This window comes from Manis pentadactyla, chromosome 5 (genome assembly GCF_030020395.1).
Source record: "Manis pentadactyla isolate mManPen7 chromosome 5, mManPen7.hap1, whole genome shotgun sequence".
Classification (NCBI taxonomy): domain Eukaryota; kingdom Metazoa; phylum Chordata; class Mammalia; order Pholidota; family Manidae; genus Manis; species Manis pentadactyla.
In genome coordinates, this window is record NC_080023.1 from 67,897,869 (window position 1) to 68,030,000 (window position 132,132).

The 132,132-nt window shown below is 37.8% G+C and overlaps 1 protein-coding gene across 2 annotated transcripts; it reads left to right on the forward strand.

Annotated features, from left to right (window-relative positions):
• The first annotated feature begins 64,297 nt into the window (after positions 1–64,297).
• On the forward strand, positions 64,298–121,683 carry LOC118923036 (uncharacterized). 2 transcript variants are annotated; one of them, XM_057502381.1, is made up of 5 exons: positions 64,298–64,441; positions 68,777–68,847; positions 71,869–71,965; positions 73,379–73,480; positions 120,997–121,683. In XM_057502381.1, the coding sequence occupies exons 1-5, from the start codon at positions 64,364–64,366 to the stop codon at positions 121,132–121,134; spliced, it is 486 nt and encodes a 161-aa protein (XP_057358364.1). In that variant the 5' UTR covers positions 64,298–64,363; the 3' UTR covers positions 121,135–121,683. The 2 variants fall into 2 exon arrangements, with proteins under 2 accessions (XP_057358364.1, XP_057358365.1); XM_057502382.1 differs by lacking the exon at positions 64,298–64,441 and adding an exon at positions 66,220–67,945.
• Positions 121,684–132,132: the final 10,449 nt, after the last annotated feature.

Sequence of the window (132,132 nt, forward strand, 5' to 3'; positions counted from 1 at the left end):
ACAACCTAATTAATTCTAGAAAAGTAGATATAACCCTAATACCAAACCACACAAAGATAATATTTAAAAAATTTTTTAAGGAAAAGAAGAAGAGAAGAAACTTCAGAAAGTTTTCACTTAAGAATATGAGTGAAATTACAAATAAAATCTTAGCAAATAGAATTCTTCAAAATATCAGCTAAAGTAACCAAATAGAATTAAACAGGGAATGAAAGAATGGTCCAGTCCTGAGAAATTTATTAATATAATATGCTATGATAAAAAGCTGAACAAGAAAATCTTTAAGATAATTCTCCATTTAATCATTTGCCTTAATTTATCATATATTTTTCATCATGATATATGAATAACTAGAAGTTATTGAAACCCTTTCTTTGAATAAGGAAGATATCAATTTATACAAAAAATCAAATACTCATTTATAACATCATTATATCAATAAATAAAACTGCCCAGATGCCAAAAAGATAGTTGATGAATTAAATTCAATTCCTGATTTTGCTAATAGCTTAAAAAGAGGACCAAAAAAATGAAAAACTTTGAAGTTAAACAGACCTAGGGTCAATAATGCCACTATTAACTTCATGCATATGTAGCACAGTGCCTGGCAGATGATAAACACCCAATAAATGAAGTTTTCTTTTGTATCAAACCAACAACCAGCCTCATGCTTAATAAGGAAATTCTACAGGCATAATATTAAAATTAAGCAGAAAACAAGGAAGCTTTCTATTACCTATATTTTTTATTATTTAAACGAAAAAATTAGTTATAAATGTAGTAAAGAAAAAGACATTATCATTATTTGTATATGAGTGCTACTCTGATATCTAAACATAGAATTCTAAAAACTAGTAGAAGAAAAGAGTATAGAAAAATAGTCAGATATAATAAATATTTTTGTAAATCAGCAGCATTCCTATATTATCCAGTTAGATAAAATAAATTAATATAATTTTTAAATATATTTTATTCACTATAAGAATAACAAAAATTTAAAAAGGGAAACTTCCTATGAGAAATATGCGTATCATAAAAATACACAAATCTTTACTTATAGAATAAGATTTAAATGAGAATGGGAAAATTATTGTAAAACTATCCAAGCTTTCTAAATTTACATTTGTATTCAAATTGCAACAGGATTTTAGGAGACACTTTAAATATTCTAAAATTCACCTGGAGCAAGCAAGTAAGAATATCAAATAAAGAGATGTTATTAGTAAGTTGCTGCACTTGATACATGAGAGCTCTCAATAAACATGTGCTGAATCAACTATAAAGTAAAGGTAGTGAAAACCATGTATTACATAAGTAAATAAATAAAAGACATACTTGCCTGGATTCAAATAAACAACTCAGAATGGACCCTATCTAACTTTTGGTACCAATTTCTAGTACTAAAAATTGAAAGTAAGATTTGGAGTAATCATAAAACAGCAGAGAAGGGAAGAATTAAGTAATAAATGATGTGAAGGAAATGAGATAAAAATTTGAAGACTAACCAGTAGAGAACTTCCTTTCTTGCACAACTAAAATAATCTTCAGATGGATCAAAAAGTTGAGCAGCTAAAACTCACAGCACAGAAAAACTATACAGCCTCTGGAGGGAAAAGGAATTCCTAAGCTCAAAAGCAAGAAGAAACAAAAGATCAATAGCCTTACTCTCTAAAATTGGGAACCTTCTATGAGTTTAAAAAGAAATTAAAATTAAAGGGGAAAAGTGAGGGAAAAAATAGCTTATGTAGTAAATAAATGATTATTTTCATCACAACATAAAGGGTTCATACATATACAATGAAAGGAACTTCACAACTCTGTTAGCCTAATAATGTAAATAGACAATCTACAGAAGAAAATACAACTAATTAACAAAAATGCAGAGATGTTCAAAATGACAGGAAAGTGCTGTTTTTCTCATGAAATTAGCAAGCGCATTGTTGAATAAGAATATTCTATAGTGGTACCAGTATTGTGAACCTGGTTCTTTTACACAGGTTTCAACCTTTCAACTTGGTTGAAAATGTAAATTGGCCAGAGGATTGAAGATGGCAGCATGAGAGATGAAACAGAAACCTCCTCCCAAAACCACACATTATATGAAAATATAGCAAATACATCAAATCCTGAAAGAGTAACAGGAAAGAAGACTGCCAGACTGTCTACACCTGGGGAAACCCGCAGACCTCCAGGAAAAGGGTAAAGTACCAAACCTGAGACCTGAGGGACTCAAGCCCTTCCCCGACCCCAGCTCACTGGCAGGAGGAAGAGAAGTGGAGCAGGAAGGGAGTGGAGGCCTGGGACTGCTGAACACCCAGACCTGAAGACCTGCTCTGGGAGCACGAACCTAATTACATGGTGAAAGGAAGGGAGCGATACACAGCAGCAATTCACTGGAGAATTCCGCTTTATTAGGGAAAGGTGCTGGGTTATATAGGAAGGGGCATGGGGTGACTGTGGTGTCACTTCTACGGGGCTGGTGGCTATTGGGTAGGTGCTGGGAGTGGGAGTGGGGAGAGAGGTGATTGGTCTTTAGGTGGCGCCGTCGGGAACTGAGGACCCGGAAGAGAAGCCGGAAGTTCGCCATCTTACTGGTGGGGGCCCTTCATTCCCCCCTTTCTCCTCTATGGGGTTGTGGACGTTGCTTTCTTTCTGACCGCTTCCTGCTGAACGGGGGCGGAGAAGGGAGTGAGGGCTTGAGGATTGGGGGGAAAGGGTTGATAGGACTCCCCACAGTAAGGACAAGTAGATGTGGACTTCTTTAGGTTGGAAATCAATGAAGGTTCCTTGTAACTATAGGTCGAGGACCTGTTGATTCCAATGGTGCCAAGAGGATACGGGTGCCAGAAGCCAGGCGTCTGCGGCCATTGTTTCCAGGAACAGTTTCCAGCGGAGAGAGGGGTCCATCTCAGCGTGTGGTGGGGAGGTCACGTGAGGGTGAGGGATCTTCTGTGGCCAGAAGCTGATAGTTCCTGAGTAAAAGCTGGTTGAAAGTTTGATTAGAGATTTTTCTGACTTGGGATTTGATGAACTTCATTATACAGGGTAAGAAGAGACAGGCGAGAAGAATGATTATTATGGGGCCTGCAATGGGCCAGAGCCAGGAAAGGAGGGGGTTTGTTAGTATTGAAGAGAATGGGTTGGAATTGGAAGCAGAGTGGAGGCTGGAGGCAAGGTCGGTGAGTTTGGTAATGTCAGTTTCCACAGTGCCGGATTCGTTGATGTAATAGCAGCACTCCTCTCGAAGGAAGACGCAGGTGCCACCCTTTTCGGCTGTAAGCAGATCTAAGGCCTGCCGGTTTTGAAGGGTGACCTTAGCTAGCGAAGTGACCTGTCTTTGGAGAGAGGCTAGGGAATCGGCAGTGGATGTCAGGGCTCCCTCAAGTTTGGCGTTGAGATTTTTAATTGTCCATAGAGAGTGACCCAAGGCTCTTCTCGAAAACCCTGCCTCAATGGCTGAGGTGGTCAAAGAGATACCGACCATGATGTGAAGGAAAGCAACCCTTTTTGTGCACGAGGGCAAGGGAGGTTGGAGCTCAAGAAATTCTGCCATGCTGTAAAGTGTAAGCTGTGGGATTAGGGTGACGAGAATGCAGGGTATATAGGAGTTGGGAGGCAGTGAGTTGAAAAGACTGCCATTACACCAAAATAAGTGTCCCGGTTGAGTGAAAGTCTTAGAGCCGGAGGTAGGGGTGTAGATAGAGAAGCAGTGAAGTGCGCTGGAGGGGGGTGGAGCTGGGCCTACACAGTGGTGGATGGTGAGATTATCTGCGTATTCTGGTTCCTACAGGGGTATGTCTGCCAGGGGGCGGAGGGGTTGTCCTTCTGCACGGAAGGAGTAGTTGGAAATATTAAGGGGCACAGCGGCCAGCAATGGGCGCTGTAATGATGCACACAAGAAACAATTGGCAGTGTTGAGGGTGTGGTTGAGAAAGATGGTGATGTCTTGAATAAGATACAACCAAGAATAGGAGGAATAAGAAGATGAAGAAGTGCCGTCAGGAGTTTGGATAATGACTTTTTCGGAATGTCCGATATCTGAGAGATCTGGGAGTGAGAGGCAACATACTCTCGAGAGATATGAAGGGTACCGTGGGGGGTCGAGGACCCCCCCATAGTAAACTGAGGCTGTGACCCCGGCGGCCCATCGAGAGTCTCAGGGATCTGGGATTGATAAGGAGAATGAGCCATTGCGGTATTTCATGAAACGGTTGGAGGAGTAATACTGTGGGTACTGGGAGTTACTCATGTAGTGAATGGTGCAAGACCAGTAGGGACATCCCCCGTAGGTGTCTTGCCATCGCCTGCAATAGGCTTGTCTTTGGTCATAGAGGAAGCAGAGGTAGGGAGAATAAAGGTAGCTGCTAGTGAACACTTCGGTGGAGGGAGGAAAGTGGAGGTATAAAGGCGCAGAGCAGCCTTTCAGAGGGCAGTCTGATGTGGCAATGAGGGCAGTAACTTTTGTTTGATGCTGTGTGTAAGTCTGCCTTACTTTCAATCGCCATACGAAGGAGGCTGGGGTGGCAGGGAAGACAATAGGAATGAGGAGAAAAAGCAAGAGAGTGGTAAAGGAGGAAAAAGTCATGATTCGGGTATGGATGGCAAAGGGGTGAACAGGATTTTGGAGGAAAGAGGGCAGTAAGGTCAGGAGTCTGGAGGGAGGGAGAGTCTGTCAACTTTTGTAGGTTAAGAGATCCTTTAGGTGATGTGGGGACAGAATGGTAAGGGCGCCCCAAATGTCAGTTTATGAGCTTCTTTCTGCAAGAGCTGTCCAGCAGCTAATGCCTGTAGGCAGGGGTCCCATTCCCGAACTGTGGGGCCTAATTGCTTGGAAAGATAAGCTACTTGGGCAAAGGATGGGCTATAATATTGGCCTAGGACTCCTAGAGCTTGACTGGACTTCTCATGAATGTATAATGAGAAGGGTTTCGACAAATCAGGAAGATGGAGAGCTGGGGCTTCCACAAGGGCTCGATGGAGCTTAATGAAGGAGTGTCGGGGTGAGGAGGATAATGGTTCTTCAGGGGGGCCCTTGCTGAGGTCGTATAGGGGTCTTGCCAACAGGGAGAAGTTAGGGATCCACACTCTAAAATACCTAGGCAGGCCTAGAAAGGAAAGGATTTCTGTCTTGGTTTTGGGAATGGGCAGGTCAGAGAGGAGCCGTTTTCTGTCTAAGGTAATGGACTTTCTTTGTTGAGATAGAAGAAATTGGAGGTAAGTGACAGAAGGGGAAGAGATTTGAGCTTTGACAGGGGATACCCGGTAACCTCTGGAAGCTAGAAGGTTAAGTAGGGAAGCAGTGTCAAGTTGAGACTGTTCCCATGAGGGACTGCAGAGCAGAAGATCGTCCACATATTGTAATAAGGTGGACTCGGAAGCCTTGTGGCAAAACTGTCCAAGTGAGTTGTTCAGAATGTCTTGTGTATGGGTCCGTCCAGGTGAAGGCGAAAAAATCTTGGGAAGAGGGGTCTCGGGAGGCCAAGGCAGGGCAGTGATAAAAGGGTGTATGGATTTGGGACTAAGGGATGGATAGGGACGATGGCCATGTTGATGAGGCGAAGGTCTTGGATGAGGCGGAAAGATCTGTTGGTTTTTTTTAACAGCTAATATGGGGGTATTAAACAGGGAGTGAGTGGGTCTGAGGTAATTTTTGTTTAAAAGATCTTGAATGATGGGTTGGAGGCCTATGAGGGCTGAAGTGGTTAGGGTGTATTGGGCCTGACAGATATACTGAAAGGGGTCAAGTAATTTGATAGAAGCAAGAGGACATAGAGCTACGGAGGGGCTTGTAATGTCCTAAACTCCGGGATTTACAGGGTGTATGAGGGCAGAACTGGAGATTTCATTGGGTAGAGGGGTGTCATTGGCTATGAGGGCCATTAGAAAGGGAGTACTGGGGGCTGTGGGAGTGGATATAGTTATGGAAACATGGAGGAGAGAAAGGATTTCCCATCTTAGTAAGGGGATGGGACACTGGGGCATAACCAGAAAGGAGTGGGAGAAAGGTATGGGATTGTCTTGGATTGTGCATAAAAGTGGGGGGTGGGTTTAATGGGAAAATCTGTTTACCTCCTACCCCGACTATAGGAGTAATGGCAGGCGTGGTAGGGCCCCGGTATTCCTGCAAGACTGAGAAGGTTGCTCCTGTATCTAGGAGGAAGGAGATGGGGTAACTGTCTACTATTAAAGTAACTCTGGGCTCTTGTTTGGTGATGGAAATGGTCGGGCGAGAAGCCCCCGGGCCCTGTCAATCTTCTTCTGCCAGCCCCACTACGGTGGGCTTAGGATGGGGGTTCTTCATCCAGCCTCCCCTTCGGATGGCTGGGCAATCAGACCTCTAGTGGCCCTTTTTGTGGCATCTGGGGCATGGGGTGGTAGGATATCTGGGGTAGGGGCATACCCTTGACCAATGTCCTTCTTGTCCGCCCTGGAAACAAGCTCCTGTGGGGGGCTTGTTTGTAGAAGAGCGCCCAGGTTGTGGTTTTATCAGCTGGGCCAACATTTTGAAATTGGCCTGATCAGCTTTTTGTTTACGGCATTCTTTCTCCTCCTCCCAGTTATGGAAGACTTTAAAGGCCACTGTTAGGATCTCAGTCTGTGGGGTAGCAGGGCCCTGTTCTAATTTTTTGAGTTTAGCTTTAATGTCGGGGTAGCTTTGAGCTAGGAAGTATGTCATAAGGACATGTCTCCCGTTAGGCGTTTCTGGGTCCAGGCTGGTAACTGTAATAGGGCTTGAGTGAGTCTGTCTAAGAACTCGGTGGGAGCTTTTGAAAATTGACTATTTACAAGCTGCTTTTTTCAGACTTGCTATTAAGCAACAGGCAAAGATATCTCGAGAGCAGAGTCTCACGGTGGTGTTATAATCTCAGTGTGGGTCTTGTTCGGGGACAGCGGTGGGGCCAGGGGGATAGGTGGGGTCAGTCCTGTGGGTTTAGGTGGCATGCATTTGGGCGAAGTCCCAAACTAGTCAATGCTCTTCAGGAAAGAGGGTATTGGCCAGGAGCATGAAAATGTCATGATGTGTGAGGCTGTATGACTGGAGGGTCTATTGAAACTCTCTGATATATGTTGTGGGATCAGTGGAAAAGGAACATAGGCGTTTCTCAAGTTGGGCTAAATCTCTTAAGGAGAAAGGGATGTGAACGTGCACGATGCCTTTGGATCTTGCTACCTCCCGGAGCGGGGGTGATAATTTTGGGAGGCCTTCAGGACCGAGTCTGAGGAGGACTGAGGGTTCTGGCTCAGTCTGTGGGGGAGAAACAGGTGATGGGGGCAAAGACAGAGGAGGCTCTTGGAACTTAGTTAGAGGGGGGCTGAAAGGCTCAGGCTTGAACTGCAAGGGGGGTGAGGTGGGGGAGGAGATGGTGGTGGAGGAAGGGGGAGGGGTTGTTGTAGGAGAGGAGGGGAAAGGGAGTGAATGGGAGGCTTTTGCGAGGGAGACAGTTTGCAGGCTAGGAGAACTTGGGGGAGGTGGGGGGAGGAAGAGGCAGCGGCGGCGAGGGAGGCAGGAGGAGGAGGCGGAAAGCTTCAGTATAGGGAAACTCCTTCCATTTTTTCAGGCACTGGCAGTAGTTAAAGAGATCGCAAATGATGTTAGGATCAAGAGTTCCCCCTGCGGGCCATTGGTTGTTATTGTCTAGGCGGGTATGTCGGCCAGTCTTGGGAGCAGTATTTGCGGAGAAGTTTTGGTTTTATATCAGGCATCAGGGAGAAGGTAGTTAGATACTTGAGCAGGCATTCAAGAGGTGAACTTTCAGGGAGGGATGAGGAGGCTCCCATGGCTAAAGGACAGAGAAGGAGACAAACAGGGGAAGACGAACGGAGATCCTCGGACTGGGAACAGACCGCAAGGAGACAAAGGGCATCCCCGATGATCCTTAGTGGTCTGCGGAAACTCGTATACGAGTCGGTTTCTTAGGAAGTGTGGGTCATAACCCAGACTTCTCTAAGAAGGCAGAGTGCCGGAGTCTGAGGTACCTAGTACTAGGAGTTTTCGGCGGACGGAACAGATTTCGGCAGGCAGAACGGAAGGAGGAGGGGGGAAAAGGGAGCGTTCTCATCCACAAAGGAGTCACCTCGTTTATGGCTGTTGGAGGAGGGGCCTGAGGGTCTGCAGCAGCTGTGAAGGCCGGAGGCGGCAATTATGGCTATTGGAGGGGGGCCTGAGGGTCTGCAGCAGCTGTGAAGGCCAGAGGCGGCAATTTATGGCTGTTGGAGGGGGGCCTGAGGGTCTGCAGCAGCTGTGAAGGCCAGAGGCGGCAATTTATGGCTGGTGTAGGAGGGGCCTGAGGGTCTGCTGCAACCATGAAGGCCGGAGGCGGGGAGAGTTCCCTCCTCGTCCCCGAGCGTCAGGGCCTTGCCGGACAATCACAGTCAATGGTACTGTGATAGCTCAGGGAAGAGTGGCCCACTACGGGGGAAAACTTACCTAAAGGCCAAAGAGGAGTGGTGAGTGTGAGGAGCCAGCGCCGGAAAAAGAGGACGAGAGCAAGCTGCTGCTGGTGTCGGGGGGAAGACGGGGCCCAGTTGGGGTGTCCCATTTCCCGGGTTTCGGCACCAATGAAAGGAAGGGAGCGATACACAGCAGCAATTCACTGGAGAATTCCGCTTTATTGGGGAAAGGTGCTGGGTTATATAGGAAGGGGCATGGGGTGATTGTGGTGTCACTTCTATGGGGCTGGTGGCTATTGGCTAGGTGCTGGGAGTGGGAGTGGGGAGAGAGGTGATTGGTCTTTAGGTGGCGCTGTCGGGAACTGAGGACCTGGAATAGAAGCCGGAAGTTCGCCATCTTACTGGTGGGGGCTCTTCACATGGTGCTCTGGAGATTAGTGGAGTTGGAAAACTAAGACAGGCAGAATACCTGGAGAGACTGAGATTCCAGCCACTTATGGAAAACAGGGATCCACATCCAGCCACTCTGGGACAAAAGAAAGGTGGGCAGTCTGAGAGACTTCATAACAGCAAGAGGGCTGCTAAAGGGGCAAGGATTGCACAGAGCTTGATGCTCAGGAGAAAGGAAAGGTGGACAAAATTGTCTATGTGCACTCTGCCCAGCAGGTTGGGAACTTTCAGGAGCATCAGGCTCTCCATCCCCCTGACTGGCAACACAGCTCTGAGGCCCCCCCACTGCGATACACAGCCTGCTGCACCTTCCTCCTGATGGGCACCAGCTCACAAACTGGCTGCCCCCACCATTGTGCCAGGCTGGCCAGAGGGCAGCCCCATCTACAGCAGCTACAAGTGCAAAGCATAGAGGCTTCTCCCTGTACACTCGGCCTATTGGTCCTGGCAGTGGAGACAGGCACTGCAGCAAGAAAGCAGGAAACAGCTCTTTTCTCCTGACAGGCACCAGCACCACTCGCCTGTGACCCCCACCATTACTCCAGGGGCTGAACAGCTCCAGAGAGTAGAGCTTCTGGGCACTAGAGGGCTCCACATACAAATATCAAAGGAACATCAAATATCAAAGGACTTGGTTCAAACCAAAATCCCACAAACACCAGAAAGAGGACCAACTGAAACTGAACTCATGAATCTTCCTGAAAGAGATTTCAAAATAAAAATCATAAACATGTTCTCAGAGCTACAGAAAATGTAAATTGGCAAGGCAATTTTGAAAGCAATTTGAAAATAGTTTTCAAAGGCCTTAAGTTCATTCATAGCTTTTAACCCAGTAATTCCATTATGAAAAACTTTAAAAATAAATATGGGAAAAGCTTTATGTGCAAAGATATTCACTGCATTATTTGTAATAGCAAAAATTGGAATAAAACTTCTAAATATCCATTAGTAATGAAAAATCTAAGTAAACTATGACTACACCCACTGAATGGAATAATAAGTAGGTATTTCAAATGATGGATAAAGCCATTAAACATATTATCTCTGGGAAATAAAGCTAAAAAGAATTTTCATTTTGCACTAAATGCACTTCTAAAGATTTGTATTTGTTATTTCTTTCCTGTTATAATGATAAAAAAATGAAGATATTCCATTTTGAAAAAAATAGCTGAAATGATTATTACAAAGATTGTAATAGTAACATAGAAGCATGCTCATTATCTGTGGAGGAAAAAAATCTGGCATGAAATACCCATAAATACTAATAGTGGATGTGTTTATTGATGAGAATATGGATTTTTACCTGTTTTTAAATTTATCTTTATTAAATTCAACAAACATCTATTGAGATCCTAAGCTAAAGACTCTGAACTAAGATAAAGCTCTATAAGACACTGATGTTTATTAATGCACGTGAGTTATTTTTATAATTATCAAGACAATCATTTTCTCCCTGCAAAAACTTCTCAGGGCAAACAGTATAATGCATCACAAGATAACCCTCTAAGAATTTATTATCATACAAGTTATAGAGTATAAAACTATAATATCCATTTTCAAACACATAAGAAAATACTGTTGAGATTTAATGAAGTTTTGGTTTACAACTCCAAAACTTCCAAACATCCAACTACTCTATCAAATATGAAAAAGAGAAAGAGAAATTTCTTTTCTGTCTTCAGATACCTAAGAAGATTAGTCACCTGCTTCCAGCACAGAAATTGAAATTAAAAAATTTTTACAATGACTGGCTGCATTTAGTAAATATTTTCTACTAGCCTCAAATGTGAGTTTGAACATGTCTAGAAATTTCGATAACATATGGACCAGATTGATGTCTGTCCAATTCAGGGCATTTTCTTCTGTCACTTTTCATAACATTCATTTGTTTGTTAAATTAAATGAGCTAATTCATAGAAAGTATTTAAAATAGCGCCCAGCATATATAAGCACTACACAAGGGTTGAATATTACTTTTAACAAATGAACAAATATTTTTGAGCAACTACTATGCAGTTACATCACTGAGGAAGAACAGCTCTGAAGAGCAGGAAATCCCTTCCCCATCAGCATCTACCTTGGTGCCCACCAGATCTCCTTGGTCAATAACCAAACGGCAGAATGCCCCACTGTTGAAGAAAAAAGAAAAGGTCTTCCTTTGTGTCTCCTGAAGAGTAGGTTCTATCACCAAGATGGCGACAAAGAAAAATGGTGAAGTATCTGGAAATAATACAGGGAGAGTGTTCACTGGGTGAAATATGAGGAGCCATGATGACAGAGTTGACACTGGGTCTGCATGGACCCTCCTCCTTTTAAGTCCCCTGTTCAACTCCCCTAGGACTGTCTCCTCAATGACACATGCTAATGGCTGAGTGACATCTCACAGCAGGGATGTGGCATTCCCCAAGATTCACAGAAGAAAAGGAGTATAAAGAAATCACTTGGAAACAGCTACTGGAACTAAACAAAGGACAGCTTTGCTAATGAAAACTATGTCAAATGTCACAGAAGAATAAATACAAATCATAGAATCTATTTCCTGGGAGGAAACAGATTTAGAGTCAAGTCAACAATTTAACCACCAATAAATAAATAGCTACCACCCTTCTTCAAAAAAAAAAAAAAACCTTCTAATAAGGTAAGTACAAAAGTGCTTAATCGAGAAATAAGAAAAGTAAACATCATGATAAGCACCACAAGAGGTAGAATTGTGTTTTGACAGGTAACAGCAATAGAATCGAAAACTCTAAATATACTACTACGAAAATTACTTCAACAATTGTTGTCAGTTTCTGGATTCCCTTGTTTTATTTCCACATTGTAAGTTGATTAGGGGACGATTATGTTTTTTTTTAACACCAATAAATTTCTAGGTATTTAACTGCAGTGAAACTTTAATATGTAATTTAATTAAGGTGGGTAGGGGGTATTAGCGTTTCATGAATAGTCTGGAAAGTGAGGTAGGCCCAAAGCACACCACAAGTGTTCCTAAGTCTCCTTTAGCTACAATGATGAATAGTATCTTTCCCAGAAAAGGGAAAGATCCTCTCTCTTTGATTCCTCAGGCAGATTGTTGAAGCGACAGCCTTACATTTTCTTGACTAATATTATAAATATAACATTAATCATTATTTACCATGCCTGAAAAAAGAAAATGCTCTGCTAGAGACCAAACCACATTTTTCTGGGCTAAATTCAGAAGTATTTACTCTTGAAGAAAATGCTTTGTTCCTTTTACTGAGATTTTCTAACTCAGGTAAAACCCCCAAAGGGTTTTCAATCTTTTTCAAGGTTGGAAAATGCCTTGAAATCATGAACACCATAGTCAAAGACCTGAATAAAATGAACCTTGTCTTCAGTTGCCAACCAACAGTCTTGCATTATTCAGCCTGTGCATCTGCCTCAGCTTCTGAGTATTGTAAAGATGCGCATGTTTAACAACTTCTTTAACTAATGATTATTTCCACAGACAAGTCCCAAAGTCCTTTATGTTCCTACCCAAACCCAGACATTTGTTATCAGGCAAAGGATATTCCTTACAGACACTCATAAGCTGCCTGCCCAGGTTTCCATTCAGCCACTAAGTGAAACTATTCTCTGATAATCATGGAGAAACACCAGTGACCACTAGGGACTTGTGTCCAATTTACCTAACAATTTGGACCTTGGCACTGACTAGTTCTGTCTACTATTGATAAAGAAATTGCTTGTTGTGACAGCCCCTCCAGGTGACTGTTCTTTGCACAGCAAAAGTCATTAGGCAGTGTCAGAAAGGTTTGACATGTCTGGAATTACACCGCACATCTGTCAACTAATAGTATGTAGTGGTAATGCATTTCTTATCAGGAATGTAAAAAGATAAGCATGCATAAAGAAGTTACATAGAGTGAGCACATATTTTAATCAGCTTCACCAGCCCTCCAAAGAGACAAGATGACTAAAACTCCATAATACCCTTCATGAATTTTCTTCAGGGCAACAGATTTCAAATCCCATACCCTGGAGCAGGACGTTTTACTACTTCAGTTACTAGTATTTTAACCTCTTTTGAACATATGATTCAGAAAAGACAAAAGCTAAAGTGATGATTAGGCAGAAAAACATAGCCACAAACAAAGGTCTTAAACTTTCTAATTCAGCAAATAAGAATTATTGTAATTTATATCAGTACAGTGGTTTACAGTTGATGAAAAGCTTTTAAATATATTATCCTATGTGTGATTCTCATAACAGCCTACCTATAACAATGGACTGTTATGAAGCCAGGCAAAAGAATGGTGTTGTCGAATTAAAGGTGTGGAAATATATTCATAAACATTTTAAAACATAATGCATTGTTTGGTCCCATTTTTATAAGAGATACATTTATAAAACACACACCTATATATACATGTATAAAGAGAAAACAGGCTGGAAAGATATCAACAAATTGCGGTCTCTTTGTTTGAATACTATCTTTTCTCTTTTTTGTTTTATTTTCTGAAATATTTTCAGTGAACATTTATTACATGTAAGATCAGTAAAAGATAATCATATATGACAAAAGGAATGGTCATCTCATTTCTTTAGTAAGATTTTTCAATAAACTTCAATACTTACAGCTTAATACCAAGGAGAAATCAGACCTTAGTTTGAACTGCTTTTAGTAAAGGCATTTTTGGAAATACCAGAATTCACTGAGTCTTACAGTCATCCATAGTTGTAAGGTCTGCTAGTTTGGAACAATTCAGCACAAAATATACATTGAGTGATGTCTTAGCCCAAATCCTCTAGAAAGCAAAACTCACTATGAGGATTAATGTGCTGATAATTTATTTGCAAGTTGCAAGCCCAAGATGGCTTAGTGAGAAGAAACGGAAAAGAGTCAAGGAAAGAAGTGCCACTTCCTGACCACTGGCCACCTCACAACAATCTGCAGAGACACTACGGTCACTCAGCTGGAGTGCTCACGTGGCACACAGGACTTCCCCATGATCGGCTATGAGAAGTAACCACCGGAACAGTCCAGGGAGAGGAAAAAGCAGGAAGGCTTATTTGCCCAGGGCCCATTGAGAAAGGTCCCTTGGGGCACACCATCCAGCCCCTCATTACACTCAGGAAGCCAGTCCCACCCCTGCAGCGTCCAAGTACAGAAGTAAAAGGCTAATTTCATGCAGGTGGGCTCAGCTTTTGGGTTGTGAATGCCACAGAAATCCAGAGCCTCAACTCAGACTCCAGAAAGCAAGGGAACCAGCAAAGATGGCAGCTTCAGAAGGAAGGTGGCTTCTTCAGAAGGAGATGATTCAGGGACTCTGAGGAGGGCATAAATGCTTCCATTCAATATAAATGACTTGCTCTATCTTGGAAATAGTTGACCATTTTCTTACATCAAATTCCATTAACAGCATCAAAACCAAAAACATTTTCCCATCTGTAAACATACAGTAGAGTATAAGAGACCTTGTTTTATTCATCTGCTTCACTAACATCTGGCAAAATATTCACATGCATATGAAATGGACATGCTTAGATTACTGTCTGCCCACGTCATACTTAATTCCTGGCACACAAAACATACTTCAATCCTTTACTCTCCCACTCGGGAAAGCGTACTAGAATCCAAATAGATGAAGCTGATGTTATTGAAGAAATTATGTTAAATTCATCCTAGCTTTATATATATATATATACAGTGTATATGTACACAATTACTCAGACATAAAAAAGAATGAAATCTTGCCATTTGAGGGAACATGGATGGACCTAGAGAGTATTATGCTCAGTGAAATAAGCCAGCCAGAGAAAGACAAATACCATATAATTTCATGCATATGTGGATCTAAAAAAGCAAAACAAACAAAATAGAAATAGACTCATAAACACAGAAAACAAACTGGTACCCTCCAGGGAGGGGGTGAGAGGATGGGTGGGACAGGATTAATAGGGATAAAGCCATATAAACTTCCAATTATGAAATACATAAGTCACAGGGATGAAAAGTACAGCATAGGGAATATAGTCAATAATGTTGTAACAACTTTGTATGGTGACAAACAGGAACTATGCCTACTGTGGTGAGCATTTTGTAATGTATATAACTATCAAATCACTCTGTTATATACCTGAAACCAACATAATATTGTATATCAACTATACTCCTAATAAATAAATAAGTAAACCATATTTACTTAAGTTATTGGCATTCAACTAAATCCATTAATGCCTCTAAAGAAAAAAAAAGACAAACTCATCCAAAAATAAAAACTGTGCAAATATGAAGAATTCACAAAATAATTATAGATGATAAGAAATATTTTAAAATTAGCTCAACTTCATCACTATCCAGGAAAATGCTAATTAAAATAATATGATGTGGTGTGGGCGGACAGAGGTGTCACGGAGACAACAGTGTAGCACAAAGACAAGTAGTGACTCTGTGGCATCTTACTACGCTGATGGACAGTGACTGTGATGGGGTGTTGGGGGGACTTGATAATATGGGTGAATGTGGTAACCACAATGTTGCTCATGTTAAATCTTCATAAGATTGTATATCAATGATACCTTAATATAAAAAATTTAAATTAAAAAATAAATAAATAAAATAATGTGATGATTTTTGACTATCAGCTTGACAAAACTTTTTACATCAACTTATTGTTTATGGGGATAAGTGGGAGTGAAAATTAATAGAATACAAATAAATTGACCAGCATATATTAAAATTTCAAAACACACAAATCCTTGACATCCTCAATTCTAGTTATAGAAATCCATCCTATAAAATACTTACACAAGGATTTCTTACATGAAAGTTCATTGTAGTATTGCTTATAGTTAGAGAAATATAATCTAAATGTCCATTAAAGAGAATATGAAAATATGATTACACAGACTTTTACTAAAACCATTCTATGAAATATTATACATCTGTTAAAAAAGAATAATGTAGCTCTACATATGCTAAAATGGAAAGATATTCAAAATGGGTTAAGAAAAAAACATAAAAATATGAAAAGTATGATGCCATTTATATTTAAATAAAAACTACCTATGCATACATATGCATTTTGTGTGTGTGTGTGTGTCTCACAAATATCCTGGAAGACACATATCAAACTACTCACCATGGACATCTGTACAGAATGGAGGCATACACATGAGGGTAGGAGAATGAGTCATTTGTAGACTCCATTAGTCAGAAGTCTATTGGTTACAAGTGAGAGAAACATACCTAAAAAATCACACGGGGCAAGAAGATGACATTATAAATCCAGAGCTCCTGGTTCTAGATAAGACTGAACCCAGGAAATTAAAGGCTGTCATCAGGCTCTGTCTACTCTCCTGGGTGTGTCACTCCTTACTTTTGTTTTTTAGATAAACTCTTTCCTAAGAGTTTCAGGGTTGCTGAAGTGGCCAAAACTCCTATCCTTCCAACTGAGTAACACCAGAGGAGGGAGGCCATCTTCCCCATTAGCTACCACAGAAAAGTCCCAGGGGTGACTGGTTGTTTCAGTCTTGAAACACATGTTAAATTGGTTAGGGTTTGCATTTAGAAGCAAGTGACAAAAACTCAGTATTGGTTTCAAAACATAAGAGTGTTGGGGTTTTCCCTCATGCCTCATTAAGTCTCCAGGGTAGGTAGCCCTGGCCTTAGTTCACAGGCACTGCCACCTCTCAGTCTTCCTCGTGGCCCCACGGTGGCAACTGCTGCTGAGCTAAGACATCTCTGGGAACAGCGTGAGAACGAAGCAGCAGCAGCATCTATATCAAGAAAGCAAAGTTTTCCCCCAAAACCCTCAGCGATTTCTGTTTACTTTTTACTGGCAGAATAGTGTCATATGCCCACCTCCACTGCAAAGGTATCTGGGAAAATATAGCATTGCAAACTCCAGGGCAAAGGAGAGCAAAGGAAGGTGCTGACAGTTGTTGAGTGACCCTGACCACACTATATCCTACAAATCCCTGTTCCTGAGGAATCAATCCTGATAGACAGCCAGACTTAGGTCTCAGTTTTCATCCTTGTACCAGCATAGAGCAGTGCTCTACAACCAACACTAAGGACCACATGGAATAGAAGAAGCGTCACCTCTAAAAACTGATGTTGCCAAAGAAAGGGTATGGAAAAGCACCCCAGATAGAAAGCATTAGAATTACCACAGTTGATTACAATGATCAATAAGATACACACACATACACGCACACAAACACACATATGTACAAACATACACACACACAAACACAAGCACCTGTACACATATGCACTTTCCCACACACATAAAGATACCAGGCTGGGGAAAGTTGAAAACTGTTTAAAACCCACACTATTTAACTACTCTTACCTTGTGGGGTAGGAGGTCCAAGGAAAAGGATAACTTTCATTTATTTTATGTTGCTCCCCAAAATAGTTGAGGAATCAAAGGAGATTTTTCCTTTTTTTGTTTTTTGTTCTTTTCAGTATCTTTCAACTAACAAAGACATTTTTGAATTATTAATAATAACATGATAACAAACCACATTTTACTAAAGCAAGAAAAAAATCTAGTTTTTCTTTTTCATTATGAGCCTGGAAATTATTACCATAAGGCAATATTTATTAGAAAGGGCATCAAAGAGGAAAAAAAAACCTGGGTCAAGAAAGAATCATGAATAATGAAATCTAATCTCCCCATTTAATTTTCCCTACATCTGTCTAGATGAAATTACACCTACTAAATATTGACTTTGCCTCTAAGGACCTGAAGGCATGTGACATATTTTATTTGACATAGATCACTACATTTAACCTTTGGGTAAAGATGGAGCCAGCACATCTTGTTCAGTGACACAGAAGAAAATGATGCATAAAGAGCTGAAGTGATGAACTGGAGCTCAATTGTCGCACAGTAATTGCCTTACAGACCCCTCTACCACCTATGAGGAGGCCTGGGTGACTGGGTTTGTAGTGGCTGCTTTACAGCCAGTTTCTCCTCCTACCCAAAGAGAAGGGGTTCTTCGTGTAGGACACTGTGAAGGATTGGAAAAATTTACCATTTTCTTGCCACAAACTTTAACTTAGGTTTTCTTCCATTATAAAGTAGGGCACAAACCACAGTATGAATTTGCCACCAACAGAAATCCCAAATATTTTCCCATCATATCCATTGTTGCTGATTCTTTGCCATATCATTTATACACATCACTGCTTCAAAATTACAGCAGTTACTAGACTTACTCTATTGTGATAAGCAGGTTTCAGTAAAATTTGTTTTCTTTGTAATCCTAGATATTTCATTTTATGCATTCAAAAACATTATTCTAAATTGTGCTATATCCTTGAAACCAATGTAATTTTGCATATCAACTATATATATATTTTTTAATTCTTCTAACTGCCAGCAGGATCCAGGGCACACACACACACACACACACACACACACACAAAAGGACCACAACATATTAAGAACATCTGCATAAAGTTGGGGCATATGCAGGAACCTCCAAATGCCTTCCTAAGACCTTCTCATGAGAAGAAAAAAATCCTTGTTCCATGTCTGCCCATAAGTATGACCACAAAACATCAGACCCAACATTTGGGGTACATGTTTGCCACATGTTACAGTGTAATGACATGACAATCAAGTCTCAAAAGCATTCAGTGCTTTTCTCCTCTGAGGGGCCTCTCCAAAGAATCATCTACACTCTCATTGCCACGGAGGAACGCCACATTGCCTGGGTCACACACCAAGCCATTGCCATTGCGTCGTCACAGACACTGGGGCAGTACAACAGATCACAGTCAACATCCCAAGACACAATCAATAAAACTAGAAGCCACATAAAAAGGTTAAAACCTATCAATGTTTCCTCTTTAACTTTCAAAACACTCGCTAGCCTGGGAAAAACTGGTGAGTATTTCACTATGTCAATTAGCTGTCACTTCTGGTGTTCTCCTATGGTCACTTAGTCGAGCAGAACTGGCTCTGCAGTGCAGCTCTCCTGCCATCTACTATGAGGGAACCTCAGGCAGATACCCTACAGACCTCTGCTTTTTCTACCTGAACAGCCCTCAAAGGGTTCTTCATGCATTCATTCATCCCCCATGCCCTCATTAATCAATTTGTTTTTAGCTTGGGCTATGAGCTTTTATAAGCTGTCTCCACCATGGCTCTGAACAGATAATACAGAAATGGAAGGAACTTGAGGAGACCCAATATCAGGAAGTATAAACACTCAAGACAAAAATCCACAAATGCTTAAAAAATAGTGGGCCCCTCAAATTCAGAATTTCCAAATTCAACTACAGTGAAAATACAAGCAGTGAATTAACAAGATGATACAAACACGTGTATAATTCGGTAACAAATACTTCTCTTGCTAGTAACAGTCCAAGGAATGCTGCTGTTAGAAAAATGAAACTAATGTTTTGGATCATTTTCAGTTGAGCATAATTTTTAATATGCAAACCTGATGAATTTAATCAGAATAAAAAACAACCGAACATATAGGCTTACCTACAGAATAATCTTAAAATGCAGGATTGGGCCCACCATTATTGTAGATATTAACTTTTCCAGGTAGTTAATTTACTGAATGCATCCTGTTCACTTCTGTTCCAAATAATTGAGGTTCTATTGCATTTCAAAAATGAAGTTTGATGAGAAATTTTTTTAAAAGCTAGAACTGGCTCTGAAAATGAGTCAACACCAGTATTTACCTAAGTGCAATTGAACTCTAAGCTCAAAGGCAATACTGCATCTTAACCTTTAAAAAATACCTTTCATTGATCATGAGGCAAAAAGAACATGGAAAGATAACCACAACTAGGAAAGTACATTCAGGTACAGAAGAACCAATGATGCTGCTCCAAAAACCAGGTTTATAGTACAGGGAAAATACTGTAAACATGGAGTAACTTCAGGATGACCAAACAATAGAATACCTTAATTTTAATGTTTATTTTTTAAAACTGGCAAAGAATATATGACCACATGAGAAAATGTAAACCCTCACTAAATAAACAAATGCAATTAAAAAAAAATAGCAGGCCCCTCTTGTTATGTCTCAGAACTCAGCATCAGACAGGTGGAATTTACCAGCAGCAAAGGGCAGAAAGAGAGGAAGGGATAAGGATACTACAGAAATGCCCCAGAAATGGGTTAAGGTAGTTAACAGAAACAGACCCAGCCAGCAGAGGAACGTGGGCTAGGCACAAAGGAAAGGACATCAGTGGTTGACACAAAGGTCCACCAAGGAAGTCCAAGACAAGACTGGGTGGGTAGAGAATAGCAGCTATAATTCCAAGGTCAAGAATGATTCCAGAGTGACATGATAACATTTGCTCAGGGCAAAGCAGAGCCTGCTTCCTACCCTGGAAGAGAGGCAGGGTTCTAGCTCACAGGAGAAGGCTTGGCAAGAACAAGACAATTTACCAGATTCAAGACCTGCCAGCCAGAGCAGGTCACCGACACACACAGGACGGAGGGTGCTGGAGCCCAGTGGGGTCAATGGATTGTGAGCCCTGGGCTGACAACAAAAGAGTCATGGGGGTAGGGCAGAGCCTCTAAGTGTACCCAGATCCTAGGTTAGGAAAATGACTGGTGCTGAGCAGAGTGAGAAACCTGACACCACCTACATCCTGCCTCCATGAGGACTGGCTCTAAACCTGAGCCAGGATGGGGTGGAGGTACAGGAGGCTTCAGTGGCCTGAGTTCCCAGGCACCAGAAAAGGTGGAGCAGAGGACATGAACTATGGTTCACTTCAACCAGTGGTTCAACATGTGGCCAAGAACAGATGCAGATGAAGCTTCCCCCATCACTCTGCAAGTCCACCTACTCCCGATCTAGGCCTTTCCTATCTTGGAAATATCCCAGCACCTGAAGTTCTCCCAGGTCAGGATTTTCTGATTAGAGAGTGAAAGCTTTCAATGAAAGTCTATGTTAGCAACTAACAGATGTTGCCTAACACCATGAAAAAAAATAACAGAGAAGAATCCACTTCAAAACACAGTTTCTTGTACTCCTAATATTAAATTTTAAAAATCTTGGGAAATAAAATAATTTCTTGTATACTAGACTTAAGTTGGTGGGGGAAAACATTTGTAAACCCAAATCATAAATTTGCACTTAAGACATTGACTCTGCAACCCCAAGGACAGCCAAGTCCCTGTGGTGACAAATCAACCTTAATTATCCTGTCAAACAATGTCTTAACATTTTTATTGTAATCTTTTTAAATAACACGCCCAAGAAGGAGATGTCTTTTAAAGTTGGGTTGACTTTATTTGCAAAGAAAGAAACATTTTTAAGTTCAAAAATATGATTTATCTTGTCAGAGGGGAACACTGCCATTAAAATGGTATGTCATTGTATTAACAAAGGAGTGAAAAGTCACAGAAATGAACATATTTTTCTAAGGTTTCTGAGATTAGGGTAATTTTTTAATCTTTTCAAATTTTTCTGAATGCTGTCATAATATCTTCTCAAGAATCAACATATTCAAATGCCCTCCTTTTCTTGACTTTGACTTAGAACACTGAACTGGTCTAGCCTTGAATTAACTATATCACCCTGTGTTGCTGACATCTTAACTTAAATCCAAGTGATAGCTAGTCATCTCTGCTGTTTATTTGGGCTCTCCTTTACAAACCTGTCTGCCACTAAGGAGCTGCTCTGATTTTGTTATCTAAACATTCCTCCAAACACTTTAAAATTTTAAAATCCTTTACAAGTTTTGAAAGTAAAACTTTGACTATCGTGCCTAAGAATCCACACAATGACAATTATTTTCATTTAAAAGCACATTTCACCTTACATTCAGGGAAATATAATCTTCTGCAGTTCCTTGAGCATCCTCCTTCTAATACCAAATTTGGACTGCAGGCTAAAGGTGTAAGTCTAAATTTGAGGATCCCATACAATTAACCAATCAGTATCTGGTACTTGGAATTAAGCAGAGAATGAAATGACTACAGTTAAAGTTATTTTCCATATTTTTATGTATAATCAAGGATAATAGGCAATAATGTCTGTTATATGTTTAACTGTGACCCCAGAATGATATGTTGAAATCCTAACCCCCAGTACCTGTGAATATGACCTTATTTGAAAATGGTGTCTTTACAGATGTAAACAAATTAAGCTGAGTTCACTAGGTTGTGTCCTAACCCAATATGACTGATGTCCTTAAAAACGGAAATCGCCTTGTGAAGACAGCGACCCACAGGGGATATGCCACATGAGGACAGAGGCAGAGACTGAAGGGCTATAGCTACAAAACATGGAAGGCCAAGGATTACTGGCAAACCACCAGAAGCTAGGAAGAGGTAAGTAAGGATTTCCCTACAGATTGCAAAAGGAGCACGGCCCCGCTGACACCTTAATTTCAGACATCCAGCATCCAGAACTGTGACACAATTTATGGTATTTTCTTACAGCAGCCCTAGGAAACTAATACAATATCTCTGTTTCTTATTGCTAATTTTCATATCAATGTGAGATTCTGGTGGACTCTTCCTTGATACCTTTTTTGCTCAATTACTGTAATTGGAATGATAAAAAAAAAACAGCCTCATACAATGCTTGCAATAAGTTTAGTATTACAGGATGTATAACAAAAGGTCCTGCTTGCTAGAGTTGCTGGGTAAAATGCAGAATGCCTTATTAAATTTGAATTTTAGATGAACAATGAATAACATCTTAGTTAAGTATGTCCTATGAATTATTTGGGACATACTTACTATAAAATTATTCATTGTGTATCTGAAACTCAAATTTAACTGCATATCCTATACTTATTAAATCTGACAGCCCTTCAGCCCACCTCATAGATGCAAGGCCTGCTTCTGGAATGTTCCATTATTTGCTGTTTGTGTTTAGCCCTTGAGCCACTACTGTGGCTGTTCTTCCTCTTCAGCTCCAAGTAGCTCCAGTCCAATGTGTGGGCACTGGTAACAATCCCGGATGGACGATGGCTGCTGTGGTGAATCTGCTTTGGGTAAGCACCATGACATCCACAGAGCTTTTATAAAATGCTATGCAATCAATAAAAATAAATTAGAACCATCAACTCTATGTGTAAAGATGCAATCAGCTTTCAGGGGCAGTTTAAATTCTCTATTTCCATGTTGTGACCAACATAAAAACATGGGAAAAACACAGACAGAAATTTTTTTCTTTTCACCAACACTAAGTTCATTGTTTTTTATAAAAATGCAATAAATCCTGTTATGGATAATGCTGTTATTAGGAGACTTTGCAATCTGTTCCTTCACTTTTATTTCTTATTCTCCCTGGACCTGTGCTCCTTCATCTGTAAAATTAAGGAGGAAGAAGACATGATCGCAGGGCCTTCGTCAGGACTCCAGACTTAGCCACAGTCTCAGTCAGCCTTTCTCTGTCTGCCCCGTTTTGCCTCCCCGACCAGATGACCCCCACCTCCCATCAAAGTTCGTCTTCCCTGGGGTTAGGGAAGGTCTTCCCAAGCTGAACAGAAACCACAAAAGAAACGATTATTAAATTTGACTGACTACATCAAAAGGCTCCATGAACAAAATTAAAAGGCAAATGACAAACTGGGAAAAAAATCTTCATTACACGATGCAGAAAAATTCTAATATGTCAAGAAAAATTTGAGCAAAGGACATAGTAGGCAATTATACTATGTGCATAATGGCATAATTTACATACTTACATACACACATGTGCATGTATATTCACATACATGAAGACAGATAATAAACATGAAAATAAATTTCATCCATTGGTAATTAAAGAAATATGAATTAAATTAAGAAAGCATCATTTTGCCTATCAAGTTGACAAAATTCTTTTAAGAAAACAGCCCAGTATCAGAGAAGGGCACTCTCATACCCTTCTGGTGACTGAATAAAGTGATACAATCATTTTAGAAATCAATTTAGTGATTCATATCAAAGTGAAGCAGGAAGGACTGGGCAGAGGGAGGGCAATGTAGTTGCAAGTGAGGTCTCAGGAACTCTGAGGGCCTGGGTGGCCCTTCAGAATTGCTCCAAATTGAGGCAAGGGGGTAGGCCTCTGAACACCCACATCAGCCAAGATGAGGCATAACCTTGGGCAAGGCAGATCCCCCCAGCAGAGGTTCCACCAGCAGAAGCAGATCCACTGACTGGGGAGAGAGAGTGTTTCCACTGGACTGAGAGACAGCTATGTGCCTTAGACAGGTGCATGTCATTGGTGTTGTTTGAAAATTTAAATATGGGTAGAAGTGTGTAAATAGAAGCTGGCCATATAACAGTCCCTTAATTGGATAAACCACCACTTACTGTGCTTTCCCCATCCTTTTAATTTGGAATTTAAGTGATTTCCACTTACTGCCATTACATATTACATAATGATAATACATCTAATGCTTTGTAGTTCTTTAATAGAGTCATAGAATTGGGATGTGAGGACTTGTTTCTGATCTTCTCAAACTTCCACAACCCTGTGGAAGAGTTCGTTTCCTCTTCTTAGCAGAGTGGCCAGTGGGATAGGAAACCAACTGATGGTGACACCACAGTGCCTCAATCTTAATGCTTATTCACTGGCTTCCCTGACTGTCCCTGCTAAAATCTTCATACTCGGAAGAGGGGAGGAGAGAATGAGGGAGCTCCTTTCCAGGGGGCTGGTACTCTGACTTATCATTCAACAAGGCTTTAAGAGGAATCACTGAATATTGTGCCTTAACAGTATTTCTTTTACCACAAAATAAAAACATGGCACTCACATGCCACAGGACACCTTTTGTGTTTTGACACCAGTCCTCATTCCATCTTTCTTCCCTATCCTTTCTTTATTTTGCTTCACCTTTCACCTACTTCATATTTCTTTAATCATACAGTATTGTGGGTATCTTAAATTCTTCCTGGGACAAAGGAGATAAAGGTGAATTAAGAATACATCTGTATACTTATGATTACAATTAAAAGAATACCCAACTTAGACTGATATAAATAATACAGACATAATGATGATTTCAAGTAATAAGTCTGAAAGCATACAGTTCAAGAATCGGCCCAGCCACTCAGTGATGTCACCCAGGCCCCAGGTTCTTCCATCCTTTTGCTCTGGTATCCTCAGCACATGAGATTTCCATCCTCCAGTTGGTGGCCTCCTGGTGGTAAGCTGGTTGCAACAACTCCAAATATCATGTCCTCGCACCACATACATTACACTGGAAGAGAGGAAAAAATGGCCTCCTTGTACAAAGCTCTCTTAATGGGGAAAAGATCTTTCCCAGACACACCCTAGTAGACTTCTCTTATATTTCACTGACCAGAACTGGGTAACATGGATACCATTAGCTGAAAATACACTGAGAAAATGAGAATCTGGCATTTTTACCTTCACTTAAGACAGGTGGGCTTTTCTAAAAGGGAAGAGGTGGTAGAAAATACGTCTTCTACATATCGAGTAGACAAGACTGCCATAGATAAAGGATGTATGGATGGGGTTGGCAGGGAGTAGAGGGATAGACACATGCTAACATAGTTACATAAAGATAAAGCCTTTTTTTAAAAATTTTGAGGCCCAAATTTTTGCCTTTAAGGTTTCTATCTATGTATCACAACACACAGTTCCTAACACTCACACACACTCGGTCCCCCTTGCCTTGCCCACTCCCCTGTTTTCCTCCCACACAAGAAGCCTCTTGTAAACTTCCTGCAACATGTTTTCTAATATTCTCATTTCAACATTGTGTGATGCACTGTCTAATTGTTCTTTGTTTGGAATGGTTGACATTAGCCAGACATATTTACAATACTTCCTCTCTCGATGATAGACCCTTCTGCTTAATAATTACCAAACTTGTCTGGCAGTTTAATGAGTCACTATGAATAAGTTGTTTATAATTCAAGTAGAATTATAAAATGCCTGTTATTATAGAATACTCCACCATCTACTAAATACTCTTATATTTATTATCTTATTAATCTTCACAATGATCATTATTAGCATTTTACAGACGAAGGAACAACTGCTCATTAGAATTAAGTGACCTTGGCCAGTCACAGATATTCAGTGACAGACTAGGATTTCAACTCACTTATTGAGTGATATACCAATCACTTTTAGGTTTTACACAAGTAGGAAAGAACCCAGTGATTTCTCATGTTTTACAGTATATGACTATACTTTTAAGTATTATGAGACTTTATGCATGCCACTTAAGCTCTGTGTGGTCCTTAGTATTTTGTTCTATAAAATCAGGGCCTTAAATAGATTAATGGTTCATCACCACCAGTACCATAACCAGAAAAGATGATCTTGTAAATCTCTGAATCTTACCTGAGTAATACCTGGCCAATTATCACTGCCACAATTCCTTTTCTTCCAACACTTCCCCTAGCATGGTTTTACTCATTCATATATTCATTCAGAAAACTTCTATGAAGCACCTGCCATGGGCTAGAAATGTTTAGAGGGCAAGATAAAGCAATGAGAACAGAGTCTTCCCTAATGCCTAGGTATTCACTGTCAATAAATATACCCCTGCCCAGACTCTCAAAATTTTATGCAAAGATTAAAAGTGGTCAGTTTCTGAGTGTTCTGATACGGTGTGAATCTATGACTTTAGACCTAAGAAATCAAATTAAGAAAGTGATTATAAGAAAGAGGGACCTGTAGGGAAGGAAATGATCAGTGAAAGGAAAAAACCAGAGCCAAACATAAAAGCTCATTTTCCATTAACATTTCCTTAGATAACACACAGCATTTGAGGGGGTCCAGATCAAGCCAGCATTTCCACAGACCCAAACGTGGCCCCATCATGTCAACCACATCTCCCTACTGTGCCTTGCTCACAAGAGCAATTCCAGAGCTTGATTGTCAGATCACAGTTTGTATTACAGGACCCACTTGGAACCCTGGGTGCAGCCCTACACTGCACCTCTGAAATTCCAGATTTCCTAGTGGCAAAGATGGGTGGTGATGGATGGTTATGACTCCAGAGGGCCACTGTGAAGATTAATGACTTATGTTTTGCAAAGTGTTTTTAAATCCCCAGATGAGAGCTGTTCATGCAGCTGGCTGCTGCATGATTAGCATTTCCCTGCCTTAAATTGGTTACTCCCGCCATATTACAAGACCCCATGAAAGACCTAGATTAAAGGCAATACCCTGGAGTCCACTGATGGCTTTTAGATTGCACTTCCCCAGAGGCTGATGAGCTGACAGAGAGGGGACACTCCTATTCAGCACCAACTTCACAGAGACACACTGCATCTTTACTTTCAGATGTGGGATCAAGAGCAGAAAAGTCACATTTGAACCAACATCTGCTGTCTCCCTCGAGACCATGCTGCAGACTGCCACCACACTGTTCTGTTTTTGGAACATTTCCAGGCTAATAGCAAACTGGTTTCTTATGGGACTATCAGAGGGGGGAAGACTGACTGAGTGAAGATTTATCTTGCTATTTAGAAAAATAATTAGTAAATAAGTGTGAGTGATAATAACAGAAAATCCAAACTGGCTTAACATGTGTGGCTTCTAATGATGTGTAAATTGATTAGAAGCTATATTTACAGTCTGATTATCCTTAGAAAAACTGGAGCAAAGAACAGTTTTGGAATTCTATATGTTATCTACTTCAATACTGATTTTTTCTGGTTGACAATTTGAGCAATTTACACGTTAAAAGATAAAAATTAATTGCATTGATCCAATAAAGAGAAAATAAAATTACTGTACTGTTTTTCCCCTGTGACGCATTTTGCCTAGCCTTTCACTTTTTTAAAAAAGAATATTGAAAACATCAAGTGAGCAAGAGGTTTAATTTATAATTATGTGACCCATGCACAGCTCTAAAAGGTTTCCACAGTACCAAAAGAACCAATTTGGAAGCCGACCTTGAAGTAGTTATGAGTGCAGTGAAAATCTGTATTTGGAAAGTTCTAATGGCTTGTAGAGTCAGAGCCTTTACAAAAATAGAGAGTAAACTCTTGCCCTACACATAAATTATATTTTGAATGAATAGCTAGTAATAATGCCTGAAGCAGTCACATGAATATTATCAAACATTACGACTACGTGTACCAAATGCGGTACATCAGGGTGACAGTGACCTCATTATGACTTATTTTGGATTTTCAGTTTTCTTAAGATCTGATTAAGATCTAAGTGGCTTGATGGATAACAATAAGTTCTGTAGCCTTTAGTTCCCAGGTTATTCTCAGCAGTCCTCACTGAGTCTGTACTGAGAAAGAAAAAGAAAAACTTACAAAGGCCACTCTTTAGCAACACTGCTTATCTTCTTGAATCAATTTCCCAAGTGACTAGAAATAATATTGACTGGTTTGGTCCCAAAAAGTAATACAAAGAATATCCTTCTTTTGATCAGCTAAAAAGGAACCAGGGAGTCTCTGCCTCTTAGTGATATTCTCACCATTTAGAAGTAGCCACATTCATCAAGACACAGAGGCCCAGAGAGTGAGGAATAAAGCTATACTTGCTACAATCTCCCTTCTGTTTTCTATTCCCAGTTACAGCACTGGTCCATAAAATAGGCAGGTGCCAAGGGAATGACAGATGGAACCAGAGTGATCCAATAAGCATAAAGAGTCTTCACTAAGAATGTGACTGCTAGGAGCCCAGGAGTAGGGCCTTGCTACCAAAGAATCAACTTGCTATTAGCCTAGAAGCCCTGAAAAGTAGCCAAATAACAATAATAATACTTAATCACCTTTTCTTGAGAGTCTGTATATGAAACTTGCAAACATTATTATTAATATTCACAACTCCACAAGATCAGAATGATTATCCCCATTTTACACATGTAAAAATCAAAGGCCAAAAAATTAAGCCATTTTCCCAAGTTCTTGTGGTTGGCACAGGATAGAAAAAGTGTAATTCAAACACAGACTACTCTGACATCCAAGTCCATGTACCAGACTTCCTTACAAACCCGGGTAACCTGAATTGCAAAGCTGCAAATACATCTTTACGCATCCTGCGTATATATATACTTTGGTCTGTATTACGTGCATGATATTTAGAAACAAAAACACAGAAATCATACAAAATGGTGGTCATATTTGACACAGTACATACTGAAAACTGTCATCTGAGAAATTTTTTTTGTGTCACTTTCCAGATGTGATAATCTGCATGACATAAGAGAGAAAATCAAGATTATATATCTAAACCAATCATGGGCAAAAGATACTGGGTTATTATGACTGGTTTAGTTATTCTCAAAGTATGACCCTTGGACCATTAGCATCAGCATCATGTCAAAATTTGTCATCATCTTGTTAGGAAGGCCCCACTCCAGACCAACTGGATCACATCCTCTGGGACTGAGGCTCAGCGATCTGTAGTTTAAAAAGCTCCCCAGGTGAAGGTGATGCTCACTGAAGTTTAAGAACACTTAGGATTTGACCAATTCTGACTTGACGTCTGAAGCTTGCTCATGATCACATCCTTGAAGACACAAGATGGAAAATGAACACCTAAATAAATCTGGGGCTCCAAAAGCAAGAAAAATGTTTGCCAAAGTCTCCATGTAAAATGCTGCAGGGAATTGGAGAAGGTTTAGAGGTCTCGGGGAAGTGACATATGACCTAGCCAGCAGAGAGTTTCACAGGACCTAAAAGAACATTTCAAAAAATGAGAGAAGGAAGTCACTATAGTTCCCTTAGCCCAGAGCCACTTACCTGATGAAGATTCATTTGTTGCAGATGAAGTAAAAATTCATTTCCCCAAATGTCAATCTAATACATATTAAAGCCCCCAACTCCTTCTTTTTCAATTATAAATAAGCCTAAAGGGGAATTGTAATTTTAAAGTACCTCAGAGTGAACAAAGCAGCTAATTCCCTCAAGGTTGTTTTTCAAATTTAGATTAGCTTAGTGAGACCTGATATTCCCCACATCACAATTCCTCTGGATACCTAAATTATTATTACTACTTTCATCAAATGGCCAGTACAAATTTTAAAAACAATATCTAGGGTCATTTTTTTAACTACTCCTTTGGAGTTTTCTAATGTGAACAAGTCATCATTATGAAAATGTGGCAAATAAGCAAGTTAAAGACACATAACAGACTGGGGGAATATTTGCAACACATAGAATAGGAAAGGAGTTAATATCCATAACATATGAAGAACTCCTAAAAAGAAAAAAGAAAAATGACTCAACAGAAAAATGAGCCAAGGAAGCAAACAGTCATTCATTCATTCATTCATTCAGTAGCAACTGTTCTTTTTTTTTTTTGTAGATAATTATTTTTTATTGAAGGGTAGTTGACACACAGTATTACATTACATTAGTTTCAGGTGTACAACATAGTGATTCAACATTTATATACATGATAATTCTAGGTACCAGCTATCACCATACCAAGTTGTTACAATATTTTGACTATATTCCTTATGCTATACATTACATCCCGGTTACTTATTTATTTTACCATTGGAAGTGTGTACTTTTTTTTTGTTGTTTGTTTGTTTGTTTGTGAGGGCATCTCTCATATTTATTGATCAAATGGTTGTTAACAACAATAAAATTCTGTATAGGGGAGTCAATGCTCAATGCACAATCATTAATCCACCCCAAGCCTAATTTTCATCTGTCTCCAATCTTCTGAGGCATAGCTGTTCATTTTTTTAGGTTCGATATCATTTGCATCCTGGCTCCACCATTTCTAGTTGTGTGACCTTGAGCAGTTTAACCTCTATATGACACAGTTTTCCCACCAGCCAGAGATAGATAATAACAGTACCTATTTCATAGGGTCCCTGTAAGTATTCAAAATATATGTAAAGTACAAGAAGGCTCAGAAAATACTAGCTTTGCTATTACTATGTTAAACATTTTTAAGAAAAGCATTTTTCTAGGCACTAGGAATTCTTGAGAGGAGAAAAACAAGTGGCAGAGAAAATAGTAAAGGCTGCTTAATATCAAAGATATGAACAGGCACATAGGTAAATAACATTCTTATACTTTGTCAGGGTAAAAATGTTTTGGGGGAAAAGAGGATTAAAGATGGCATGAGAGGTGAGACAGAGGCTTCTGCCTAAAACCACATATTATATGAAAATATAATTAATATGACTAATCCTGAAAGAGCAACAGGAAAGAGGGCTGTGCCAAACTGCATATACCTGGAAAAAAAGAATTAATCTTCCAGAACAGGGTAACGTACCAAAGCTGTGGCCTGGCGGGACCTAAGCCCTTCCCTCACCCCAGCTCAATGGTAGGAGGAAGATAAATGGAGCAAGGAGGGAGTAGAGGGAGTAGAGTCCTGGGACTGCTGAATACCTAATTCTGGAGATCTGCTCTGGGAGCACAAACCTACATTTCATGATGTTTTCATGGTACTCTCATGATTAGGGGTTTGGAAAGCTAAGACAGGCAGAATACCTGGAGAGACTGAGAATCCAGCTGCTTGTGGAAAGCAGGGATCCATAAATGGCTGCTCTGGGACAAAAGAAAGGTGGGCAGTTTGAGAGACTTCCTGACAGCAAGAGGACTGCTGAGGGGGCAAGGATTGCACAGAGCTTACTGCTCAGGAGAAAGAACAGGTAGACAAAATTGTCTGGGTGCACTATGCTGAGCAGATGGGAAGTTTCTCAATCTTCAGGCACTCCAGCTCCCTGGCTGGCAACACAGTTCCAAGGACCCCCTCCATGTTATGCAGCCTACTGCACCTTTCTTCCAGCCAGCCCCACCTGGCTCGCAAACTGGCAAACCCTACCATGGCATTAGAGCAGCCAGAGGGAAACCCCATCTACAGCAACTACAAATGCAAAGCACAGATGCATATACCCATGTGCTTGGCCCACTGGTGCTGTCAGTGGAGGCAGGCATAGCAGCCAGGAAGCAGGAAACAGATCTTTCCTCTCCCTGGGCACCAATACCACTCACATGCGACCCTCAACATTGCTTCAGGAGCTGAGCAGCTCCAGAGAGTAGAGCTTATGGGCACTAGAGGACGCCATATACAAATATGAAACGCCAAAGAAACCTGGCTCAAAGTAAAATTATGAATATAACACCTGAGAAAGATTCAAATGAAACCGACCTCATGAATCTTCCTGAGAGGGATTTCAAAATAAAAATCATTAACATACTCATGGAGGTACAGAAAAACATTTAAGAAATCAGGAATGAATTCCGGTCAGAGATCCAATTGTTGAAGAGCACAATGGAAGGTATTAAAAGCAGACTAGATACAGTGGAGGAGATGATAAATGAAATAGAAATTAGAGAAGAGGAACACAAAGAAGCTGAGGCACAGAGAGAAAAAACGATCTCTAATAATGAAAGAATATTGAGAGAATTGTGTGACCAATCGAAACAGAACAATATTCGCATTATACGGGTACCAGAAGAAAAAAAAGAGACTTTTATAGAAAGTGACTTTGAGGAGGTAATTGATGAAAACTTCCCCAATCTGGGGAAGGAGATAGTCTCTCAGGCCATGGAGATGCACAGATCTCCCAACACAAGGGACCCAAGGAAGACAACACTAAGACATATAGTAATTAAAATGACAAAATCAAGGATAAGGACAGACTATTAAAAGCAGCCAGAGAGAGAAATAAGGTCACATACAAAGGAAAGCCCATCAGGCTATCATAAGACTTCTCAGTAGGAATCTTATGGGCCAGAAGGGAGTGGCATGATGTATTTAATGCAATGAAGCAGAAGGGCCTCGAAACAAGAATATTTTATCGGGCAAGATTATCATTTAAATTTGAAGGAGGGATTAAACAATTTTCAGATAAGCAAAAACTGAGAGCATTTACCTACCACACACCATCTTTACAGTGTATTTTGGAGGGACTGCTATAGATGGAAGTGTTCCTAAGGTTTAATAGCTGTCACCAGAGGTAATAAAACCACAGTGAAGAAAGTAGAACAGTTAATTACTAAGCAAATGAAAACTTAAATCAACTTAAATAAATCCCCAAAACTTAAATAAATCCCCAAAGTCAATCAAGGGATAGACAAAGAGTATAGAATATGATAGCTAATATATAAAGAATGGAGGAGGAAGGAGGAGAAAAAAGAACCTTTAGTTTGTGTTTGTAACAACATATTAAGTGAGTTAAGTTAGACTCTTAGATAGTAAGGAAGTTAACCTTGAACCTTTGGTAAACATGAATCTAAAGCCTGCAGTGGCAATAAGTACATACCTATTGATAATCATCCTAAATATAAATGGTCTGAATGCACCAATCAAAAGACATAGAGTCACTGAATAGATAAAAAAACAAGACCTGTCAATATGCTGCCTACAAATGACTCACTTCAAACCCAAAGACACACACAAACTAAAAGTGAAGGGATGGAAAAAGATATTTCATGCAACTAATAGGGAGAAAAAAGCAGGAGTTCCAGTACTTGTATCAGACTAAATAGACTTCAAAACAAGGAAAGTCACAAAAGACAAACAAGGACATTACATAATGATAAAGGGGTAAGTCCAACAAGAGGATATAACCATTATAACTATCTATGCACCCAACACAGGAGCACCTACATATGTGAAACAAATACTAACATAAATAAAAGGGGAAATAGAATGCAATGCATTCATTCTAGGAGACTTCAACACTCCACTCACTCTGAAAGACATATCAACCAAACAGAAAATAAGTAAGGAGACAGAGGCACAGAACAACACATTAGAACAGATGGACCTAACAGACATCTACAGAACTCTACACCCAAAAGCAGCAGGATACACATTCTTCTCAGGTGCACATGGAACATTTTCAAGAAAAATCATATACAAGACCACTAAAAGAGCCTTGGTAAATTCAAAAATGTTGAAATTGTACCAACCAGTTTCTCAGACCACAAAAGTATGAAACTAGAAATAAATTATGCAAAGAAAATGAAAAAGCCCACAAACACATGTTGGCTTCACAACATGCTCCTAAATTACCAATGGATCAATGACCAAATAAAAACAGAAATCAAGCAATATATGGAGACAAATGACAACAATAATCAACACCGTAAAATCTGTGGGATGAGCAAAAGCCGTACTAAGAGGAAAGTATATTGCAATACAGGCCTACCTCAGGAAAGAAAAAAAAATCCCATATGAACACTCTAAACTCACAATTAATGAAACTAGAAAAAGAAGACAAATGAGGTCCAAAGTCAGTAGAAGGAGGGACATAATAAAGATTAGAGCAGAAATAAATAAAATCGAGAAGAATACAAAAATAGAAAGAATCAATGAAAGCAACAGCTGGTTCTTCGAGAAAATTAACAAATTATATAAACTCCTAGCCAGACTTATCAAGGAAAAAAAGAGTCTACACACATAAACAGAATCAGAAATGAGAAAGGAAAAATCACTACAGACACCACAGAAATACAAAGAAATATTAGAGAATACTGTGAAAAATTATATGCCAATAAACTGGATAACCTAGAAGAAATGGACAACTTTCTAGAAAAATACAACCTTCCAAGACTGACCCAGAAAGAAACAGAAAATCTAAACAGACCAATTACCAGCAATGAAATTGAATTAGTAATCAAAAAACTACGTAAGAACAAAATGCCTGGACCAAATGGCTTCACTGCTGAATTTTATCAAACATTTAGTGAAGACCTAATACCCATTCTCCTTAAAGTTTTCCACAAAGTGGAAGAAGAGGGAATACTTCCAAACTCATTATGTGAGGCCAGCACCACTCTAATACCAAAACCAGGCAAAGACACCACAAAAAAAGAAAATTACAAACAAATATCCCTGATGAACACAGATGCAAAAATACTCAACAAATATTAGCAAACCAAATTCAAAGTACATCAAAGAGATCATCCATCATTACCAAGTAGGATTTGTTCCAGGGATGCAAAGATGGTACAACATTCAAAAATCCATCAACATCATCCACCACATCAACAAAAAGAAGGATTACAAACCACATGATCATCTCCATAGATGCTGAAAAAGCATTTGACAAAATTCAACATCCATTCTTGATAAAAAATCTCTCAACAAAATGCATAAAGAGGGCAAGTACCTCAACATAATAAAGGCCATATATGACAAACCCACAGCCAACATTATACTTAACAGTGAGAAGCTGAAAGCTTTTCCTTTAAGATCGGGAACAAGACAAGGATGCCCACTCTCCCTACTTCTATTCAACATAGTCCTGGAGGTCCTAGCCATGGTAATCAGACAACACATAGAAATAAAAACCATCCAGATTGGAAAGGAAGCAGTTAAACTGTCATTGTTTGCAGATGACATGATACTGTACATAAAAAACTCTAAAGAATCCACTCCAAAACTACTAGATCTAATATCTGAATTCAGCAAAGTTGTGGGATACAAATTAATATGCAGAAATCTGTTGCATTCCTATACGCTAATGATGAAATAGCAGAAAGAGAAATCAGGAAAACAATTCCATTCACAGTTGCATCAAAAAGAATTAAATGCCTAGGAATAAACCTAACCAAGAAAGTGAAAGACCTATACTCTGAAAACTACAAGACACTCATGAGAGAAATTAAAGAAGACACCAATAAATGGAAACACATCCCGTGCTGATGAGTAAGAAGAATTAATATTGTCAAATGGCCATCCTGCCTAAAGCAATCTACAGATTCAATGCAGTTCCTATCAAAACACCAAGAGCATTCTTCAATGAACTACAGCAAACTGTTTTAAAATTCATATGGAACCACAAAAGACCCCAAATAACCAAAGCAATCCTGAGAAGGAAGAACAAATCTCGGGGGATTATGCTCCCCAACTTCAAGGTCTACTAAAAAGACACAGTAATCAAGACAATTTGGTACTGGCACAAGAACAGAACCATAGACCAAGGGAACAGACTAGAGAGCCCTGATATAAACCTAACCATATACAGTCAATTAATATATGATAAAGGAGCCATAGACATACAATGGGGAAATGACAGCCTCTTCAACAACTGGTGTTGGCAAAAGTGGACAGCTACATGCAAGAGAATGAAACTGGACAATTGTTTAACCCCATACACAAAAGTAAACTCAAAATGGATCAAAGACCTGAATGTAAGTCATGAAATCATAAACCTCTTAGAAGACATCATAGGCAAAAATCTCCTGAATATAAACATGAGCAACTTCTTCCTGAATGCATCTCCTCAAGCAAGGGAAACAAAAGCAAAAATGAACACATGGAACTACATCAAACTAAAAATCTTCTGTACGGCAAAGGACACCATCAACAGAACAAAAAGGCATCCTACAGTATGGGAGAATATATTTGTAAATGACATATCTGACAAGGGGTTAACATCCAAAATATATAAAGAACTCACATGCCTCAACACCCAAAAAGCAAATAACCCGATTAAAAATTGGGCAGCGCCTCTTACAGCACTAAACTATGTTTTCTACCTTTATCTTGCATCTACCTACCACTTCAGCATTTTATTAAAAATAATAATAATAACAGAGAAGTGTGGGATTCATATATAAATCAAGTATAAAAATCAAATGAATATTCATATTTGACCTGATTGTTTATAGTTCATAATACATGATCAAAACCGAAAGTTTGTGATGACTGCCCTTGCACTCTTCACCATGTAAGAACTTATTCACTATGTAAGAATTTGTTCACCATGTAAGAACTTGTTCATTATGCTTCAGAAGATTGGAGACTGTTGAGAACTAGGCTTAGGGTTGATTAATGATTGTGCATTGAGTCCCCTATACAGAATTTTATTGTTGTTAACAACCATTTGATCAATAAATATGAGAGATGCCCTCTCAAAAAAAGGTGATACATAAAAAAAAAAAAAAATTGGGCAGAGGATATGAAGAGACAATTCTCCAAAGAAGAAATTCTGATAGCCAACAAACATATGAAAAGATGCTCCACATCACTAATTATCAAGGAAATGCAAATTAAAACCCCAATGAGATATCACCTCAAACAAGTAAGGATGGCCAGCATTGAAAAGACTAAGAACAACAAATGCTGGCGAGGATGCGGAGAAAGGGGAACCTGCCTACACTGCTGATGGGAATGTAAGCTAGTTCAACTATTGTGGAAAGCAATGTGGAGGTTCCTCAAAAAACTAAAAATAGAAATACCATTTGACCCAGGAGTCCCACTCCTTAGAATTTACCCAAAGAATACAACTTCTCAGACTCAAAAAGACATATGCACCCCTATGTTTATTGCAGTACTATTTACAATAGCCAAAATATGGAAGCAACCTAAGTGTCCATCAGTAGATGAATGGATAAAGAAGAGGTGGTACATATACACAATGGAATACTATTCAGCCATAAAAAAGAAACAAATCCTACCATTTGCAACAACATGGATGGAGCTGGAGGATATTATGCTCAGTGAAATAAGGTAGGAGGAGAAAGACAAGTGCCAAATGATTTCCCTCATTTGTGAAGTATAACAATGAAGCAAAACTGTAGGAACAAAATAGCAGTAGACTCACAGACTCCAAGGGACTAGTGATTACCAAAGGGACGGGGTGTGGGAGGGCGCATTGGGAGGGAGGGAGATGGGGATTGAGGGGTATTATGTTTACACATGGTATGGGGAGTCACACATGTGTTTTTGTTTTTTCATGTAAAACCTTCATAAGAGTGTATATCAATAATACCTTAATAAAAAAATTTTTTTAATATTTTGCAGTGCAAAGGTTGTGGAGCAGGTCGGTAGTATCAACTTTAACCACACAAACCCTGTGATATCACAATTCTACCACTAGGAATTACCTGAAGGTACTCACAGAAACATAGAAATCTTCATCACTTTTCTATAATGAAAAAAAAATTAAATATCCTGAATATCCAAATATGGGGACTGAAGAAAAGATATCTGATACATTCAAATGATGGAAAATCCATTAGTTGTATTTGTACTGATATGCAGATATCTTCAAGATATATTAAATTTTTCAAAAACATGATCTTTTTGTGAACATCTTAAAAGGATTTACACATATATTGCATATGCATGAAAATTGTCCAGAAGAATAACTTGGTCACACTGTGATAAAGAACTAGAGATCAGGGGTGACTGCCATCAACTAAACTTATTGTAGCATCATTAGATATACATATATCAAATCATCATGCTGTATGCATTGGACTAATGCAGTGTTATATGTCGATTATATCTATGTGAAACGGGGAGTAAAAGATCATGGATGCAGAAAGGAGTTTTATTCTAATTTTTCCTTTTTCTACTATTAGAATTTTTCTATAGTAGATACTATTCTTTTTCATGAGATTATGGATTGTCTTTTTTTTTCTTGTTCAGTATTTTTTAAAAACCTAATTTTAAAAAAAACACAAGTATTTATTATCTCACACAGTTTCTGAAGATCAGAAACTGCTTATTGAGGTGGTTCTAGCTCAGGGTCTCTTAAGAAGTTTCTGTCAAGATGCAGGCTGGGGCTGCAGACTCAGCTGAAGGCTTGGCTAGGGCCAGAAGATCTGATTGAAAAGTTACTGATAGGACCCTGAGGCCTAAGTTCTTCACTCTGTGGTTCTCTTCATAGGTCCGGTTCAGTATGACAGCTGGCTTCCCCTAGTGCAAGTGATCCAAGGAAGAGAATAAAAGAACAAGAAGGAAGTTATAGTCCCTCTTATGGCATGGCCTCTGAAATCATACACCATCACTTCTACTTATCCTAATTCATCAGAAGTGAATCAGCCCACATTCCTGGGGAAGGGAATTAGGCTGCCCTTCATGAAGGGAAGAATATTAATTAACTTGTAGATATTTCAAAACTGCAACAGAAAAGGAATAGTTGGGAAGCAAATTTAGGAGAGGGAAGCAGCAGGAATCAACATATTGAAACAGATACGTGGAAAGAACATTGGCTTTGAATCCAGAAAGCTGGCGTTTATTTCCTGACAACAGCCAGCACATAATAAATGTTTGCTATTAATAAATAAATAAAGTTAATTAATTAATGCATGATTAACAACTTTTCTGAGATTGCTTTCAAGTCTTTAGTCACAGGCATGAGAGCAATCACCACATTACAGGGCTCTCCTGAGGGTTAAGTGGGATAATGGATATCAGCGCTCTTTGCATATTTAACACTTGTAGCCAGTGATGCCTGGAGGTGACAATGGCCTGGGACAAGAGGAAGGGGCACTGGCACACCAGAGTCCTTGCCCATGCCAGGCCCCTATTCTATCTCTCTGGGGCCTAGGAGCAGTGTTCTGATGTTACCTCTCTATCTCACTCAGCCCTAGTCCAGGCTGCTTAAGGTATCTCACCCTCCACCACTACTAAAAACCTAACACATTTTACTTTATGAAACAACAAGATGTTCCAGTATTCCCCATCCCAATAAGCAGCAACTCCATTCCTCCCATTGTTCAGGCTACAACTTGGAGCCATTCTCCACATCTCTGCCTCTCTCAGTTCTCATATCCAATGCATCAGCAAATCCTTCTAACTATATCCAGAATCCAGCTACTTCTCACCATTTCTATTACTAACACCCCCCACCAAATACGTCACCTGATACTCCAACATGTTTTCTTTAGATGACTGCAAAAAACTTTTTCAACAAGCCATTTGCCTGGACTTAACATCCAACTCTAGATACAATTTCTTACCCTGCCACCAGAATCATTTTGTAACATTTTCCACAGGTTATATCATACCTTATTGCATAATGACTAGACATGATGCATGCCTAGTCACACTACATTGCAACCATGGTATGATGACCAGTCTGTGATCATTATTTGTCTCCTACATCACAAGGCCCAGGCCTGATCAAGGTCTACCATGGCATCTAGAACTACTAAGCTATTCGTGATAAGGAAGGGAAACACTGCAAAACGGTAAGGTTTGTAGAGCAGAAAAATAAATACACACGGTCCTCTATGATATTGTTGTATCACTGAATTAACCAGTCCTTGAACTTTCAGACTTACCATGTCAAATAATAAAGCCCTTCTGCTTGAGCCACTATTAGTTGGTTTTTCTGTTGTAGCCAAAAACATCCTTATTAATGCACCAGCTATAACTAGAAAGGAGGGTGGCAACCTTAAAATAAAAATGAATACAATAGGTCAGTTAAAAATAAAATCACAAAAATGATTTCCAAAACCCAGTAGAGGAACAGGATAGATGATGCTACCAAAAATCTCAGATCAGGTAGACATTTGCATTAAACTTAAAGCTCCTCAATACAAAATAAAGGACAGGAAAGGAAAGAAAAAGAAAAACTCTTTCTGGTACTAATCCTATGAGAAATTTACAATGACAAGATAAAGGACACAGAATAACAGTGGTAGCAATGTGTCCGAGGCAAAAATTATTGATGATTCCCAAATATCCATGAGGTCATCTCCATTCCCAGCCTTCATGAATCATTTCACTAATTCTTTTTTTTTTTTAAGGTACCATTGAAATACAATCTTATGCTCAGGTTTCACATGAGCAACACTGGTTACTACATTCACCCATATTATCAAGTCCCCCCACACACACCCCATTGCAGTCACTGTCCATCAGCGTAGTAAGATGCAATAGTCACTACTTGTCTTCTCTCTGTTATACTGCCTTCCCCATGACACTCATATACTATGTGTGCTAATCATAGTACCACTTAATCCCTTATCCCTCCCTTCCCACTCACCCTCCCTAACCCCTTTCCCTTTGGTAACTGCTAATCCATTCTTGGATTCTGTGGGTCTGCTGCTGTTTTGTTCTTTCAGTTTCTTTGTTATTAAACTCCACAGATGAGTGAAATCATTTAGTACTTGTCTTTCTCCATCTGGCTTATTTCACTGAACATAATACCCTCTAGCTCCATGTTGTTGCAAATAGTAGGATTTCTTTTCTTTTTATGGCTGAATAATATTCCATTGTTTATATATACCACATATTCTTTATCCATTCATCTACTGATGGACACTTAGGTTGCTTCCATGTCTTGGCTATCGAAAATAGTTCTGCAATAAACATAGGGGTGCACATGTCTTTTTGAATGTGTGACCTTGTTTTCTTCGGGTAAATTCCTAGGAGTGGAATTCCTGGGTCAAATGGTATTTCTATTTTTAGTTTTTTGAGGAACCTCCATATTGCTTTCCACAATGGTTGAACTAATTTACATTCCCACCATCAGTGTAGGAGGGTTCCCCTTTTTCCATATCCTTGCCAGCGTTTCTTGTTGTTTGTCTTTTGGATGTTGGCCATCCTAACTGGTGGGAGGTGATCTCATAATAGTTTTAATTTGCATTTCCCTGATGATTAGTGATGTGGAGCATCTTTTCATGTTCCTGTTGGCCATCTGAATTTCTTCTTTGGAGAATTGTCTCTTCATATCCTCTGCCCATTTTTTAATCGGGTTATTTGCTTTTCGGGTGTTGAGGCGTGTGGAGTTCTTTATATATTTTGGATGTCAACACCTTATCGGATATGTCATTTATGAATATGTTCTCCCACACTGTAGGATGCCTTTTTGTTCTGTTGATGGTGTCCTTTGCTATATGGAAGCTTTTTTAGTTTGATGTAGTCCCACTTGCTCATTTTTGCTTTTGTTTCACTTGCCTGAGGAGATATGTTCATGATGTGTCACTAATTCTTAACAATAGATTGGAACAAAGTAATAGGTCACTTCTAATCCAAGAAGGATGCACCTTATCCACACCCTCTCTCCCCCTTGTCCATGCAGCTGGAAACAAAGTACTTCAAGATGGGAGAGAAAACATGTATCACCACTGGGAGGAGAGTCAAGCAGGGAAGTCTCCCAACCTACCTCAGATTGTGATATGAAAGAGAAATAAACCTTTGCTGTATTAAACCAGTGAGATGTTTAGGTTTATCAATTCTATAGAACATCTTAGTCTAGCCTGACTACGACAGCCTCCATCAGTGACTTTACGCTCTAGGTAACATTTTGAAATATCAAGAATGTCATTTAAGAATAGGTGGATGATCGAAATTTAATTATTCTAAGTTGATCTCATCCTCTACCATCCCAACCCAGCTCCCAAACATACTCAGAAATATACACTAATATTTGGTACCTTTTCTTGAGACCTCCATGCATCCTGTCTCTCTAAGAGATGCTCCTTTCTCAGGGAGATCTTGTTCACATAAACTCTACTTCATCCTTTCTGTGCAGCACTTAGGAAGTTGAAAACAGAGAATGAAAAGAAGAATAAGTTTAAAACTCAAATTTAAATTATGATAAGACATATCACCAGATAGTTTATACATTATCAGGAGCATCCTCTAGTTTTCAGCATTAAAAAATCATATCATATCAAACATAACACTTCAAATGCTCTGTTAAGAACTCATTAATCCATTCCCAAAAAAGTATGACAAATAAAAAATATTTGAGGTCTTCAAATGAACACTTTTTTGACTAAAAAATCCTAGGCAGAGAGCCTCCTAATAGATAAGGGATTAAAGATGTCAGTGTGAGAGGTGAGACAAAGACCTCCAACCAAAACCACATATACTATGAAAATATAATTAATACAACTAATTCCGAGAGAGGAAGAGGAAAGAAGGCTGCACCAAACTGCATACAACTGGAGAAAAGAACAGACCTCATGGAACAGAGTAATGCACCAAAGCCATGATCTGGCAGGACCCAGGCCCTTCTCCCACCACAAATCACTGGAAGGAGGAATAGAAATGGAGCAGGGAGGGAGTGGAGGCCTGGGACTGCTGAACACCTAGCCCTGGAGATCTGCTCTGGGAGCATGAACCCACATAGCATGGTGCCCTGGTGATTAGTGGGGTTGGAAAGATAAGACAGGCGGAATACCTAGAGAAACTGAGATTCCAGCCACTTGTGGAAAACATGAATACATACCCACCTGCTCTGGGACAAAAGCAAGCTGGACAGTCTGAGAGACTTGCTAACAGCAAGAGGGCTGCTGAAGGGGCAAGGATTGCACAGAGCTTACTGCTCAGGAGAAAGGACAGGTAGACAAAATTGTCTGGGCTCCCTCTGCCCAGCAGGTTGGGACCTTTCAGGAGCTTCAGGTGCCTCATCTCACTGGCTGACTACGCAGCTCCAAGGCCCCCCTCTGTGATACGGAGCCTGCTGTGCCTTCCTACCAGGCAGCCCGCACCTGGCTCACAAACCGGCAGCCCCTGCACTGGCATCAGGACAGCCAGAGGGAAGCCCAACCTATGGTAGCTACAAACACAAAGCATAGAGGCTTACACCTGTGTGTTCGGCCCACGGGTTCTGGCAGTGGAGACAGGCATAGCAGCCAGGAAGCAGGAAACACCTCTTTCCTCCCCCCAGGCATGAGCACCACTCCCTGTGACCCCCAACATTGCTACAGGGCTGAGCAGCTCCAGAGAGTAGAGATTCTGGGCACTAGAGGGTGCCACATAAAAAAATGAAACATCAAAGGAACCCAGTTGAAAGCAAAATCCCATAAACACCAGAAAAATATCAAGTGAAACTGAATTCATCAACCTTCCTGAAAGAGATATCAAAATGAAAATCATAAACATGCTCATGGAAGTAGAGAAAAATATTCAAGAACTCAGAAAAGAATTCAGGACAGAGACCCATTCATTATGGAATACAATGGAGGGTTTTTAAAGCAGATTCGATACAGCGGAGGAGATGTTAAATGAAATATAAATTAGCGAAGAGGAATACAAAGAAGCTGAGGCACAGAGAGAAAAAAGGATCTTTAGGAATGAAAGAATATTGAGAGAACTGTGTGACCAATCCAAATGGAACAATATTCATATTATAGGGGTATCAGAAGAAGAAGAGAGGGAAAAAAGGATAGAAAGTGTCTTTGAGGAGGTAATTACTAAAAAATTCCCCAATCTGGGGAAGGAGATAGTCTCTAAAGCCATGGAGGTGCACAGGTCTCCCAACACAAGGGACCTAAGGAAGAAAAACAAGACATATAATAATTAAAATGGCAAAGATCAAGGATAAGGACAGACTATTAAAAACAGCCAGAGAGAGAAAAAAGATCACATACAAAGGAAAGCCCATCAGACTTCTCAGCAGAAACCTTACAGGCCAGAAGGGAGTGGCATAATATATTTAATGCAATGAAGCAGAAGTGCCTCGAATAAAGAATACTCCACCCTGGCAAAGTTATCATTTACACTTGAAGGAGGGGTTAAGCAATTTCCAGATAAACAAAAGCTGAGAGAATTCATCTCCCACAAACCATCTCCACAGTGTATTTTGAGTGACTGCTATAGATGGAAGTGTTCCTAAGGCTAAATAGCTACCACCAGAGGAAATAAAACCACAGTAAAGAAAAAAGAACACTCAGTTACTAAGAAAATGTAAAATTAAATCAAATACCCACAAAGTCAGTCAAGGGATAGACAAAGAGTACAGAATATCATACCTAATATATAAGGAATTGAGGAGGAAGAAAAAGGAGAAAAAAAAAAGAACCTTTAGACTGTGTTTGTAACAGCATATTAAGTGAGTTAAGTTAGACTCTTAGATAGTAAGGAAATTACCCTTGAACCTTTGATAACCATGAATCTAAAGCCTGCAGTGGCAATAAGTACATACCTATTAATAATCACCCTAAATGTAAATGGTCTGAATGCACCAATCAAAAGACAAAGAGTCACTGAATGGATAAAAAAAACAAGACCCGTCTATATGCTGCCTACAAGCAACTCACTTCAAACGCAAAGACACACACAAACTAAAAGTGAAGGGATGGAAAAAGATATTTCATGCAACTAATAGGAGAAAAAAGCAGGAGTTCCAGTACTTGTATCAGACAAAATAGAATTCAAAACAAGGAAAGTCGCAAAAGACAAACAAGGACATTACAATTTGATAAAGGGGTAAGTCCAACAAGAGGATATAACCATTATAACTGTCTATGCACCTAACACAGCACCTACAAATGTGAAACAAATACTAACAAAATTAAAAGGGGAAATAGAATGCAATGCATTCATTCTAGGAGACTTCAACACTCCACTCACTCTGAAAGACATATCAACCAAACAGAAAATAAGTAAGGAGACAGAGGCACAGAACAACACATTAGAACAGATGGACCTAACAGACATCTACAGAACTCTACACCCAAAAGCAGCAGGATACACATTCTTCTCAGGTGTACATGAAACATTTTCAAGAATAGATCATATACTAGACTACTAAAAGAGCCTCGGTAAATTCAAAAAGATTGAAACTGTACCAACCAGTTTCTCAGACCACAAAGGTATGAAACTAGAAATAAATTATGCAAAGAAAGTGAAAAAGCCCACAAACACATGGAGGCTTCACAACATGCTCCTAAATAACCAATGGATCAATGACCAAATAAAAACAGAGATCAAACAATATATGAAGACAAATGACAACAATGATTCAACACTGCAAAATCTATGGGATGTAGCAAAGGCCATGCTAAGAGGAAAGTATATTGCAATATAGGCCTGCCTCAGGAAGAAGAACAATCCCATATGAACACTCTAAACTCACAATTAATGAAACTAGAAAAAGAAGAACAAATGAGGCCCAAATTCAGTAGAAGGAAGGACATAATAAAGATTAGAGAAGAAATAAATAAAATCGAGAACAATAAAACAATAGAGAGAATCAATGAAAGCAGGAACTGGTTCTTTGAGTAAAATAAACAAAACAGATAAGCCCCTAGCCAGAGTTATCAAGAAAAAAAGAGTCTACACACATAAACAGAATCAGAAATGAGAAAGGAAAAATCACTACGGACAACACAGAAAAACAAAGAATTACTGGATAATGCTGTGAAAAATTATATGCCAACAAACTGGATAACCTAGAAGAAATGGACAACTTTCTAGAAAAATACAACCATCCGAGACTGACCCAGAAAGAAACAGAAAATCTGAGCAGACCAACTACCAGCAACGAAATTGAACTGGTAATCAAAAAACTACCTAAGAACAAAGTGCCTGGACCAGAAGGCTTCACTGCTGAATTTTATCAAATATTTAGTGAAGACCTAACACCCATCCTCATCCTCCTTAAAAGTAGAAGAGGAGGGAATATCTCCAAACTCATTCTATGAGGCCAGCATCACTCTAATACTAAAACTAGGCAAAGACACCACAAAAAAAGAAAATTACAGACCAATATCCCTGATGAACATAGATGCAAAAATACTCAACAAAATACTGGGAAACTGAATTCAAAAATGCATCAAAAGATCATCCATCATAATCAAGCAGAATTTATTCCAGGGATACAAGGATGGTACAGTATTAGAAAATACATCAACATCATCCACCACATCAACAAAAAGGACAAAAACCACATAATTATCTCCATAGATGCCAAAAAAGCATTCGACAAAATTCAACATCCATTCATGATAAAAACTCAACAAACTTGGTATAGAGGGCAAGTACCTCAATAATAAAGACCATATATGATAAACCAACTGCCAACATCAAACTTAACAGCAAAAAGCTGAAAGCCTTTCCTTTCAGATCAGGAACAAGACAAGGATGCCCATTCTCTCCACTTTTATTTAACATAGCTCTGAAGGTCCTAGCCACAACAATCAGACAACACAAAGAAATAGAAGGCATCCAAACTGGTAAAGAAGAAGTTAAACTGTCATTGTTTGCAGGTGACATGATATTGTACATAAAAAACCCTAAAGAATCCACTTCAAAACTACTAGATCTAATATCTGAATTCAGCAAAGTTGCAGGAATAGACTAGAGAGCCCAGATTTAAACCCAAGCATACATGGTCAATTAATATATGATAAAGGAGCCATGTATACACAATGGGGAAATGACAGCCTCTTCAACAACTGGTGTTGGCAAAACTGGACAGCTACATGCAAGAGAATGAAACTGGATTATTGTCTAACCTCATACACAAAAGTAAACTTGAAATGGATCAAAGACCTGAATGTAAGTTATTAAAACATAAAACTCTTAGAAGACAACATAGGCAAAAATCTCCTGAATATAAACATGAGCAACTTTTTCCTGAACACATCTCCTCGGGCAAGGGAAACAAAATCAAAAATGAATAAATGGGACTACATCATGCAAAAAGGCTTCTGTACAACAAAGGACACCATCAGCAGAACAAAAAGGCATCCTACAGTACAGGAAAACATATTTGTAAGCCACATATCTGACAAGGAGTTAACATCCAAAATATATAAAAAACTCACACACCTCAACAACCAAAAAGCAAATAACCCTATTAAAACATGGGCGGAGGATATGATCAGACACTTCTTCAAAGAAGAATTTCAGATAGCCAACAGGCACATGAAAAGATGCTCCACATCACTAATTATCAGGGAAATGCAAATTAAAACCACAACGAGATATCACCTCACACCAGTAAGGATGGCCAGCATTGAAAAGACTAAGAACAATAAATGCTGGCAAGGATGAGGAGAAACGGGAACCCTCCTACACTGATGGTGGGAATGTAAATTAGTTCAACCATTGTGGAAAACAATATGGAGGTTCCTCAAAAAACTAAAAATAGAAATACCATTTGACCCAGGAATTCCACTCCCAGGAATTTACCCAAAGAAAACAAGTTCTCAGATTCAAAAAGACATATGCACCCCTATTTATCGCAGCACTATTTACAATAGCCAAGATATGGAAGCAACCTAAGTGTCCATCAGTAGATGAATGGATAAAGAAGATGTGGTATATATACACAATGCAATACTATTCAGCCATAAAAAAGAAACAAATCCTACCATTTTCAACAACATAGATGGAGCTGGAGGATATTATTCTCAGTGAAATAAGCCAGGCAGAGTAAGACAAGTACCAAATGATTTGTGGAGGATAACAACAAAGGAAAACTGAAGGAACAAAACAGCAACAAACTCACAGACTCCAAGAAGAGACTAGTGGTTACCAAAGGGGAGGGGTGGGGGCGGAGAAGTGGATTGAGGGGCATTATGATTGGCACACATGGTGTGTGGTGGGTCACGGGGAAGACAGTGTAGCACAGAGAAGGCAAACAGTGACTCTGTGGCATCTTAGTACACTGATGGACAGTGACTTCAATGGGGTATGGAGGGGGACTCAATTATATGGGTTAATGTAGTAACCACATTGTTTTTCATGTGAAACCTTCATAACAGTGTATATCAATAAAACTAAATAAGTAAACAAATAAAATTCTAGGCACATTATTTCAACTATATAAAAATAAATTTTGAAAGAATAAAACATTGAGGGGCACCAATGAGTAGATGCAGTATGAAACACTTTGAATTTCATCATGTCAGGTGCCAATCTATACATTTTTCTTACCTCTGTTTTCCTGGGTATAATGCAAGTATGGGTCTGGCTTTATTTGAGCTGCTCCAGTCCACCACTTGAGGTGTTTAACACTGGGGCATTCTTCCTGTTAGATGGCTTAGGAAGGACTGATGGGCTCTCTAATTCTAACCTGTGTCCCCTCTACTACCATTCATTGCCAGGGTGCTGTTACCCGATACAACCATGAACTTCCTTTGTGGACCCTGAATCATTCCGCCTTAAGTTCGTATTATTAGGTTCCTACCTACCAGTTTATAGGGATTTTTCTTTGGTGCCTATTTCAACTTACTGTTCCTGAAATTATTCTTTCTAGTCCTGTGCCCCTCTACCCCAAAAAACCCTACTCCCTAACTTTGGGGCCTATGACCTAGGATGACTAACAATACTATTGATCAGGCCATATGCTAGTTGTTTTCCCACAACATCTTTAGATCCCTACAACCGCACATTAAGGCAGGTACCATTTTTAGCCCCACTCTGCAAATGAGGAAACTGAAATGTAAGAGGTTGTATAACTTCCCCAGAGTTTCCAGGCTAGGAAAAGTCAGAGTCACTGCTGACTGACATTATTTAATTTAGGGAATTAAATGTACCATGGTAGAATGGGCTTCAATAAGTTAAGGCATTGCCTAGAGGCTAGCCTATGAGAGTGATCACTGGCCTGACAGAGCACATGTTATTTCTATATTGTTTAGGGCCTTCCAGACATAGACGTATGGGACAGCAACTGCTCAAGAGAGACCAGAGTATGTGTGTGTGTGATGGGAGCAGGTGGAGGAAAAGGAATTCAGCCCAGCCAGGAAGGTACCACCCAAGTCAGTCCATAAATGGGCAGCTCAGATACAAAAGCAGCACCTATGATTAATTTTTCCATCACTAAATCAAGAAAGACAAATGTAAACTTCATAATGTTTGGTGTTAGAAAGAAGGTTATATACACTAGTCTAACAATGGGGCACCCACACAAGGGAATCCTACTTATGCATGCCCTCACCACTAGGACTAAGCTTGGGGACGAAGGTTTCAAAGGCTTCTTAAAGGACTTACACCAATTGCTGACCATCTTCTCAGTGCAGGAGAGATCCAGCCCCACTACTTCCTCCGACACACTCCCTCCAAAATCAGAGTCAAATCAATTAAATCTTTGGAAGATTCTTATTGTTTTAAATCTACACTATGGTATATTCAGAGTAAGAGAAAAAGACAAGACTCCAGTTTTTTGTATAGATTTTTAAAAATGTGAAACTTAACTAAAATATTCTATTTGATCCAAGATAAATACACCCAAACTTGCACTCATTTATTTAAGCAATATGTGAAGTTGTAAACTAAGTTCAACATCAATTCTCAAACCATGCATTGAATAAGAGCACCCTCATCAGGCCACAGCTAATTGACTGAGTTATATTAACAGTGCCAAACTGTCACTTACCTTCCAGGGTAAGAAAATTATGCAACAGTAAGAGAAAATTGCAGACGCCTATGCCAGCCACCCCATAATTACTCCCCCAAAATCATCTTACCCAAATAGTCACTTAATAAAGGCAATTGCTAGGCAATGTTTTACATGTAGGTAAGGAAAAGTACACTGAAATCAAAATGTTTTAGTTTAAACTTAGCCACTAACTGCGTGACCTTGAGTACACCAAAGGACCTCTCTTAGCCTCCATGCTCGTCTCTAAGAAGGGTATACCCCTAAGTCTGCCTCACTAGGACAAAGTAAGATGCACTGCAAAGTACTTTTGAGTGGAGAGAGGATTTACTAATATAGGCAACTACTGAAACACTGTGTTGTATTTCTGAAACCAATATAAGACTGTATATCAATGATACTTCAATTAAAAAAAGAAATTATATTTAGGATATTTTTAAAAGGTAATGAAATCTTTAATTAAAAAAAAAACACTGGCTGTGCAGAGCATCTTTGCTACACATAAAGAAGTACACTTCAGATTCACATCTAAGATGATCTGCCTTTTAGCTCCTTGTCAAGGCTTTGGGTCATTTAAATTAGAGATCGGTATCAACAAAGATTCATTAAGTACCAGAGGTAGGGTACTGTGCTAGTAATTCAAAGAGAGCTCAGTGAAATGCACTACATTTGTATTTAAATCTTAAACGCTAGGAGGCACCTCAAGGGGTCACTTAATCTACTCAGTAAGTTTCTCTTACAGCTCCTATGTCAGAGAAAGAACTCAAAGGATAAATATCTGTAAATTATGGTTACCTCCAGAAAGTGTGGCTACAGGTAGGGCCATTACATCTGTACTGGTTGAAAATTTTAAATAACAAAATACATGCTGCCTTGTCATTTAAGAAATCAAACAAAAATGATTTGTAAAAGTTAGTAAACTTTTATTAAAGACCGAAGCCAACAAGTATAGTCAAAGCTTTAGAGATGATACTCAGCCTAAAGCAGGACTTCACACTCTAATTACATCTCACCTATAAAAACTAACTTGCATAGTTTTAAGTAAAACATCTCAACTTTTTCCATCGAAAATATACTTTCCAAGGATATAATTTTTGGCATGCTGTAAATATTGACATTTTTAATGTATACAATTGGATCTAAAAATAGTAATTTGGTACCCATTATGACACATTAATAAGCAAGCTTTTCTTTAAAAGTTGAAAATGCTACATCAGTTATCCTTTTCCTTTAACTATGCCTGAATCTGCCTGGGTTCAGTGCAAGAAGCAGAAACCACACAGGCATTTTAAGTAGAAAGGAATTTAATACAGAGAATTAGGTTCTTACAAAATCACCTGAACAAGTCTATGCAGGCTTCCAAATGTCCATCCTAACCCTCCTACACTCTTGGTAGGAATATAAAATGGTGCAGCCACTGTGGAAAGCAGTATGGAGTTTCCAAAAAAAACTAAAAATAGAAATACCATACAACACAGTGACTCCACTTCTAGGAATTTACCTAAAGAAAACAAAACCTCTGATTCAAAAAGACATATGCACTCTTATGTTTATTGCCTCATTATTTACAATAGCAAAAATATGGAAGCAGCCAAACTGTCCGTCAATAAATGGAAAGATAAAGAAGATGTGGTAACATACACAATAGAATACTATTCAGCCATTAAAAAAAGAAATCCTGCTATTTGTGACAACATGCATGGACCTTGAAGATATTATGCTAAGTGAAATAAGTCATGTGGGGAAAGACAAATATCATATGATTTCTATTACAGGTGGAATCTAAAAACAAAACAAAACAAAATGAACAGTAGTAGACTCATAGACATTGGGAAGTGACTGGTGGTTACCACAGAGTAGGGGCTGGGGTGGGTGAGGGGGATAATGAGGTACAAAAATCTCAATCATAATATAGGTTTGTGATAGGGATGGATGTGCAGCATGGAGAATATCGTCAATGGTTTTGTAATGTCTTTCTATGTTGACAAGATAGTGACTGCACCAGTTGGGGTGAAGGGTTTGATGTGTGTAACTGTTGAATCACTGTGTTGTATACTTGAAACCAATATTGTATATCAACTACACTTCAATTAAAAAAACAGATTTTAAAAAAAGTCCATCCTAGGCAAATATATACAACTAGAAAGTAAATATTTAGTTTCCTAGGGCTGTGGTAGGAGGGCAGGGAATGGGCTGTGCCTGCGAATAGGGTGAGTCGTTTTATTGGAACACAGCCCCACCCATATATGTATTGTCTATGGCTGCTCTTACAATGGAAAGTTGAGTAGCTGGAATAGAGACTGTAAGATCCTCAAAGTCTAAAACATTCACCATCCAGCCCTTTAAGAAAAAGTTTGCCAAGATGCAATGTTGAACCATCAGAAATAAACACGTAACTTTTCACCTTCTCTTCCCTGAAATGGAACTAAATAAGCAAGCAGGACACAGAATGAGACACTGATGAAAGCAAGTCCTTGCCAAGCTGTTTATCACTAGTAAGAATTGTAAAAATACAGAATGGCCCACTTTGCTGATTAGAATTTCCCATCATGCTTCTTAACAAACTTCAAATATTCTAAATCTAAGATAGATAGTTTTATTTTTAAATGGTAATATTTATAGTACACCAGAAATTGCATCCCTTACAACTACTGAAACGAATGATCAAAAATTTTAGATGTTAACTTAAAATGTATATGGAGTACATGGCTGTGTTTGTTTCAAAATTCTTAGAGAGGACATGAGAGCAAAAATGTTTAAAGAACACTGGCCTAAAGAAGAAAGTTGTCTTGATTTTGGCAAGAACTCTAAATGGATGTATAACCTCTCCCTCTCCAATTATAATTATTAGAATTACCTTAAAAAGTTATCTATATTTTCTTTTAATTATTAAGGCACATAGTGTCTTTTTTCGTTAAGTATATCACATTATAGAAGTTTCCAGAAGTAAGGGTATATGCACAAGTTATTCTGAGTATGGGCATATAAGTGAAGAGGAAACTAACATTTATTGAGGATCAATTATTTGCCAGATTCCCTACATAAATTATATTATGAAGTCCTCATAATTACACTTTGAGGTACATATTATTATATTAATCCCATTTTCAGCTAATAACAAGATTGATATCAGGTGAGTTTAAGTAATGTACTTAACCACACACAGCTAGTATGCAGAAGGACATATGATACAAACCCAAGCCTGACAGCAAAGCCCATGTACTTTCCACTCCCTGCACCGCTTGTTCAGTTTTCTCATACCTCAGGCCCACATTTACATCTATCTGAGTCCATGACACACAGAAGTATTCTGGAACCTATAGTGATAATACACTTAGTTCTTAACAGTCCCTGGTACTTAGTTCCCCTACAGTCATCAGTTGACAGAAGGAGTCAAACTACGAAACAATCAGATGCCTGCGTAAAGATGGGTACCAGGCTACCTAGGTTTGCCACCTGAATAACAGCTGTCTTACAAATGGGTTTCAGCCCCGGGCAAGTTTGCAATGGATTCAATGTGATCACAAAAATGATAGTAGAACATTCTTGGAGTGAAAGGATTTATTACCTGGCTTGTTCTCCCTGTGGTAGGTCAAGCACTAGAATTACGTCTGCATCCTACAGTCTGCAGGTCTGTAATCTTCCTTCGTCTCTGCCTCTGCCCAGGGCACTGGGCCAAGCTCTTTATATAGTGTCTCAGTCAATAATAGTTTATTGCCTGTGGGTGTGGAAGCAGTAGCCTAGCAATAGGCCAGTTACATCATCAAGTGGTTTAGGTTCAGTGAGGATCCTGGCCATAGGAACCCCAACTTTCCCCACAACAGCCCTGACTATACACACAACCATTGCATCTTAGAAAAGCTGAGAAGGATAAACCTACTCAATCACCTCATTTTTCAGATAAAGAAGCTAAAAGGCTAGAGATTAACATCCTGCCAAATGTCACACTATCAGTTACTAACTAGGCAAAATAGGACATGGTCTCCAGAATCTACTATATTTTAATGATTGATGAGTGTGTGAATGATTAACATAACTCAGCTTCCTCTCTTTTGGAATCTAAAATAACTTGAGATGGCTTCATCTATACAATCTCCAGCTCTAGAGCATGGGCATTCCAGGATGGTTTCAAATAAGCAATTACAAGTACAGAATAAATCTGTGACTATCAGTTAAATGATACCAATTCTGATACCTGCCCTACTTCTCTTCCCTTTGTACCTCATCCACTGCTTGAATTCCACCAGTGGAGAACAGTGCATCTCACAGTACAGGCAAAAAATTGGGGGATCTTGTTAAATTGCAGTCTGATTGAGTAGGTCTGGGGTAAGGGCCACAATGCTGCATTTTTAACAAGCTCCCAAGTGATGCCAGTGTCTCTGATCAGCAGACCACATTTTAAGTAGGAAGGTCTTAGACTACATTGTATGGAGAGTGTCACTTTACACAAGGACTTTTCTAAATTAAAATAAACAATCAGTGTTTAAGACTACCCAGATCAAGACAATCTCTAAAATCTATACTTCGGAGCACTAAACTCCAACCAGTAGGCAAATCGTTTCATCTGATGTGCTGGGAAATGGAATTATCCCATCTCTTCAGGAAAAAAGAAAGAAAACTATCATATGAACATACCTATCCTGGATTACACTATCTCTTATACTTTAATAAAAGAAATGATACTGTTTTGGAGAGTGCCTACTAAAAATGTATGCTGCATACTTCCCATGGCTAGGAATTCATGAGATGCTATTTTTCTTTTACTTAGCTTATTACCGTTCAACACTGCTTTTTAAAAACAACTGTACCACCAAGTGGACAATACAAAAATTAGCTTGTATGATGCAATATTTAGGGTTTTTCCAATTCCACCTTCCAACTTCACAGGTTAGAGAAGGATTATTATTTCTGGGCTCTAATTTTAATAGGGCCCAGAAGGGCTCACTACATGAAGATGGAAAACCTCAAAAGATAAGCCATATTAAAGAATTATTTTCCAGGGTCACTTCAACAATGGCATCTGAACAGAACTGGTACTGCTGATCAGGGAAGGTACAACAACAGGTAAATATTTCCTCCATGGACACCAATGATTAGAATACGTGGTGCCTTGCCTGAGAGTTTCAGCCCGCAGCAAGTTCACTATAGATTCAGTGAGACTGAGAAATAACAACAAAATGTTCTTGAGGTAAAAGGGTTTATACCCAGCTTTATGCTCATGGCAGTTGGTCATGCACTTGAATCCATCTGCATCCAGCAGTCCACAGGTCTGTAATCCACCTCTGTCTCTGCTGAGCTCTTTATATAGTGATTCAGTCAATAATAGCTTATTGCCTAAGAGTGTGGAAGCATTAGTCTAGCAGTAGGCCAATTAATTACATTATCAAGTAGTTTAGGGTCAGGTGAAGATACTGGCCACAGGAACTTCCATTTTCCCCACCCTCAGTCATGTAACTTATTTTGGCCAGTAGGATATTAGCAGATGTAACACAGCAACAGCTTGGAAAGAGCTTGCTTGCTTATTTGTTCTTGCTGCTCTGCTATCACCATGAGAACATGCCCTGGATAGCCTTTGTTCATTTGTTTATAGAATTTGAGTTTAAGATTTTTATTTCTATAAATTTCCCACTGAAGACTGTTTTAGTTGTATCATTTATATGTTGTTTTCATTTTCATTCATCTCAAAGTATGAATGAATGTCTCCTGTGATTTCTTCTTTGACCCACTGGTTATTTAAGGAGTGCGTTACTTAGTTTTCACGAATTTTGAATTTCCCAAAATTCCTTGTAATTGATTTCTAATTTTACTGAATTGTGATTAGAGATTTTGTAATGATTTCAATCCTTTCAAACTTATTGAGGCTTGTTTTATGGTCCAATATATAGTCTATCCTGTACAATGTTCCATGTGCACTTGAGAAGAATGTGTGTTCTGCTGTTTTGGAGTGGAGTTGTCTATTAGTCTAGTTAGTATGCGGTATATATGATTCTTCTATTTCTTTGTTAATTTTCCACCTAATTGTTTTATCTTTTTTTTGAAAGTAAGACATTGAAGTCCCAACTATCATTTTTGAATTTTCTTTTTCCTTCAGTTCTGTGAGTTTTTAATTCATGTAATGGGGGACTCTGTTGTTAGGTGCATAGACATTTATGTCTTCCTGATGAATTGACCCTTTAATCATAAAATGTCCTCTTTGACACTAGTACATGTTTTGTCTTAGAGTCTGTGTCTCATTAGTATAGCTACACTAGTTCTTTGGTTATTATTTGCATAGTATAGCTTTTTCATCCTTTTATTTTCAAAATATTTGTGTCTTTTAACCTAAAGTGAGTCTCTTGCAGACAACAGAGTTGGATCATGTTTTTTATTTCATCCTAATCCATGCCTTTTAATTTGAGAGTGTAATCCATTTATATTTAATTAATTACTGATAAGGTAAGATTTACTTCTGCCACTTTGCTATTTGTTTTCTACATATCTGATTATTTGTTCTTTAATTTCTCCAATAGTGCCTTCTTTTGTGTTAAATTGATACTTCCTGGTGTACCATTTTAATTCCCACATCAATTATTTTATTACATATTTTATAGTAATTTTCTTACTGGTTGACCTGGTGATTACCATTAACATCTTAATTTATAACAATCTGGTTCAGATTAATACCAACTTACTGTTGACAGGATTTTTAAAAAATGGCTCTAAATAGCTCCATTCCCCATCTTCAAGTTCTCTGATTCTTTTTTATGCCTGTTCAAAATTTCTGTTGAGCTCCTCTAGTGACTTTTTTTTTTTAATTTCAGTTTTTGTACTTATAAACTCCAGAAGTTTCCTTTCATAATTTCTGTCTCTTTACTAATATTCTCTATTTGGTGAAACGTCTCTATCACACTTTAGTTCTTTAGATATGGTTTGCTTAAGCTCATTAGAATATTTAAAACAGCTTATTTATTTTTGTCTCATAAGTCCAACATCTAGGGTTCCTTAGGGACAATTTCTATTGAATTGCTTTTTTTCCTTGTATAAAGCATATTTTATTCTTTCTCTGTATGCTTCATAATCTTTTGTTAAAAACTAGACACTTAAAACAATATAATGTAATAACTGGCAATCAGATCCACCCACCCCCACCTACAGAGTTTGGTGGTGCTGCTGTGTAGTTGTTGTTTGTTTAGTGACTTTTCTGGACTAATTCTGTAAAGTCGGCATTTTTTGTCATGCTAGTGTCTCATCTTAACTTATTGGTCAGCAAATGGTCAGACGGAAACTTCTTCAAACACCTGGGACCAATAAATCCTCCAGACTTTTCTGTGACTGGCTGGTTCTATGCAGGTGTTGGGGTATGTCTTTAAAACTCAATTTATAACTCCACCATAGCCTTCACTTCTTACTTGCATGGGATCTCAAGGTCAAGCAGACCTGAGAGCTTTGGGCCTTCTCAGACTCTCCTTAGCAAACTCACAGCTCTGCCATGTACCTGGCTGTCTTGGCTGAGGATTTCAGCCCTGGGAAAGTTCAGTACGGATTTGGCAAGACTGAGAAATGACAACAGAATATTCTTGGAGTAAAAGGGTTTATACTCAGCTTTATTCTCACAGCAGTATGCCAAGCAGTAGAATCACGTCTGCATCCAGAAATCTGCAGGTCTGTAATCCACCTCCATCTCTGCCTTTGCCCAGAGCACTAGGTGGAGCTCTTCATATAGTGACTCAGTCAATAATAGCTCATTGCCAATGGGTGTGGAAGCATTAGCCTAGCAGTAGGCCAATTACATCAAGTAGTTTAGGGTCGGGTGAGGATCCTGGCCATAAGAACTCCCATTTTCCCCATACTGGCCTTCTAGTCTACCGGGAATATATTAGAGATTTTCAAAGCCCCTACAGACAGTACATTCACCAGCTATTCCTTCTAAGCTTCTTGTTAGTCTGTTGTTTGCCCCCAACTGTTATTTACTGCCTAAGGCACCTGGAGAGTAAAAACCCTTGCCTATAATTTTTTCTGACAATGCTTCCTGTGTTTTTAGTATTGAGTGAACTCTGAATCAGCCTTGTAAGTGAAGTTCTCCAGGGAACCACCAGACAGGTCATATGATGACAATTCTATGAGAATGAGGCTTTAAAAGAGTTCCCACAACCTTTTTTAGGCCAAAAATAATCCAAACCATGGCTAAGAACAAAAGCACACCAGCATCGTGAAAATGGAGAGATAGGGGCTGTGAAGTAATGAAGACATAACAAAGACACTATGTCCTCTGTGAAATTGCCCCTTAAGTCCCATTCAGAATAACCACTAATTTCCAAAGCCTCTTTATCCTATTTTAATTAAACCTGCTCTTCCTTAAACACCAGCACCAAGATAAATGAGAGTAAGCTAATTCAATCTTATTGATTCCCTGTTTTGTTTAATCACTAGTTACTGTTTTTTTTTAATTACTAGAGATTGTTTTCTACTATTTATGTATCAAATATACCTTAACTCAGTTACAATATTTCTGCAGAGAAATGTGCTCCACATTCCAAACAATCAGCTTAACTTTTTAAACCCAATAGATTTGTTAACAAAGAATTGGCTGTGTGCAGTTAATGACCAAAACTAATAATGTAAAAAATAAGTAGTATAGCTGAAGACCTCTGAAGGAAGTAACACTTAAACTGGATTTTAAAGGATGGAAGAGGAATTAGGAGAATGTGGGAAAAATTATGTGACTAAAAGCTTCCAGCTTGGAATCAGGATTATATGATCTCAAATCTGTGCGCAGACTAAACTGGCTATCGTGGGAATTAATGTGGGGCAGAGAAGACAGTTAAAGTTAGGGAGATATATGGGTAGGGGAAAACAATAGAAAAACCTTAAACGACAGGCAGAGAATTTTGGTCTTGCTTTGTAGGACAGTGGCTTACAACCATTTTCTCTCCTCCAATACACCTGACAGATGCAGTCACTCCCAGTAACAGCAATAGCTCACAATTCAAGAGACTCTCAAATATGGGAATAAGGTAGTGAGAATGGTATCAGAATCTCTGAGAGGGGGGTAGTAAGAGATGAGAGAGATTCCAAAGAACCCCACTTGAGATCTGACGTCCCTTTCCTCATCAGCCTACTCGGTCCTCCACATCTCCCTCACTGGGAACGGGACGCCACCCAGTCCAGGGAACCTCTGAAGAAAATGCTGCCCTTTTCAAAGTGCTTCATGGCTGTATTTCATGGACTAACTGCCTGATTTTCTAAACACTATTTCAACACCTTCTAAACTATTACTTATAGAACATTTGTCCATAGATGCCCTCTAGTTAAAAAGGTTCAGTTCATATAAAATTTGGAAAATCCCATATATCATGTCCCTTCTCTCTGAGATTCACAAACCATATTAATTAGTCTACAATAGAAAAACCTGTTCCACCCTTTTAATCCAGAGTTTCCACACACTTATTTGATCACAGATCTTATTCTCACATAATATCTATGAACATCCCAGTATTCCACAGAAAAAAATCAAGAAACACTGGCCTATCTTAGCTTCCTTGTGGTAGAGACACAACACATGTGGTTCTGCACCTGCCATAGATCTTCTTATGCAAAACAATAAAGCAGGGGGTGGCATTCCCCCTGCTCTCTGGGAACCCCACTCCTTACAACCCTTCCTGTCTGGCACTCATTTGCCTCTTCAGTCCCTCATGTAGGGAAGAACCCACCCCAGCCCTCTCAGCCATGCTTTAGGTTCCCCCCACCCAATGGCTTTATTCAGCAGGGATTGTGAATCAAGGCTCCTGGGTTCCTCCGTATTTTTCTGGGACTCTCACTCATGTCCATCCCCTGAATTCAAGGTAAGCAACTGAGCTGACTGAAAGAGAAGCCAGCCTGGAGGTCATGATGGCACGTATGGGTTTTCCTGTGTAATTAACCAGAGGAAAGAAGGTTTGTGAAAAGCTGCTGAGCAAAGGACAAAAGAAAATATGAGAGCAGGCCTCTTTGGGCCTGAATGAGTTACAAAAGAGAACAAGGCAGATGAGAATGAAAATGAGGAATGACCTTCTTCCTAGCTCTCACTGCCTTCCTCTGTAAAAGCCCTCAGTGGCCTTTTTAATTCTTACCCAGCACAGCTGTAGTCAGCTTTTGCTTCAAAGCTGTGCTCTGTGCTCCCTCTACTGGCCCTGGCATAGCAATTAGATTTAAAGCCAACCAGAGTAAGTAGTTGTTTGTATGGTGGTTACATTTGTGTGGCCTGCAGAGATATTTGCCATCTACATACCCTTTCTTACACTTGGCTATACTTCCTAGCAAAGATGAGAATTCAACTTATCTTGTATTTGCAACTACAAGAAAAAAAGGGAGGTAGGAAGGAAATGGTTAAATAAATTACTGTACTTCATGCTAGCAACCACTTCGATTGTGTCCAATACTGTGCAAGGTCCTGAAGATATAACAATTGGTAATACTTGGCCTCTGTTCTCAAGAAACTTTTAAGTTAAAGAGAGGGTACCAACATATAACACAGTTCTCAAAAGGAAGAATTTTAGAAAATTTCCATAACCTAAGCCTTGACTGCTCATTCAAATATGTTCATTGACTCTGTAAAGAGGCACCACACCTAGGCCAGGCTGTGCTTTCCTAAAGGTGCTTCCTTTTTGGATAGATTCAGCTACATGACATATGGGCTCATAATGATCATAACAGCCATCCCTTATGAAACCCCAGTAGGGGCCAGTCACAAGATGCTTTACATATGTCAGCTTTTTTTATGAATTAGGGTCAGAGATGAGCCTAAAGAAAAAATCAAGATCCAGAGATGTCAAGATTATACAACTAGAAAATGGAAAAGTCAGCACTCAAGCCCAGGTTGGCTTAACTCCAAAGTCCCCTCAATCTCTTACCACTGTACTCTCCTCAGTCATTATCCAGTTTTCACAAATATCATTGCTATCTGAGGCTTCCTGCACTTGGCTGCTGAGTATAATGGAAAAGTATAATGTGACAGTCAACAAGAATAGCTTACCTCCTGTTCATATGGGACAAAGTACTATGTGGTCTATGCACAGCCCCGGCTTTAAGGAGTGTACAATATAACAGAGCAGGGGCTGTATGCAAAAAATATTAAATATAGCCAAAGATGCTCCACATGCCAGAAACAGCCAGTTTGAAAACATAATGAGGGACAGATCCCATTAATAAAGCACTCAAAATATCCCAGAATAAATATGTGTTTATTTATAAAAGATGAGTGAAGCCTTTATGAAGAAATTTAAGGAGCTTTTATAGGAAGATACAATAAAGAATAAATAAAAAGGTAGCCCATGTTCCTGGATGAGAAGACTCAGTGTTGCAAATAATTCTCTCAATTTTTAAATGTAAAGCAATTCAAGCTATGGTTTTGAATCACTGTAATATCAGTACAGAAATAGGTATATAAATTGACTCTAAAATCCAACTAACAATGTATACAGGGAAATTCAGTCTATGGTAAAAATGGTATTTCAAATTAGTGGGGAAAGGATAGAGTAGTCAATAGTCAATAAATGGTATTAAACAACTGGCTGTACAATTGGGAAAACACAGATGCCTGCCTCACAAGAACACAAAAATAAATTTCAGGTGGATTAAAGATTTAAACATTAAAACAAACCAAAAAACACAAACCGAAAAAAAAAAGGGAATAATTTTATATGGGTATAGAAAGGACTCCTTGCCTAACATGTCACCAAGGTCCTACATCCTAATAAAAAATACTAACATCTTTAACTAGATAAGAAACAAAAATGTCAGCAAAAGAATAAACACCAAAGAAAAAGAAAATGATAAATGTCAGAGGAAATATTTGAAATGTATATGGAAGTTAATGAAAACAACAAATTATGAATTTAAACAGATTTCAGAAAAAAAATTATGCAAGTATGTCAAATATAAAAAAGACAAAAATAAACTAGATTATTGCAGTGGTTATTTTTATAGTAAAAATGGATTTTTACTGCTATATTGTTTGGATTTCTACAGTGATCACATGCTGTAAGGAAAATATATAAAAATATTTCCATTTTGAAGAATAACAATAAGTAAAAGAGACGTCCTTCATAGGAGAACTCCAATATTTAATAAGAAGCATCTTGAATGAAAGTGCTTGAAAGTCTCTTGCTTGTGGAATATTGACAAATTCTCTAGTGACCTAAGGAATGGGATAATTCAAAACTTAGCAACTTTTCCTTCTGAGAAGCTAATCTCTAAAAAGCAAGGACAATAGATTTGCTAGTCAAAAGTAGGCATGAAATCTAAAAGCTTGTTTTAAAAGAAATGGCCAGTAGTGAAAGACCCCAGGGCTCCTTCCCAGGGATCCAGCTTCTCACTGCCCCTGCTCCACCCTCAAGGCTTGGTCAACTGTCCAGAGAAAGATGGAAACACTCGGCTATTCCTTAGCATAGAAATAGACAACAAAGACAATGGAGGAGGAGGAGGAAGAACAGGGAACGAAGGAAAAGATGCTCAGCTCTTATTGTTTCAAAACAGATTTTGGAAACTCCCTGAAGAGAAAGAATATGGAAAGAAAAGGTGTGGGACAGCAGAAGTCAACATTAATACCATGAATTGGGAAGAAAGCCTGGGGTGGTAGGAGGTTCCCCACCTAGACTTGATAGTTTCCATAGCGGGGGTGGTGCAGAGCCCAAAGGAAGCAATCGGTTGGACCCAGAGTCCACGCTGGGAGGTGAGGGGTGATGGAGTGTGGTGATGGGAAGACTCTCAGTTAATTGGGAATCCAAGGGCTTGCTCTCAAAGTTGAGGTCCAAGAGCTGCTTCCCACATGACAACAGAGTAACAGCACAACAGGAGGGGTGGCAGCATGGTAAGTAGGCCTGAGGCCTGGAACAGCCTCGCATGCCTTCCAATGCTTCAGCATGGCAAGAGTGAGCAGGAGGAAGTATTCTTCACCCCAAGAGAACCAAAGCACCTGAAGGGACCCTGAGGTTCCCAGTGGAGTATGTGAGCTGATGACCAGAGACAGAGAACTCTAGGAGCAGATGCCACCTGAGAGATACGATGGTCACAAATCAGATCTCCCCCTCCACCAAGTTTCTAACACACATAAATGCCACCCTATGTAGACAGAAGGGAAGAGGAAATCCCGAGTTAACTGATGAAACCTGATGTTGACTAGATTAAGCTTCAGGTATAGGGTAAAATGGGGCTCAAAGAAAGAGTTCTTAAAAATTGTTTTACATTGCTGCAGGCCTGAATTTGTGGATTGTGCAAAATGAACCCACCACACCTGCACGCCTGCTTCATGCAACTGTTTTAATAATGACAAGGTGAGACTGAGATAAGGGAGGTCCCATATGCAGCCCGCCAACTATTCGATGCTTGTTGTCATGATTTCATTGCTGTCTGTCAGAGTCAGGGTTTACTAAACAGAAGAGGCACTGCAATGCAGCCAACTTTATTCAGCTTATTTTTACTGTAAGCAAGAATATACCAATGCATTACCTCAGAATTAACATATATCATTTTCCCACACATACAGATAATGTGACCAGTGCTTTTAATTAAGTCACTGCACCTATAATGCAAGATATTATCTCCAAGCTGATAAAAGACTTCCTTTATATAAGAAGATACACAATTCAACAAAGCATTTTTCTCAGGAGCTACATCCAGGCCAGTTTTGCTGCTTGCTTGTCAAGTCCAGTGTGATTGCACTGAGTTAAAATAAACTCAGTTGACTACCTGTTTTTACTTCCTGCCAACCACCCCAGGACATCGATTGTTTTTCCTTTGAAGTTATACCACTGGGGAAAAGAAAGTAATTCTCATTAATGTATTTATCACAATAAGGATTGCAATTGCATATCTACTGTGTGCTAAATATTTTGCATAATTACTTTATAATTTAAACTTGAGAATTATCCCCATTTTATAGATTTGGAAACTAAGTCTCAGAAAAGTTAACTTACAGTAAAGGCACACAGTGCATGGCAATACTTTTATTTGAATCCAAGTTTGTCTGACTTGTATCCACTTTACCACAATATCTTACTAATGAAAATATATAAGCTCATCTTAAGCTTATACTTAAAAAAATTCTTGTCAGGGAAGATGAGGATAACAAAAGTCATTCTACCACTCCCACCACTCTCACCTCCTACCCTCTCTACCTCACACCTTTTCTCTGCCACACTCAATTACATTCATTCCCTAAACCCACCTGCCTTCTATTACGGCTTTTCAAAGGCTGTTCCCTCTGCTTCAACTGTCCTATCTTTCCTTCCTACTTAGGGAATTGCAACCCGTCCTCTAAATCTGACAGACTTTGAAAGTTTTTCTCCCTCTCCCAAGGAGAATTAGCTGCCTCCACTCCAGCTTCTGCAACTCAGCCTAGCTTTCCATCACAGCACACACCACCACTTGAGACTGGTATCTGCCTGCATATGCCTCTGCAATCGTTACAAGAATATGAACTCCTCAAAGTCAGTTGTCTGGTGCCTACATCTTACTAAGGCACTGGGCACATAGCGGGAGTTCAAAAAATGCTTGTTTAGGTAATGAATGGATTTTATTTTAAATCATTGGTCCATACTTACATGTCCTAGATTGTGAATGAATCATATGTAGGTAATCACTGTTAAGTAAACTGGCTCTTAGATGATTTTAAGGATGACCAGGAAGAAGGGCTTCACCCACCCAAAGCCAGTTTTTCCAGAAACCCCGCCCCCGTCTCATCACATACTCCTCCCTGGCCAGGAATGGCCCCGCCTCCCTTCCTGACAATCAATCGCTTCCCGCGCCTGCGCAAGCACCGCCCTCTCGGAGCCCCGCCCCAGTCGCCTCCCTGAGGCTGTCGCGGGTGGTTTGGTCCGGCAGAAGCCCTTCCTTCACTGCCCCATGGCCATCACCTACAGCTGCATTGCCAACGGCCGAGCGGTCCTGGCGGAGCTGGCCCTCACCGGCGGCTCCTATCAGGTACCTCCGGGTCCGCGCCTCTGCCTTAGCAGGTTCCGCTCTTCATGGGTGACGCCTGCCGGCAGGCCTTCTAGACACAGCGGCCCTCTGGGAGCTGAAACGGTCAGTGGGGGCCAAAGATCTCGGCCCCGCGCGCTGCTGAGCCTGCCAGGCCGTGAATCCCAAGCGAGAACCTCGGCGCTCCGAAACTGCGGAGCCGCATGTGCACCGTCTAGGGGTGAGGGGTGGTACTGCATGCGATCCATTTGGCGGAATTAGCAGTCAGCTTCAATTTTGGAGACCCTTAAAGATTTTCTCTCCCCTGAAAAAAAAAAATGACCTGCAGTTCAGCACTCATTTGGACTTGTGTTAGTTGCGTAACCGAGGGGTAAAGGTGTGGAGGATGCAGCGATGAAGAGAAGATGGCACCTGGAGTTGTCCCTAGCTGAGCTCGTTGTCCCTTAATGTCCGAGGTCTGTATACAGTTGTCCTACAGTGTAAAAAGTGTTTCAGTAGAGGTAGGTCGAGATTGCTCCTCTACAGCAGTTAGGATGGGTGACTGCTTGCTGACCACATAGGAGGTGACGTTAGGGTGCTTGGCTTAGAAGCTTCCACAAGAGTTGGCCTGTCACAGGACAGGGGAGTGAGAATTCCATTCAGAGGAAGCAGCACCGTGTGTTTGGGGAACTTGAAGAACTTGAAGAATATTGCTAGAGCACAAGGTTGCAGTATGTAGGAGCTAAAGATGAGGTCAGAAAAGTGGGCAGAGGGTAGTTAGTGGGGGATCCTGTGTTCAGTTTGTTTTCTTTTCCTAGGGAAACTGGAGAGCAGTTAAAGATAAATAAAAGAGTAATACAATCTGATTCTTCTCCTGGAAAATTTGGTCTGCTTACAGTATGGAAAGTGGATTGCAGGGGAGAGAACCAATTAGGATGATATTGTTATAGTTTAGGTAGGAGAGCTAAGGGCCCGAGCTAAAGCAATGATGGTACAGATGGAAAGGAGGGGTGCAGATTCTAAGGAGACTTTGTAGAACTAATGCTCAGGAGTTAGTGAGTGGTTGAATATTTGGGATAAGGGACAAGGTCTGCCTAGGATAATTCAGTTTTTTTTCTTTATTCCTTTTTTCCCCCAGCTTTATTGGAGAAAAATACATATATTTGACATATGTATGTATAAGGTGTACACTTTATAAGGTGTACAACGTGATCATTTTCAAATATTTTTGTTAGGTGGCATTAAATGAGAGAAACTACAGATGGAGGAGGAGGATTACAGGGGAAGGTGTCAGAGGGAATACAACCTTTAGGACAGGTTGAATTTGTTGCCTGTTGAAAATGACCAGTCTATTTGTATATTTATTCCTCCACTTTATTCCTAAAATATTTGAATGTCCAGTAGGTAGCACTCTTAGGATAGGGACTAACAGCTGAAGATAGTAAAAATGGTAAGATTGACCAAGAAAAGTATATAGAGAGAAGAGGACTAAAAGGCAGAGCACTGTTTGAGAACAGAGCAATGGTGTCCTGAAAGCCAAGAGAAAAAAGTTATAAGAATGTTTCACGGCCCAAAGAAGTTGAACAAGATCTAAAAGTTACTCATTGGACTCAGCAATTAGGAAGTGATTAGTGACCTTACAGCTAGCGGTTTGGAAGAGGTGGTAGAGGCAGAAGACAGATTGCCTTAGGCCAAGAGAATAAGAGATGAGGAAGTAGCAAGAGTGAAGTTAGGCTGTTCTTTCAACAATTGAGAATGAGATAGAGTGGACAACTAGAAGAAGCATGGTCCAGGAAGGCATCTCATTTTTTACTGAGGGAAAACTTTCACATGAATGTAGGCTGATGGGCAGGAGGAGAGGTGGGAGATAAAGAAGGGAAGAGGATGTTGGCGGAGCAAGACCTGTAGGGACACAAAGGGATGGAGTCCAATGTTGCAGCAGAGACAGGAGCCTTGGATTAGAGGAATGCCTTTCCCCTTTCTCCTGGGGAAAGGAGGGGTGTAGGTATAAAGACATAGAACTTGGTCTCCTTCTTGGGCATTCTTCTTTGTCAATCCCTCAAGTGCTGTGTTCCTCAAGGTTCTAACTTCAGTCCTCTTTTAACTTGACACATTCATTCACACCCATGAGCACCTTTACTTTGATAAATGTCAAACCCACTTCCAAAGTAATCTGTCTGCACAGATTGCCTAGTAGAAGTTAAAACATATGTCCAGAACTAAATTATCTTGCCTAACAGATTCCCTCATGCATTTCTAATTTGCTGAGTAGCTCTACTGAGCCATAAAGGAGTCACCTTCAATTTTTCCCACTTCTTCACCTTCACTTTTGTTCATCTCTCAGAGGTTCTGTCAGTTCTATCTCCTGAGTATTCTTGAATCCATCTCCTTGTTTTGGAACCATATTTGCCTCTCGGCCCTCATTACTTCTCACCAGGATTATTGAAAATGACTCCTAACTGATTCCCCAGACTTCAGCCTTTTCCCTCTCAAAACCACCCTCCACATTGCTGCTCAAGTATTGTTCCTAAAACCAAATACGATTATATCACTCCCCTGCTTAAAATCATTTGATGGCACCTGATTACGTTAGAATAAAGTCCATACTCCTTAGCCTGGGGCCCTCTCTGGTAGGGCTTTTCCATGAATATCTTCTCTTCCCCACATATCCCTGTGCTCCAGCTGTTCTGTACATCACACTGTTTCCAGTCTAAGGTCTCCCTCTGCAGCTCCTCTTCCCACTCCCTGGAACCCATTTTCCCCACTTTATAACCTCTTCTGCACTTTGGGACTTCTCAATTCCTCCTGAAGCCTTCCCCAAGCTCAGGCTAATTTACATCCCTTTACCAAACTACTTACCTGGCTGGATTGGAATCTTTTTCTTACCTGTCTCTGCCATCAGACTTCAGGACAAGGACAATGCCTAGTATGTAGTTTTCAATAAGCATTTAATTACTTAAGAAAGAGACAGGAAGTTGAAGGAGCTCATAAGCCTGATGGCCTCTCTATGACACATGCAGGAAGGTAAGAGTAGCAGGGGGTGAATAGTGTGCAACTGGAGGAAAGGATTAAAGGTTTAGAATGGCTGCTATGCAAATAGCTGACTGGAGAGGGAAAAAAGGGTGACAAGGAGCTTTAAGGAACAGTTCTTTCATGTCTTTCCTCAATGCTAAATACCAAGGTTGCAAATACTTTATATTCGTTAGGAAAATACTACTACCCACCAAAACTTAATCATGAGATCACATCCACTGGTATTAGTAGAGTTCTGAAACTAGACAGGATCCTAGAGATTATCTTGCCCAATCCCTTCATTCTTTGCATGAGGATACAGGCCCAGACAAGGCACTTTCTTAAATTGCACAGCAAATTAGTTCTAGAAATAGAACCAAAACCCAATTTGTCACTCATTTTACTGCCTCATGTTTCCATTTACTTTGTTTCAATTTTTCTATGATTTCATTATTTATGTACTCAAAAGGACACTTGGGGAAAGCAAGGAGACTATGTTCCTGTGATGATAATAGAGTAAGTGTAAGTTTATGTATTTCCTTCAGTTTTCAGGTTTCTTAGGAAATACCTTCCTAGAGAATACTGCCTGGATTTTTCAGGCAATACCAAGAATTTCAAATTTTACTTTCTACCATTAGTAATACATTTTACCCTCCCAAAAAGTTCTTACATCAAGTGTCATTGTGTGAACATGGAAAAGTGAATTAGAAGTGTGGCTTTTCAAGTCTTCCTAGGTAACTTTCAGGTTCCTTTCACACTTCTAAAGTAAATTAATGGGATTCCATACAATTAACTGTATTTAAGGTATTCAGGGCAATTCTAAAACCTTGCAAATTTTCTCCCAAAGAATGAGCCTTATAAGAAAAGGTGTAAGAGATCTTAGCAATTATATATTTTACAGAAAGACATCAGTGAATAAAAATCTTCATCTTAATCAAAAAAAGAAAAAAGAAGACTGCTTAGGGTATTTAAACAGTAAGAGCTGAATATATCCATTAACATTTTATGTATAGTTTCAAAGACTAGAGGTCACTGAAAAGATAATTGATTAGATAGTGCTTCCCAGCCCTGAAGCTGCATATAAGATGTGACTATAAAAATACGACTGATTAGTGCAGCCTGTATTTGCACACTTATATGTATATATACAAAGTACATGTGCATTTAATTGTAATATTTTCTTCAGATTCATATGACTATTTCATGCACACTTGCCTCTTACGATGCATTAGTTCTCCTAGTAAACAGGTTTTCCTTAATAAACGAAGAGTCATTAGTAAATTTAGGAGAGGAATTATGAAAGACACTACAATCTTCTACCAAGTAAATATGACAATTTATTTTTAGGAAGCAGCGGCAATAGTGCTTAGACTTGTACTTCTCAGAGCTGAACCAAAGACCATAATTCGAATGGGAAGGTAAGGTATAGTCTAATAAAAGTCTGCTTTTTAAACATTACCAGCTAATAATCCTAATAATAATAACATGAGGGGAAAAAAATACTGGCTGCCCTTACTCTTGTTTGAACCCTCAGAAAGGAGAACTTCTAACTGTAAAAACATAAAAGCAAATGGAAATGATTAATACCAAATTCAAGATAGTGGTTACCTCTGCAAAGGAAAGGGAGAAGAATGAAATTGAGGAAGGTATACAGAGGACATTAATTGTATCTGTAACATTTTAACTGGAAAGTGCTCTTGATATCTTGTTCTCCATACATTTTTGGTATACCCAGAAGATTTCATTAATAAAGAAGGAAACTTACACATGAAAATATCTTTAATACGACCACTCTAAGCTTTACTAAGAAGTGCCACAATTGAATCGATCTACGTACAAATAATGACATGGTACGGCCTAAACCAGCCTTGAAAAAATCTTCCTACTGAAGGAACAGGTGGGGAATAAGAGAGCTTCTATTATTTTTAGACTCATCATTATTTTTTTTAGGAGTAGGTTTGTTTTAACCTTTAGATTGTAAAATAAATAAGAATCCAAAAACTACATCAAGTGAATATATAGTTTTATGAAGTTTTACAAGGGAACCTCCCCTCCAACAAACCGCAACTGACACCTAAAGCCAAAAAAAATAGAACATTGCCAGCCACCCCAAAAACTCCCTACCATGTGTCCTGTCCCATCCACAGCTTCTTCCCTCTCCCCACACACAACCAGCCTTCTAACTTCTATAGCAATTATTTATCCTGTTTCTTCATTGCCTCAGAGCCTAAATACACATCCACAGACGTAAGAGCCCAATCCTGCCCGTTTTTTAATTTAGTGTTTTTCAGATCTCTTTAATCTATATATTCCCTCTCCATCCTTTTCCTTTCCTTACAGTTTAATGTTGAAAGACCTATAGTTTTCCACAGTCTGGTTTTGCTGACTGCATACGTAAATGCATTTCACCATAGTCCAAGCAACTGGATCCAGAGGCTTGATCCCTTTGGCAAGACTATAGGTGCTTTTTTATCAGATGGTACGTATGTCTGCTTATATCTCCTTTTGACATGCCAACAGTCACTGATATTCATTGCCTATACCCTAGAGCCATTAATTCACTGGGGGTTAAAAAATGATGATATTCCATTTTGTTTTCACTTATTAAATGGAATGACTTCAAAAAGAGACACTTTGCTCATCTACCATTGTACATTTTAATTTAAATTTTCAAGGACCTCTTTCTGAACTCTTGACTCATATATCCAACCACTTATTATGTATCTCTTCTGGGTGTCCGATAGGCATCTCAAACTTCTGTCAAAAACCAAACCTCCTCCTGCAGTCTTCCACATACCACTTTACAGTTCCTCAGGCCTAAAACCTTTCTGATACTTGACTTTTGCTTCTTACATCCAAATCCAATCCATCAGCAAATTCTATTGCCTTGACTTTCCAAACAGATCCACAAACTGACCACTTCCACCCCTACCAGAGCTCCCATGCTATACCATCATGTCTTGCCTGGTTACTCAATATTCTTTTCATTTTGATTTTGATTTTTAAGGATTGTTCTCTTGAAGTTTGCCTTAATAACATTCATAACTATGCAAAACATTTGTATCATTCCAAAGTCAAATCTGCAAAATGGGTTTCTTCCAAGAGGTCTTAATTTTTATTCCTTTTCTCTTTCTACTCCTACTACTCCTTTTTTATAGGTAACCATTTTGAATAACTTTTTAGTTTATCATTTCTTTTTATTTTCTTTTTTCCTATTAGAGATGCATACATATATTTGTACTTCTCTTATGGTAGCATATGAAAATGGTAGATAAATGGTATTACATCTTACACATTTTTCTCCACCTTGCTTTTGTCAGTTAACAGTATATCCTCAAAAAAAACAGTATATCCTGGACACCAGGTATTCAAGTTTTTTAATATTTAAAGTTTCTGAATGTCACCCACTAATAACATACTGAACATAAATTTACAATATCTCTCCTTTCACATCCAGTATCAATTTGCTTCAAATTACGTATATAATTTTTAGAGAGATGATAGAATTTGCAACTCTATTAAAGCAAAGATTCCTTCCAATTTAGAAATAAAATTTCAAGTGGAGAATATATGTATCAATATCATTAAAAATATTTGTAGCATATTCATGATATGATATGAAGGATTTATGTTGAAAGGGTACATATTTTAAGTTTTCTGCCTCTAGGGTTATCTTTCTACCTGTTTCTGAGATTTCTCATTGTCATGTATATCCAGTTTAACATTTGACCAGGTCTGTTGGCTGTGAACCATTTGAATATAGAGTGTTCAAAATGATTAAAGTCTAAGCATCAACCATTTTTTTTGTTGCCATATTCCTAAATTTTCTGGATTGTTGAGCAGTATAGATGCACTTCCCAAGAGTCTTCTAGTCTTCTACCATGTGACTGAGAAAGCACAAAAGTTCTAGAAGTGGAGTGGTCAAGATAAGGTATACTCTTGCATACTATTGGGGAGTTTAATTCCCCCTTCCCCAATTCATCCTGTTCTCCAGAATATTTGGTATTGGCAGTTTACGATTTATTAAATTCTTATCTACCATACTAGAAAGCCAAAAGTGCCACAATTGAATAGATCTACTTATAAATGTAGGGATAGTAAAAATCAGTGAACATAGTATTTTCTGTTTGATCAGACTCTTGATTCAGTCATGGAATGTGAGTGATTTCTATCAGCCATTTTAGATTATTGATATAGATTGTTAGAGTTTTCTCTTTATTCTAATTCATTTGGTTGATGCAATTTTAAATATAATTTTAATTTTGTAGTTTTTATTTAACTATTTAATTTTTCAAATAATGAAATATTTTCTAATTATTCAGATTATAAAAAACTGTCTATAGCTTTTACACTACTACTGAAAGTTTGAAAACAAAATTCTACAAGGGTGCTTAATTTCTTCAATGTTATTATGTAAAATGAATATTTTCTTTACAAAGCTTTGTCTACCATACTCTTTGTATTGGTGGAATCACTTATCTATGTGCTACAGACAATGCCATGGATATTATAACACCACCAGCATTTCTTAAAAACGTAAGTGATTTCTTATACCACTTCAAGGACTTTTTCAGTTATTGAAATTAAGAGTTCTCTGTTTTATAGTTTATTAGAAGTAGTGTCACTAACTAAAAGCAGATCACTCATCTGTCTATAAAGCTAATGACCTTCAGAGATTTCTTACCTTTATCCTTCATCTGCCTGCTATTTCCACACTTGCCCCAACTCTAAAGCAAGGTCTGCAAATATAACCTACTCAGATCTATTAGAATCTCTCTTTATATTTACTTTGTTCTTTAAAAATAAGAAAGATATTAAGCTTCACTTATATTTAATGTATATTTTCAATAGCATATGTATTTAATTTACAAATAATTATATACAAGGCACTTCTGATAGAAAATATAGATCAATTGCAAGAGTTAAATGAAAAGAAATGTATTTTTTAATCAAAACATATTATCTTCAGGAAAAGTTTTACCTGAAAACTGTAAGCAAATATAAAATATGGTAAATAGAGTAAATATATATATACACATATGCACTTATCTAAATACATGAGATTTTATAAATTTATTAAAAGGTAGTTAGCCTTCTCAAAAATACCACCTGTTGTTTATTATCACCCCAAGTTTAATCTCTAGCCAGAATAAGGAGACTTCATAAAAGGCACCCCTAAAGACAGACTAGAGCTAAACTATTATTGTGGTAACTTATGGCCCAGATAGTATGTTTGTTTCTTATTTTAAAAAGTAAGTGATAGCAATCTTCAGGTTTTTTTCACAAATATGTAGTTCAGGATAAATGTTTTAATAAAAATCTGTTAATGGAAAAATCAGTCATCTGTGACAAAACTTACTAACTTTACCACCTTTCCAAAACCAGATGACACAAAATTGCCAACAACATATTTTTTTACCACTCCTTCTGGGGATTACAACATTTAGTGCAAACAGTTGTCAGAATTCCTTCTCGAGACTTTGAAATGTCCTAAAACAACTTTATAGGGTTTGAAAGATAGTCTCATGACATTTAGTTGCAATTGTTTAATTATTGCTGAGTGGATTTCCAGGGTAGGGGCAGGAAGGGAAAATGAAAAGCACTTACTTGGAAAAGTATCTTGGATCCCTGTCTTTCCTTGTCTGCGAGAGGCAAACATCTGTTCTTTCCCATAAGTCCTTAGATAAGCCATAGAATCAAGGTAGTACATTGCATGCAGTCTCCTGTAAAAGGTTGTGATCTGTAGTGCAGCAGTGTAGACTGGGCCAGTACAGGTTTCATAAATACTGTATCTTTAATAAAAAGGGCAACCTGTCACCAAAATACTAGAAATATGGTGATTTCTTTTCTTTCAGGTTTTGGCTAGATTTTGCTTCAAATAAATATTTGCTCTGTAATTCTTTGTTGAAATTATCGACATAGGTTAAACATTTCCTTTAATTTCCCCAGGTTAGTGATACATTTCTGAGAAATTCTTTGATGTCACAAGAATATTTTTCTCCTTCAAATACAGTTGCTGCAGATTTTCAACAAGTATTAGGAAAGTATATGGTATGTAACCTCCAACTGTACTCCTAAACATTGTCCATATTATAGCTGATAAGTTAGTTAGGAATTATGAGTTAAAGGCTGTAAATATAAATGGGAACTAAGAACTTACATCTATAAGGAATGATACCCATTATATATTGATAAGAGAATAAAGCAAGATAAAAAGATTATGTATAGTATACTATCACTGGTTTACCATTCTTACATACAGCCATCTAAGAATAAAGGAATACATACAAATTTATGTTTTGTTTTTTGATTATAGTATAAAAAAGGGGGGCAGGAGCAAGCAAAGGATAAACCAAAAACATCAAATGGTTAGCTTTATAGGGTTGGGAGTCAGGAATATAGAACCTAGACCTCTCTGAATGAAACTTGTTTTACAAATTTGGCTTTGCAAACATGCAAATATTTTACATAATTGTAAAATCCTATTAAATGTTTTAAAAATAGTCCCTACTAAGTGAAATAAAACAGTCACAGATGACAAATACTGTGTGATTCCACCTACAATATGAGAACCTAGAGTAGTCAGATTTATAGAGACAGACTTACAATGGTGGCTGCCAGAGCCTGGCGGGGAATGGATGGGGAAAAGTTACTGTTAATGGATACAGACTTCAGGAAGATGAAAAAAGTTCTGTAGATGGCTGGTGTAATAGTTACACAAAATATGAATATATTTAATACCATTGAATGATAGTTAAAAATCATTAAAATTGTAAATTTTATGTTATGTGCATTTTACCATAATAAAATTTTTTTTATTTTTAAGGAGTGATCCCCAAAACTCAAAAAAAAAGAAAATTTGTGTATTGAGTGCATAGCTTGAAATACTGTGTGTGACTTTGAAACACAATAATTTGATTGTTTATTCCTAGTGAGATTATACCCTAATGAAAAAGAACTAAAAATAAAACTTACTTATTTTCAAGTGTCTTATTAGTTGTAGTAACATTCATATTGCTATTCTGAAATCAGTTCTTATAGATACACTACTTTGAGTAGTACTAAGTAATCACTTTAATGTTGGGAGGCAAGATTTTCAGCAAGAAGAGTTATAAAGTCAAAGAATTAAAACTTTATAATCATAAATTATAATTGAAAATTAAGTGTGAAAAATATTTATTTGAAAATATAGTCCAAGATTATTTTCTCTCAAAAAAAAAATGTACTTCTGGTGGAGAAAGGCTCAAGATGGTGGAGTAGGAAGGCAAGACAGAAACCTCCTCCCACCCACAAACCAAGGCAGCAAATACAGATAAACCTGAAAATGAACTGAAGACTGCAGAACAGGTCACCTACACCTGGGGAAGAAAAAAAGACCACGCAGAAAGGGTAATGTGGCAGAGCTGTGATTTAGCAGAACCCAAGCCCTCCCCCATCTCAGTCCATGGGTAGGAGGAAGAGGAACAGAGTGGGGAGGGGATGGGCACCCAGAAACATTGCACACCTGGCCCTGGAGAGCCACTCCAGGAACATGAGCCCATATTGCATTGTGTTCTGGTGATTAGCAGGACTGGACACCAGAGACAGTTGGAATACTCTGTGAGGCTGAGAAACCAGCTGCTTGTGGAAGAACCTTTGGTAACCACAAACCTAAAGCCTATAATACACAAAAAAATTTGTAAAGAGAAATCCAACCACAACACTAAAAAGAACTATCATATAACAAGAGAAGAGTATAAAGAGAAAGAAAAGAACAGAGAGGAGCTATAAAAACAAACAAAATAATAAAATGGCAGTAAGTACATGCCTATCAATCACCTTAAATGTAAATGGACTATGCACCAATCAAAAAACATAGAGTAGCAGAATTGGTAAAGAAACAAGACCCATCTATATGCTGCCTACAAGAGACTCATTTCAGATCCAAAGACAAACACAGACTAAAAGTGAAGGGATGGAAGAAGATTCTTCATGCAAACAATAGGGGAAATGAAAGCAGGACTAGCAGCAGGACTTGATTTTAAAATAAAGAAAGTAACAAGAGACAAAGAAGGACATTACATAGTGATAAAGGGGTCAGTCAAACAATAGGATATAACCATTATAAATATCTATGCACCAAATATAGAAACACCTAAATATGTAAAACAGATAATAACAGAATTAAAGGAGGAAACAGATTACAACACATTCTTTTTAGGAAACTGTAACACACCACTCACATCAGTAGATCAACCAGACAGAAAAGAAATAAGGAAACAGAGGTGTTGAATAATACATTAGACTACATGGACTTAACATATTTATAGAACACTCCACCCAAAAGCAAACCAAATTTGAAAATACATCAAAAGAATCATCCATTGACTGGTTAGCCAGAGACGGGTAAGATTCCTCAAGGGAGGAACAACCTAAGACAGGCACAGTCGCAGGGGGGTCATCAGGTGAGAAATTGGGGATCAACAGAGGTGAGGCTTAGAACCTCACCCCCTCCTGTTCTGAGAGAAATCTTCTGCATACGTGGATGTTTTATTGCCCTTGTCTAGCTTGGATTAACACATAGTCTACAGGCACACACCTGATCATCTACATTTGCTCTCTTACAACACTAAACTATGTTTTCTACCTTTATCTTGTATCTACCTACCACTTCAGCATTTTATTAAAAATAATAATAATGAGAGAAATGTGGTATCCACATATAAATCAAGTATAAAAATCAAATGAGTATTCATATTTGAACTGACTGTTTATAGTTCATAATGCATGAGCAAAACCGAAGGTTTCTGTGATGGCTGCCCTTGTACTGTTCACCATGTAAGAACTTATTCATTATGTAAGAATTTGTTCTACATGTAAGAACTTGTTTGTTATGCCTCAGAAGATTGGAGACTTGACGAAAATTAGGCTTGGGGTGGATTAATGATTGTGCATTGAGCATTGACTCCCCTATACAGAATTTTATTGTTGTTAACAACCATTTGATCAATAAATATGAGAGATGCCCTCACAAAAAAAAAAAAAAAAAAAAAAGTACACACTTCCAATGGTAAAATAATAAGTAACCGGGATGTAATGAATATAGTCAAGATATTGTAACAGCTTGGTATGGTGATAGCTGGTACCTAGAATTGTCATGTATATAAATGTTGAATCACTATGTTGTACACCTGAAACTAATGTAATGTAATACTGTGTGTCAACTACCCTTCAATAAAAAATAATTATCTACAAAAAAAAAAAAAAAAAAAAAAGAATCATCCATCATGACCAAGTGTATTTAAACCAGAGATGCAAGGATGGTACACTATTTGTATATCAATCAATATCATGTGCCACATTAACAAAAAAAGGATAAAAACCACATGATCATTTCAATAGATAATGAAAAAGTATTTGACAAAATTCAACAGCCATTCATTATAAAAATGCTCAACAAAATGGGTATACAGGAGATGATGTACCTCAACATAATAAAGGCCATATATGACAATCCCACAGTAACATCATACTTACTGGTGAAAAGCTGAAAGCTTTTCCTCTAAGATCAGGAACAAGACAAGGAGATCCACTCTCACCACTCTTACTCAATGTACTAAAGGTCCTAGCCACCACAATCAGACAACACAGAGATAAATGGCATCCAAATTGGCAAGGAAGAAGTTAAACTCACTATTTGCAGATGACATGATATTATACATACAAAACTCTAATGACTCCACTAAAAAACTATTAGAACTAGATTCAGCTTAAGTTTCAGGATACAAAATTAATACAAAGAAATCTGTTGCATTCCTATATACTATCAATGACTAGCAGAAAGAGAAACCAGGAAAACAATTCCATTTACAATTACATCAAAATAAATAAAATACCTAGGAATAAACCTAATCAAAGAAGTGAAAAACCTATACTCTGAAAATTGTAAAACACCCATGAGAGAATTAAAGAAGACCCAAATAAAACGGCCATCCTGCCTAAATCAATCTACAGACTCAATGCAATTCCTACCAAAATACCAACAGCATTTTTCAATGAACTAGAACAAATAGTTCTGAAATTCATATGGAACCACAAAAGACCCCAAATAGCCAAAGCAATCCTGAGAAGGAAAAACAAAGCTAGGGGGATTATGCTCCCTAACTTCAAGCTCAACTACAAACGCACAGCAATCAAGACAATTTGATACTGGCACAAGAACAGACCCATAGATCAATGGAACAAAACAGAGAGCCCAGATACAAACCCACAAATATGTGCCCAATTAATATATGATAAAGAAGCCATGAATATACAGTGGGGAAAAGACAGGTACATAAATGGTAAATTTGGGGGCAAAAAAAAAAAGTATTTCCTAGCCTATTCAACAAATGGTATTGGCAAACTGGACACCTGCATGTAAGAGAATGAAACTGGATTAACTCCATACACAAAAGTAAACTCAAATCAAAGACCTGAATGTAAGTCATGAAATCATAAAACTCATAGAAGAAAACATACACAAAAATTTCTTAAATATGAACATGAGCTTTTTCCTGAACTCATGTTGGGCAAGGGAAACAAATTTAAAAATGAACAAATGGGACTACATCAAACTACAAAGCTTCTGTACAGCAAAGGACACTATCAGTAGAATAAAAAGGCATCCTACAATATGGGAGAATATACTTGTTAATGACTTATAAGGGATTAACATCCAAACTATATAAAGAACTCACATGCCTCAACACCCAAAAAACAAATAACCTGACTAAAAATGGGGAGAGGATCTGAACAGACACTTCTCCAAAGAAGAAATTTGAATGACCAGCAGGCACATGGAAAGATGCTCAATATCCCTACTCATCAGGGAAATGCAAATTAAAACCACAATGAGATACCACCTCACACCAGTTAGGATAGCCAATATCCAACAGACAAGAAACAACAAATACTGGTAAGGATGTGGAGAAAGGGGAACCCTCCTACACTCATGATGGGAATTTCATTTGGTGCAGCCATTGTGGAAAGTGGGATGAAGGTTCCTTAAAAAAAACTAAAATTAGAAATATCTTTATTCAATCCAGTAATTCCACTTGTAGGAATTTACCCAAAGAAAACAAAATCCCTGATTCAAAAAAATACATGCATCCCTATGTTTATTGCTGCTTTATTTACAATAGCCAAGATATGGAAGCAACCTAGGTAGATTAATTGATAAAGAAGAGGTGGTACATATATACAATGAAATATTATTCAGCCATAAAAAAACATCCTGCCATCTGCAACAATATGGATGGATATATAGAGGGTATTATGCCCAGTGAAATAAGCCATACAGAAAGACAAATACCATATGATTTCATTTATTTATGGAGCATAGATAAAAAGCAAAACAGAATGAACAAGAACAGCAGTAGACTCATAGACACTAAAAAATAACTGCTGGTTACCATGGGGGAGGGTTGGGGGGACAAAGGGGCACACACAAAAAAAGATAGCTGTTAAATTTTCAGCCTTCTCTTCCTAGGGCTTGACATTTTTATGTTACATGTATGCTAAGTGAGTTTCTCTAAATCCCTTGTGTAAGAGGCTGTGTCTTTTGTGTTGTATATTGCTTAGGTACATAAATGGTTAATTTGGGGGCAAAAAAAAAAAGTATTTCCTAGCCAGCCCATTGAAAAACTCTAGAAACAATAACCACCCAGTTGCAGTGTGCCCTCTCATGTCTAGAAAGTAGTTTTTAATTACCATTTTACACTAAAAGAGGCCAGGCTTGATTGCAGATATGAGGCAGAAAAATGAGTCAGAAACATTTTGTCATACCAGAAGCAAGAAGCTATCATAGTCTACTGTACTTATGTCAAAAGACTTTAGGAACCAACTTGAAGAAACTATTACTAGCCAATAATGGAATAATTTGAACATCCAAAGGAATAACCGCAGTGGGTTGTAACACATCAAATATATAAAACTCTATGAGATGAGTTTCTAGATACTGCTAGAGGAGAAAGAAAGCCCTCATCACTCAACTTTGGAAGATACTAAGAATCCACCTCATTACTCTGAAAACCAGTAAATAAAAGGGTCAAGCATTTATTCTGACTTTCCTATATAAACTGTACCTCAAAAGAACTAAATAGTTGATGGTGAAAAGCCTTTTTTTTTTTTGGTCTTTATAGATGTGTTCCAGCTAGCAAGTAAAGAGGTGATAAAATACTACTATTTTGCAATCCCTAAAGAAATAATGGATCTAGGCAATCATGATCAATGACTGATAAAAAATTAGGTGAAAAGCTGGTAAGGAACTTCAAAATGGATGCAACAGACTCAAAACACCTAAATTGATTATTCTTAAATCAACAGTAATGGAGACAATCAGCATTTATGTGTATTCTAATGTCACACAATGAGTAGCATCAGCACACATCTTAAGTTATGCTTGCCCACAAACTTGAGACCTGAACTTGACCAAGCCTTTAGATCTAACTACCAGTTTACAGGAAATAGGTCAGTGACCATGTTAAATAATACCACAGGAGTGCAGTTGGCAAAATCCAGAATATAAGAAACTCTACAAGACAAATGTTCCAGTTTTTTCAATAAATGATTGCAAGGGGGAAATTGGTTAAGGAGAATTGATAGGTAAAAAGAGACTTAACACACACATCAAGTAAATGCAATGTGTGGACTTTGGATCCTGTATCAGTACAACATATGTAAAAATATGATTTATCTTTGATAAATTAATACACAAACTGGATGTTTGGTGATATTAAACAAATTTTTAGATGTTTTTAATGATGTGGCTTTGTTTTTAAGACAAATGAGGCCATATCTTTTAGAGATATGAGCTGAATCATTTACAGTTTAAAATAGTAGAATGTCTGGGATTTGCTTTAAAGTAATACATTTCAGTATGAGGTAATAGTAGTAGTGTAAGTGACACAACTGGCCAAGTGTGTAATTACTGGAAGGAGGTGATGGGTACATAGGAGTCAGTTACACTATTCACTATGCTTTTGTGTATATTTAAACTTTTCCATAGTAAAATGTTTTAAGTATACCTGTATTCGTTTTATATTTATGTGTAACAAATTACCACAAACCAGCACCCTAAACAACACAAATTTATTACTTCATAGTTCCTGTGGGTAAGGAACCAAAGCACAGCTTCACTGGGTTGTCTCCTCAGAGTCTCACAAGGCTACAGTCAGTGTGTCATCCAGACTATATTCACATCTGGATGTTCTGGGGAAGAATCTGCTTCAAGGCTTATTCAGGTTGTTGCAGAATTATTTCACTCGTAACTACCAGGGATGCAGCCTTTATGCTGGCTGTTGGCTAGAGGACACCATCAGGTCCTAGAATCGAACAGCAGTTCCTTGCCACATGGGCATCCTCAACATGGCTGCTTGCTTCTTCAAGGCCAGCAGAGAAATATTTCTCATTCCAAACTGCTAAATATTATATAATGTAGCATAATCACAGGAGTGACATCCCCTCACCTTTGCTTCTTTTATTTTTTTTATTTTATTTTTATTTATTTATTTATTTATTATTTTTTTTATTGAAGGGTAGTTGACAACAGTATTGCATTACATTAGTTTCAGGTGTACAACACAGTGATTCAACATTTATATACATGATAATTCTAGGTACCAGGTATCACCATACCAAGTTGTTACAATATTTTGACTATATTCCTTATGCTATACATTACATCCCGGTTACTTATTTATTTTACAATTGGAAGTGTGTTTATATATATATATATATATATATATATATATTTTGTGAGGGCATCTCTCATATTTATTGATCAAATAGTTGTTAACCACAATAAATTTCTGTATAGGGGGGTCAGTACTCAATGCACAATCATTAATCCACCCCAAGCCTAATTTTCGTCAGTCTCCAATCTTCTGATGCATAACGAACAAATTCTTACATGGAGTACAAATTCTTACATAGTGAATAAGTTACATGGTGAACAGTGCAAGGGCAGTCATCACAGAAGCTTTCAGTTTTGTTCATGCATTATGAACTATACACAGTCAGTTCAAATATGAATATTCATTTGATTTTTAAACTTGATTTATATGTGGATACCACATTTCTATATTATTATTATTTTTAGTAAAATGCTGAAGTGGTAGGTAGATACAAGATAAAGGTAGAAAACAGAGTTTAGTGTTGTAAGAGAGCAAATGTAGACGATCAGGTGTGTGCCTGTAGACTATGTGTTAATCCGAGCTAGACGAGGGCAATAAACATCCATGTATGCAGAAGATTTCTCTCAGAACATGAGGGGGGAGGTTCTAAGCCTCACCTCTGCTGCTCCCCATTTTCTCACCAGATGGCCCCCTGCAACTGTGCCTGTCTTAGGTTGTTCCTCCCTTGAGGAATCTTACCCGTCTCTGGCTAACCAGTCATCTTCCGGGGCCATACAGGGAAATGTTAAGTTGGTAAGTGAGAGAGAAGCCTTATTGTTTGAAAAGGTTAGCTTTTTACTTCTTTGCATATTTATGCCCTGTGGCTTCTATGCCCAGCATTTGTCTTGAGGTGTCTTTACCACTTGGAAGAATTATGATACTCGGTAAATTCGACATGTGGCACGAGTTCTATTTAAAGGTTGTGATTAGGTAGGAAGAAGAAAAGCTATAGAAGTAGCAGGCAGAAGAAAACCTTGGGAAGATTGATTATTTCTTTGACATATCTTCTTGTAGAGTAACTTCAGAATGGATAGGTTTTAAACTACTAATTAAATTGTGCACACACATTAACATAATAGGAATATAGTTACCTAACCAAAGCATACCTGTAATTACCAGCCGTCTCCAGTGAAACCAAGAAAACCAGTTAGGCACCTTAGGCATTTGTGAAAACTTATCTATGATATGGTGGATATTTTCCAACTGAACTTAAACAGTCTGAGGAAATTCAGATAAACTAGAACAACCCATTCCTGGGGACTGTTCATATCCCATATGTTCTTTTAACGATAAATAGTCTGTGGTTGTAAGATTTTGGAGTGCTACAATTTGCACTTCTCCTAATTCTTGGTTGAGTTCCAACAGTATAGATCCAGTCCAATTTTTGTTTTACTGTATGCACAGGCCAGCTTAGATATCTCCTTCTTCATTCCCATGGCAAGTCCAGGAACTGGTGGGATGAGTGCATCTACACCTGTGACAGTGCGTGGATCTTTGTTGGAGTTTTTTGATGATCATCTTCTGGCATGAGTCTTCCAGAGAGTGCTGATGTTGGAAGTTCTTTTTCATATCGTATCTTAGTTCATTTTCGGGGTAGCCAAATTAGGCTTTGATCCTCTGTATAAACACAAACAGACCCTTTGCCTACACTTTTATATGCCCTTTATATCATTGTGTAGAACTCATTAGAGGTCACCACATAGGAACTGTTTTTTTGTTTGTTTTTTAATCATTAATCTACACTTACATGACGAATACTTTGTTTACTAGGCTCTCCCCTATACCAGGTCCCCCCTATATACTCCTTTACAGTCACTGTCCATCAGCGTAGCAAACTGTTGTAGAATCACTACTTGTCTTCTCTGTGTTGTACAGCCCTCCCCTTTCTCCCACCCCGCTATGGATGCTAATCTTAATACCCCTCTTTTTCTGCCCCCCCTTATCCCTCCCTACCCACCCATCCTCCCCAGTCCCTTTCCCTTTGGTACCTGTTAGTCCATTCTTGAGTTCTGTGATTCTGTTGCTGTTTTGTTCCTTCAGTTTTTCCTTTGTTCTTATATTCCACAGATGAGTGAAATCATTTGGTATTTCTCTTTCTCTGCTTGGCTTGTTTCACTGAGCATAATACCCTCCAGCTCCATCCATGTTGCTGCAAATGGTTGGATTTGCCCTTTTCTTATGGCTGAGTAGTATTCCATTGTGTATATGTACCACATCTTCTTTATCCATTCATCTATCGATGGACATTTAGGTTGCTTCCAATTCTTGGCTATTGTAAATAGTGCTGCGATAAACATAGGGGTACATTGGTCTTTCTCATACTTGATTGCTGCATTCTTAGGGTAAATTCCTAGGAGTGCAATTCCTGGGTCAAATGGTAGGTCTGTTTTGAGCATTTTGATGTACCTCCGTACTGCTTTCCACAATGGTTGAACAAGTTTACATTCCCACCAGCAGTGTAGGAGGGTTCCCCTTTCTCCACAGCCTCGCCAACATTTGTTGTTGTTTGTCTTTTGGATGGCAGCCATCCTTACTGGTGTGAGATGATACCTCATTGTAGTTTTAATTTGCATTTCTCTGATAATTAGCGATGTGGAGCATCTTTTCATGTGTCTGTTGACCATCTGTATTTCTTTTTTGGAGAACTGTCTGTTCAGTTCCTTTGCCCATTTTTTAATTGGGTTATTTGTTTTTTGTTTGTTGAGGCATGTGAGCTCTTTATATATTCTGAACGTCAAGCCTTTATCGGATGTGTCATTTTCAAAGATATTCTCCCATACTGTAGGGTTCCTTTTTGTTCTATTGATGGTGTCTTTTGCTGTACAGAAGCTTTTCAGCTTAATATAGTCCCACTTGTTCATTTTTGCTGTTGTTTTCCTTGCCCGGGGAGATATGTTCAAGAAGAGGTCACTCATGTTTATGTCTAAGAGGTTTGTGCCTATGTTTTCTTCCAAGAGTTTAATGGTTTCGTGACTTACATTCAGGTCTTTGATCCATTTTGAGTTTACTTTTGTATATGGGGTTAGACAATGGTCCAGTTTCATTCTCCTACATGTAGCTGTCCAGTTTTGCCAGCACCATCTGTTGAAGAGACTGTCATTTCGCCATTGTATGTCCATGGCTCCTTTATCAAATATTAATTGACCATATATGTCTGGGTTAATGTCTGGATTCTCTAGTCTGTTCCATTGGTCTGTGGCTCTGTTCTTGTGCCAGTACCAAATTGTCTTGATTACTATGGCTTTATAATAGAGCTTGAAGTTGGGGAGTGAGAGCCCCCCTACCTTTGCTTCTTTTAGAAGCAAGTCACACTTAAAGGGGAGGGGATTTTACAAGGAAGTGACTCCGTGGGGGTCACTATAGGGTGTGTCCATCACAATGCCTGAGAAAATAATTAAGGATAAGTGCTCTTGTGTTAAATTCATACATTTTCTCAAGAAGAATTCTGCATATTCAACACAGCCAAAATATATTATTAACATCATCACTCCCTGAAAACTAGTTGCTATGTGAAAATATGCACATTTTAAGCAGTTAACACATCTGATATAAAATTTGTTTAACATTTATAAACTAACCTGATAAGCTTTAAATCTGTAGGAAGTTTTATAGAAGTTGTTGAATTTCTTATACTATAATTAACATGCTATAATTGAGAGATTTTAAGATATATATAAATGTACCAAATGCCATTGAATGGACTATGAATATATTACCTTAACAAAATTTAGATAAGTCGTTTAGATTTAAAAAGGTTAGGAATTTTTAAAAGGAGGGAAAAAGGAAAAGGAACAAAAAGAAAAAGATTAATCATTCTTTTTAACTTGATTACATGTGCAAAGACCTTATTTCCAAATAAGGTCACACAGTCACAGGCATCCAGAGTTAGTACTTGAATATATCTTTTTGGGGGACACAATTTAACTAGCAACCCCTCTTTTTCACATTTCCCTAGTGGATTTCTCACAGAACATCAATTTTAAGTTACATGCTCCAGTAACCAGAAAGAACAGAGTTCTCTTTAAGGTAGATTTGATCACTTGACAAAGAACAAGGGTTTTTAATATTTTTCTTTAATACTCCTCAATAAAGTGAGATAATAACAAAAACACATAAAGTGAAATGTGAACATCTACAATTTCAAATCAAACCCTTTTTAGGTGAGTACTCATTTAACAGTTTGCTGTGTGATCTCCCAGAAGTATTTATATCTGTGTACATTTATATATATATATAAACTTACACATCTGTTTTAAAATCACAAAATGGATTATTAATTCAATGGGTAAAAGCTTATTCTTGGAGATTCTTGAATCTGAATCCTTGTCTTGCCTGTAGCTATGTAACATTGGGCAACTTACTAACTTCTCTCAATCTCAGTTTTCGTGTTTAGAAAATAGAGGATGATAATAGTACTATTTATATGGTAGTTTGGGAAATAAATCAGTTAATAAATGTGAAGTTCTTAGAACAGTGGCTGGCATATACTAAGTGTTCAATAAGTTATTTAATATTCTGAAGCTTACTTTTTTAATACAACTATATCTTACAGATCATTTTGTTAATATGAGTAGAGAACAAAAACAAAAAAAGAGCAATTAATAGAAAATAGTAACAAATATGGTAGATACTAATCCAACTATATCAATAGTCATCTTAAAAGTTAATGGTCCAACAAGTAATGACTATAGCATCTTACTATGCTGATAGACAGTGACCACAATAGAGGGGATGAGGACTTGATAAGATGGGTGAATGTTGAAACCACAGTATTTATGTGAAGCCATCCTAAGATTGTATGTCAATGATACTTTAATAAAACAAATATTCCTCATGAAAAACAAAGTTAGTGATCTAAATATACCAACAAAAAGATAAGTTTTCAGAATGGATCAAAAAACTGTCAAGAGAATGAGGAGACAAGCCACAAACTGGGAGAAAATATTTACAAAGGATAAACCTGATAAAGGACTGTTATCCAAAATACACAAAGAACTCTTAGAGCTCAACAATAAGAAAATAAACAACCTGCTTAAAAAATGGGCCAAAGACCTGGATAGCTCACCAAAAAAGATATACAGATGGAAAATAAACATATGGAAAGATTCTCAACATCATATGTCATTAGGGAATGGCAAATTAAAGCAGTGATGAAATACACCTAAACACTTACAGAATGGCCAAAATTCAAAACACTAACTGCAACAAATGCTGACAATGATATGAAGCAGTAAGAACTCTTGTTCACTGCTGGTGAGGCTGTAAAATGGTACAGCCACTTTGGACAACAGTTTGCTAGTTTCTTACAAAACTAAACATCTTTTTCCAAGCAATCCAACAGTTGTGTTCCTTGGTATTTACCCAAAGGAATTGAAATTTTATGCCCACACAAAACCCTTGTATGGATGTTATAGCAGTTTTATTCATAATTGCCAAAATGTGGGAACAACCAAGATATCTTCCCATAGGTAAATGGATAAATAAAAATTAATACATCCAAACAATGGACTATTTATTCAGCACTAAAAAGAAAGGACATATCAAACCATGGAAAGAGAGGGAGGGACCATAAGTGCATTTTACCTAAGTGAAAGAAGCCAATCTGAAAAGGCTAAATGGTGTATGATTCCAGCTATATAACTGCCTGAAAAAGGCAAAGCTATGGAGACCATTTTATGGAGGCAAAGTAAAGACCAGTTGTTATCAGGGCTTAAGTAGAAGGGAGGAATGAATAGGTGGAGCACAGAGGATATTAAGGGCAGTGAAACTGTTCTATGTGACACTGTAATGGTAAGTACATGTCATTATACATTTGTGCAAACCCATAGAATGTACACCACCAACAGTGAATGAACCCTGATGTAAACTATGGACTTGGGATGATAATAATGTATCATGTAGGGTCATCCATTGTAACAAATGTACAGCACTAGGGAGGGATACAATAAAATCTATTTTATTTCAAGAAAATAAAATTTGTATTTCACTTCTATATAGATGAAATACAATAAAAATCAAGATGACAGCAGGAGGGGCGGAAGATGGCGGCGTGAGTAGAGCAGCGGAAATCTCCCAAAACCACATATATCTATGAAAATATAACAAAGACAACCCTTCCTAGAATAAAGACCAGAGGACACAGGACAATATCCAGACCACATCGGCACCTGAGAGAACCCAGCGCCTCGCAAACGGGGTAAGATACAAGCCCCGGCCCCGTGGAACCCGGGCGCCCCTCCCCCCAGCTCCTGGCGGGAGAAGAATAGGCAGAGCGGGAGGGAGACGGAGCACAGGACTGCTGAACACCCAGCCCCAGCCATCCGGGCCAGAGTGCAGACACAGTACATGCCCAGGGGGCCCTGGATGCTAGGGAAACAGGGCAGCAAGAACAGTGAGTGGGCACCGGAGGCCAGGTGCCGGAGGACATAAGAAAAGCGCGCGACCATTTTTTTTTTTGCTGTTTTGTTTTGGCAAGCGCTTTTTGGAAGTCTTAAAGGGATAGGGCCCCCAATACTAGGGAAACAGGGCAGCGAGAACAGTGAGCAGGCACCGGTGGCCTGGCGCCGGAGGACACCAGAAAAACGCGCGACCATTTTTTTTTTTTCTGTTTTGTTCTGGCGAGCGCTTTTTGGAAGTCTTAAAGGGATAGGGCCCCCAATCCTAGGGAAACAGGGCAGCAAGACCGGTGAGCAGATGCCTGATGCTGGCGCCAGAGAATAAAGAAAAACAAGCGGCCACGTTTTTTGTTTTGTTTTGTTTTGTTTTTGTTTTTGTTTTTTTTTAATTAAAAAAACATTTTTTTTTTAATTTAAATTTTTTTGTGTGTGGTCGTTTTGTTTTGGCGGGTGCTTTTTGGAAGTCTTAAAGGGGAAGGGTGGGACACTTAATCCAGAGGTAGGGAATCCGGGGATCTCTGGGCACCCTAACCCCTGGGCTGCAGGGAGCAGGGAGGCCCCTTACGGAGATAAATAGCCTCCAGGCCGCTCCCCATCCAACGCGACTCCACCACTTTGGAGCAGAGGCCCGAACCAGGCCACACCCACAGCAACAGCAGAGATAAACTCCATAGCAGCCGGGCAGGAAGCAGAAGCCCTGTCTGCGCGCAGCTGCCCAGCACAAGCCACTAGAGGTCGCTGTTCTCCCAGGAGAGGAGGGCCACAAACCAACAAGAAGGGAAGTTCTTCCAGCCATCACTTGTCCCAGTTCTGCAAACTATTCCTATCACCATGAAAAGGCAAAGCTACAGGCCGACAAAGATCACAGACACAACACGAGAGAAGGAGACAGACCTAACCAGTCTTCCTGAAAAAGAATTCAAAATAAGAATCATAAACATGCTGACAGAGATGCAGAGAAATATGCAAGAGAAATGGGATGAAGTCCGGAGGGAGATCACAGATGCCAGAAAGGAGATCGCAGAAATGAAACAAACTCTGGAAGGGTTTATAAGCAGAATGGATAGGATGCAAGAGGCCATTGATGGAATTGAAACCAGAGAACAGGAACGCATAGAAGCTGACAGAGAGAGAGATAAAAGGATCTCCAGGAATGAAACAATATTAAGAGAACTGTGTGACCAATCCAAAAGGAACAATATCCGTATTATTGGGGTTCCAGAAGAAGAAGAGAGAGGAAAAGAAATGGAAAGTATCTTAGAAGAAATAATTTCTGAATACTTCCCCAAACTGGGGGAGGAAATAATCGAACAGACCACGGAAATACACAGAACCCCCAACAGAAAGGATCCAAGGAGGACAACACCAAGACACATAATAATTAAAATGGCAAAGATCAAGGACAAAGAAAGAGTTTTAAAGGCAGCTAGAGAGAAAAAGGTCACCTATAAAGGAAAACCCATCAGACTTCTCGACAGAAACCCTACAGGCCAGAAGAGAATGGCATGATATATTTAATACAATGAAACAGAAGGGCCTTGAACCAAGGATACTGTATCCAGCACGACTATCATTCGAATATGATGGTGGGATTAAACAATTCCCAAACAAAAGCTGAGGGAATTTGCTTCCCACAAACCATCTCTACAGAACATCTTACAGGGACTGCTCTAGATGGGAGCACTCCTAGAAAGAGCACAACACAAAACACCCGACATATGAAGAATCGAGTAGGAGGAATAAGAAGGGAGAGAAGAAAAGAATCTCCAGACAGTGTATATAACAGCTCAATAAGTGAGCTAAGTTAGGCAGTAAGATACTAAAGAGACTAACCTTGAACCTTTGGTAACCACAAATTTAAAGCCTACAATGGCAATAAGTACATATCTTTCAATAGTCACCCTAAATGTTAATGGGCTGAATGCACCAATCAAAAGACACAGAGTAATAGAATGGATAAAAAAGCAAGACCCATCTATATGCTACTTACAAGAAACTCACCTCAAACCCAAAGACATGTACAGACTAAAAGTCAAGGGATGGAAAAACATATTTCAAGCAAACAACAGCGAGAAGAAAGCAGGGGTTGCAGTACTAATATCAGACAAAATAGACTTCAAAACAAAGAAAGTAACAAGAGATAAAGAAGGACACTACATAATGATAAAGGGCTCAGTCCAACAAGAGGATATAACCATTCTAAATATATATGCACCCAACACAGGAGCACCAGCATATGTGAAACAAATACTAACAGAACTAAAGGGGGATATAGACTGCAATGCATTCATTCTAGGAGACTTCAACACAACACTCACCCCAAAGGATAGATCCACTGGGCAGAAAATAAGTAAGGACATGGAAGCACTGAACAACACAGTAGAGCAGATGGACCTAATAGACATCTACAGAACTCTACATCCAAAAGCAACAGGATATACATTCTTCTCAAGTGCACATGGAACATTCTCCAGAATAGACCACATACTAGGCCACAAAAAGAGCCTCAGAAAATTCCAAAAAATTGAAATCCTAACAATTTTTCAGACCACAAAGGCATAAAACTAGAAATAAACTGTACAAATAAAGCAAAGAGGCTCACAAACACATGGAGGCTTAACAACACCCTCCTAAATAATCAATGGGTCAATGACCAAATCAAAATGGAGATCCAGCAATATATGGAAACAAATGACAACAACAACACTAAGCCCCAACTTCTGTGGGACGCAGCAAAAGCAGTCTTAAGAGGAAAGTATATAGCAATCCAAGCATATTTTAAAAAGGGAGAACAATCCCAAATGAATGATCTAATGTCACAATTATCGAAATTGGAAAAAGAAGAACAAATGAGGCCTAAGGTCAGCAGAAGGAGGGACATAATAAAGATAAGAGAAGAAATAAATAAAATTGAGAAGAATAAAACAATAGGAAAAATCAATGAAACCAAGAGCTGGTTCTTCGAGAAAATAAACAAAATAGATAAGCCTCTAGCCAGACTTATTAAGAAGAAAAGAGAGTCAACACAAATCAACAGTATCAGAAACGAGAAAGGAAAAATCACGACGGACCTCACAGAAATACAAAGAATTATTAGAGAATACTATGAAAACCTATATGCTAACAAGCTGGGAAACCTAGGAGAAATGAACAACTTCCTAGAAAAATACAACCTTCCACGATTGACCCAGAAAGAAACAGAAAATCTAAACAGACCAATTACCAGCAACGAAATTGAAGCAGTAATCAAAAAACTACCAAAGAACAAAACCCCCAGGCCAGATGGATTTACCTCGGAATTTTATCAGACATACAGGGAAGACATAATACCCATTCTCCTTAGAGCTTTCCAAAAAAGAGAGGAGGAGGGGATACACCCAAACTCATTCTATGAAGCTAACATCACCCTAATACCAAAACCAGGCAAAGACCCCACCAAAAAAGAAAACTACAGACCAATATCCCTGATGAACGTAGATGCAAAAATACTCAACAAAATATTAGCAAACCGAATTCAAAAATACATCAAAAGGATCATACACCATAACCAAGTGGGATTCATCCCAGGGATGCAAGGATGGTACAACATTCGAAAGTCCATCAACATCATCCACCACATCAACAAAAAGAAAGACAAAAACCACATGATCATCTCCATAGATGCTGAAAAAGCATTTGACAAAGTTCAACATCCATTCATGATAAAAACTCTCAGCAAAATGGGAATAGAGGGCAAGTACCTCAACATAATAAAGGCCATCTATGATAAACCCACAGCCAACATTATATTGAACAGCGAGAAGCTGAAAACATTTCCTCTGAGATCGGGAACTAGACAGGGATGCCCACTCTCCCCACTGTTATTTAACATTGTACTAGAGGTCCTAGCCACGGCAATCAGACAAAACAAAGAAATACAAGGAATCCAGATTGGTAAAGAAGAAGTTAAACTGTCACTATTTGCAGATGACATGATACTGTACATAAAAAACCCTAAAGACTCCACCCCAAAACTACTAGAACTGATATCGGAATACAGCAAAGTTGCAGGATACAAAATCAACACACAGAAATCTGTGGCTTTCCTATACACTAACAATGAACCAACAGAAAGAGAAATCAGGAAAACAACTCCATTCACAGTTGCATCAAAAAAAAAAATACCTAGGCATAAACCTAAATAAGGAAGTGAAAGACTTATACTCTGAAAACTACAAGTCACTCTTATGAGAAATTAAAGGGGACACTAACAGATGGAAACTCATCCCATGCTCGTGGCTAGGAAGAATTAATATCGTCAAAATGGCCATCCTGCCCAAAGCAATATACAGATTTGATGCAATCCCTATGAAACTACCAGCAACATTCTTCAATGAACTAGAACAAATAATTCAAAAATTCATATGGAAACACCAAAGACCCCGAATAGCCAAAGCAATCCTGAGAAAGAAGAATAAAGTAGGGGGGATCTCACTCCCCAACTTCAACCTCTACTATAAAGCCATAGTAATCAAGACAATTTGGTACTGGCACAAGAACAGAGCCACAGACCAATGGAACAGACTAGAGAATCCAGACATTAACCCAGACATATATGGTCAATTAATATTTGATAAAGGAGCCATGGACATACAATGGCGAAATGACAGTCTCTTCAACAGATGGTGCTGGCAAAACTGGACAGCTACATGTAGGAGAATGAAACTGGACCATTGTCTAACCCCATATACAAAAGTAAACTCAAAATGGATCAAAGACCTGAATGTAAGTCACGAAACCATTAAACTCTTGGAAGAAAACATAGGCACAAACCTCTTAGACATAAACATGAGTGACCTCTTCTTGAACATATCTCCCCGGGCAAGGAAAACAACAGCAAAAATGAATAAGTGGGACTATATTAAGCTGAAAAGCTTCTGTACAGCAAAAGACACCATCAATAGAACAAAAAGGAACCCTACAGTATGGGAGAATATCTTTGAAAATGACACATCCGATAAAGGCTTGACGTTCAGAATATATAAAGAGCTCACACGCCTCAACAAACAAAAAAGAAATAACCCAATTAAAAAATGGGCAGAGGAACTGAACAGACAGTTCTCCAAAAAAGAAATACAGATGACCAACAGACACATGAAAAGATGCTCCACATCGCTAATTATCAGAGAAATGCAAATTAAAACTACAATGAGTTATCATCTCACACCAGTAAGGATGGCTGCCATCCAAAAGACAAACAACAACAAATGTTGGTGAGGCTGTGGAGAAAGTGGAACCCTCCTACACTGCTGGTGGGAATGTAAGTTAGTTCAACCATTGTGGAAAGCAGTATGGAGGTACATCAAAATGCTCAAAACAGACTTACCATTTGACCCAGGAATTGCACTCCTAGGAATTTACCCTAAGAATGCAGCAATCAAATATGAGAAAGATCAGTGCACCCCTATGTTTATCGCAGCACTATTTACAATAGCCAAGAATTGGAAGCAACCTAAATATCCATCGATAGATGAATGGATAAAGAAGATGTGGTACATATACACAATGGAATACTACTCAGCCATAAGAAAAGGGCAAATCCAACCATTTGCAGCAACATGGATGGAGCTGGAGGGTATTATGCTCAGTGAAACAAGCCAAGCGGAGAAAGAGAAATACCAAATGATTTCACTTATCTGTGGAATATAAGAACAAAGGAATAACTGAAGGAACAAAACAGCAGCAGAATCACAGAACTCAAGAATGGACTAACAGGTACCAAAGGGAAAGGGACTGGGGAGGATGGGTGGGTAGGGAGGGATAAGGGGGGGCAGAAAAAGAGGGGTATTAAGATTAGCATCCATAGCGGGGTGGGAGAAAGGGGAGGGCTGTACAACACAGAGAAGACAAGTAGTGATTCTACAACAGGTTGCTACGCTGATGGACAGTGACTGTAAAGGAGTATATAGGGGAGACCTGGTATAGGGGAGAGCCTAGTAAACAAAGTATTCGTCATGTAAGTGTAGATTAATGATTAAAAAACAAACAAACAAAAAAACAGTTCCTATGTGGTGACCTCTAATGAGTTCTACACAATGATATAAAGGACATATAAAAGTGTAGGCAAAGGGTCTGTTTGTGTTTATCCAGAGGATCAAAGCCTAATTTGGCTACCCCGAAAATGAACTAAGATACGATATGAAAAAGAACTTCCAACATCAGTACTCTCGGGAAGACTCATGACAGAAGATGATCAGAAAAAAAAAAAAAAAAAAAAAAAAACTTCAACAAAAATCCACGCACTGTCACAGGTGTAGATGCACTCATCCCACCAGTTCCTGGACCTGCCATGGGAAAGATGAAGGAGATATCTAAGCTGGCCTGTGCATACAGTAAAACAAAAATTGGACTGGATCTATACTGTTGGAACTCAACCAAGAATTAGGAGAAGTGCAAATTGTAGCCCTCCAAAATCTTACAACCACAGACTATTTATCGTTAAAAGAACATATGGGATATGAACAGTCCCCAGGAATGGGTTGTTCTAGTTTATCTGAATTCTCTCAGACTGTTTAAGTTCAGTCGGACAATATCCACCATATCATAGATAAGTTTTCACAAATGCCTAAGGTGCCTAACTGGTTTTCTTGGTTTCACTGGAGATGGCTGGTAATTACAGGTATGCTTTGGTTAGGTAACTATATTCCTATTATGTTAATGTGTGTGCACAATTTAATTACTCGTTTAAAACCTATCCATGCTGAAGTTACTCTACAAGAAGATATGTCAAAGAAATAATCAATCTTCCCAGGTTTTCTTCTGCCTGCTACTTCTATAGCTTTTCTTCTTCCTACCTAATCACAACCTTTAAATAGAACTCGTGCCACATGTCGAATTTACCGAGTATCATAATTCTTCCAAGTGGTAAAGACACCTCAAGACAAATGCTGGGCATAGAAGCCACAGGGCATAAATATGCAAAGAAGTAAAAAGCTAACCTTTTCAAACAATAAGGCTTCTCTCTCACTTACCAACTTAACATTTCCCTGTATGGCCCCGGAAGATGACTGGTTAGCCAGAGACGGGTAAGATTCCTCAAGGGAGGAACAACCTAAGACAGGCACAGTCGCAGGGGGCCATCTGGTGAGAAAATGGGGAGCAGCAGAGGTGAGGCTTAGAACCTCCCCCCTCATGTTCTGAGAGAAATCTTTGGCATACATGGATGTTTATTGCCCTCATCTAGCTCGGATTAACACATAGTCTACAGGCACACACCTGATCATCTACATTTGCTCTCTTACAACACTAAACTCTGTTTTCTACCTTTATCTTGTATCTACCTACCACTTCAGCATTTTATTAAAAATAATAATAATATAGAAATGTGGTATCCACATATAAATCAACTTTAAAAATCAAATGAATATTCATATTTGAACTGACTGTTTATAGTTAATAATGCATGAGCAAAACCAAAAGTTTCTGTGATGACTGCCCTTGCACTGTTCAACATGTAACTTATTCACTATGTAAGAATTTGTACTCCATGTAAGAATTTGTTCATTATGCATCAGAAGATTGGAGACTGACGAAAATTAGGCTTAGGGTGGATTAATGATTGTGCATTGAGTACTGACCCCCCTATACAGAAATTTATTGTGGTTAACAACTATTTGATCAATAAATATGAGAGATGCCCTCACAAAAAAAAAAAAAAAAGATTAGCATGCATGGGGGGGTAGGAGAAAAGGGAGGGCTGTACAACACAGAGAAGGCAAGTAGGGATTCGACAACATTTTGCTATGCTGATGGACAGTGACTGTAAAGGTGTTTATAGGGGGGACCTGGTATAGGGGAGAGCCTAGTAAACATAATATTCGTCATGTAAGTGTAGATTAGTGATACCAAAAAAAAAAGGGCAGTTCCTGTGTGGTAACCTCCAATGAGTTCTACACAAGAGTATAAAGGGCATATAAAAGTGTAGGCAAAGGGTCTGTTTGTGTTTATACAGAGGATCAAAGCCTAATTGGGCTACCCCGAAATTGAACTAAGATACGATATGAAAAAGAACTTCCAACATCAGCACTCACTGGAAGACTCATGCCAGAAGATGATCATCAAAAAACTCCAACAAAGATCCACGCACTGCTACAGCTGTAGATGCACTCATCCCACCAGTTCCTGGACTTGCCACGGGAATGAGGAAGGAGATATCTAAGCTGGCCTGTGCATACAGTAAAACAACAAATTTGACTGGATCTGTACTGTTGGAACTCAATCAAGAATTAGGAGAAGTGCAAATTGTAGCACTCCAAAATCTTACAACTACAGACTATTTACTGTTAAAAGAACATAAGGGATGTGAACATTCCCCAGGAATGGGTTGTTTTAATTTGTCTGATTTCTCTCAGACTGTTCAAGTTCAGTTGGACAATATCCACCATATCATAGATAAGTTTTCACAAATGCCTAAGGTGCCTAACTGGTTTTCTTGGTGTCACTGGAGATGGCTGGTAATTACAGGTATGCTTTGGTTATGTAACTATACTCTATTATGTTAATGTGTGTGCGCAATTTAAGTAGTAGCTTAAAACCTATACATGCTGAAGTTACTCTACAAGAAGATATGTCAAAGAAATAATCAATCTTCCCATGTTTTCTTCTGCCTGCTACTTCTATAGCTTTTCTTCTTCCTTCCTAATTACAACCCTTAAATAGAATTCGTGCCTCATATCAATAATTCTTCCAAGTGGTAAAGATACCTCAAGACAAATGCTGGGCATAGAAGCTACAGGGCATAAATATGCAAAAAAATAAAAAGCTAACCATTTCAAACAATAAGGCTTCTCTCTCACTTACCAACTTTACATTTCCCTGTATGGCCCCGGAAGATGACTGGTTAGCCAGAGACGGGTAAGATTCCTCAAGGGAGGAACAACCTAAGACAGGCACAGTCGCAGGGGGGTCATCAGGTGAGAAATTGGGGATCAACAGAGGTGAGGCTTAGAACCTCACCCCCCCTGTTCTGAGAGAAATCTTCTGCATATGTGGATGTTTTATTGCCCTTGTCTAGCTTGGATTAACACATAGTCTACAGGCACACACCTGATCATCTACATTTGCTCTCTTACAACACTAAACTATGTTTTCTACCTTTATGTTGTATCTACCTACCACTTCAGCATCTTATTAAAAATAATAAAGAGAGAAATGTGGTATCCACATATAAATCAAGTATAAAAATCAAATGTGTATTCATATTTGAACTGACTGTTTATAGTTCATAATGCATGAGCAAAACCAAAAGTTTCTGTGATGACTGCCCTTGTACTGTTCACCATGTAACTTATTCACTATGTAAGAATTTGTTCTCCATGTAAGAACTTGTTCGTTATGCTTCAGAAGATTGGAGACTGACGAAAATTAGGCTTGGGGTGGATTAATGATTGTGCATTGAGCATTGACTCCCCTATACAGAATTTTATTGTTGTTAACAACCATTTGATCAATAAATATGAGAGATGCCCTAACAACAACAACCAAGAAAAAGTACACACTTCCAATTGTAAAATAAATAAGCAACCGGGATGTAATGTATAGCATAAGGAATATAGTCAAAATATTGTAACAACTTGGTATGGTGATAGCTGGTACTTAGAATTATCATGTATATAAATGTTGAATCACTGTGTTGTACACCTGAAACTAATGTAATGTAATACTGTGTGTCAACTACCCTTCAATAAAAAATAATTATCTAAAAAAAAAAAAAAAAAAAAAAAAAAAAAAAAAAAAACACTAAACTATGTTTTCTACCTTTATCTTGTATCTACCTACCACTTCAGAATTTTATTAAAAATAATAATAATAAAGAGAGGAATGTGGTATCCACATATAAATCAAGTATAAAAATCAAATGAGTATTCATATTTGAACTGACTGTTTATAGTTCATAATGCATGAGCAAAACCGAAGGTTTCTGTGATGGCTGCCCTTGTACTGTTCACCATGTAAGAACTTATTCACTATGTAAGAATTTGTTCTCCATGTAAGAACTTGTTTGTTATGCCTCAGAAGATTGGAGACTGACGAAAATTAGGCTTGGGGTGGATTAATGATTGTGCATTGAGCATTGACTCCCCTATACAGAATTTTATTGTTGTTAACAACCATTTGATCAATAAATGAGAGATGCCCTCAAAAAAAAAAAAATCAAGATGACAGCTCAATTTCCACACTGAGGAATTAAGTAACTGATGTAAAAAATATTATGACCGAAAATATTGATAAAATTTTGGAGAGTGAAGAAAGATCGAATATCTTCACTAACAGAGCAGATGATCCCCAAACAACTGTAAGTGATGCACACCTGTTTTGATATTCAAACAATGTGCTAAGCCATAGGATTACTGCCCTTGAAACAAACTGCCAAAAGCAAGACATACTAGTGATAGTGTGAGTGTCCTATGTCACTAAATTATGGTTTTGTCAAAATATTGGAATGCTGCTAAGCTGTTTTTTAAGTCATAGAGTATTCTTTTAAAATAAAAGTATAAACATTATCTATAGCCCTCTTAAAACCTTTGTCCACACAGAGTAGTGTCCAACCTCTCTAACATAATCAGCTTTCTTCTGACCATATTTCCAGTCATATCACCCAGTCACAGTCCCATAATTTATAAATCTCAAAAAATACCAAACTATTTGTAGTTCTCCAAAATACACATCACATTATTTCACACCTTTATACATGCTGTTTCCTCTCATTTTCCTTGCCCCAAAAAACTCATCCATCAAAACCCAACTCATTGCCCAGGCAGAGTTATCACTCTCTCATCTCTGCAATTTCTGCACCTTTAATTTACTGGTTCTTTCAACGAATATCTCTTTAGGATCTACTGTCTGCCAGGCTCTATATGAGGCAATAAGAATATAATGATGAATATTATAACCACAACCCCAGCAAACACTCAATGTTAGTTAAATTAAATGCTGTTTATTTGAACAAAGCAATCCTCTACATTATTTTTATAGCAGGAAAAAGATAAGGTCACATCAGTTTATATCTGCAAAGGGTAATTATGAAGTAAATCATTATCCTGGATTGCAGCTGAACTTTATGAGAGACATAACACAAGAGCACAGATAATACTGTTAAAGTCATTTAGATTCATTCACTATTCATTAATAAGCATTCTTTGAGGTTCTTTTGTGTCTAAGCTATTATGCTGGTCATTTTCAGGCATACAAGAATAAAATATGATACTTGACACAGTTTAATATACTGCAGAAGACATATTTATATAAACCTAACTATAAAGTATGAATTAAGTGTCGTAATACATGGATAAAGCATAACAGCCAAACAGTGGAAAGCTGATAGTATCTACATCCTTCCAAAGCATTTTGAAATTACAGTCATGAAATTCCATAATCCACAGTACCTTACTCTGTTATATTGGGAACTATGTATGATATTTAAATATTGTGTGTCTCGGATGCCATAGTTAAGAATCCTGAGAAAAATTAACTATTTTATTATGAAATATTTATTTCAAGCATATGAAAAAGTTTTGAGAATAATATGTCTAACACCCTTGTAATCATCAGACTGCTTTATCTGGCCTTAATATTTTGCCACATTTGATTTGGGCCTTTGTTTTTTAAAGAAAGAAAATACACAAATATATATATTTACAAATATAAGGAAATATTATAAATCAATAAATAAAAGTATATTATAAACCTATATATAAGGAAATAATTATATGAATATAATTAAAGTCCCCTGTGTACCTTTCCCAAGTTCAATCCACACCCTCACCAGAAGAACCACCATTGTAAATTAGATGTGAATCATTTGCATGCATGTTTGATTCCTCTTCTGTATATGTATAGCTATATATATATATATATATATATATAAATAATTGGTTTACATTTTTTAACTTTGTATTTATGACATTATAAAGTACATATCCTGCAACCTGAGTTTTTAGTTCAACATATGCTTCTGAAATGTATTCATTCTGATATACTTAGCTCTAATTTATCAATTTAACTTCTGACAGCATATCATTACCATTTAAAAAAACACAATGTACTTTAGCCCTTATCCTTTTAATAAACATTAATGTAGATTCCAACTATTCTTTATTACTAACAACACTGCATTGAACACCTTTCTACATGTCTCTTGGTACACTTTTTTTATTGAAGTATAGTTGATATACAGTATTGGTTTCAGGTATACAACATAGTGATTTGACAATTATATACATTACAAAGTGCTCACCATAGATGTAGTAACCATCTATCACCATACAAAATTACTATAATATTATTGACTATTATTTTGGTATACTTTTGCAAAAATGTTTCTAAGACAGTGGTCTATAGTTTTTTTCAGCATACTTATAAAAAATTCTTGAGGATGGGTTTAAATATGTATACAAATTATATTCTATAATATATATTATTAAACATAGAAAGCTATAAATTAAAATAGATAAAGATGAAACAAAATGTTAAATAACTTGTTTTCTTAACACAAAACTAATTCTGAGAAAAATATTAATAGTAATGTATTTGAGTAATTGTTATTAAGTGAGGTCTAATTAAAAATCATTTTTCTTAATATCTAAATACAGCTGATGAAATACTCAAACTAGAAGCAGAGACATATCCTTTGCCATTTTCTTGTTTATATTTGCCTCATTAGTTCAGTGTTTAGGCCATGTGTCTTTTTAGTTTAGTTAAAACTAAGTAATATTACCCATAAACACCTTAACTTTCATAATATACCATTTTACATACACACACCTAGAGAAGGTGTCAATGCCCATTCAAAAGTTCAACATTAATACATTCCCATTTTCTTATTTTTTAGATTAAAATAAATAAATAGAGCCTCTAATATTTTCCTGTTCTCCAATGGATCATCTTATGCAACTCCCTGGAGTGCTTGATCCCATTTTGGAAACCTCACTCTACAATATATACATAGAAATAGAATCACTGGATCTTAAAATTTGTACATCCTCAAATTAACCAAATATTTCAAAATTGCTTTCCAAAGTGTTTGCCAATTTATACTTCCATCAAAAGTATATGAGGTTTTCTGTTGCTCCACTTTCTTCCCAATACTTGGGATTAAGAGATTATAATTTTTAACAATCTAGTGGGGAAAAGAGAGTAATTGTCTTAACTTGCATTTCCCTAATTTTGAGTAACACTGAGCAGTTTCAAGCATTATTAGAGCTTCTTCCATGAATAGCTTGTTGATATCCTTTGTCCATTTTGCTAATGGGGTCTTTTTTAATAATTTGTAGGATATATATATAAAGTGCTTATTTGTAAGTATTACGATAAAGAATGAGAATACAATTCTTTATTCTAATACTTAAAAACATACCTTATTTTATTGCACTTCATTTAATTGTACTCTGCAGAGAGATTGCATGTTTTACAGATTGAAGGTTTATGGCAACCCTGCCTAAAGAAAGTCTTTCAGCACCATTTTTCCAACAGCATTTGTTCACTTCACTTATCTATGTCACAATTTGGTAATTCTCATAATATTTCAAACTTTTTCATTATAATTATATGTAATGGTGATCTGTGATCAATGATTACAGTCAGTGATTACTACTGAAAGGTCAGATTATGGTCAGCATTTTTAGCAATAAATTATTTTTTAATTAAGGTATGTATAGTACATTGTTTTTTTAGACATAATGCTGTTGCACACATCACAAAGAGTATAGTGCAAACATAACTTACATGCACTGGAAAACCAAAAAATGCATTTCACTCACTTTATTTCTAATATTCACTTTATTGAAGTGGTCTGAAACCAAACCAGCAATATCTCCAAGGTATACCTGTAGCTTTATAAAGCATAAATATGTTCTCTCGGTACACTTGACTTTTAACTTTGTGTATAGTATCTTTCCTAGGGCACAAGTCTCTAACTTTCATGTAGGCAAATGTATCCATTTTGTCCTTCATGGTTTATGCTTTCTGTGCCTTAAGAACGTCTTCCTTTCCCCCGTTATAAAGATACTCTTATATTGTCCCCTTTGTCTCCTAAAAGTTTTAAATTCTGCTTCCAAAACATGGATCTTTAAGACATCTGGAATTTTTTTTTGCATTTATTATGAGGTAGGAATCAAATTTTATTTTCTGTGTAAAAAAACAATTGCCCGAACACCATTTATTGAATAGTTCAACTTTTCCCATGTGGTTTATAATGGCGACCCTATCACACAATATGTCTTCATATGTGAACAGCTACCATTCTTTTGATTTTTTTATATTTGAATCTACTACTCTTATATCCTTAAACCAATGCTACTCCATTTTAGTACCTGTGGTTTTATAAAAAGTCTTACTATCTTGTAGGGCAAGATACTTTATACTTTTTGAAAGTTGTGTTGGCAAGGCTTGCTTCTTTGTCTTTCAGTGAATTTTAGGATGTACGTCTCAAGTCCCTCACACACACAAATGTTAAGATGTTAGTTGGAATTACATTAATATGGAGAGAACTGATACCTTTAAAGTATTGTTTTCCCATCTCTGAACATCTTATGTCTCATTTTCTAGGTCTCAATCTTTACTCAGTAGAGTTTTATAGTTTTTCCCATAGTAGTCTTACATACCTTTTAAAAAATTCACTCCTTGATATCATACCATTTTTAATTGTTATTGAAAATAATATTTTTTTATCTGTACTTAAAAAACAATTTTGGTTAATAGGAGCACAACCAATTTTTGCATACTGATTTTGTATCCCAAATCTGAACTTTTTTGGTAATATTGTTTGTCTATGGGTATTTTTTGTGTTTTTTTACATAGAAGTTCTATAATATATAAATAATGGCTGGATATTTTTTCTTGATAGACATATAGATATATAGACAGATTTTTTTGCTTGTCTTACTACACTAGCTATGACCTCCAGTCAAATACTGAATGTAAATGCTGATATCTGAAGTCCTTGTGTTCCTGATCAAAAATGAGTATTTCTAATGCTTCCCAATTAAGTGCTAAATTTACCTTCAGATTTTTATTAATGCCTTTTAACATAAAAGTTATAAAAATTTCCTTTCTGTACATCATTTGCTAAGAAATTTTGTCATTAAAGGGGTTCAAATCTTATCAAATGCTTTTCTACATTAATACAGATGTTATTTTTCTTCTTTATCCTGTTAATATGATGAATTGCACATTAAATATTTGTATGTGTTGCCCAATTCACTGTTACAGTTTTATGGTTATTGCCTCAAAAGACTGACTCTTCACTATATAAAAACTATGTTATATTCCATGTGCAATTGTATTCTCATATAATTTTTTTGGTCTTTCCTGTGCCTATGATTGGCTTTATTTTCTCATTCCTAACTTCTTTTCTTAATTAAATTATTTTTTCTTTTCAAAGGACAAAACTCCAGTTTACTTAAAATTCCATTCAAAACTTAGTTGATTTCTAATCTCTTTGCTTCTAGTCATTTCCACGTGCCTGTAGCCACATGTAAAGTTCTTTTCTAGACAATATTTCTGAAGCCTTGTTATTTCTTTGTTACCTTGCCCTCCCTCTCAATTTAAAGGCAACATTAGACTTGGATAGAAAGTTTATGCCCTCAATCTGATCTCTACTGCAGGGCAGAATCTTTTCTTTTCAATTGAAGTAAAATTCACATTAACATAAATTAATATTTTAAAGAATACAAATCAGTGGCATATTTAGTACATTCACAGTGTTGTATACACACCACCTCTCCAATTCCAAAACATTTTTGTCACCCCAAAAAGAAACCTCATACCCATTAAGCAATTACTTTAGCCTAGCCCCTGGTGACCACTAATCTGCCTTCTCCTCTATGGATTTACCTATGCAGGATATTTCATATGAATGGAATCACACCATCTGTGGTCTTTTCTGTCTGTCTTCTTTCACTGAGCATGATTTTTTTCAAGGTTGATCTATGCCACACCCTTTAACATGGCTGAATAATATTCCATTGCATGGGTAAGCCACAATTTCTTTATCCATTCATCATTCAATGGACACTTGGGTTGTTTCCACCTTTTGGTTACTATGAATGATGCTGTTTGTACACTCATGTACCAGTTCTTGCTCAAATACTTGTTTTCAATTCTTTGGTGTGTATACATAGGAATGGAATTGCTGGATCACATAGTGGTTCTATGTTTAACTTCTTGAGAAACTCCCCAAGCTATTCCCACAAAAAATGTAAGAGGTTCCAGTTTCTCTTACATCCTCTCCAACACGTATTTTCCATTTTTTAAATTATAACTATAAAAATGGAATTATGGAGAGAGGAGCCAAGATGGTGGCATGAGTAGGGCAGCAGAAATCTCCTCCCAAAATCATATATATTTTTGAAAATACAACAAATACAACTACTCCTAAAAGAGAGACCAGTGAATACAGTACAACAGCCAGGCTACATCTACATCTGCAAGAACTCAGCACCTCACAAAGGGGGTAAGATACAAGCCATGACCCAGTGGGACCTGAGCGCTCTCCCCACCCCAGCACACCAGCAGAAGGAGAGGAATCAGAGTGGGGAGGGAGTGGGAGCCCAGGACTACTAAATTCCCAGCCCTAGTCATCCGCACCAGGAGCGCAGACACACAGTGCATGGTGTGCTGGATATTAGGGAAACAGAACAGTAAAACCTGTGAGTGGGTCACCGCAGCTGGTGCCCCTGGGACAAAAGAAAAGCGAGTGCTTTTTGAAAGTCTTAAATGGACAGGGGCTCCACAACTGGATGGAATTGTGCTGGCACACTCAGCCCAGAAGGCTGGGAATCCCGGGGAACTTTGGGCACCCTAAGCCCCTGGGCGGCAGCACAACTCTGAAGCCCCTCATGGTGATAAACAGACTCCCATCCATTCCCCCTCCTGCACGGCCCCACCACAGCAGGGGAGCATACTGAGAGTGGCCACACCCCCAGAACCTGCTCAGAGCCTCCTCCGCAGCCACCCAGGGGAGACTCAGAGGCCTTGCAAGCATGTGGCTGACTGGCACAGATAGAGGAAGCTGAGACAGGGTGCAAAGGGTCACCTTCTAGCAGGAGGGCATGCCCGGCATAACTGCCACTCCCCGCGGGACTCTGGGAGGCCCCAACAGCTGCCACGCCCGCGGCAGCTCAGGAAATAAAACCAGAAGCTGCTCCCCATGTGCAGATAACCAGCATAGGCAGCAGAGAAGGACAAGGCATTCAGCTAGAAGGAAGGGACTTTGTTCTTACAGCTGACACACATGCCAACTGCCTACAAGTACCCTTATTGCCATTAAAAGGCAGAAGAATTTTATCCAGTCCAGAATTACCCACACAACCCCCGAGAGGGAGCCTGGGGAGATTCAACCAATCTTCCTGAAAAATGATTCAAAATAAAGGTCATAACCAAGCTAATAGATCTGCAGAGAAATATGCAAGAGCTAAAGGATCAAGTTAGGAGGGAGACTACAGAAATAAAACAATCACTGGAAGGACTTAAGAGCAAACTGGATGAGATGCAAGAGGCCATTAATGTAATAGAAATCAAGGAACAGGAACACAGAGAAGGTGAGGCAGAGAGAGATAAAAGGATCTCTAGGAATGAAACAATATTAAGATAACTGTGTGACCAATCCAAATGGAACAATATTTGCATTATAGGGGTACCAGAAGAAGAAGAAAGAGAAAAAGGGAAAGAAAGTGTCTCTGAAGAAGTAATTGCTGAGAACTTCCCCAAACTGGGGGAGGAAATAGTCTCTCAGACCATGGAAACCCACAGATCTCCCAACACAAGGGACCCAAGGAGGACAACACCAAGACACATAATAATTAAAATGGCAAAGATCAAGGACAACGACAGACTATTAAAGGCAGCCAGAGAGAGAAAAAAGGTCACCTACAAAGGAAAACCCACCAGGTGTTCATCAGACTTCTCAACAGATACCTTACAGGCAAGAAGAGAATGGCATGATGTATTTAATGCAATGAAACAGATGGGCCTTGAACCGAGAATACTGTATCCAGCACGATTATCATCTAAATATGAAGGAGGGATTAAACAATTCCCAGACAAGCAAAAGTTGAGGGAATTTGCCTCCTACAAACCACCTCTACAGGATATTTTAAAGGGACATCTCTAGATGGAAGCAATCCTAAGGCTAAATAGATGTCACCAGAGAAAATAAAATCACAGCCAGGAAAACAGACCAACCAAAAACTAACTAAAGGCAAAAAATAAAATCAACTACTCACAAAAGCAGTCAAAGGAAACACGAAAGAGTACAGAATAAAACACCTAACATATAAAGAATGGAGGAGGAATAAGAAGGGAGAGAAATAAGGAATCATCAAAACATGTTTATAATACCTTAATAAGTGAGTTAAGTTAGACAGTTAGATAGTAAGAAGCTACCCTTGAACTTTTGGTAACCACAAATCTAAAGCCTGCAATGGCAATAAGTATCCTTCAATAATCACCCTAAATGTAAATGGACCGAATGCACCAATCAAAAGACACAGAGTAATAGAATGGATAAAAAAGCAAGACCAATCTATATGCTGCTTACAAGAGACTCACCTCAAACCCAAAGACATACACAGACTAAAAGTCAAGGGATGGAAAAAGATATTTCATGCAAACAACAGGGAGAAAAAAGCAGGTGTTGCAGTTCTACTATCAGACAAAATAGACTTCAAAACAGAGAAAGTAACAAGAGATAAAGAAGGACATTACATAATTATAAAGGGGTCAGTCCAGCAAGACGATATAACCATTCTAAATATATATGCACCCAACACAGGAGCACCAACATATGTGAAACAAATACTAACAGAATTAAAGGAGGAAATAGAATGAAATGCATTTATTTTAGGAGACTTCAACACACCACTCACTCTAAACGACAGATCCACCAGACAGAAAATAAGTAAGGACACAGAGGCACTGAACAACACACTAGAACAGATGGACCTAATAGATTTCTACAGAACTCTACACCCAAAAGCAGCAGGATACACATTCTTCTCAAGTGCACATGGAACATTTTTCAGAATAGACCACATACTAGGCCACAAAAAGAGCCTCAGTAAATTGATAAAGATTGAAATTCTACCAACCAACTTCTCAGACCACAAAGGCATAAAACTAAAAATAAATTGTACAAAGAAAACAAAAAAGTTCACAAACACATGGAGACTTGACAACAAGCTCCTAAATAATCAATGGATCAATGACCAAATTAAAATAGAGATCAAGTGATATATGAAGACAAATGACAACAACAGCACAAAGCCCCAACATCTGTGGGATGCAGTGATGGCAGTTCTAAGAGGACAGTATATAGCAATCCAGGCCTATTTAAAGAAGGAAGAACAATCCCAAATGAATACTCTAAAGTCAGAATTATTGAAATTTGAAAAAGAAGAACAAATGAGGCCCAAAGTCAGCAGAGGGACGGACATAATAAAGATCAGAGAAGAAATAAATAAAATTGAGAAGAGTAAAACAATAGAAAAAAAACAATGAAACCAGGAGCTGGTTCTTTGAGAAAATAAACAAAATAGAAAAGCCCCTGGCCAGACTTATTAAGAGAAAAAGAGAATCAACATACATCAACAGAATCAGAAACGAGAAAGGAAAAATTACAATGGACCCCACAGAAATACCAAGAATCCTTAGAGAATACTATGAGAATCTATATGCTAACAAGCTGGAAAACTTAGAAAAATGGACAACTTCCTAGAAAAATACAACCTTCCAAGACTGACCAAGGAACAAACAGAAAATCTAAACAGACCAATTACCAGCAACAAAATTGAATCAGTAATCAAAAAACTACGCAAGAGAAAAACCTCTGGGCCAGATGGATTTACCACAGAATTTTATCAGATATACAGAGAAGACATAATACCCATTCTCCTTAAATTTTTCCAAAAAATAGAAGAGAAGGGAATACTTCCAAACTCATTCTATGAAACCAGCATCACCCTAATACCAAAACCAGGCAAAGACCCCACCAAAAAAGAAAATTACAAACCAATATCCCTGATGAACATAGATGCAAAAATACTCAACAAAACATTAGCAAACCGAATTCAAAAATACATCAAGAGGATCATACACCATGACCAAGTGGGATTCATCTCAGGAACGCAAGGATGGTACAACATTAGAAAACCCATCAACATCATCCACCACATCAAGAAAAAGAAGGACAAAAACCACGATTATCTCCATAGATGCTGAAAAAGCATTCGACAAAATTAAACATACATTCATGACAAAAACTCTCAACAAAAAGGGTATACAGGGCAAGTACTTCAACATAATAAAGGCCATATATGACAAACCCACAGTCAACATCATACTTAACAGCAAGAAGCTGAAAGCTTTTCCTGTAAGATCAAGAACAAGACAGGGAAGCCCACTCTCCCCACATAGTACTAGAGGTCCTAGCCATGGCAATCAGACAAAACAAAGAAATACAAGGCATCCAGATTGGTAAGGAAGAAGTCAAACTGTCACTATTTGCAGATGACATGATATTGTACATAAAAAACCCTACTAAAGAATCCACTCCAAAACTACTAGAACTAATATTGGAATTCAGCAAAGTTGCAGGATACAAAATTACTACACAGAAATCTGTTGCTTTCCTATATGCTAACGATGAACTAGCAGAAAGAGAAATCAGGAAAACAACTCCATTCACAATTGCATCAAAAAGAATAAAATACCTAGGAATAAACCTAAGCAAGGAAGTGAAAGACCTATACCCTGAAAACTATAAGACACTCTCAAGAGAAATTAAAGAGGACACTAACAAATGGAAACTCTTCCCATGCTCTTGGCTAGGAAGAATTAATATTGTCAAAATGGCCATCCTGCCTAAAGCAATCTACAGATTCAATGCAATCCCTACCAAAATACCAACAGCACTCTTCAATGAACTGTAACAAATAGTTCTATAATACATATGGAACCACCAAAGACCCTGAATAGCCAAAGCAAGCCTGAGAAGGAAGAATAAAGTGGGAGGGATCTCGCTTCCCAACTTCAAACTCTACTACAAAGCCACAGTAATCATGACAATTTGGTACTGGCACAAGAACAGATCCATAGACCAGTGGAACAGAATAGAGACTCCAAACATTAACCCAAACATATATGGTCAATTAATATACGATAAAGGAGCTAGAGACATACAATGGGGAAATGACCGCCTCTTCAACAGCTGGTGTTGGCAAAACTGGACAGCTACATGTAAGAGAATAAAACTGGATCATTGTCTAATCCCATACACAAAAGTAAATTCAAAATGGATCAAAGACCATTTGATCCATTATTGAATGTAAGTCATGAAACCATAAAACTCTTAGAAAAAAACATAGGCAAAAATCTCTTGGACATAAGCACGAGTGACTTCTTCATGAACATATCTCCCCACGTAAGGGAAACAAAAGCAAAAATGAACAAGTGGGACTATATCAAGCTGAAAACCTTCTGTACAGCAAAGGACAGCCACCAATAGAACAAAAAGCATCCTACAGTATGGGAGAATTTATTCATAAATGACAGATCCGATAAAGGGTTGACATCCAAAATATATAAAGAGCTCACGCACCTCAACAAACAAAAAGCAAATAATCCAATTAAAAAATGGGCAGAGAAGCTAAACAGACAGTTCTCCAAGGAAGAAATTTAGATGGCCAACAGACACATGAAAAGTTGTTCCACATCACTAGTCATCAGAGAAATGCAAATTAAAACCACAATGAGATATCACCTCACACCAGTACAGATCACCACCATCCAAAAGACAAACAACAACAAATGTTGGTGAGGTTGTGGAGAAAGGGGAACCCTCCTACACTGCTGGTGGGAATGTAAATTAGTTCAGCCATTGTGGAAAGCAGTATGGAGTTTCCTCAAAAAGCTCAAAATAGAAATACCATTTGACTCAGGAATTCCACTTCTAGGAATTTACCCTAAGAATGCAGCAGCCCAGTTTGAAAAAGACATATGTACCTCTATGTTTATCGCAGCACTGTTTACAATAGCCAAGAAATGGAAGCAACCTAAGTGTCCGTCAGTAGATGAATGGATAAAGAAGATGTGGTACATATACACAATGGAATATTATTCAGCCATAAGGAGAAAACAAATCCTGCCATTTGCAACAACATGGATGGAGCTAGAGGGTATTATGCCCAGTGAAATAAGCCAGGCAGAGAAAGACAAGTACCAAATGATTTCACTCATCTGTGGAGTATAAGAACAAACAAAAAACTGAAGGAACAAAACAGCAGCAGAATCACAGAACCCAAGAATGGACTAACAGTTACCAAAGGGAAAGGGACTGGGGAGGATGGGTGGGAAGGGAGGGGTAAGGGGGATGGGGAAGGGGGCATTATTATTAGCATGTATAATGTGGTGGGGGGCACGGGGAGGGCTGTGCAACACAGAGAAGACAAGTAGTGATTCTACAGCATCTTACTACGCTGATGGACAGTGACTGTAATGGGGTTTGTATGGGGGACTTGGTGATGGGGAGAGTCTAGTAAACATAATATTCCTCATATAATTGTAGATTAATGATACCAAAATTTAAAAAATATGATTATGAAGTGGTATCATTTTGATTTGCACATCTTTAATGACTAATGATGTTAAGCATCTTTTTTAGGTGCTTATTGGCCATTTGTATATCTTCTTTGGAGAAAGTCTGTTCAAGTCCTTTACCCAATTTACTAGGTTTGGGGTTTTGTTGTTATTGCAGAAGGGTAGACTCTTAATGGGCATTTGGTGTTAAAAGGCCTTTTCAAATTATTTCTTATTATTTGGACCAAAAAAACCTATCTGTTTACCCAACTTTCAATGTTCAACATTTCTGCACCCTATTTTCATTTTTTCTTGCAAAGCAGCCAATTATTGCCTTGCTAAATGCAGCCAGTAACAAGAACCAACACTACTACCGTTTTTTTCTAACTTTTTCTTCTAAAGCGACAGACTCAATAGGCACTTTGTGTGCCTTCCAAGTTATCGCTGGTGATAGTTTTAGCAAATATTTTACCCTGCACAAGTCTTTATCTTTCCAGCTTCTAATATCAGTTTCTTCACTGCCTACCACCTAATGGTTAAGCCAATGTTCTAGAGTTTTGTAATAACAGTATCTCCTCCTACTATCAAATTCAATATTAGTTAGAAAAACACTGCCTCTATGAATATACCTCAGAGGCTTATTTCTTGATTTTATAAAAGTCTGAGACAGTTTTCATTGGGCAGATTTTCATTTGGTCATCCAGGAACCGAAACTTTTTCCATTTTGTGATTCTCCCACTGCCTTGGGCTTCAGTCTTCAAATTCAGTGGCACCTGGTTAAATAAGGAATGGAGTAAGCACACTTGCTTATTACTGTTTCAACCCCGTAATGACACACATCACTTCTACTCACAATCTATTGGTAAGAATTAGTTTTATATCTTTGCATAGGTGCAAGTAGAGAGGAACACAGCACGGGGTGGATGAGGAGCCTAGGAAATGTGGTCTGTGGTTGGAGACTCTCTTGCCAGCAACAAGCACACATTATGGAAAGGGAGCTCAATTCTTTAGTGCATAGCTGGCTATCACATCTTCACTGAAGGAAATTCTAAAATATTTCAGGTAGGTGGAAAATGATCTCAGATGAAAAGTCTACGTTTCAGCAAGAAATAAAGAGCAAAGAAAGTGGTAAAGGTATAGGCAACACTAAATGAATATTTACTGCAGTATAGGTGGGGAGAAGTGGTTGGATTCTGGATCTGTCTGGAGTGAATTGGAATTGCTGAAAGATTGCGTGTGTGGTGAGAGAGTCAAGGAAGACTCCAAAGCCTTGAGCCTAATTAACAGGATTCAGTAGAATTCCACTGTTCTCCACATGTGAGCCCAAGGCTTAGACTGCTGTCACTCTGAGCACTAAAATCCTAAACCCTGATGACAGGCCAACATACCACCCCTCACATCCAAAGGGGTTACATCATCTGTTCAACTTCTCAATGCTTTCTTAGGTTCTTGCACCAGGCCTTACTCTTACTTTCTTCCAAGTTCAGCTATACATTTAAAAGTTTGCTAATAATTATCAATTTTTTAAATCTAGCATTTCTGAGTATAGTAGTGGCATTTTATGGGGTTACGTAATCTGCCATATCACCAGATCGATTTTTATTAGGTTATATTATGTGTCTTTTTTATGGGAAAAGAGCCAACATCTAAATCCCAGAAAATTATAGCAAAAAAATTTTTTTACAAATGTTTATTTTACTGCCTTACCTTCCAAACAAATCCCACTTTTTTATATACATTGTATTTTCATGATTACATGGGGAAAAATAACCACCTCTTTGAAACCAGTTGAGTAGAAGCAGCTCAATAAAAAATGAAATTTGACTGAAGTAGTTTACAATTTTTCTCACACTATTTTAACAAAGTATATAATCATTCTCACTAAACCCTCTATTTTTGCCTAGCTTAATTAGTTTTTTTCTCTCTCTTTTCCATGAATCTTTTTTGTAAAAGATTCTACTGAAAGTTCTTTAAAAGCATATTTTTTTTTTAATTTTTAAATTTTGGTATCATTAATCTACAATTACATGAAGAACATTATGTTTACTAGGCTCCCCCCTTCACCAAGTCCCCCCAACATACCCCTTCACAGTCACTGTCCATCAGCGTAGTAAGATGCTGTAAAATCACTACTTGAGCAGATTTTTTTTTTTAACAAAAATGCAGGCCAACAAGCTTTCTGTCAGTCTGCCTACAGATAAATATGGGTCATGGATTTTTAACTTGGCAGATTAAACATACACATTTATCTTGGTATACTCTCAAAACTCCAGTGAAATGATAAATAAAACAATAATTAGAGATTTTATCTATAAACCACTAGGATAAAAGAAAAACAACAGAAAATACAACAGATAAGAAATGTCAACAATTTTGGAACCTAGAAAATGGATTAGGAGTACTTACTAGTCTCAGTAGAGCAGTAATTTTTCAAACATAAGTTTGCAGCTGGAGAAGACGTTAAGATACAAACTGATCCAGGACAAAGAACCTTGGAAAGGATGAGAAATTAGAGAAACATAGTACTTGTAAAAGTAGACATGTAGTAGGGGTCTAGAAAGAAGAAACTGGGTATAAAGTCTAAAAGGAACATATTACCTGTAGAGCCCCTTTCTTACTTTTTACAGCCACATTGTTTCCTCTCCTTTTCCCGGATAAAGGAAAATAAAGACAATAGACCAGAGAGGTTCTAAAGTCAGCTATCAGATGCATTTGAGGCCAGAGTGGCTAGTGTATGAAAATCAGATAAACTAAGTGAAAAATCTTATCCTGAATATGGTGACCACTTCCCAATCCCCCAGTCAAGATGAGAGGATTCCTCTTTAGGAAAACTGACTCGACCAAGAGAAAAAAAACCTACAAATGCTGACCCTACACATATTGAGGCATTCCCCGAAGAAATGTTTGGGTTCACACCAGATTATCCTGCAGTGAAGCCTACCAAATGACAGCCCTCACTCACTCATACTTAGTTTCCAATTACCATTTTAGTAAATCAACAACACAGATCATGAGACATTTGAGGAAAGTCTCTATAAATAAACAAAAAGAAAAAAGGAACTCAAAACCTAATGCAGAAGCAAAAGATAAAAACCTCTAATATATTCAGAGAAATATTAGGAGATAATTCATACCTGAAACAAGAACAGAAAGCTATATAAAAGTTTATTCATTGAACAAAAAAATATTTTTGAAAATTAAAATAATAGTAAAAATTAAAAATTAAATAGAATTATTATGAAATAGCTATTATTTCAGAAAGTAGACAAAAAGGAAAAATTAAAAAGTAGGTAAGTCTAAGAGATCAACATATGAGTAACAGGGGTTCAGAGAGAGAAAATGAAGGAATCAGAGGGAAGAAAAGGAGAGTCATACAAGAAAAATTCCTAGAACTAAATCAGTTCCCAGATTCAATGATCAAAAATAAGGACCATACCAGGGCATCTTGAAATTACAGAACACTAAAAAGGAAGAGAAGATTCTAAAGGATTTCAGAGAGAGAAAACAAAGATATTTTAATTAAAATAGCACCAGTTTCTCAATAGCAGCATATGGGTGCTAAGGAAAAATGGAGGAATGCTTTCAAAACTCTAAGTGAAAATGATTGTCACACTAGATTTCTATACCCAAATTACCAATTCATTGTAAGGGTAGAATAGACATTTGTAGGCATGTAAGTTCTCAGAAATGTATCTCCTACTCACACTTCCTAAGGCAATTTTTTGGCCGATTTTTTCACCACTGGGAGGGAATAAATCAAGAAAGGGATAGACATAAGGTTGAGAAAACAGAAGGCCCAACACAAGAGAGGGACATTCCCGGGATACTGGTGAGAAAAATCTCAAGGTTAAAGCTATATAACAAACCTAGAAACCCAACCAAACCAGATAGGAGCAGGTCAAAGAGTCTGTGAGGAACTTCTTCAGGATAAAGCAGGAGGATCCAACACAGGAGCAGGCAAAAGGAGGATATTTTTTAGCTCCTTTAGAGTGTTTAGGAATGAATCACTGATTAGTAGATTAAAAACTAACAAATGAAAACATTTTGTTTTACTATATACCTATTATTAGTTTCACAGAAACCAGGAAGTTAATTACACATTAAACTCAATATAATCAAATGCACTTCATTGCTCAGCAAATATTTACAGTTTAAGTTAAACAAAAAGAGAGGATAGGAAAGAGAAAGGTGTGTACGTGGGGAAGAAGGATTTGAGAGCATGGTAAGAGTTTTGCCCTCTTTTCCATGTTGGAAACAGAAAAATCAGGAAATGCATATGCATTCTAGTAATGCAGAGGAAAACAAACACCAGGAAAAAAATTAACAGCTAAATGAGGCACATCCAATATTTATTGAGCAAGCACTACATATGTCAGACAGTTTGTGGAGTCTGGGTTTCTCAGCCTCAGCACACTTTGGACCAGGCTGTTATTGTTGGGGTGAGTGGGATGTGAGGAAGACAACTGTCCTGTGCCTTGTAGGATGCTCAACAGCATCCCTGGCTTCTCTCTATTAGATGCCGGTAGAAGCACTGCCAGTCATGACAAAAAATGTCTCCACACACTGTCATACCACCTCCAGTTTGGAAACACTGTTCCAGGTAATAGGGAAACAGCAACAAACAAAACTGACAAAAAGAGCTCATTGTGGGGGGGCGGAGCCAAGAAGGCGGCACGAGATTGGAATGGAATTGTTCAACTGCGTCAAGAAATTAATTTTCCTGAGTAGATTGCCAAGAATTATGAATGAAGATGGCTGGTCCATTTGCATCTACTTAAATTATTCAGTTATCTGCTTTATTGCTCCATGCTGATAACTTAGGAGTTGTGCATTAATGGTTTTAACTGGTTGCTTAGTTTCTACATGTTTATTTCCAGTAAATGACTGAAAGTGTTAACTATTCCATACTTTTAGCACAATGTGCTGCATACAGTTCCCAAAAAGCAAATAAGGTTACATGTGTACAAAATGTCATTTTAGGTTAACTAAGCATTTGCCTGGGTTTAGTTTCGGTTTTTTGTTTGTTTCAGTCTGAAATGCTTCCTTTTCATTGTTTGAACCTGAAAATGAACAACATTGAACCATTTTGAATTTACCTGATTTTAAAACTCAGTTTAAATTTATTTGGCCTGTTGTTAATATTGGTCACTAAAAACAAAGTGAGAGCAGTCTTGTGTAATGCTTAGGAATCATTTTATATAGTATGTGTACAACATTAAAACGTGTTGAAAAAAAAAAGGAGGTGCCAGCACTCACTTGTCCTTGGCCATTTGTTCTTGTAATTATGTTAGACAAATTGGTGGGAGGGGGGTTCAAAAGTTACTTGTGTTTAATTCTACAGCTAGAGAAGCTTTGCATTGCTGAATTTTCATCTGGGAAAGTTTCACAGTGACATTTTTAAAAGAAAATTTTTTTATCAACTGAATTCTACTGGTGTAACGTTTTTCCTAAGTAAACTAGTTTTGTCAAGTGAAAAAAAAAGAGCTCATTGTGATTATCTCTGAAAATTATCAGGGTTGGAAAAGAGTAGGGAAGAATACTGTTTTTACTCATACTACATTAATAAAAGAGAAGGTAAAAGAGAGAACATAAAGTCAGTTTATACATTAAATATTTCTACACAAAGCAATATAGAGTCATGCAGTCCTAGATTTGAATTCCAGCTCCACTTACTAGCTATAGGACTCTAGGCAAGTAACTTAAAGTTTTCTGAGCCTCATTTTCTTCAATACTGTAAAATAGGAATATTCACACACGATTACGAATATTACATATTATTATGCAAAAGTACATGTGTGTCATAAAGTACTGGCCTTTAAAGCATTTAATAAATTATAGCATCCTGGAAAGTATACATTATTGTTGGCTATATAAACCTGGGGCTCCCATATGTCATAGAGTAGAATCATGAGGCCACCTGAGTAGCATACCAGGACCCATACCATTTATAGCATACATGGTTATTATGTACCTTGACTTTGCTTTTGGAATAGCATATATACTGAGAATAAGAAAGCTGATTTGATGCATGAAGAAAGTTCATTGAAATATGTTACAAAGTTTTACTTCTTATCCAGGAGGTGGACTGCAGAAGTCCATGTAAGCATCAAGTAATTTATTGGTATCATGGCTATTTGAGTTCTGTATGCTTTAAAAACAAAAAGGAGTGAACTAAATGAAGATAAAGCTTTTTTCTGCAGTGAGAAAAAGGGGGGAATTTTACAATTTGTGTGTTCTTGTTTCATTTTCTTCCCACTGGACATTTAATTCTTTATTTTTTGCATGCTAATAAAAGTGAACTATTTTATTTAGGTTTAGTAAGGTTAAGACGTGAAACTTTTTTACCTGCACTTAATAAAATCCATCTCAGTCAAAAATATTAATTATAATGGCATAATTTATTCTTATATGGCAGTATATATACACCATATTAACTATCTCAATCTCCATAATCTGAGCTATCATGCAGCAGACACCATTATCCCCATTTAATAAATAGATGTATTTATTCACTCAATAAATATTAATTGAACACCTGCTCTATGCCATGTACTGTTGGGAATATAGCACTGAGTGAAACAAAACTACCTGCCTTCCTGGAGCTTCATTCTTAAAAATAAATAAGTAAAATTTACATAATGTTAGATAAGAGGTAAGTACATTGGGGGTAAACAACATACTAAAGGGGAATAGGGCTAGAGATAGGAGATAGTGGCATTTAAGTAAAATTGTGAAGTGAAAATGAGGAAACTGAGGCTCAAAGAGTAACTTGTTCAAAGTAACAAAATTAGTAAAGCTTATTAAGTAGAGCTGAATACACAGAAAAGGGTGAGGAACTCTCAGGAGCTCTAGATGCTCCATCCCCCTTGCTGACAAAGCAGCCCCGAGGCACCTCCCTGCGTGCTGCTGGGAACCAACCCAGTTGGCCCAGCAGTAGCAGCAGGCTTAGCTGCCTGGAAGGTGGAGGGAGACTCTTCCAGGTTGATTGACTCCATTTCAGCCCAACCAGAGAGGTGCCTAGAAGAGCCAGCCCTGGGAGCTCCTTCCTCCTGATGTGTGTCCAAACCCAGTGCTGTGCATCCAGCTGGGGCACATCAGTCTGCCCACCCCATTAATCCTGCAACCCCGCCATTACTGCAGGCCAGGAAGAGGGAGGCCCAGCCTACAGCAAGCTCAACAGAGATTCCTGAGCTGATCACAAAGGCAGCAGCTCAAGCAAACTGCCTACCCAGATTTAGACCACTACAAAAGCCAGACAAAAGGGTGCCCCCACCCATGACATGCCAAGAACTGCGGCCCCTGCAAAATAGAACCAGGCTCTACAGAGTAAAGAATCTTGAGCTTCTGGGCAATACAGGGCACCTTCTTCACAAAGGTGTTACTCTTCAGACCAGAAAAACTGCCAAAGACATCTAATACAAAGGAAGCAACACAGAAACCCTGACAAAATTAGCAGGCAGAGGAATTCGATCCAAGCAAAACTACAAGACAGAACCCCAGAAAGACAGCTAAATGAAACAGAGATCACCAGTCTTCTTGATAAAGATTTCAAAATAAAAGTCATAAACATGCTCATAGATTTACATAAAATTATTCAAGATCTCAATGAGAAGATATGAAAACCTGAAAAAGTCACCCAGGGCTGAAAAATACAGTATCTGAAATAATATACAATGGAGAGATTTAAAAGTAGAGTAGATCATGTAGAGGGGACAGTAAATGATAGACATTACAGAACAGGAAAACAAAGCTGAGGAACAGACAGAAAAAAGGATCTCTAGGAATAAAAGAATGGTAAGAGAGCTATGTGACCAATCCAAATGAAACACTATTCTCATAATAGGGGTACCAGAAGGAGAAAAGAAAGACAAAGGAACAGAAAGTCTCTTTAAGGAAATAATTTTTGAAAACTTACCCAATTTGGGGAAGGTAATAGACACTCAGGTCATGGAAGCACAGAGATCCCCTAACAAAAGGAACCCCAGCAAGACAACACCAAGACATATAATAATTAAAATGGCAAAGATCAAGGATAAGGAGAAAGTGTTGAAAGCAGACAGAGAAAAAAGAGTACTTATAAAGGAAATCCCATCAGGCTATCAGCACACTTCTCAACAGAAACTCTTCAGGCCAGAAAGGATTGGCATGATATATTTAATCTCGTGAAACAAAAGTACCCTCCAACCAAGAATCCTCTATCTAGCAAGGTTATCATTTAAATTTGAAACAGGGGTTTAAGAATTTCCAGATAAACAAAAGTTGAAGGAATTTACCACCACGAAGCCAGTCTTAGATGATATGTTAAAGAGCTTGCTGTAGATGGAAATGACCATAAAGTTAAATAGCTTTCACCAGTGAAAATAAACCCACAGTAAAGGTGATAGGCCAACTAATTACCAGGAAAGTAAGAAATTAAAACAAAAGAAGCAAAATAAATTATACACAAAATCAGTCAAGGGATACACAAAAAAATGCAGACTATGACATCTAATACAAAAAATATGGGAGGAGGAAGTAGGAGGAAAAAACTGTACCTTTAGATTGTGTTTGAAATAGGGTAATCATCAATTTAAGGTAGACTATTATATAGTAAAGAAGCTATCCTTGAACCTTTGTAACCAGCAAACTAAAGCCCACAATAAATACACAAACACAAAAATTAATTTTAAAAAGAGAAATCCAATTACAATATTAAAGAAAACCATCAATAACAAAAGAAGAAAATAAGACAGGAAGAAAGGAGCAAAGAGGAGATATAAAAACCAGCAGAAAACAATTAATAAAATGGCAGTAGGTACTTATCTATCAATAATTACCTTAAATGCACCAATCAAATGACACAGAGTAGCAGAATGGATAAGGAAACGAGACCGATGTATATGTCTACAAAAGACTTATTTCAGGCCCAGACATACACAGACTAAAAGTGAAGGGATGAAAAAAGATATTGCATGCAAATAAGAGAAAAAAGCAGGAGTAGTAGTAGTTATATCAGACAAAATAGATTTCAAAACAAAGTAACAAGAGACAAAGAAGGACATTACATAATGATAAAGGGGTCAGTCAACAGAGGATATAACCATTATAAATATCTATGCAACCAATATAGGAACACCTAAATATGCAAAACAAATACTAACAGAATTAAAGGGGGAAATAGATTCCAACACATTCATATCAGGAGACATTAACACAACACTCACATCAATAGATCAACCAGACAGAAAATAAATTAGGAAACAGAGGCACTGGACAATACATTAGATCAGATGGGCTTAACATATCTATTTAACATAACATATCCAGACACTCCACCCAAAAGCAGCAGGATACACATTTTTCTCAAATGTACATGGAACACTCTCCAGAATAGATCACTACTAGGTCACTTCTGAAGAGCCTCAATAAATTTAAAAAGATTGAATTGTATCAAGCAGCTTCTCAGACCACAGTGGTATAAAACTAGAATTAAATTACACAAAGAAAACAAAAAGACTTACAAACACATGGAGGTTAAACTACATGCTTCTAAATAACCAATGGATCAATGAACAAATTTGAACAGAAATCAAGCAATACATGGAAACAAATGAAAACAACACAACAGCCCAAAATCTGTGGGATGCAGTGAAGACAGTTCTAAGAGGAAAGTGCATAGCAATATAGGCTTACCTCAAGAAACAATAATCCCAAATAAACAGTCTAAACTCACAAAGAAACTAGAAAAAGAAGAACAAATGAAAACCAAAGTCAGTAGGAGGGACATAATAAAGATCAGTGCAGAAATAAAAGAGAAGAATAAAACAATAGAAAAAATTAATGAAACCAGGAGCTGGTTCTTTGAGAAAATAAAGAAAATAGATAAATCCCTAGCCAGACTTATCAAGAAAAAAAAGAGGGTGTGCATACATAAACAGAATCAGAAATGAAGGAATAATCACAACGAATACAGCAGAAATAGAGTTATTAGAGAATACTATGAAAGATTATATGCCAATAAATTGGACAACTTAGAAGAAATAGACAACTTTTAAGAAAAAGAAAATAAATCCTGCCATTTTCAACAACATGGATGGATAGAGAGAGTAAGCTCAAGTGAAATAAGCCAGGCGTAGAAAGAAATACCATATGATTTACTTATTCCTGGAATATAAAAACAAAGCAAAACAGAAGGAACAAAGCAGCATTAGATGCAGACACTGAGAAGTGACTAGTGGTTAACAACAGGGAAGGGAGTGGGCAAGGGACTGTTGAACCACTGTGATGTACATTTGATAAAATTTTTTAAAGAATTAGGAATGATAGATTCAAATTCTAGTTCTAAGACTTATAAATCATTAACATCTGAAAACCCTTTACCTACATCTGTGAATGCTTCCAGAGTTCTAGCATAAACATGTTTGCTAATAGAGAGTTTAGGAAGGAATCAAACTATTAAGGGAGAAGTTTCCCAACTGACTGGAATTTATAATTGTACCAGTGTTCTTACTATAATTTTAAAATATGAAAATATAAAGATTGTATTTTGCTCAGGATGATGAAAAAATCCTGGTAATAGATAATGGCGATAGTTACACAACACTGTGAGTGTATTTAATGTCACTGAATTGTACACTTAAAAATAGTTAAAATGGTAAATTTTATGGTATGTTTTACCATGCACACAAGAAAGACTGAATTGTTTCTCCCCTGTGAATTATACTGACATGAGATTAAACATTTTAGAGAGGCCAAAAAATATGCTATTAAGATGTATTGAGACTTTTTGGAATTGATCAAAACCCTTTCAGATAGCTATAATAAGTATTGGAGTGTGCCTATTAATCCAGAGATGTAAAGATACCATTAAATGTGTTTATTTTTATTTCAGGCCAAAGAATCCCCCAAAACAAGAAAGATTTCTAGGAGAATATGGTGGAAACACTTCAGAAAGATTATAATCATTGCTGTGGCAATTCTCCTTTCAATCATCATCATTCATTTAAGTGCAAATGTATTACCAACCTGACCTTCTTCTCCCATCCCCAGCAGGTACCAATAAATTATTACATGTAATTATAGAGTTCTACAACTATTATGGGAGCATTCTCTAGTGGCTGGAGGACTGGAGGAAAAGGGAGTTTGATGTATTTTCCTGTCCCTTGATTCTTTTGTCTTTATACCTCTTCATTTCTCTAATTCCTTTTTGTTTTCTTCCACTACTCCAACTGCTTCCCCAGCCTCTCTGCTCTTTGTTAAGATTAAGAGCACAAACCCAAGAACACTGGATCAGGCTGCCAATGTTCAACTCCACTCTGCTATAGGCCATCCAGGTGACTTTGGATGGTTAGACTGTGCCAGTTTCCAAACCTGTAGGATGGAGCTAGTAATAATACCACATGTAAATGCTATTTAAGTCTTAACTTAATACATTTATGGCCCTGATTAAATCCCTATCATCTTACTCCTTACTCAGAAATTACCTTGACCTTAATAGTTCCTTAGAAATATGAGAATCTTAACATGAGTACCATCCAGAGATACACATTCACCTCTTCTACATAGTTTCATTTGAAATAAAAACTCATTTGTCTTATACAGGCAATATCTTTTTGGTTAAAGATAAAAAAATTGGGAAGCTGTATCATTTCTGTGATCACAAGACCTGTTCTATTTTACCACCTTAAGTCTTTTTTTTTTTTGCATGATATAATTCATCCAATAACCTCAAATTACAAAGATTTCTAATAAAGCATCCAACTTCACTTTACAGTCAGAAAGCAAGTTTCAGAATTTCTGTTTTCTCAGTGGGAATTTAAAATCTAGTTAGTTTTAAAACTCATTTAGTAACCTATAGTGAACAACAAAAGATTAAGACAGGGGTTCCTCACTACTAGACAACTGATCTTAATTCTGACAATACCATCTTTCCATTCAAAAAATGTTATTAAGAGGATTTTAAATATTATAAACTTTGGAGTTTCTATAATTTATACCCAGGGAAAAAATAGGTGATGTACTGCTTACTCTGATATAATCAATGTACTAAATGCTTTGGGGGACGGGTGTCTCATTTAATTTTACAATGACAAGAGGTAAAAACTATTAAGTATGGTGTAAAGCACATAAAACTGCAACTGGCACATAAGCAATATGTAAATGCAGGTCATATTATTATCCTTATTTTGCAGATGAGAAAATAACAGTTAAATGACATGTTCAAGGTCACATAGCTGGAAAGCTTAGATTTTACTGACTGGAGTAGTGGAAAAAAACTAGTTATCTTACCCCTTAAGTTAACTGTGGGCCAGACAAGACATACCAGTACTATTTTGCCAGGTTGGCAGGTTGTTTTGATGGGGTTAGAGACAGGAATTTGAAGAGTATTGTGAGAAGAGGAACTGTCATATACTTTGCTGCCAGTATTTTTTAAGCCCTATATAATTTGCTTCCTAACATTTCTGTAATTTATGTATAAAGCAATATAATTTATATATATTGGAAAACATCCTGTTTGCCAGTGAGTACTAGTATATTTATTGCTAAGATATTGAATTTAAAGATCACCTTATCTAGCCTCTCCTCCACCCAACCCATTTTACATATTAGGATGCCAAGACCAAGAAGCCTAAAAATGAATAACGTGTTTTATAAGCTCCTCTCCATTTGCAGCATGTTTAAAAGCACAGATTATCACCCTGGTTCCATACAAGACCCACATAATGCCAGTTTTCCTAGACAGTTTTAAACAGAGGTTAAGAGTTTGGAAGAAAAGCATTGTTTAATAAGTGTTTCCCTGCTATTTGTACTCCACCTGTCAGAACATACCTGAGTAAAAAATATATATATATGTATTAAGGCAATCTTGTTATTTTTTACTAATTAATGCTTTCCTCTGCACCAACACAGTTCTAAAACTAAGATAGATTTTTCTAATTTACCACACTGATAGAAATAATGTTTGCCCTTCAAGGTTTTGGGAATGACCTGAGAACTAGCCCCGCAGGCAGCGTCCTCCCTCACCAATGTAAGCGTGTGGTTACAGGCCACATGAGGGGAATAGAGAGGAAAAATAAAATAGTAATATGTAATAGAGCTGAGTGTTCGAGCCAGGCCACGGGAGTGCTGCATCTGAGCACATACTCCACTAATAAGGTTCCCTGACGGAAGAGATAATCCTAAACCCAATGTATCAGAAGTTTTGAGATCAAAAGGACTACCATCTCACTCTTCTTCATTTTCACAGCATTCTAAGTAAATCACCATGCTGACCGATGCATCGGGGTCCACCAGACATGGCAGAAATAATAAAAAAGTGTTACTTCAGAAACACAGAAGGAAATTTGTGTCTCAAGAAGAAACTGAACTTACCCAACATGGAGGTCCAGAATAATCACTGACAGTGTGGCTGCTGTTTATCATCAGACAAAAGAATAGTCTTTACAATAAAGGACTGCCAAAATGACAAATGAGAAGTCATACATTAAACAATTTTAATAAATATTCTGTAAAAAAATGAAATACTGAAAATTTAGATGGACATTTGGATCTCCTAATTTATATATCTTGGTCGGCTTCTCCACAAGCTTACCTAATTGTTTATATACTTTATCCTTATTAAAGTATACATTTTGAAATGTTAGCCTATTAATTTACTCATGATTATCAAGTATTACCAGTGTTAAACTACTAAAGCACACAATGTTTAGTAAACTATCATAGGTTTCCCATAATTTCACTTCTTTCAGTTTCTGTTTAGGCATGGAAAGAATTTAAAAGACAGATTTGCTGCCTTTGGGAAGTGATTTTCCTGAAATTGGATGAAGATTAGTGAAATAATGACTCCACTTTTCTTAATTCTCTTAATGTTTTTTTCATTCACAAAGTTATATATTAGCTTAATTAGCTTAATAAGACTATCCTCCTTTAAATGATAAAAATATAGCCAAGGTAATAAGAGGCCCCCAGTGGAATTCAGCCTGGGGACTTACCACAAAAGATTATTTTTAAATCTATATTCAGAAAAGAACACAAGAGTATAAAATGGAAAATAAGAGGTCAAAATGAATATAGCATAGAAATACATGTTTTGACTAGATAATTGCAATTTATTTAATGTTTTCTGGCATATTAAGAATATTGTGTTATTTTACTGTTTTGATTATAGACATGTATGTAAGTTCCTATAATTAACTTTCTCAAACTTAATTTCTGAAAGCCTGTAATATCAACCTAAATGTTTACCTTCTTTAGGCAATTTATGAAACTTTAATAGGATCCTACAGTGCCAAGGTTATGTATTATTGTGACAGTAAAGCCTCAAAAAGCTAAATAAATTCTCTTCCATACCTTAAAAAAAAGAGAAATAATCAATGTTTGAGAAATTAATGGCTATACAAAGAAGTGTAAGAAACTGTCCTAATCCTAAGGGAAGTTCACATTCCAGTTGAGACATGACCAGTAAAGAGCATAAACACATTTAAAAAACAACATTTAATTAAATGGTACACTGTGTGGCACAGAATAAAGAAAATGATCATCTAAACAGTGAGGTGAAAGACCTTTACTCTGAAAACTACAAGACACTCATGAGAGTAATTAAAGAAGACACCAAAAAATGGAAATCCATCCTGTGCTCACGGATAGAAAGAATTAATATTGTCAAAGTGGCCATCCTTCCCAAAGCAATTTATAGATTCAATGCTATCCTTATCAAAATACCAACAGCATTCTTCAATGAACTAGAACAGATAGTTCTAAAATTCATATGGGACTACAAAAGACCCTGAATAACCAAACCAATCCTGATAAAGAACAAAGCTGAGGAGGTTATGCTCCCTGACTTCAAGATCTACTACAGTCACAGTAATCAAAACAATTTGGTACTGGCACAAGAACAGACCCATAGATAAATGCAACAGAATAGAGAGCCCAAATATAAACCCATGCATCATCTATGGTCAATTAATATATGGTAAAAGAGCCAAAGATGTAAAATGGGGAAAGGACAGCCTCTTCAATAACTGGTTTTGGCAAAACTGGACACTACATGTGAGAGAATGAAACTGGATTATTTTCTAACTCCATACACAAAAGTAAACTCAAAATGGATCAAAGACCTAAGTGTGAGTCACGAAACCATAAAACTCTTAGAAGAAAATAGGCAAAAATCTCTTTACTATAAACATGAGCACCTTTTTCCTGAACACATCTCCTAAGGCAAGGGAAACAAACAAAAAAAAATGAACAGGTTCTACACAGCAAAGGTCACCAGCAGCAAAACAAAAAGGCTCCCTACAGTATGGTAGAATGTATTCATAAACAACTCATCTGATAAGGGGTTAATACCCAAAATATATAAAGAACTCATACCTCAACACCCAAAAAACAACCCCATTAAAAAATGGGCAGAGGACCTGAACAGACACTTCTCCAAAGAAATACAGATGGCCAATAGACACATGAAAGGATGTTCCACATTGCTTATGATCAGGTAGTTGCAAATTAAAACCACAATGAGATATCACCTCACATCAGTCAGAATGGCCAGTATCCAAAAGACAAGAAATAGCAAATCCTGACAAGGTTGCAGAGAAAAGGGGAACCTTCCTACACTGTTGGTGGAAATGTCAATTGGTTCAACCACTGTGGAATGCAATATGGAGGTTCCTCAAAAAAACTAAAAATACAAGTATCATTTGACCCAGTAACTCCACTCCTATAAATTTACCCAAAGAAAACAAGATCCCTGATTCAAAGAGACATATGCATCCCTATGTTTATCACTGCACTATTGCAGTAACTAAAATATGGAAGCAACCTAAGTTCCCATCAATAGATGAATGGATAAAGAAGTGGTACATACATATAATGGAATATTATTCAGCCATAAAAAGAAAATAAATCCTGCCATTTCCAACAACATGGATATATCTAGAGGGTATTAATGCTCAATGAAATAAGCCAGGTGGAGAAGACAAATACCAAATGATTTCATTTATTTGTGGATTGTAAAAACAAAGCAAAACAAAAGAAACAAAACAGCAGTAGACTCACAGACACCAAGATGAGTAGTTGCCAAGAGGAGAGGTTAGGGAGAATGTGGGGGAGGGGAAGGAGATTAAGGGGCACAATAGTTCTCAATCATACAGGTTGGTCACAGGGATGGCAGTAGTACAGCATGGAGAACAGTTAACGATTCTGTAACATCTTACCACTGATGGACAGTGACCGCACTGAAGGTAAGGACTTCATAATATGAGTAACTGTTGAATCACTGTGTTGTGTATTTGAAACATATGATTGTGTATCACTGATACTTTAAAAAATAAGAAAAATAATACTAATAATCAACACCAGCTCTGGTCAGAGGAAGAGTTAATGGATTGTAATTGGGACAAGAATCTTATTAGAAATTGAATTTATCTCAATAGGTTAAGGCTTTCAACAGATCAATTAAGTTATTGAGCACTTAATAATATGCCAGTAGCTGTTTAAGCATGTTAGAGATTCTTATTTAATTCTTATAACAACACTTTGGTAGGTACTTTTATTTCCATTTTATATATGAGAAAAGTAAAGGACAAGTTATCACTTGCCCAAGTCTATCAAATAACCTCTTCTGAATTCCAAGCCATTTTCCAACTCTATACGGGGTACACCCACTTGGGTATCATATAAATACCTCAAAATTTTAAATCCTTAAACTCAAGGATTTATATATGCTTCCTCCTTTTCCCACAAACTATTTTATCTTATTTCTTCTCTCTATAAAGGGCATCACAGCTACTCTTGAATATGGAACCATCTTGGCCTACCTTGACTCCTCCCTTCTGCTCTTCTACAAGTTCCAAAATCACTGGGCTCCTATGTCAAATTTCCTGAAGGATCATAGGCAGGGTAGTCCAGAGATGCAGAAGAAAAAGCAGGGCATCCCTGCAGGTGCCCGGGCAAACCCTTGTACATACAGGCATTAACATTTTTTTTTGTATGCATGATTTCTGTAACTCTTAAACAGTCATAGCAAATGTGAAGTTTTGAGTTTTCAACCCTTAGCCCCAGAACTACAAATACAGATCTTAATACAGATGCCAGGGCTCTACACCTGAGGATTCTGCTTAAGGCTGGGATGGGGGCCTCAGTGTGTGTTTAAGCCCACCATGCAGCTGAGAAGCTGCTAACCTCCTGCCTATCACTTAATACCCATACCTGAAGAAGATTGAACTTTACGATTGCCAAACTGACACTTGGAGGAGTTAACTTTTATTTGCCCAACATCACAGGCAAATGAGAGCTGGACCTCCAATCATTCATTTGAAATAATCTATTCCACTGAATGTATTAAAATTGGAAATTTTAAAATCTGCTAACTAGAATGTTCCACACATTTTAATAAATCTAAAAAGGGTAATTTTAACTTGTTTTGAAAATTCATATTATCCTATTATAGAATAATGGCAGAACTTAAAGAACAAAATACATTACTTAATTCAGCCTCTGATTTTTAGAACAAAAAAGGCAAATCACTAGCTCATTATAAAGGTCATTTGTGGCGCAATAAGTAGCTCAGCACCACATTATGACCCAACATAATGGCAAACTCTCTTGGCAGGTCAGCTCTATTGAGAGACCTGCATTCCTTAAGTTCTGTAGGAACACAAATGTAGGACATGGAATAGGGCAACAACACTTAGACTTTGTTTACATCAAGTACAGACTACCTTGGTTAACATTGCTATTCTACACATCCAATTCAATTTGCCATTCTCTGAAAAATTTATTGAACTCTGCATAAACAGTAAATGCCTACCATGCTTTTAGTTATCTCACTACATTTGACAGCAAACCCAGGAGGCCAAAAACTGAAAATCCTTATACAATCTTCCCACTTATATCGTTTCTCATGAACTTTCTGGAGAAAACTGGAAATTGCCTTTTTTCTTCCATCAAATTCAGAGACTCTTCAACTTGTAACACTATTTTACCAACTATGTGTAAACTTTCAAAAGAATTCCATCATTTAAAACTTGTATGTCATTTAAAAAATGACAGTACTTTGTACCTTTTCAACAAAGAAAATAAGACCTATGTTATTTCAAGGTATTCATCCAAAAGGGGAAAGCTTTAAAAAAAAAAAAAGAAAAAAGAAAAGACAGTGCAAAAAATGCATGAGTGCTGTAAGAGTTTAATTGTATGACAAAAGCACTACATATAAATTGAAATTGAACATAATCTTTCAGAAAAGAAAATTTAGTGCAAATCAAGATCCCATTAAAGCCCACTATAAAATTCATATGAAAACTCTAAAAGTAGGCTTCTAGAACTAGAAACACTTGTTCCAACAGAATTGCTCAGGGAGAATATGTCTTGAAAATGTTAAATGGTACAGAAAACAGGTTAGTTTAAAATCAAGTCAACCATGTACTAAAAAAAAAAAAAGACATGCTGATAGGTCTTCATACATTAAAACCAATTGATCAGTAGCATGCTTTATATATCAATGATGGTAGAAGCAATTTACAACAAATTTCTGACCATTTTTAGTTCTTTATTGCCTTAGTCAATCTCTTAAACTACACTGTAATCAAAGAGCCATCTTCCAATTACTATTTTTAAAAGGGTTCCACTTCATCAGTCTGCAATTCACAAGTATTTTCTAAAACTGTGATTAAGCCCTGTATAATTCAAAGCCATCCATACAAGAAAAGGGCAATTATATATTCCTTTTCTCAAGTATTTATTCAAAGCATAGCTTCCATATAACAAGTTAAATGTCACTTTGGGTACCGGCATTAACAGATCTCCTAAATTTCTTGCAATTATTTCATTTTTAAGAGAAAAAAGAGCCAGGAAAGTAACCTAGCTTTCAAATTCTAAAGTGCCAACAGAATATAGCCCATCTGAAATAAAAGGTGTACCAGTGATGTAAACTATATTCCAAACACCAACTTTCTCAGTAGAATCCAGTAACCTCTATTAACACTGTTCAGTGAATTAGCACCTCTCCTAATGCCAATCTGTATTCTCTTTGAAAACTAAAGAATTCCTTCTATGACAACTAAAATAACTGATTTAGACTGCTGCAATAACGAACACCTTGCTCTAACTTAGGATCTAATTCCTATGAAGCATTTCACCCTTTTAAAGTGCTGCAATTCTGCAGTTTTTTCATGACCTTAGTGTACCCTTCTGTCCCCCAAAATTATCTGCCTTTACAGTGATAACTGGGGAAACATTTAGCAGCTATCCCACTGCTCATCTTGGTTTATTAGTCACTTGGATCCCAGTCTTTCAATACTCTATTTATAATGGGAGGCTGTTGGAATTCCATATTCTTCTTGAGAATCCTAAAGACCTATAACAATAGGGCAATATATAACTAGCCCAAAGACAACAGCAAGTGAATTTCAACCGCAGTTGCTGATTACCAATTCATGAGAATGGATGATTGCGATCATTGACAAACCAAAGGGGGCAAAATGTAGGTGATAAGGGAAGTATACTGCCTACAGATAATTGAAAAAAAATAAAACCAACTAACCATGTTCCCAGCCGACAGCCACCCGACCACCTCCTTCCCGTGTGGTACACTATTGCTTATTGTCATCTTGTACACTCATTAGAACATAAATCTGATTCTTTCAAGCTAGACTTGGGATCCATGACTAAAATGCTTGAATGGTATGTTTTATAAAACATGCACCTTTGTCTTTACACGACACAAGTAAAAACCAAAAGAAAATCCTTATGAAACAGCATATTTAACTATCTTAAATCAAGTCCTTACAACTTGAACATAGCTAAGATCACTTAGGGTGTGTAAAATACAGAATCCCAGGAAACACCCCCAGACAATTCTTATCAGTTTCTAATGTAAAATGGCCCGTAGACCTCTTCAAAATGCCAACCAGATTATAATCAACCCTTTCCCCAATCTACCGGATTACAGGCAACTGACAGCAATTAACAGGCTAAACTGACTTATTTGCGTAACTGGATATTCATCTTCCTAGATTTTACCCATGGAAATGTTCAAATTAGACATCTAAACTGATATGATCATAAGTGAAGAAAGAATAAAGTTTGTATCCTCTCAACTTGTCAAAAGTAGGTAGTAAAAGTCATTTGTATGAATAGTTTTGGCTCATCCTTCAGTGTTAGCACACTGACAAACTGTACTATTAAACTCCCCAAAAAAAGTTACTTCACTGAGATTGTCAATTAAATCTACTATGCATGGATCTAGATTTTGACCTTTCACATTAATCTGACCCCAAACCAAATAAACTCAACATTTCAGGACCAACACAAATATTGTGGCAGACAATGGGTTATCATATCTTGTTTCCACAATTTCCAGTATCTCAAAGCCCTAAACATAAAGGTTCAAAGTAAAATATAACTTCAAAGTTTTCTAAGCAGTAAAACAATAAAAGCACATAGACAAATATAAAATGCAAAACCTAATGACTGGATTCCAAAGTTATCAATGAGATTTTCAAAATTCTCAGCATAATATGGGTAAATGTAGTAACCACATTGTTATGTGAAACCTTCATTAAGAGTGTATATCAATACCTTAATAAAAAAAATTTTTTAATTCTCTCGGCATGAATGGCACCTGACAGGTGTTCTACACATTGTGTAACTTGTATACAACAAAGCAATTGCTGTCCTAGTATGGAAACAGTAATGTGGTAACAAAATTTGCAACCTTTTAATAGCACTGAAGATGAGAAATAAAATAGGAAACCCAAAACCCAAAGAAGAGAGATTAACTCACCTGGTAGCAGACATCTAGTAAACCAAAAGGTTATCAAAATTTCAATTAGGACAGCAGACCTAGAAAACTCATACATACTTGAAAAGAAGTGGGATAGCTCTAACAAGTCTTAAACTGATGGAGAAATGAATCAAAGCTACCTATATGTTCACTAGTAAACACAAGTTGATTCTGTAATAAACCAGCAAACTACTTGTGAACTTTGTTGGCCGAATTCTAGAAGGGTATTAAGCTACCTGTATTTTATTTACCTGCTTTTTGTTCGTCCAAACCTTCCACCACCAATCCCCCATCATGCACAACTAAGGCTACTAAAAGTAGACCCTATCACTTACAGTCCCTTCCCAAATCCTAAACCACAGTACTTTTAAAAGGGGGAACATAAAAAACCTATGCAGATGAAGAATGAGAAAGGAAACCACCAACAAAATTTTGGTAACTGACTAAAACAGATGAGAAAACTTAATATTCTGTCAGAATGAAGGGAATCTCAGATTATACCAGACACCCCATCCCCTTCCAAAGGTTTAGCAACTGGCAGCCCAGGTACCTCTACAAAGAGGCAAAAAGGAACTTAAGGGCTAGTCTGACAAGCAGTTAAAACCCCCAGAGCCTCTCTGTTCTTCTGCTGGACAAGTGAACTCCACCATCCTGGCAGAATACTGGAGATTTATCTGAAGCAGTAAGAGATGGGTCTTTGAATTCAATAGGCATATAGTGAAGAAAAGTAAAAGGATTGAAAGCAATTTACTTGTTCAGATCCTTCAACTTTCTTCCCTCACTGGGATCCCAGAACACTGGCAGCCTGATTCATCCTTCAGCCAAGAGTGGAAATGACTTCTCAGGTGAACCTAACCAGCTTGGGGGGGTTAAAGTTAAAGGGTTCCCCAATAAAATGACATAGCCAGATCACCCAACAGTATCCACCAGCCCCACAAATACACAACATCCAATTCACTTTTAAAATGTTTCACTCTTTGGGTATGGGTTAAGAATCAAACATTTCAGGAAAATCCCCAACATGAAAGGCAGAGGCCAAGGCAACAATAAAGCATCTTGGAGAAAGCAAACTTCAGCAACTGCAGACATGAGGAAAAGATAATGCATCCACATACGGTCAGGTTGCTATTTATAACATGGGGGGGAGGGGTCTTCAAAATTACATGACTGAAATTTAAAACCGGTTTTCAAAGTTCTAAAGATTAAGTTAAAAAAATCAACCAGAAAGTATAACAGACTGCAGAA

Coding starts and splice junctions, on each gene's coding strand:
- LOC118923036 (XM_057502381.1), top strand. CDS start 64,364: ATGGCCATCACCTACAGCTGCATTGCCAACGGCCGAGCGGTCCTGGCG. Junction 64,442..68,776: donor TCACCGGCGGCTCCTATCAG/GTACCTCCGGGT, acceptor ATTTATTTTTAG/GAAGCAGCGGCAATAGTGCT. Junction 71,966..73,378: donor CACCAGCATTTCTTAAAAAC/GTAAGTGATTTC, acceptor TAATTTCCCCAG/GTTAGTGATACATTTCTGAG.